Source organism: Theobroma cacao, chromosome 1, assembly GCF_053813885.1.
Source record: "Theobroma cacao isolate CCN51 chromosome 1, ASM5381388v1, whole genome shotgun sequence".
In the NCBI taxonomy this organism is placed as follows: Eukaryota; Viridiplantae; Streptophyta; class Magnoliopsida; order Malvales; family Malvaceae; genus Theobroma; species Theobroma cacao.
The window spans coordinates 5,975,673-6,098,521 of NC_142639.1; the positions used below are offsets into that span (position 1 = coordinate 5,975,673).

Consider the following 122,849-nt stretch of genomic DNA (forward strand, 5'->3'; position numbering starts at 1 on the left):
ATAATTTTAAAATTTTTACACTACCCTCCGCCCCTGCATACAGCTTAGGCTTTTACCACATTATTAAGAGAAAAGCATTGTTAAACACAACGTTTTTAAATATTCAAAAAAAAAAAAGAGTATTATGCCAGCTAGATGTCATCTTATGTAGTCACGCCAACATGTAATCATTCCTAAAGTATTCAATTTGAAGTTTTTCTTGTAACTTAAACGTATACAGCTAGATATTGTATAGTTTTTATTTTATTTACTTTAAATAAGAGAGTAAAATATGTATTTAAATATGAAAAACTATCCAATACACCTTTGGAGGAATTGAAGCTAAGAGGGTTATCACGTACTCCGTAGGGATATATTTAAAAATAATAATAATAAAAAAAAAACACACGACAATATTCTACTAATCATTCTCATGAAGTTTAAAAAACTCCACCAAAAGCGTATAAAATAATATTCCTTTAAATATGTACAAGGGTAAAGAAGTATGTTTTAATAAGAATTAAAACTAATTTTTATAAACATAAAATGCGGTGACCTAACCTTTACACAAAACAATTGTATTGAATGTATGTCGCATTTTATATTTTAATCAAATATATTTATTAACATATATGATCATGTTTATAAAACAAATATAACGACTTTTTAAGAAAGTTGCGTACGTACTCATTGATGAGTCATAATAAAAGTGAAGGCAAGTGTCTCTTTAAACTTTCATTTAATTTTAATGGCATCAATGTAAAAAAAATAAAATTAATTTTTGTATACTTTTACTGCGTAAGTTTAAATGGTAGGGCTATCTAACTTAGTTCCAGTCCCAAGGGAACAGACGGATTATTTCCAGTGCAGTGTCACAGCTTGGCTCTACATCTCCACGGCAAGAGCTAGTTTCTTTTCGTTTTCTCAGCGATTATTTAACTAAATCTTCAAGCTTTGTTAGTTACTCTATAATTTAAGTTAAACTAAATCTTATCATCTCTTTCTCTTTTGACATAATGTTAAAGTGAGTAAACCCATTTTATCTTAACTAAGTGTGACCACACAACCAGCATCGAAGAGAGAGTAGAGTGTGAGTGCTTTCCAAAGGATTTTGATTTTCCTTGCCATTTACATCTCATATTTACAGAATAATTGCCCTCGACTCGGCCTACAAAATTACCCAGGATTTCTTTTCCCAATCCCTTTTTACCTTTTACCTTGCAAACGCTTATACACAACAAGATAAATCGCTATCTAAATAGCAACACATATAGTGAATACTAACGGTAAAAAAAAAAAAAAAAAAGATGCTGCTTTTCCCTTTCCTTGTCTTTCTTTCCGCGCATTTCTGGCCCTCAAGAGTAACATTCATTATTATCTTTCAACTGTCTTTTCTATGGTTCTGACGACTTCCAACACCGTAGCATTGCAAAAGAAACATCTTTTACAATTTAAAAGATGCCTAGTTATGCAACCAAAGCAAGACCTATGAGAACATGGTGCAAACTGTGCATCTGCTTCACAAGCATAACAGATACAGCACATACCGTCGTCTGCATCCGTTTCTCCACATTGCAGCCCCTCAATCTTCTGTGGCTCAGTATGGCTGATGAGGAGGCTCAAGAAATCCTCTAGCTGACAAAGTTTAGGAAGATATGCTTCTCCTCTAAAAGATGTAGCCTGCAATTTCAAGGTGAAACCAAATTCAAGATCGTAAAGGCAGTCAACTGAAGTCTTGAAATGAAATGAAAAAGTTTCCTCAGCTTGTTAACAACCGTGCAAATGCCATAAAGCACAAAGAAACATGATGAACTCTTGAAGAAATTAAAGGCTAAGAGTACTAACCCAATTATACTCTAACAGGTACTGGAAACCATAATGCATGGTTTCAGGGCAATCCATGCTTGCAAATACACTCACAACATCATTCTGTTCCTTCAATTCTGACTCTGCACTAGCATCCAACAAATTTACAATGATCCCTACTAGAGGGGCTAATATCATGCCTCTGTTTACTTTCTCTAAAGATTGACCATGCCGTCTAAGTAACCTGTTCATAAATGCAATAATATGAGAAAAAAGAATGTAAACAAGTATTTAATAGCACCATGTTGTTTGTATAACAACTAATGCAGCTATATATTAGTTCAACTGGCTTTTCAAAAAAATATATATATATATATTAGTTCAACTGATAACTAAAGCCAATTTGTAAGACCAGTCAGTTCAAATATCTTTAAAAAAAGGAGATAATTGGCTAGAACCAAGATATGTCCACTGAAATTTGAAATTTCAAGTCCGAAATGACAAAATGAGAAGCAGCGCCTAATATCTATATGCAACTATAATGTGGTACAAGATCCAAAATGTCCAAAATGTTATATCATCAAATATCTTGCATGCAGCTTCGTAATAGTCAATCAATTAACATATTGCCTCTCCTTCTGAACAATGGACTAGCATCAAATTGGACAGGAATAAAGATATTAGACATTATAATTTAAAAATAAAAAGACAGCCTTATAAGTTAACTCAACCAGAAGACAACTTACAAGTCAAAAAATTCAGAGTCTGCTGCTGTAGTTATATGGTTCAGAATAAAAACAATCAACTCGGTCAGCCTTCTAAGGTTTGTATCAGGGCCTGTGAGGAATGCTTGAGGGATCTCATAGGTACAGAATTCCAACACCCTTGCAAGATTACATGAGAGATCAAATATGACACAGCATTTTCTCGGCTGAAACTCCAATACCTGCAAAGCATGTCTATAACATCAAATCATAGATTCAAAGGAAGATGGGCTCATATGGAAAGAAAAGGAGGGCTAGCCTCACATATGGTATAAATGACAAAAATCAAACCAGCATACTGATAAACAGTTCCAGCCATATGTCCAAATGTGATAACGTAAAGATTCATTTTGTAACCGTAAAAATATCAGCCCACAAGATAAAACCACTTTAATTTTATTCTACCCAAACAAAAAAAGGAATTGCTACTTCACTTGACCGATTTTTTTTTTTTTTTTGCAAACAGGCAAAGACAATTCCAATTCATATTCAATCTTTCAGGAGACTAAAAGCCCAAACTAAGTCAATGGCAGTGCTAGGGGATATGTATTGCAGACTTAGCATTGGTTTTCCCAACTCACAAATTTGCAATTAGTCAGTATTCTTGCTCCCAATGTCTGTTTCAGCAACAAGCCCAAGTATGAAACCAAAGACTAATGAGAATCACACGTACCAGTTTCACATACAATGTTAACTGTTCCTGTGATGCAGGCAGTATAACTTTTATTCTACAACAAAAATGATGCAAGTCATTTACAATCCCACAGATGCTGGGTAGCAAATGTAGGGGTCATGTTTGAATTAAAAGATTAAAAACAGTAAGATAAATTTTAGCAAGTCATAATGTTAAACTGCTGAAAATATTGGAAATCACCATACATGATTTTCTTTTTAACCCCTGACATTATTGGGCCATCTTTGAACCTACCAGAGTTCATAGTACCAATGCACATAATGCCATGCTTCATTCTTTCCCCTTCTTTTTTTTTTTCAAATGAGCTTAAAAAGGCATTCCTTATGATTCATCTAACATAAAATTCCTTGCATACCCCAGTCATTTTTCTCTCACACCTTACACATACCAAATGCTCCTCACAAAATCATCATAAATCCTCTCCGCATTCAGCTATAACAAACGCACACTGCATGCCATCCATGAACACAAAGATAATATTCCATCTTATCCATGTTTTAAAGTAGGACTAAACCAGCACCAAACATGCAATGTTAGATTGCTTCCAAAAATTAGAGGAAAAATAAGTATACATATAAATTCAAAATTTTGTCAAAAAAAGTACTTGGATTTCAGAGACCATTAGCATAATAGTCATATAGCAAGGAAAATGATGACAAGAAATACAATCTTTGGATTCCATACATTTTACCTTTTGACCCTTTCCCTATCCCAAAAGGTAGTAGTATTTATAAGGACATTTCAGTACTGTCATGTTTTGAAACTAGGGAGTATCCGCCTTTTTCAGAAACATGTGTTATGACATTGTTTTTTTCATTTTTTCAGTTTTATCCTAGTTTTCTATTTCTTTTTTTTTTTTTTTCAGTTTTATACTAGGTGGCTACTTTCTGAATGTAATAGAAAAGAAGTAGATAATGTGCATATAAGTCTGAAGAGATGCAAGGTCACTAAGTTAAGAAGAAAAAGGGTGAGAAAAAAATAGGTATAGATAATGAAAAGCACAAATACACAACCACCATAAAGGTTATTTAAAGTAACAAAGCAGGAGATAGTTGTCTGAGCGTGAATGTAATTATACCTGGTATTTTTCTTGCATTTCTCGAATGGAAACAGAGAATTCAGTCATTGACCAGCTGAGAGTGTTGAACAGACGATTGAGAAAAGCTGAGAACAACTCTTCATCATTGATGCAAGCTTCACGCAGAAGTCTCTTTAAAAATAAAGAGACCCACATAGGGCAAAAGTTAGAAACAGAAGTGATTTTGGGGAGAGAAAGATGAACGACAAGCAATAGTGATGGTTTCACTATTCACCTGGAAAATAACTGAGGATGATGAAGATTCTCCATGCTTAGAAGAACCAAATCCAGAACCCTTGCATAGCCGCAGAAGAATATTAGTAACTGGTACCCAAGATCGGTTATCAAATGCTGATAGTAATGCCTTTGGCATAGTCTGTTTGGCTGCTTCATTGTTCTCAAAAGCTGCCAAATACTCCCTGTACTGCACCAGGACTGATATTGACTGGAGAAGAAGATCCCTTAAGTCTGCACTTGATATTCTTGGATCATTGAAGTGGGTAACTACAAATGTCACCTGATGAACAACCCACAAAACTCAGACCAAAACTCATACTAGAATGAACAAAGAACAATCCAAAAGTTACTTCACTGAGCTAATACTACATCAGGTTAAAAATATGTTAAGTTTCAGAGATAACACGGTAATGTGATTTTCGGAATTCTGAAATTAGGAGCTAGGAACATGTCAATTCCCTAACCACCACAAGCAACAAACAGAATAGAAACTGATTATTAAAGTTTTAAACGTGTATTAAACAGAATCTTCTGAATGTTTAATCAACAATGTTCATACAGTGAGAAACAGAGTTGATAAGCAACATCCAAAAATTTATCCAATTAATATAACTTTATATAGTCATATATGAGAAACAAGGTACATTTTTACTCAAGTGAACATCCAAATTGGGAGTATAAAATCTAGAAAGAGAGAAAATAACCAAAAAAAAAAAAAGAGAGAGGTTTCCATGTCCATGTTATAAGACTAATGTCAAACCATAATGAAAAAACAAAAATTAGCAGAAAGCAAATTGTTAATGGGCTTAAGAGCTTGTGCACAATCATTGTTCTCTTGCCAGGGAATATTGTAAGAATCTTAAGAACATCAAAACAGTTAATGACTGCAGAACATATATGTTACACTTTACAGAGAGCTGTTTCATTGTGCAGCACATCATTCCATGAAATAAGATTAACAGTGGAATATTCAAAAGATCACACCTGTCCTTTGAGATGTTTATGGCATTTTCATTTACATATACAACCATTTTTGCTTTATAAAATGCAATGCTGAGAGTGTAAGAAATGAGGCAACTTGTAACAAAACAGTAAAATCCATCACAAGACTGTTCAAAACAAGCTCTGACGAGTAAACTGTAGATAACTATAACAAAATACAAAACTCAAGGCAAATCATAAAATCAGATCAATAGACAGAACATACAAATGAAGTAAGTCCTTGCTTGATAAATATTGCAGGCGGGACAAATGGAGGATCACTCTTACGCAAGACATGAAAGCAGTCAACCTGAAACCATAACAGGGGAAATTACTACTAATTGAGAAGAAAAAAGGAAAATAGACATGAAGTGGAAGCGCATTAAGTAAGAATTTAGAAAGGCCCATATGCCAATTCAAGCATAGCAAACGTCGTCTATAAGCAGATTTTAAAACATAAATGCACTATCAAATATACAGAAAACTGATTTGAAAAAACGCAAATCCTTCTTCAATATCTTGCCGGGAATCTTTTATTTACTAGGTAATATATCCTACCAGGATATATGTTGATAGCATTCACTGGCATTGAATTCTCAAAAACCAAAACAACAAAACTGTTGGGTTGAAGTTCCATTTAGTAGCTTAATCAAGTAGCTCTCCAATTACAAATGAATTCAATGTTTAAAGGTTTCTTGTTCAATTCACTTATAAACTGCAATTACTTAATATATGTTTTAGAAGGAATGTAAACATTGTGTGTGTGTAAACTCAAATGAAAGAACATTTTTCCATACAATATGCAACACACACAATTGATCTTATATAGTCTTATCTTGATTCAAATTGGAAAAACAAAGCATAATATAGTTGAAGGAAGACTTATATTACCAGAGCTTCAAGGTAAAACTCAGGGATGTAGATAAACACTGAATCCAATTTGCTAAGAACCAGTAGCAATTGCACAATCCACATGCATGTGGCATACATTCCTCTCTGCTTCCATTGGGAAAATAGAGAGACACGATACCTGTTAATCAAGACAAAAGAACCAACTATGAGCATATAAATGACTCAACCAAACTAATTTCACCTGTTAGAATATGAATTTTTCACCCGAACAAATACAAGAAAAAGGAACCATATCTTCCAGTTCTAATTTCTTAAAACAGTGAGCCTTGCTCCAGATAATAGGTATACTGAGAAACATCAATTCAATAAGCAAGTGCACACTCACACAAGCATGCATACATGTAGCATAAACTGTGACTTCCAATTCCAATTTCACAAATGAAGAGCAAATAAAGGCAATCACTGCTCAGACAGTTGACATGGATACAACATTAAATTGCCTTATATCATATGTAAATCTCCTTTGTAGACGTTAGATTGACAGTCAGATACCATAAGAATCCTTACAAAGAGTACAAACTTAATGAGTGAAAAACAAAAAAAAAAAAAAAGGTTACTGAGTCCAGTAGATGTTTACTCAGGCTAAAACTTACAAAGAGAAATTGAATACATCCATTTGTGTAATGTACCTTAACCGGCCATAACTGAATTTGACAGACAATTGTATAAAACAGATCTTTAACTAAGAACACAAACAAATCTCCATATGTCCACATAACAACTTTGGTTCAAACATTAATGAAAACTTTATTTCCTTGTCACTACTTTGGTGGGGAAACCAGATTAGTATGCAAAAAGTTTATTAAGAAAAAAATGAACTCAAAGTCCAAAGAATGACTCAGGTTTGGCAAAGATAAAAATACAAGTCTCGCAAGCAATCAAACCTAAATAAGTCCACAAGAACATAGCTTTTGAAGTGTCCACCTTGATGTTTGAAATAATAAAATGAATCAAGAATTATAATCATACCACATAATTATAATCATTATCGCTGTAAATTTAATAACTAAAGCTAGATAAGTCTCCTCAGATCTAAGATTTCAAAACTGCATATCATAACATAAATACTTTGTTAACATCATAAATGAAATACAATGTATCACTTGAACACCAAGGGATAAACCAAAACAAGAAAAGAGCACAAGCAAATTAAACGACTGAAAAAAATGGGACCTAGAAAATAGAAAGGAACCATGGAATAAAAAACTAATCTTAGTTATCTTACCATGTGCAATGTCTGACACAATCAATAACTTCTTCACGATTTTTATTACGAGTCTCCTTCAAACGCTTTAATTGCTCACTGCAAGCTTGTTCCCGTATTTGTTTATCCGCTTCTTCCAGGAGGGATATCGACTGTGACTGTTGAGACATGTGATATGACGCCTATAAAAGGAATATTTTCTCTCAGTTTTTTTCATCATTAAAGACGAGAAGAATGGGAAAAGCAATTACTACTCAAGGGAGATGCAAATATTCAATTCCTCATGGTAAAGATCATAAAAATCAATTAAAAAAAAGAACAAGAATATTGTAGAGAAAAACGCTTCAGAGCAAAAACAAAAACAGAAGTATCCTTGTCAACACTTCAACATGTTAAGATCAATAAAGCATTTTGCGTCATTCAGGTGGACCTTGAATTTGAAAACATGAAATAAAAATATTAATAATAAGTTAAACACACTCAAAATTCAATACTACAAGACACACAAAGTATAGATTTTTATCATGGTTAAAATTGACAACTTAGTCACACTTCCTCAGCAGGTTGCAAACTATTACTATGCAAAACAGTATCCTGACATAACTATCAGGTCTCAGGCACACAAAGACATATAATTAAGCACCGAACACCAAAGTTACATAACATAGCCTGACAACCACTAGACCTATAAAAGAATATGGAGTGGCATGAATATGTGAGAAAGATACCAATCATCCTCAAACTACAAAGTCAAACAGTTGAAACCCCCAAGTGATTTTCTTCTCCTAGTATAGCAATCATAAAAACCATCCTCTAACAAATATGCCATCAACTCTAACATTCAGCTAAACATGTCAAAGCAGATTGTACAACAAAAAAAGTTCCCCATTACTTTGCAATACATAGAGTTCAACCACTGTCTCAAGAGATAATGAGAAGCATCTCTCCTTTCTTCTTTTCCTTTCATTCTTAAAAATGGAAAAATAAAATATAGTCATTCACGAAATGGTGTTCTACATACATGGAATATCCGCACAGAAAACATAAAATACAGCTGGAGTTCAAAATTATTGATAAACAAAAGAACAAAGCAGTAATTAAATATTTATTTGAATCAGTAAGGCCAGCTTCCATCCCTTCACAATCACTTGTGTATGTTAGTTTTGTTGATTTCACTTTAAGTTACACCTCAAATATTTTATAAATAGCATTAACAAAATAAGCAAATTTTAAAATCAAACCAACTTTACTATATCTAGCACCACAAGAAAAATAGACCATTGCTTGTAGAAACAATGAAAACTACCACACTCAGCATTTTGTGTATGCAGATAAAGTGGTGAAGCACCCTAAGCTCTGATGTTTTCACATCTATGGCATGCATAGAAACTTATTTTTCTTAAATTAACTTTTTTAAGGTAACATTTTCATCAAACTTTTCTTGCTTGGCTTATCTCTTATCTAAAGGAACTTCAACCAAACTTTTAAATAAATAAAACTAAATGTAAACTCCAGTTCTTTAACTCCTTTCGCAGATTACCGTTTCTGGAATTTTAGGAAAAACCTATCTAACCTTAGTTCAGTTTAACTCACACTCAAGTACCTCAAATATTTTATGAAAAGCAAAGGAAAAGTATATGCAAATGTAAAAACTAAAAAGCTTGATCATTTAGAATGAAATAAAAACAATTTAGATACACTTTCTTTTCTGGTGAACCAATAACCGCTGCTACACCACAAAAGATAGCCTTCTCGAATCCCACTTTCCCAACATCAGGTTTCTTTTTTGAACCCATGGCTTATTTCCCAACCATTTCTTATATTCCTTCACAAGAAGAGAGCTGTTAGTAGGCCACAAGGCCTCTGACAAAAGTTGTACATGCAATAAGTTTAGGTTAGTTTGCAAAGATTGTGTTGAAGTGTATAATAACAAATTACAATCGTGGAGATATGACTAAGACAATTTCATGTTTCAGCCAAATCCCAGAGGTATTAAATGAAAAGTTTTTGTTGCATAATCTCCAACACTTGGCCATTTTAAGATTAATGAAACTTCATAGGCTCAGAACATCACTATATAAAAGTCAACAAACATCATTTCAACTTCTTGCTAAAGATCATATATAACGTTTAAGACAAAAAGTTCACACAATAAAATTCGGGCATTTATAGGGACTTGATTGGACTTACAAGCCTCCATTTTTCAGTTTACAGGGACTTGGTTGGACTTACAAGCCTCCATTTTTCAGTTTACAGGGACTTGGTTGGACTTACAAGCCTCCATTTTCAGTTTACCAGCTTACATCCAAAAAAGAAGGGTGTAATCTTTTATAATTTTGTCAAAAGATAATCCCACTTTTTTATCTGTCAACAATGTCCACGTTTTAACAATTTTCCACCATTACAAAGTGCGTAAGCAAACAAAGCTGACACAGCATCATTTTAATATTGTTGCAGAAGCTAATGCATCTCCAATGAAATCAAACCATAGTCCCAACCATTGCTAACAGATGCTAAATCATGTGAAACTGAAATAGTAATAAACTATAAAAAGAACAAACTTTATGCACTATTTTGAGAAACTTCCATCAAATGAACTCTCACCTGCTTAAAGTTTGGTGCAAGACCGATGTGATACAATAATAGCAAAGCATCCAGAAGTTCTTCCTCTCTTAGAGTGGTTGAAGACACATCACTGTCCCTAGTTACAGTCCTCATATGCTGGACTGGATGATAACCAAACTCTGATTCTGACTGATCACTGGAACTAGGTTTATCTGCTATCTCATCATTCAAACTTCCTGTGCTACATTCTGCAGCAACCTGAGCAGATCTTTCTGGAATAGAGCTGCAATGGTGACGGGAACTTTTAGTTGCAGTTCTGACAGGATATTTAGAGCACTTTGTAAACTCCACATCATAGCATGAGCAACAACATGGTTTCTGTTTGGTTAAATGAGTTACTCTTGTTTCTTCATCATCCATACAGCCTTCCTCCCACCGAATAACTTCTGCTTCCTGATCATGCAGGGGATGAGATTTTGATAGGTGACCGAATGATCCTCCAAGCCTAGAAATGTCAGCTCTATGTGAATCATTCTTGAGAAACAAACCTATGGGGAAACTTTGGTGGCCACCTCTATGAAGAAAACCAATATCATGACCATGGGAATCACAGCTCTTCAACCACCCACAAATATTCCCTATTCCAAAGCCTTCTGATAGAAAATGGAGAATAACAGTGTACAAAGAAACAAGAACAGAATTGCTTGAAATCCCAGGAGGCGGCACATTTCGATCAGCTCCTCGATTCTTCAATAAAAGGTTCTGTACAAATGTCCTGAATACAGAACCAGGAAATTGGGGAGGTGATATAGGAGGCATGAACTGTATGACTAAGAGACACAGGTCCCTATGCTTTTCCTCAATCTGGAAAGGGAGAAAGAAAAGATAATTATAGATTAAAATAACACAAAGATTTATGGATTTATTAATGTTGGTTCAATAGGATAACACACTCTAAGCCATTTGCCCCAGCAGAGCCCTGGTGCATTATCCTTATAGGGGCAATTCAACTCTAATATAAAGTTTCTACACACACAGATATGCATTTTCAATTTTGGATGCAAGAAGAGCCAATGCATTTTCCTCTGGTAGATGCCCCTAATCATGTGGATATTTTCATGACCACCAAATGAGTGATAACTTACATATTGTGTTCATTAACTAGGTGACATTGTAAACATAACTTTACATTAAACTCCATATATTTTTCAGCACGAAAGTCATCTTGATCTGTAAGAATAAAGAGAATAACCAAGGATATGTTACGGAATCCCACATCGGATAAGTAAGGGAAGGGTCATGGGCTTATAAGCGTGGGTGGTGCACGTTCCAATAGATTAGCCTTTTCAAGAAAGGGTAATGGCCCCGTGACAAAGTGGTATTCAAAGCCAACCTAGACTCAACTCCGATGTCATGCCAAGCACTCCAATGGGTGGAGTTGGCAGGGTGATCCAACCCGCAACAAAGGCATGTGGATTCGGGTGGGAGAGAATGTTACAGAGTTCAGATAGGTAAGGGAGGGGGCCTGGGCTTATAAGCATGAGCGCTGCACATCCCAATAAGTTAGCCTTTTGGCAAGAGGGCAATGGCCCAATGACAAATACGCATTCCTTAGGATGAATATTGCACAAATGATAAAACCAAGGTTAATAAACACCTTAAAAGTTAAAACTATCAGGGAAGAACAATTCTGATCTCACATCTTAACATCATTTGGTCCCCAAAAAAAGTCTCAGATTAAATTACCAAGAAAAAAGGGAAGGGAAAAAAATTGACACCATATATATCCACAAAATGTTTCTAGAACTTAAAGCTATGCTGAAAAAATATTTGGAAGAAAAAATTATATTTTTTAGCTAACTACTGTAGTGAGGAAAGTTACTAAACCTCAAAGTCATGCATGTATTTTACCTTGTGAATTATGATTCATACTGAACCTATTATTTTACACTATCGATACCTCACTAGACAATAATTCTATAGTATTGATACTACTACAAGATTCTTCATCTTTCCTTCACAACCTAGGTCAAAGCAGCATGGCAACCCAAAAACAAAAAAAAAAAAAAAAGGCTGGGGAAAAAGAGGCAATATTCAACAACATTCAGTTCTAAGCGATGGACAAACCTTACTAACTGCATCAGATAAAGCTGTAGTTGTCAACAACATGCTACTTTCAGACGACACATCCTCACAAGAACCAGGCCACCAAACAGAAGGAATCATGCACTGAAGGTCCTGCTTGTTTGGACTCTTCCGCGATAGAAAACCTTCAAATAAGAAATCAAAATCTGATGACTTCCACCACAACACCATTAATTCTTCACGTCTTACTAAATGGCACGCCAACGCAAGATAAGAATATGATCCTGAATAGGGGCATTCTGTCAAAACCAATGATGCTGTCTTGCAACCACATGAAAGAGCATTTATGATGTGCTCAAACATAACATGTGATCCTTGGAATTCTAGAAAGACATCAAGTACTCTATCCAAACTCAACAGATCATGCGGTGCCTGTACTCCAAATATCCCCATCAAGAACAACAGAAGAGGACCCCACCCAATATATTCAGCACTTTTACAATCTGCTTCAACAACAGAGAAGAACTCCTCGCATATCCCATGAGATACAGGATGAAATATTTCTTCAAGTGAAACAAACCTCTTCAGTCTCCTCAATTTTTCAACTGAAGTCCGCTCAGCTCGCTCCACAGATTGCATATCCAACAGCCTTGATAAGCAATCCAGCAACTGCTTTGCAAAAGAACTAAAAGCAGGAGGTGCTTGAAGGGGAAGGTAGCCATCAATTGGGTATTTAAAGGGGCGAGCACCAAAATTCAATTCACACCGTTCACCCTGAGAAAGAGAAACTGCAGGATAATATCCAAATCCAGGCCCCATTTTCCGAATGCCAGAAAATGCCAGTCCAAGAGAAACACCATTCCTATAGAATGAAATCTCATCATGATCCAAGTCTATACAGCATCCAATTACATCACCTGCCACCCATGACTGACCATACGGCTCAGGTTTCTTGTTCCATTTGCTAACTCTTCTGCCATCAAAAGCATATGAATCATCAGCATCACCTACACCCTTATGGTCAGTGAATGGACAGGAAATAGTAGCCCATCCAAGCTGTTGTATACCAGAAGTCTCCAAAATTACTTCATACATCCATTTCCCTTTCCAAACACAGGCGTTAGCTCTGGCGCTACTGAACACTGCTAAGCTCTCTAAAAGCAAAGGCGGCTTAATGATTCTAATTTCACCACAAATACTGAATTCTTCAAGACCAACGACATCGGGTCCCGTGCCATTGTTAACAATACCAACCCCATCCCTGTTACTAACCAAAGCCTCTGAATTTAAACACAAGTGATTTTTTATAATAGAACGAATTAGATTGCTGTCAATGGGACCACTCAACGGACCAAGTGATTTATTGGGAAGTCCAAAGACATATTCAAGAGCTCTCTCCACGGATTGATGACCAAAATCATCACAATATGATATGAGACGGGCTTTCGACAAATTTTCCTTCTCATCCTCACTATTTAATATCACAGCCAAACCAGAAGAAAGCCCGCCAATCCGGAGGCTATCTTCTGCCATTCCCAATAACAATAACCACTATATACCAAACTTAACTCAAAATCCAAATCGTTGTCCAGTCTAAATTCAATTTTATTCTTTTAACACATACAAATTTTTCTTAACCCTAGTAAAGATATCCCATCCTCTTCACCCTGAAACTGCAAAATATGCAATTCAATTTCAAAACCAATCCACATAGAACCAAAAAAAAGGAAATCAAAGAATCACATATTCCATAAACACAAATCACGAGAAAAAAAATAAATGATATCGAAACTAAATTAACCACACACAATCATTAAACATTATGCCTAATTCCAGAAATTCTCATTTCCCTTGTGTGGTTTCCCTCGAAAATTAATAAAGTAACAACTAGAAATTTAAATTTGAAGAATTGAAAAATAGAGGAACTTACATGCGCGCGTTTTACGTTGCTGTAACTCGAAATTGCAAAGGCGGCGGTCTCAAGCTAGGGCTTTCATGTCATTTAGAGAAAAATAAAATTACAACTCTAATTTAATTGAGAGAAAGAGAGAATAAAAATCTAACAGTATTAGTACTAGTAGTAGCAGTATTTTTCTTCTTTTCCTGTTTCCAATGATAGAAAAAGGAAGAAATGGAGTGTTTGGACTCCCAAGCCGTGAGAAGTTTCCTAACAATCAGAAATTTTTGCCCCAGAGCTTGGAAAAAGTGAAACGATGCGAACCAGGGGCTGCGCCCCGCGGCCCAACGCTGAATCGAGCAAGCCCAGGGTTCGCGTGACCAACACGTGTATTGGTCTTCGCCGTTGATGACGTGGCTGCTGATGCTAATTTGCGCCTCCTCTTGATTTGCACATTTTTATGCTCGTTCCTGTAACTCGATCAATTGATTGGAGCAAAACTTGCTTATGATTGCTCATACGAAAAGGGCGTAAAGACCTTTTTTTTCTTTATCGACGTGAATCCAATCCAAAAAAATCTTAACCTTCATCGACGATAGTACTTATTTTCACTTCAATGATAAATTATTATAATATATTTCTTATCCCTATTAATTATAAATTTAACTAATTTTATAATTTATTATAAAAAGTTAATCAAATAACAGAAAATGAATTAAATTCAAATTTACCTACTTTCTTGAGTACACAAATTAACAATGATAACTACCCAATTTGTTAAAAATGTGATTCCTGTATGTTAATATGACAAATTTTTAATAATGTACCTAATAACTTTGATGAAGGCAGGCCATGTTCTCTACTAATGTAAAGAGAAAACAATGAAAGCATAGAAAGCATGCAACTAGTCAAAAACACATGAGCCCTAAAAGTGTGTTTCAATTTTACTAAAAAAAATTGAATACTTATAGAGCAAGCTACAAAGCTACAATCCAAATGGCAGTCCTTATCTATCATTTTATATGGTATCCTACAATTAGCTCCAAGAGTTGGCAAAATTCGATTTGAACACCAAGTTAAATAGAATTTTAAAATTGTCGGTGCATAAAAATAAGAAAAATCAGTTTCATATCTTAACTAAATTCTTATCATTTTTTTAAGTAAAGGATAAGCACAGATATCAATATAATTGTTAATGTTATAAAGGTCTAAAAAAAATACTTTTCACATTTTTGAAGATATATAATTTGAATTAAATCAACAAGATAATAACAGATTTATGATTTTATACAAGAAGTGATTAAAGAATAATTATACAAAATCATAAATCATATTAATAATTTAATTTTAAAAAAAATTAAAAAAACAATTACTATTTTCGATTTGCTCCTATGACAAGACATAATCCTTATATTAGAAGTTGGTTGTTTGGTAACAATCAAGTGCCTAAAAAACAATTTTTGATTGACTTGTGCATGATAAAATTTACCAAATTTGCTTACCCATTATAAAGATAATGTATTGCTCAATATATGATTAAAGCAACCGAACAAAGTTATGTGTTTAAAGTTCTGAAAACTCGCCGACACTTGCATTGGATTTTATTGTCCATATGTTGCTGACATTATTCGTTACTAAGTTAGGGGAGATTGACAAGTGTAGATAGGAATGAATCTATAGAAATATAGATGGCTTTGCGACATTGGTGAATGGTGCTGTTATTATCAAGCATGTCTGCTGGGGGAAAAACGCAACAGTTGATTAGTGATCCTAGGAAGGATGCCCACTCAATGACCTCTCTCAAAAGCCTATATTCGATGCCACCCAAAGTGGCGAACTCTGCACCATGGCTGAACTAAAATGCTCTACCGTCAGTGCCCAACTTGTAGCAATCGAGAGTTAAAGTTGAAATATGAACTCGCTTTTTCAACAAAAAAACAAATGAAGCAGCAGATCACCTGATTCTCACGAGTTTCCCGATTAAAGGTTCACACCGGGTACACGTGCAAGTTATGGAAGTGTGGTGCTGATGATGAATACAGGTGGCATCCCAACAAGACAATAGATAATTAAATAATTATAAAAACAATAGTAGACTATTCCTAACCTGTTTATGGATCAAAGTTACATGTGTTCGTTCTAAAAAAAAAAAGAAAGAGAAGGGAATACTATTTATAGTTATGGACTTAAGTTCATAGTGACTCGAGCTCGGGTCCATAACCTAAAACGGACAAAGCATAGACCCACTAGAAAGCCGAACCTGTTTCCACTATTGCCCTACTGGATTGGGTACTTGGGTTTCCAGGGAAGCATCAATGTGGGTTTTTTTTTTTTTTTTCTTTCCGTTAATTGAAAATTGAGGGAAATAAAAAGTATGGAAGAATTGTAATGTGGTCCTTCCTTTTTTAACGATTAATTTAATTAGAGTGAAAGGATTATTTAGTGATTTCTTATTTTTCTTTCTTTGAGACAAATATTTTATTTTTTCAATATATAAATATTAAAATATGACACTTTATTAGAATTTCATATTTCAATTTGAAGATTTTAATTTTGAATCTTGAAAAAATATAAGAGAAAATTTATGAGATGAACGACTACCTCTCATTTGTGTAATTCAACATCACATATATAAAAAAAAATGATTGTTTTATGTTTTAGAATAATGAGAAATAGTAACTATTATTAATCTGTTGTATTTAAAAGTTATATATCATTGAAAGGAGACTTTTTTAATTAGATTTATAAAAAAAATGTAAAGACCCTTTTAATTGCTTTATTGTTTTTTTTTATTATTTTTGGTTTCATAGTAGACAATAAAAAAATTTCTTATATTTTTATTCATTTTATCTTCTCTCAAAACATTTATATTTACTTTAAAAAACATTTAGATTTACTTAATTTTAACGAAACTAGAGACTACGATATAATTATTGTGATATCTCCACCAGTGTATCTAAAGTCAAGTTTGGCCAGTCATTGCAATCTGTGTCGATCCACACCCTAAATCATTTGGCATATTGGCTTGTTTCGTTCCATATTTAATTGGATACATCATATTCACCCTTTTGTTTCCCTCTTGAGAATTTCATACACTATATCTCTTTTTATAATTTGTTTTATTTATCCTCGACATTACTCATTTGTTATTGGCTTCTCACCTGTATATAGTCTTAGACAAAATTTACTACTCAATTAGGGTTACATTCCCAAACAACTTGACTCATCGACGTGCCTCGTGGTGCGATAGGGGTCCAGGCACAACAATGCTCTCACCTTCTCCAATGATCTAAATTTGATTATTTTAATATAAAAGTACATTTTACTATTTTAAGTCACATATTGATGTGTTATTTATTTAAAATTTAATATGAATTATTTAAAATTATATTTTATTTCATGACATTTCTATTAATTTTTTCTGATTTTTAAGGAAAACGGTATTTGTTTGGTTTTTGTTTCGCATGAAAATGATTTTATGCAAATTTAGCCAACAACTACATGTATCCAATCCAAAATGTTAATCATTTATAAAATTAGAGATTACAATGTTGGTTTTCTATACAAGTATGGACATACATAGCAAAAATAATTGTAAATTGAATATTAGCAGATTACATTCTTACAATTTGTTTTTATTTTTAATTGAAGATAGGGATTTGAATCATACTTTTTAAGTAGAGAGATCATACATCAATTAATAGTAAAATATTTGAGTGTATTCTTACAATTTGGGTTAATTATATATTTGATACCTAAACTATATTAAAATAGTAAACTTGAGACTTAAAGAAAAAAAAATTCACAATTAGATACTCTCATCTGTTGCTCCATCAAGGAAATTGTACACTTCACTTACTTCATTAATTAAATGAGCAATATATCCATAAACATCCAATCAAATGTGCCATATGTCTAAAAATATCATGTTATTCTTTTTTTTTTAATTTTTTCAAAATTTTTAAATTGAAATAATTCCATAAAATTTCAAAAAATTAAGAAAGAAAGAGGAGGAATAAAGGAAGGGAAAACAAGAGAGAAAGGACGAGGCTAAGGGAAATGGGTCCATCAATGTCGATCTGGTCAACTCAAGATAGTTAGCTGCCGATCTACCTCAAGCCAAGTAAATTGGCATTGATCTGGCTCGAGAAAAACCTAATCAACTCTATCTACCAGACTCGAGGCAAATTGATGTCAATCTACCTTGAGCCGACCAAATAGACATCGATACGCGTCCTTCACCGCGCCCCCGGCGCCCCCCCCCGGCCCCCGCTCCCGCCCCGCAATTTATGTGACAAAATGAAAGTTGAAGTATTTAATTATGATTTTTAAGAGTAAATAATAATAATAATAAATAAATAAATACAAAAAACTGCATACACAATTTGTATTTTTTAAAATAAAATTGTAATACACCATAAATTAAAAGTGAAGGGGACAAAAGATAAGGTTAATAATGTCAATGTAAATTGTGATGTTTGTAATAAATCACGAAAATAGAGTAAAGAATAAAATCATGTATAAAAGGTTAATACTAAAAAGTAGAATTATAATTAATTAAAACTAAATAATAACTAAAATATTATGTCATGAATTTTAAATCTGTAGGAAAATATAGGGTGAATCTTGCAAATATAAACATAAATTTTTTATTGCATATCAAATATGTCTTTTGGATTGAGAATATAAAAATGTGATTTATAAATTTATTTAAATTTTATTTTTCAAAGTTTAACCCCGCATGTTGAATGTGAATTCCACTTTGCAACATTTGATATTAGAATAGACTCAGATCTTCACTAATGTGGAATCTCATGAAATATATAAGGGTCAAGATAAATTTGAACTAATATAAGAGCTTTTCTCTTCTACAAGTAAAGAGTCAGTGCAACAAAGGTATTCTACGATTGAGTAAAGTAAAATGTCATGGATTAAGAATAGGGTGGGACTTGAGAATATAAATATAAACCTTTCACTATCTATTAAACATGTTTTTTGGATTGAAAACTTGAGCTTATGATTTATAGATTTATTTGAGCTTTATTTTCAAACTTTAAAAATGCACCAGATTAGATTTAAATTTTGATTAGTGACAACTACACCAACCTTATTATAAGTATTTTATGTAAAAATAATATTATTCATTTTATTTTAAAAGATAATTTTCTTACTTTTTATATTTAAACGCATTTTTTTTCAAAATTTATACATGAAAATTAGTATGCGACGACTGGCGTCCACCGTGATTCGAACCTAGGATACGCTCAATGACATTAGCTAAATCTATCCCTCAGTAAAACCCTGGTTCGGCCGTCGCCCTCGCGATCCGTTCTTGTCACAGCCAAAACCCTAATCTCGGACCCAACAACTGAAAGAAGAAAGTAACGCAAAAGAAGAAGAAGAAGATGAGACATCCATGGCGATTTCTTCTCTTCCGAAGATATCCACGGTCTTCTCTCCTAGTTCCCACCATGTACCAGGTATTCCCTCCTTCCATTCCTCATCCTCCTCGTACTCGCTCATTCCACAACATTTCTTCACACTCTCATTTCACAAACCCCTTCAACATGAAGAAAGAACTATCCATGATAAATTGCAAAAGCAGTACCATCAATCATTGTAGTTTCTCATCCGAGGCAGCCGTCGAAGAAAAAGAACCAGATCATGTTTTGGTAACTGTGACTGGTATTTTCACTAGACTTAATGATAGGAATGATATAAAGAGGGAATTGGAGTTAAATGATGTTGTTTTTAGCCATGATATGATTTTGAAGGTTTTGAGGAATGTTGAGTCTAGTCCTGATGTTGCAAGGAGATTTTTTCATTGTATTTTGGAGAGCAATTTGGAGAAATTGAGCTCAAAATCGTATAACCTGATGCTAGGTATTTTGGGTGTCAATGGGTTGGTTGAGGAATTTTGGAGTTTGGTTGATGTCATGAAGCAGAAAGGATATGGTATCTCTGGTGGTGTCCGCGACAGAGTTGCAGCGAAGTTTGAGAAGGACGTGTTGGAGAGCGATTTGGAGAGATTGAAAGGGGTTTTTGGCTCGGGATCAGTGGATAGTTCAATGGAAAAGTTTTGTTCTAGGGTGTGTAAGATTGTTAGGAGCAATGTGTGGGGGGATGATGTTGAGGAGAGGTTGCGTGATCTGAATGTTGCATTTTCAAGTGATTTGGTGAAAATGGTTTTGGAAAATCTTGGCACAGAACCAACAAAAGCATTTATACTTTTCAGGTGGGCTGAGGAGTGTGGTTTGTTGAAGCATGATGAGCAGAGTTATAATGCTATAGCGAGGGTTTTGGGGAGGGAAGATTGCATTGATAGGTTTTGGAAGGTTGTTGATGAAATGAAAAGTATCGGGTATGAAATGGAAATGGAGACTTATGTTAAGGTTTTAGGGCGCTTTTGTAAGAGGAAGATGATTAAGGAAGCTGTAGACTTGTATGAGTTTAAAATGGCTGGTTGCAATAAGCCTTCTGTGAGTTGTTGTACCTTTCTGCTGAGGAAAATAGTGGTGAGTAAACAATTGGACATGGATTTGTTTTCCAGAGTTGTGAGGGTTTTTAAGGAGAGTGGGAATGTCTTGACAGATTCTATGGTTGATGCAGTTCTCAGATCTTTGACAAGTGTTGGTAGACTTGGAGAATGCAACAAGGTTCTAAAAGTAATGGAGGAAGGTGGGTTTGTAGCTGGCGGTAATTTGCAGAGTAAAATTGCTTTTAGACTTGCTAGTGCTGGTAAAAAAGATGAAACTGCTGAGTTTATGGATCATGTTGCAGCATCAAATACTAATTTAGATCACAAGGCATGGGGATCTTTAATTGAAGGGTGTTGTGCTGCTGGGGATCTTGAGACAGCATCAGCTTATTTCCAAAATATGGTTGAAAAAGAAGGGGTCTCTCATGCTGGTTATGCCTTTGAATGGTTGGTAAATTCTTATTGCAGCAGGAAAAGAGCGATGGATGCATGCAAGCTTCTGCACAAGTACGTTAGTGAGAATCAGTTAAGGCCATGGCATACTACGTACAAGGAATTGATAAGGAAGTTACTGGCTCAGGGTGGATTTAGAGATGGTTTAAGTCTCTTGGGCTTGATGAAAGATCACGGTTTCCCACCCTTTGTGGATCCATTCATTGATTATGTATCAAAGTCTGGAAGTAGCGAAGATGCTATTGCTTTTCTCAAGTCTATGACATCAAAAAGGTTTCCATCTCTGTCAGTGGTTCTCCGTGTTTTTGAAGCCTTTTTTAAAGCTGCAAGGCAAAATGAAGCACAAGATTTATTGTCAAAATGCCCAGGTTACGTTCGTAACCATGCAGATGTTTTGAATCTCTTTTGTTCCAAGAAATCAGGTCAAGCTGTTGCTGCACCTCCTGTGATTGCTTAGGCTTCAGTGGCTGTGTTTCAGATTGTACTTTAATTGATTAGGATGGCATTTGTTCTAAAAGTTTGCCATGAGATTTTCAACATCAATCATTAAAATGTGTTGTCCTCTGGCTTCAACTTGCCTGGCTGGCAAATAAAAACCAAAAGAATTTAGGATTTTCACGATTTTTCCCTGTTAGTGCTTTTCAATTGCATATGGAGTCAATTTTAGGAGGATGCCTCCACTGTGGGTATTATCAAATGAAACAATGCCTCGCATAAGTCTATTGAGGGTTTCCTCAAAGTTTTGGTTGAGTCCAACTAACTCTGAGCATGTGAACTTGGGCATAAGTTTTACTGTCTCCCTCATATGATGCTGTTTTGATGAAACGACTTGGATCATTATCTGGACGTTATTTAAACTAGTTTTTGGATTTGCTACCTGATTGATTACCATATACTGTAAATATGCTATAGGTTCAGGTGTCATTTTTTGTTTATTAACTGGTTATGGTAATGAGCCTCCGTACAATATGCTTGTAGTTATAGTGAAAGTGATTCCTTGGCAGGTAATGAATTTTGAGACCAATCAAAGATGCTTATTTAACAACTACGCCAGATGGATATGTCATGTCCATGAAACAGCAAATTAAAATTCTTTTACTTTAAGGTGGGTTTTGGTATTTTACAATGCAATGTGATTATAGGTAATGTGATTGCAAGTAATGTGACTGTAAGTAATGTAATTGTAGGAAAAATAACATTACACTGCTCGGTATGTAAGCAAAATAATGATTAAAATGTAAAAAATATAACATTACAGCGTTTGGTTTACCAATATTTTACTGTGAATATAATGTTAATTTTTAAAATTATCTTTATTTATTAAAATATAATTTTAATATATTTATATTTTTTATTGTTAATTTTTATATAATATCATCTCTTAAATATATTTTTAATGTCATATTTTATTTTTATTTTTTATTATAATCTTATATATTTTATATTCACTTTTTTAATATAATTTTTATTTTATATATTTTATTTTAATTTTTTATCTATATTATATAAATTTTAATTTCTTATATTTTATTTTATTTTAATTTTTATATAATATATTTTATTTTTAATATTTTTATTTTAATTATAACGTTGTAAAATATTTTTAACAAAACAATAAAGTTAAAGGGTAAAAGTATCTTTAAAAATATTGCAGAGTGCAATGTAAAGTGGTTGTATTAGTTTTGGATTGTAATTACATTACATCGCTTAGCTGTAATGTGATTGTATTATAATTTTACATTGCAGTGATCTGTTACAAAATAAACACTGTAATGTAATTTAATTGGATATATTATAGAGAATGTGCTCTTACTTATCTCATACCAAATGCTACCTAAGAGTGATTTCTTTTAGGATATTTGTATACCAAGTTCTAAATTATACCTACTATAGTTGTGTGTTACGTGTACCCGAGTATTTGGTTTAATGATACATGTATGTAACTTTTGCTCAAAAAGCTAAGTTTGAAGCCTCTCTTTCATCAAATTAACAAAAAAAATAAAAAAAATAATAAAAAAAGGGACTGCATGTAATAACATTCTGCAGACTTGTTTATTGAGAAACGTGAAGTTCTTGGTGCTGCAGGACCATGGTTAGCGTAAATTAGGTATCTTGACATTAAGCTTTTATGCAGAATAAGGAGTTTTAAGCTTAACGAATGCTATTCAATGCTACTGTGCAATTATCTCAACACCTGACCCCGTATCAAGGCTTCTGCTACTTCTTGTTTTGGCATGGGCTTCGACAGCTGGACCTTTATTTATTTTATGAGAAGCACTCTGGTTATGACGAAGATATATGGAACAGATACGATACAAATAACACAGGCAAGGGCACTGATGTAATTGTCTGTTAATATGCTAGTACTGTTTGATAAAAATTTACAATTTTCCTTTTCTTTTTGTTGGATGGAAACAATTTTCTGTTTTGGTAGGAAAAAGCCAAATTATTCAAATTTGGATTTTATACTTACTTTTAAAGAGAAAATTATGAGGAATAATTTTTCTTAGTAAGGACATTTTGAAAATAAGTATCAAAATAAATTTAACTATTTTTAATCATATTTAACCATGATTTGATAAAAATACTCTTAAAACTATTTTAAATAAATTAAATCATTCATCACAAGTTTTATTCATTTGAACTTCTGATTTCTCTCTCACCATCTCACTTTTTCAAATTTTATCGATTTCTCTCTTCGACATTCGTCTACTATGCTTTCGATTTCTCTCTCTTACATTTTTAGATTTTTCTTTCTTATGTTTTGAAGACACCAAGCAATTGTTTTAATGTGTTTAGGTGAGTGACTATTTTGAGAATTTGATTTTTAGGTATTTTAGATAAAACTAAAATGGTAAAAATGATTTTAGATGTTTGAAATAGCTCTTAATTGAATCAATTCGGGATATCGACACCAATAAACTCATAAATTTGAAATTTATAACTTAGGTTTTCAAAGAAATTTTTTTTTATTTTTAGTTGAAATAGGTGTTTTAGATAAAAAAATTTATATTTTAATTTATGAAAACATGTTATAAACACTTTAATCGGTGTCAAATTGTCAACGAAAAAAAACAATGAATATAGTTTAGAAGATTTGAAGTTTTGGTTTGTAAGTAATAACAACATTTTAGGCATTAAAGTGTAATAAATTAGTTTTGAATGCGTGTAACAATAAGATATTTTTTTCAATATGGCTTGTAACAACTTTTTTAACCATGATGTGTAACATGTTTTTGTATATAACGTGTAACAACAATACTTTTTTTCAATATGGCGTGTAACAACATCATTTTTTTAATCAATTGAATTAATGGAATCAACATGTTTTTGTAACAACAACATGTCTAGGTCCCGAATTAATTGAATCAATTTAGGACCTAGATACCAATAAACTAAAAATTTTGAAATTTATAAACTTAGGTTTTTAAAGAATTTTTTTTTATTTTTAGTTGAAATAGGTGTTTTAGATAATAAAATTTATGTTTTGATTTATGAAAATATGTTAGAAACACTTCAATCGGTACCAAATTGTCAAAAAAAACAAAAACAATGAAGAGAGTTTAGAGGATTTGAAATTTTAGTTTGTAAGTAACAATAACATTTTAGGTATTAAAGTGTAACAAATTGTTTTTGAATGCGTGTAACAATAATATTTTTTTTTAACATGGCTTGTAACAACTTTTTTTAACCATGATGATCTTTGCGTTTGGAGCAATGACGCAGCTAGTGAGGTTCTAACCGAGGAGCGTCTATTGCTGGTTGAAAACTATTTCCAAACGCCCTCTTAGGCCTGGGTTCGACCCTGGCCTTAGAGAATTTATGGAAAGGCTCCCTACAAGCTAAAGTCCTATAAACAATAAACATTTTTTAACCATGACGTGTAACATGTTTTTGTTTATGATATGTAACAACAATATTTTTTTTCAACATGACGTGTAACAACCTAACTATAATATGTCATATATTTTTATATATTGCATGTAACAACCTAATCATTGCGTATAACATGTTTTTGTACATGACGTGTAACAATAATATTTTTTTTCAACATGACATGTCACATATTTTTATACATGAAATCTAACAACTTAACCATGATCCGTCATATGTTTTTGTACATGACATGTAACATTATAGCGTGTAATTTCGTTAAAAGTAATTTTATCTAACTTAATTAAAAATAATTAAAATTATAAAAAAAACTATTTTTAAAAGTATCTTATCTTTTTAAAAATGCTTTTAACTTTAAATTTGATTTTGTACCCAAACCAAATGGGTAGTAAAAATCCCAAGCAATCAAAATCCAGATATCATTACCAAACACATATTTTAATTTTATATACTATTCCCCCACAGAATCATCGTCTCCATTGTCCGTACCCAAGAATTTGTATTCTTTCAATTTCCCCCCTTTCTTAAAACTTTTGAAAACATTTCAATCAGCCCCTAATATTTTAATACCCCCGCGCCTCCCTTGAAGGAAAAAACAAAAGTTATATAAAACCCTCAAAATTTAGCAGACCACCGCGTTGGATTGACGCTCAAAAAAAACCACTTGCGCCATCCACTTATATAAGTACGCCTTTTTCTAGTTTTCCTGTCTCCTTTATCTCTCTATAGATTTTGAATCCGGATCCACCGCCATCACCCATAATAACATACTCCTCTCTCTCTCTCCATCTCTCTCGAACCTGCTTTGCCGTTGCCTTTGTTTTTCGTTTTTTCAATAATAATTATAAAAAACAATGAGGAAGGGAGCTAAGAGAAAAGTCGCCTCTCAGAAACAAGCGGAGAAGGAAGCGAAAGCTTCGTCTTCTTCGCAAGAAAATCAGAAGGAAAACCATAAACCTGCTCCCAAAGCTAAGCGTGTTAAGACCTCCAAGCCTGAGCCTGAGCCTGAGTACTTCGAAGACAAGCGAAACTTGGTATCCTCGTTTAAATTTCCCCGCATTGTCTTATCTGATGCTTTTTTTTCCCTCGAGTCGAAGTTTCAATGTTTTTGTTTATGATTGAAATTTTTTAATACGATAGCTTTAGGTTTTTTTTGTAAGCTTATTATTTTGATTTGTTGAATATATCTGAATGAATATGAGGTTAAAAGATTTAGGTTAAGGGTAAATTTCTTAATGCTTTTGACTTTTTCAATTTACATTGAGCTGTTAATTTTGGATAACGGAGGTTAAATTTTATTATGAGCTTTCGCGCTAAGATTAAAGCTTACCGTTCATAATGGATACAACATTTGGAGCCTAAATATTATTTTTTGGGATAATTAAATGGGGCAAAGTCTTGCGTTGTTGTTGCTTTTTAAGTTATTTTTTATGAAAGTTGTCATTTTGCGTTGTGCAGGAAGATTTGTGGAAAGCTGCATTTCCTGTTGGAACAGAGGTTGGAGTTTTGAGTTTCCCATGTTGGATTTTTGGTTCTGTCTTCTTCGAGAATTTAAGTCTGTTGCTTACATTCCGTTTTTTTTCTCCTTTTGTGGCAGTGGGATCAATTGGACAGTGTTTACCAAGTCAGCTGGAACTTTTCGAATCTTGAAGTGAGTCACCGGAGTCTTTTTGCTTTTGCTTGTTCAGTTTCAATTTCTAGTTTGCTGCTGTTTTTTTCCCCAAGTATCATACGGATTTGGTTTAGAGATACCTGGACTTATTTCTGTTCTTTTTCTGGTCAGGATGCATTTGAAGAGGGAGGAAAGCTATATGGAAAGAAAGTTTATCTCTTTGGTTGTACTGAGCGTAAGTAGTTCACAGACTTGGTCCTGGTATTTTGCACCTTTATACAGACAATTTGCCATATCTTGAGTGGAGAAAATGTTTTTTTATGCCATTGGCTGCATTATCTCTTCTATCGTTATTTTACTCTGCAAAAAAGAAAGGAAGAGAGTATGTCTTATGTTTTAGATTTGAGCTAAGTTCCCATAGGTTTCTTTCTTGATCATGCAGTTTTTGTTTCTTCTGTCCTGTCCTTTTTGTTCATCTGTTACACTTTATTGATTTTAGTTATTTTCTATTTGTGCAGCTCAACTGGTCCCTTACAAAGGAGAAAACAAAGTCATTTGTATACCTGTGGTTGTGGCTGTAAGTTGTCTAGGATGGTTGTGAAGTTATTTTAATGCTTGTCATGCTAAATCACTTAAAAGGGATGTTTCTTTTTTCTTCATCTTGTGATGAGTGGGCAGAGTGATAGAGCAGCTAAAGGCAAATTCAATAGTATATCTCTATGTGGCTTTGAAGTTAGATATTCCCTTGCTGATCTCATTTTAACATTTTCCTTTGATGCTTTAGTATGGCTGTTCCTTTGAGGTGCAGTTGTCAAGCTTAGAATCTCAGAACTTGGGGCTTTGGCCTCTTGGATAAATAGTCTCTTCACTTCACCTCTATAGGTGTAGACATGATTTTGTCAGACAAAGACTTTTGGTGACCATCTCACAATACATTTTATTGACCATTTTCCATATGTTTTATCCAGTGAAAAAGCCATCTTAATCTATCATATTTTTCTTTTGATGGAAAGAGTTACTATATTGTTGCTTATTTAATTTGGACCAAATTAGCAACATTGCAGAATGTTGAGAGTTAAAAAATCTTCCTAACTTAACTTTATTTTTCTTTTATAATTAATAAGTGTGTATCTTTGTTGTTTTCACAGTGGTTTATTATTTTCAATGACTGCAGTCACATAATTATTAATTGTTTATGAGATTGATTCATTGAAAATAGTCGTTTCGACCATGATGTATGGTTGTATTTTCTTGCTGATTAACTTCTGGTGCTTCTTCTTTTCAGGTTGTGTCTCCTTTCCCACCTTCAGATAAGATAGGTATTAACTCAGTGCAGAGAGAAGCTGAAGAGATTGTTCCCATGAAACAAATGAAAATGGACTGGGTTCCGTATATTCCACTTGAGAATAGGTACGCAGTTTTGATCTTTTCTTATTTTGATCAGATTTAAAGTTAATTTTTAAGGGGATTATTTAATTTAATTCATCTATATAGTTGGCCAAGATGATTAAATGAACTGTTATCTATTTTATGTTTTTATTACTATTGAGTTTGAATGGATTTAAAAGGTGATTGTACATTTTGATTCCTCTACAGAGACAGCCAAGTCGATAGACTGAAATCTCAAATATTCATCTTAGGCTGCACTCAAAGAAGGTACAGAAGTGCACACTATCCCTTACAATCCTATTAAAGTTTTTTCTTTTGCATGAGATTGTCAACTAGTGTTCATCACTGTGTCCTTATTACAAAACTGCTTTTGTCTGGGACTGTTATCTTGGGTCACATATGGTTCTTTGGTTCTCTCTAAATAATATGGCTTTAAATAGGTAGACCTGTATATTGTATGTATGCTGTGGTTGGGGGGTTATAACTGTTGGTTGATTGGTTTGCTTTTTCTGGGAATTGTCAATACATTCTGATCAGCTTGTTGTTGTCTCAATACTTATGCCAAATGAAATGCTGAGACTTCAGTCTTGGTTGTTGAAAATAACAATATAATGGATACTTGTGGTCATCCTCAGCGGCTTGGGCTTATCAATGTGCATTTCTTATTTTTTGGCCCTACAAGATATAAAGTTGGCTTGGTTTTGTACTTTCCTGTTGAAACTTCTGTGTCTGGAGAACACTATTTATTATGTCCCTGTGTATGAGCTAAGTGAACCATTTGATACATAGTCTAAACAATTTGTAAAGGTCTGTCTTGTATAGCTTCTAAGTTTATTTTAGGGCAAGCTTCTCTTGTTTACAAATGGACTTCAAAATTTTCTCTCTCTAGTTTATTCTCTTTCTCTGAATGTGGGTGTTTATGTGTGTTTTGAGTGCATGCATGTATTTTTATTAATTTTTTCTATTTGCAATTCCTTCTGCAGGGCTGCTTTGAAACAAATGAAAATAGATCGTCTCAAGAAATACGAGTATTGTCTGCCTTGTGAGTTCTCTAGATATCTCTGGATGTTAAATTGCTGGATTATGCATGTCTGCTGCTTATTCTGATGACTTGTCAAAGAGGAAAATATGAAAAAAAAAAAGAGGAGGAAATTTATTTATTTCTTTCTATGTTGTTTGGCATGCCTTTATTGACAGATTTCTATCAGCCTTTGAAGGAAGACGAGCTTGAACAAAGCACTGAGGTTCAAATAATTTTTCCAGCAGAACCAAAGCCGGTAATGTTTTCTTATATTTTTGAGAAAATTGATGATCACTGACACTGGACTTTCTGGATATTATTTGGTGGGTGAAGTTGATTTTATAGGTTGAGGTTATGGTTGCTTGGATATGAACTGTTGCTAACAGTTTAGTTGGAGGCACAAGGATCCTTGCATCTTTTAAGGCTCTAGGCAAAACAGGTGCTTGCTTGAGTGAAGCAAAGAGCCAGTTGCCAATAAGATTAACACACACTCATACCCATGTACACATGTATGTATCTATGATACTCCTATGGTTAAAACTTGGAGGTTTGAATTTCAAACCTCAGGGAGGGTGGGGTTAAGCTTAGTTGTCAGCAAATTTCCACATGTACCATTGCATCTCTTTTACTTGTAAACTTGAAGTATATATACAATTTGGCAAATGTTGAGAAGTTGACTCTACTCCTGTGCCTAATATTTTACAAAGATCAAGCATGACTAAGAGTCATTACCCTAGCTCTAAGTTTCCTTCACTTATGGACATAATCCATTTCCTATTTTTAAAGATACATGTGCTGTCCATCAAATGAAAATATACTCATTAAAAGCAAAGAACTGAAAACAAAGGGTAAACTTATTGGAGGTGTGCCATGTGCCATAATAAAGGCACCTTGATTACAGGGGTCTGATGTGCTTTTGCTATATTGTGATAGTGCCTATTGCCTAGGGCTTCTGGACTACACTCTTTGTAATGATTTTTATTGGAATAACTGTGCAAAATATTATGTAAATTGATACGTCCTTTCTGGTCTTTCAGGTTTTCTGTGAATTTGATTGGGAGTTGGATGAACTTGATGTAAGACTCGCCTCTTTTGTTCTTATGTTATAGACTAATTAGCATGTTTTTTTTTTGTGATGTTTGAATTATGTGAAATGGTAGCTTGGAATTGTTCCTTTTTCAGTTATTTATGCATTAGCCTTTCTTTTTGGAAAAGAGTTTATGCATTTATGCATTAGCCTTTTGTCCATCATTTGGCTGTTTTTGCTCACATCATAAGAATTTGATACTTAACTCTATCTACCAATTTGCAGGAGTTTACTGATAAACTGATCGAGGCTGATGAATTAGATAAAGATCAAAAGGATGCCTTTAAGGTTAAGTTCATTTGAAGATCCTCCAATAAATTGCAGATTTTGTTGATTTGTAGTTACTAATTGAATCTGAAATGCTTTTGGTTTTGTAGGAGTTTGTCAAGGAGAAAGTTCGAGAAGCAAAGAAAGCTAATCGGCAGGTATATTGTGGGCAACATTGCTTCTTGAGTTGTTAATATAGTTGGTTAGGGAGCATGAATTTGGTTAGGCTGATTAATGTGGCCAATTCCATTGTTGTAGGCAAGAGAAGCTCGCAAGAAAGCCCTGGAAGAAATGAGTGAGGAAACTAAAGCAGCATTTGAGAACATAAGATTTTACAAGTTCTACCCTGTTCAAACTCCGGATACTCCTGATGTATCAAATGTTAAGGTAAGATTTATGAATTACTGCCTTAGATACCTTTCTTTTTTTTCCTAAGAAAGGTATTATTTTTTGGTAATTATTTAATTTGTTAAGTGAAGCCTTTTAGCAATTTTTAACATCTTGGTTTTCTGAGTACTAATTTTTTCTCATACAAAAAGTTATTTGCATTACTTATTGGCACATTTTTCTTTGTAGGTAGTCATGATGTTCTTATCAGAGCTTGTTATATAATAATTAAGGCTTTTGATTTTTTTGAACATACTATCGATGATAAGTAGTGATCACATGGTCTGTTTTAGGTTTCTGAATGGTTATATTTGCTGTTTTTTTTTTTGTTTTAATTGGGGGAAGGGAATTTGAACTCTGCTCTCTAGGCAGGGGGATAATGCACCAATTAATGAGCCAAATGCTCGGGTGCTGAATGGTTTTATTAGCTTGAATGTGTTTACCTGGTAAAGTTGGATGAGTTCATTTCTGATCGAATGGGTGGAATGGTTTGTCAACTATGCTGTAGCACTTATGCTTTTTGATGGATTACTTTCTTTTTTTCTCTCCAGTCTTTTGGATCTTGCACTAGGAAATCAATTGAATTACATACCCCCTCCATTCCTTACACTATGTTTGGTAGGAAGGAAGGAAAAAAAGTGAGTAAAGGAAAAAAGAAGAGAAAGGAAAGTTGTTTTTCCTTTTCCTTGTATTTGGTATGAAAGATGAAAAATAGAGGGAAAGAAAGAGAGTTAGATCCTAACAAGTCAATCTCCTTTTAACGAGATATGGCATAACAACTGGAACTTCATGTAGATTCATATGGTGGTTATAACTCCTTCAAATAGTTCCTAAAAATGGACAATATCTGAATGAGTCTAAGCTTGAATACTTTCCTGAGCTCATTAACTTTCCTATAACCAAATTCATAGACATTTTCCTCCAAGGGTTGAGACTTTACTAAAATTCTGTAGTACTTGAATGATAGGTCTAATAATGCTGCCCAATAATACAGGAGTGGCAGCATTAATTTAAACAATGCTTAGTAAAATTCACAATAGTGTTTACATCACTTGTTGAAGAATTCAAATCATAAAATATTTGTACATCTCATGATGTGAAGTTTATCGATAAAATATTTCATCTTTACAATGCTAGGAGTCATCTCAGTCATTTGTTACTAACATGATGCTTGAGGAATGTTTTCTCTAGTAATCCAGATGTCACATTTATATTTTTAGCTGCAGAATTATAATACAATCCTTTGCTTATTTTACGTAAAATAAGAGTATGATGGGCTAATGTTTGAATAATTCCTTTTGTTGTTTGATGGTTGTGCCTTGCAGGCTCCATTCATAAACAGGTACTACGGGAAGGCCCACGAGGTTCTCTAATTGAGCTTTCGAGCTTTCATTCCGGAAGTAGCATAGTTGAGAGATGCTCTAAAAGCGTGCTTTGGCTCCCAAGAGTGTCATATCAAGCATTGGTTACTACATCTCCAGGAAGCTTTGGGAGCATGCCTCTGGTGCCCCCCATCACGGCCAGGTGTGTTTTAGGAGATAGATTTAAATTAGAGCTCCATAACTCTTTAGATAAACAAAGCAGGTGCTCTTGTTACAAATAGGTGGAACTTGTAGTATACTTTATTGAGGCATTTCAAAATTTTTCAAGGAAACTTTAATCTTGAGGTGCTAAAAATCCCTATGCAGTTGCAGCCTGAGTATGTCTTGATTTTACTCTTTATCCCCCCTTTTCCTATCTTTGATTCCGACTGATTGTAATAGTAGAATAAATTAATATACAACAATTCAATTCTGAGAAATATTAATGGAAAAGACTAGCCAAATCAGTTTCCTAGATTAAATCTCGGTGAATCAACTGGGAATCCCATGGTTTTTGATTGTTGTATATGCTTACAAGGTAACTGGACCGAGAAATGTTTAGAAAAGGAACATAGCTGTATTCTTGTACAGAATCTGTAAGCAGCTTAACAATTGCAAAATTCTGACAGCAATTGTTACTTTTAAAATTCTCCCTGGTTGGGCACCAGTAACCTTCAGCAAACTCTTCCTTGCTGCCTTGCATGATTCCGTGCAGGAAATTCACAGAGAAGCAGGTATGAAAACCCTGGTGAGATTATTTTATTGAGTCTTACAACTTGAAGGAAAAAAAAAAAAATAATAATAATAAAGAGTGAATATCAGCTCAGCATCCATTCCTTTAATAGGGTGAACATTATTTGATTAAAATTGAATTAATCGGTTAAAATGATTCAGTTTGTCTGATTATTCAGTTAATTTCTGTAGTGCTCCATTTACTAGATTTAATCGGTCAGTTTTGATTTCGATTCTAAGATTAAAAATTCAATGAATTGAATTAATCAAACTAACAAGATAAAATTTACAGCTCATTAACCGTGAAGCTCAACAAATACACAAATAATTTGATAAAATATTTTAATGTTTCTAAACATATATTATCGGGATTTCACAATCTAAATTTATTTATTTTGTACTGAAAATTGGACTCAATCTCGTTATTTTAATTGTTTCAATAATCGACTGAATTAATTAATTAATCTAATTCAATTACTGGTTAATCCATTATAACATATTATTCCGTTGATTGGATTAACGAAAAATCAAAATTCGGTTAATTTGTTTTTAAAGATTTTGTGATGGATTAATAGAGATAGGGCAAATCCAAGGGCAGTGAACAATGAGGAAGGGAACGGGCTGGGGCACATGTTTTTGCTTCCCGGATAATTCACCACTCGGTTCGATCATAAGGTAAAAGTAAATCTTCAATATAAAGAAAAAGCATATATCGCGCAGAAGGCTGCAACTATTTTTCATAACTTACATAATTTTATTAATAATGTTAAAAAGTAGAATAATTGGACAACAAAATACACTTCACTGATGCCTCTTGAACCTCCACTTTTTTGTCGGTAGGAAAACACCTGCTGGAAAATCAACTGAAGAAACACAGCCTACAATAACACTGATAAATTACCCCAACCAATCCCACAACATTATTTGCCTGACAACAAATTGGCACTTTGACATATACTAGTCCCCAGTGGACCAAGGATAACCTCACAAGCAGCCACCTCAGCTCACCAAACTCTAGCTTCCACCATCAGCATCTAAAACCAGCACCATGAAATGATCTTTCCACTCGCTCAGGCTTGCGAAAGGCATAAGACCACACAACAATGGCAGAATCAAAAGTATAATAGAATAGAATAGTGATCTTCGGATCCAGTAAGGAAGCAGTGGCCTCTGTCTCATCGCTTGAGATACATTAAAAGGTCCATGAAGAATGATGAACAGCACCGATGTAAAGACATTTGAGAGGAAATGCAACAAGCATAGAATCTCCCAGTAGACGAGCCAATAATAGCCATTTCCTCCCAACATATCTACACAGAACTTCCCAGCCAAACCACAGGCAATTCCTAGCAGCAACATTATGAAAGTGACTGGCATTGTCTGTTTTGAAATTGCTGAACGCTGTACAATCAAATAAGCTACTGCAAGAATCATCAAGAAGGCAAACATCATTTGACTCATAACTTGAACCTGGCACTTAAGAGTGTGGAGCCCCGAATTGAAAGATGCCATTGGCTTTGGGATCCACCAAGACTTGGATTCCTGGAAAAAATCAAAGCTTTATTTAATATTATTGAGACATATAAAGTAATCTTAGAGTGGAAGCATAGCAAAGAAAAGATGATTTATCATGAATGGTGTGATAATGCCGGGCACTAAATGTCAAGAGGTATATATTGGAACAGATATTTATCTAAAACAGGACAATGGTAACAGATAAATATTGGATGATGTAAACAGTTAAACAGTGCACTGAGTTTAAGACAGATTGTTGTCGTCAAAATTTCAAAAGACAAACACCATAAAAGACAAGTTGGCAGTCTCCTATAGAAAAGTTTTTCCTACATTAAATTCTGTTGCCATAGTGCAACTGAACATCAACCTTAGTTCCGGAGCCATTCACAATTTATTTGCCCCATAATCCATAGATTCAATGCCTACAGGTCTAAAGGCTACATTAATTTTCCACATATAGTTGCAGAGTAAGCAACAATGGTCATTCACTCAAAAAGCAACAATTAGAAGACAAGCTTTCATGTAGTGTTGTTGGGGAATTACTTTCATGGGCTTGGGAACATAGTTAAGGCGAAAATTACCAAACACATGATTTGACATTAAGTGTTACCTAATATAATGGTCAAAACAAATCAAAAGATATTAAAACTAACTTCTAATGGTCGAGCAAACCTTGGGAGGCATTTAATCAACCAAAGCCAGGAAAAGGAAGTTGCCCTTACCTCAAGTGAAGGATTACAAGATGATGTAGCATCAGTAATCCTTTTGTAAGAATAAATATAAGCACCATATATAAGGAAGAATGTCATGATGAACAAGCCAGCAACAAGACAATCTATGCACTTTTTAAGCAATTCGGCATGTCTTGTGTCTTCCAGTTGGTTCTTGAACTTTTCAGCTTTAAAGGATGCCTTTGATATACCCATTGCTAATTTTGATCTCTCCAGATGGTTTGAGTCAATGTTTAGAGCTAGCTGTCTCTCTTTCAATTTCAACTTTTTCATTGTAAGACCAAGCTCTAATGTCTTGAGGTTGTTAGAACGAACTTGCTCTATAACAGATTTCTCAATCGTGCCGAGGACTGACTGGTTTAGGACAGAACTTGGAGTGACACAAGCCAGTTGGTTTACTTGTCCAGGAATGGCAAGCTCCTGATTCATGGAATCAGTTTGGATATTCTCCTGTACCTCTTCATAAATATTCCATTGATTCTGAGTTGCAATGCAAGGCAGGTCAACTTCTGAGTTTGAATCCTTTATATCAAAAGAGCTTATATAACATCCACTTCTGCTTGAAGTTTCATCTGAAGTAGAACTTTCCACGTTATTGGAGTCAAGTAGATTTTTTTCCTTGTGCTTGGATGACTCATTAATCAATCTAAGAGTCCTCAAGGTGCTTCCAAATGATTTCTCAAAGTTCCTCACGAAACAATCAAACTTGTCTCCAAAAACCTGTCACCAAGTGAACCATAAAAGCAAAAGGCATATACTCAATAAGCATCATTGATGGTGTGATGCACATAAAAAGGCATGAGGAAACTTAACTTGTAAAATCAGAGTCAGTCTATGAGTCAGAAATTTAAAGTCTGGCTTACATTGGCTAAAGATTCTCTGACAGCTGAAGTGCAAATCTGCAAGCATAAAGAGTAACTAACTTCGTTAACAAGCAAGACGCTTTTCACTTCAGTAAAACAAACCAGCTATTATGAGCATCTTGTTACCACTGAGAAATAATCAGGAGACAGACTTTCGTTTGTGACATCTTTCCTTTCCAGAACCTAGAATTACAAAAAACCAGGTTACCATAATCAACCCAGAATTACTTGATGTGATCTTTAAAAAATGAAAAAAAAAGTATAAAAATTGCCTTTCACAATATGCAGCTTATCTTTTTAAACTTTTCGTCACAATCGAAGAAGGCCAAGAGGTAGAGGAGACTCAAACTATCTTGACCTCCACTGCATGATAACAACCAACTAGGCAAAGTTTGGATTATTTAAAGAATATAGTCAACATAAAAACAGATTAAATTGGGAGTCGCATGCAGACAGATAGGGAATCATTTTGGAAACTGTGTAACCTAAAACAGGGAACTTTGTTGTAAGGCAAGACTTTTAGAACAGCAGCCTTGGCCTTTGCTATAGCCCAATAGCTCTACATTGCAACTCAAGCTTCCAATGTGCCAGGCAAAAATGAGATACATCCCTCAAGACCAAGCACTCCCTTTGCTTGAGGCAATTGCAAACATTATTGATGCACTACATCAGCCATCTAAAGAGGCAATGCCATACGATATCCTCATTTAACCAAAAGAAAGCAAGACATTAAATTGATAAAATCTAACAGAAATCAAAACAATATGAATTCACTAAGAAACTTGAATTCTAGGCAGCAAAAATTATATTCCATTTTTTTTCAAATTGTCACAAAAAAAGTAAAATTTAACTTCAAAATTCCCAACTTAAAAAAAAAAACACCTTTCCACTCAAAAGCCCCCTCAAAAAGTTAAAAAATTCAACTGAAAAGTCAGCTTTTATAGCATGGCTCCATAAATAATAAAAAATTCACAATTTTCCATCTATATAATGGTTAGAAAAAGGTAAAAAAAAAAAAAAAGGTTGAAACTTGATCGAACCTTAGCAACAACAGCCGCGAAGGACATTCCTAGAGGAAGCGCAATGGACTCAACGACACCAACCTCAGATCGCCGAACCGGACCGAACCGAACCCTAGTAATCCGGCGTTTGAATGGCACGCGCGTTCCTCTCTGAATAGAAGATGAACAGGAAGCAGAGCAAGGAGAAGACGATGGTGCGTCTTTATCAATTGTTTTCTTCTTCTTTCTGTTGATGAGGGGTCTTGGAGATGGAGAATGATTTTCGACCGTTGGATCTGAGTCATCGTTGGGTGGTAGTGCGGTACTGCAAGCAGGGGATTCGTAGGGTTGCAGAGAAGGGGGAGAAGAGGAAAAAAGGACGTCCATCCGAAAAAGAAAAAAAATGAAAAAAATAAAAAGGTTGGTAAAGCATAAAATTTGAAAATCTCCTTATTACAAAGACGGTGAGAAGTGGCGTTAGAGTAACGCCGTTAGAACATTTGAATTTCGTCCCAACGTGGAAACGTTGGTTTTTTAACATAAAGGAAGGGCGCGTTTTCTTACCCCCCAAGAAAACGCAGCGTTTATTGTTGTGTTTTTATATGAAAAAAGGAAAAAATTATGCTGAAAATAAAAGTGAAAACCTAAAAATAGGGTTTACCTTTTTAGAATATAGTAATTAATAAAAAATAAAATAATTATAAAGTTCTAACTTAAATAAAAAAAAACCCTTCAAACAAATAACATCTCTAAAAGATAATGAGCTAAAAGATGGATCCAACTCCTTTCGAAACACAGGATTATGTTTGGAAGTTTTTGAACTTTTAAAATTGAAATAAAAACCTAAATATAAGTAATTAAATAGGGTTTTTTATTAAAATATTTAGTTCCATAATAGTTACATGTATATTTTACTTTAAAAAGTAAGTTCGAATTTTCCCTTTTTACAAAAATATATATTTTTTATACATGATTAAATTTCTTTTTTTTAAAAAAAATATTAATTGGATATTTAAATGATTAACTTTCTAATTAAATCATAGCTCTCATAAATTTAAACATGAATAAATAAATGGTCTAGATTCAGCCACCCGCTTGACTGATCTTGGGATTTTGCAAGCGGTGCTGTCTCATGGTCGAAAAATGTTTTGGACCGATGTTGCTAAGATGGTCCAAGTCCTCACATTATGGCCCACATGTCATAGTAATAAAGTAGATCGATGCATGCACCGATTATTTTTTTATTTTATTTTTGCAATTGTGTTAATTTGATATACATTTAGTATAATATTTAAATAAATTTTTAAAATTATTTAAAAAATTAAAATGAATTTTTATATTTTTATTATGTTTAATTAAATCTTTATATTTTTATTTTGTATCAAATAAATTTTTATATTTTTATTTTGAATTAATAAATTCTTATGAGTAATGATTGACTTAATTAAAATACTATTTCTTATTTTATGTCACGTGATATTGACGTGATATATTAATTTAATATTATAATATGTAACATTTTTAACCTTTCACATCAACACCATGTCAATGTACGTAGATGTAAAATGACAAAAATTATTTTGATTAATGATAATTAATTAATTAATTATTAATTATATAAATTTATTTAACTTGAAATAAAAATATAAGAGTTTAATTGAACGAAATAAAAAAATAAGGGTATGTTTCAATTTTTTTGAATAGTTTAAAAGCTTATTTGAATATTATGGCTATATATTTTTATAACCACAACTAGTCTAAATAATCAAAATATATATTTGTTTCAATAATTAGACCCGTAAATACCAAAAGCTATTTTCTAGTATATATTATAGGTTTTTTTTTATCTAATTTTCTCTATTCTAACAAATTGTTAATTTGTTTTTTTATTTGTGGGTCAATGAAAAAGTGTGTACATAATTTCTTTATAATTTAACTTAAATTATTAAACCATCTTATAATCATATCAAACTATGAAAAAAATTAAGAATCGTAGTTGGATTAGAATCGTCCTTGTCTAGCAGCTCTCCACATGTTTTACTTCCCCAACTTCCAGACAGTTCGAACGGTTAAAACATGTTTGCTTCGTATGATTTTATCTATTTAATATGTTTATTCTTGCTAATTATATTTTAGAAATTTGAAGATGGGTTTGTAGAAAAACATTGTTAAGACTTATATCATGTAATATACATGCATCAGCATTACCCAACTTGCTGCAAGCTTTCTGTATTTTATTTAATAGAATATTCTTTGTTTCAAGGCATTGACTGTCATTGGTAGTAGAAATTCTGAATGAAAAGTGATTATCTCCAGAAAAATAAAAAGGGTAGTAATTTCTCAAACTGCCTTCCTAAGTCAATCCATTTGCTGGCCTCAAAAAATATCTTTGCTAGATATATTTGCTGGGCCAATATTCTACTGTCAGAAATTCTACGAGTCAGATATAAGCTGGGATTTTTCACAAGTGTAAGAAACCCCCTGCTTAAATTGGAAGTGGCAAAGAGAAATGTATCTAAGTAATGTCCTGCATAAAGCAAGTGTCAAAAGTATTTTAGAAGGTTTATACATATATATATATATATATATATATGAGGAAACTTCTTACTGCTTTGGTTAGTCAAGACAAGAATCTGCAGAATAGATGATTGAAACATTGACCTGGGACATGTTGTGGTTACAATAGTTATGATAATAATTGATTAGATAAAGTAACATATAACTGAAATTCTCTAAAACTAAGGTTTCCTGCTCTTTGATTGTACTTTAGTACGAGAATCTCTGATAAAGTTTTATATATAGTCATTAGATAGTTAATCAAATTGAAGAAACAAAAACAAACTTTAAACATATATATATTTAATGGGGAAAAAAACTAGTAATTTGATTTGCAACTGCTACCAGTCAACCCTGTGAAGATGAGCTGCCATGGTTCTATTACCATTTCCATCTCCATTTTCTCGAATCCTGCTTGCGTTGAAAGCACCAGCTGTCATCAAACTCTCTCCATAGCCGATCCCTCTTCCACCATCGTCATAGTTGTGTGGATGAGTACCTTGAGCTCCAAGCGAAAAGAAGCCATTGCCATAACCCTGGAAATGATCTGTACCCCTAGCTGGCATAGCTGCATTGACTTTGTTGAATTCAATAGTACCACCATGGTTGATTGCAGGATTAGTAGCAAGGCACTGATCTTCTTGCCTAGCCATGGAATTCTTCTCTCCTTCAGTTTCCCTGTACCTGTTGAGATAAACCTTGAGAGGTCCAACATAATTCTCAAATCCCAGCGTTGTCATAGCCCACAAAAGATCATCCCCGTTTATAGTTTTCCTCTTTTCCCTCTGACACTTATCCGAAGCCTCACCCGTGATGAAGCTGATGAACTCGGATACACATTCTTGGACAGTTTCTTTGGCTTCTTTGGATATTTTTGCATTTGCTGGGAGGGATTTTTTCATGATTCGACTTACATTAGCTATGGGAAGGAAACGGTCTTGTTCTTTGGAAGAACTATCCGAGATGTTCCCCGAAGATGGGCTGCCGATGGGGCTGCTGGTTTGGTTTCTTTTTCCAGTCATGGGAGAAGAGGAGAAGAAGGCTGGCTATAGCTAGCAGTGAAAGAAAATAAAAATGGAAGTGTTTAAGGTAAATTTGGGGGAGATATGTATTCTCTCTGAACCACTTTGTTGTGGAATCTGAAGAGAGGGAGTTTGGCCTTATAAGCTAACACAAAAGGGAGAGAAAGGAGGCCAAAACATAAAAAAGTGGGAAGGCGGTTTGATGTAGACAGGAAAGGAAAGAAACAAGCACTTGGAGGATCAGAACCCTGGCAAAGAAGGCTTAAGAAGGTTTGGAATCTTGAGGGGAAAGAGTGAAAATTCTTAAATGGGGTGTTGAGGAAAAAAGAAACAATAAATTATCTTGTCCATAGAATTTCATCTGACAACCGCAAAGGCCACAATCTACCTATCAGTTTGCTCCACTCTTTTATCATCTTACACCCAGTCTTCCCCTGAAATTTCAGTCAAAAAACTTAAGACCCACTCCTAGGAAAATGGAAAACAATCCATGACAACCAGCCAAAAAGCATAAATATTTTTCCAATATGCAAAAGCTTCTTCTTTTGCTGGAGTGAATTCCCTTACTGAATGCTGCCTCTGGAATCTAATCTACTAAATTTGCATGCTTGATATGACATTGGGTCTTGACTGAATCAGTTTACAGCATGTTTCCCACTGATTATTGCTTGACACAATATTCAGATAACAATTAACATGCATTCAAAATTCATTCATACTATAGTCTTCCAATTTGGGAGAGAGAGAGAGAGATATGTCCTCACTGTTTTGTTCTTCACCTTGGCAAGACTGCTCCTAGGTGTTCCGAAGAGCCATATGAAGAATGCTTTTGAGTTGTGACAGCCAAAGTAGTTGTTTTATTCTTCATACTGGGATGGAAATAATGGTTTCTTTCTTCAGGAAATTATAATCACAATAATCAACAAACAAACTAACAAAAAATCAATATAAAGTTAAATTAATTGAACTAAGGGTTTCACAATCTACTTCTTATACCATTAACATGAGATCTTATTGATAGAGAATGTTCTTTAATATACAGGACAGTGTGTTACCATCATATTGTCAAAATGCATAGATTGGATCCTAAAGAATATATGTGTGTTATAATTTAAAGGCTTTTTCCTTTCACTTTTTTCTTATCTGTTTTGAATTTGTTTTTGGTAAAAGTAAAATATTTTGCTAACCATGACAAATATTAGTAGTATTTTTGGCCCTAGCCTGCCTTCGTATAGCATAGGGTTCCATATATACCTACCAAATAATAGAGGAATAAAATCCTGAATTTGTACAGATTGGACATTCATGGAAGCTAGCGGGAGCTTCTGATCCTGTTGTCTTCATGCAGATATTTGCAAGGTTAATATGAAAATTTAAATTTTTCTTGATTTCAAATTAGGGTTATTAATCAATATTAGGCTTGAATTGATATATATCAAGAAATGGGCATGGTATCTTTGTACGACTTGGGCAAAAAGCATGCAAAAGGGGAGTGCTGGATAGACTTTGCACATATGCTTCACTTTGCTCTCTCTCTCTCTCTTGCTTTGGCTTTTTGTTTCCTTGTGAGATTCTCCCACCTATCACATCCCTTGATTGAGTGCTACAGGGTAGCAATTCACTTCTCCCTAGCTAGGCAAACCAATTGCGAAAGCTGATTAATTAAGTTTATATTAATCAATAGTATTGGCCTGCTAGCTAGGCTCCGCTGCTGTGATAGACGGTATAACAAAAGAGCATCAAGATACAAATATCTGAACATGTACGCAGCATAACTATAAAAGTTAGTACATAGTTAGATTATTAAACTCCTTTTATCCTTTTAATTTACAATAACACAACGAGCTCAACGGCTAGTATGAGTATTTAAACAAATGGGGACTATGTTTTCACCTTTGGAAGTAGGTCTTAGCGGATATGATTTAAGTTCTAATTAGATAGTGTTTAACATGAAGTTATCAAGTTAACATTTATCTATCTAAAGAATCGTTATTTTGTTAAATTTTATATGGATATATATATATATATATATATATATTCAACTTAAAAATAATTAATACTAGGTGAAAAGAGCTTTATTATATTTATATGTCTAAAATACGTTCAACTTAATTAATGTGAGGTTTTTTTTTTCTCTATTTCGATAATCCCCCTCATGTGTAAAGACAACAAATCTATCACATGACATGAAGACAATGAACCTATCACGGTGGAAACAACAATAAGGTTACAATGTTAAATTTTAGAATGAGTAATCAACTTAAAATCAATCAATGAGAAGTGAGGTAATGCTATATTATATTTATGTATTCAGAATACTCTAAATTTAATTAATGTGATACCTCACATGTAGAGACAACAGACTTATCATGTGCAAGAATTTCACATATAAAGATAATAAGCTTGGAGATAACAATAGGAAGAACTATCCACTTTGATATCATGTTAAATTTTATATTAGATGCCAACTTAAATTTTTTTTTTTTTTTGAAAATTAAGATTGTTTCGTTAACTGGGCAAGAATAACCCTTTACAAGCAGGCAGAGTATCCAATCAAAGCCAATCTTGGTACTCTGCTCAAATCAGGCTTACAAAAATGCCAATAGATAATCCTATCATCTATACGAAAAACCCATCCCGAAGTCAATCATTCAAGCAATGCCCTCAGAACCACCCCACTATACAAGAACAAGGGCAGAACAAGTAAGAAAAGGAAACAAGACCCTTAAGCATGTTCCCACTTCTTTCAAATCCTTGCACACTTTCGAAGAGGCACCATCCATTATCACTCCATCAAAACCGCAAGCAAAGCATCCCAGGTGAAAACACATTCCTAAAGTGAAAAAAGAGGAATATCACGATGTCAAATTATGATATCAGAATAAGTGTTGCCCTTATTCATTAGTCCTATTATGATAAGCTTGTTTATGCTTAGGACGTGATGTTCAAATCACGCGATAGACTCATAATCTTTTACGCATGAAATTTTTATTTTCTCTGTGTATGAAGAGAGTATTAAGGCGATAAAGTGACGTTTAGTACTTTACAATGCAATGTGATTACAGGTATGTGATTGCAGGGAAAATAATATTACAGTGTTTGGTATGCAAGCAAAATAATGATTAAAATACAGGGAAGATAACATTGCAGTATTTGGTTTGCAAGTACTTTGTTGGGAATGAAATGTTAATTTTTAAAATTACCCTTATTTATTAAAATACAAGTTTAATATACTTGTATTTTTTATTGTTAATTTTTATATAATATCATCTCTTAAATATATTTTTAATGTCATATATTTTATTTTTATTTTTTACTATAATCTTATATATTTTATTTTTATTTTTTTAATATAATTTTTTATATTATATATTTTATTTTAATTTCTTTTACCTATATTATATAAATTTTAATTTCTTATATTTTATTTTATTTTAATTTTTGATTTTTATATTATATATTTTATTTTAATTATAATGCAACAAAATGTTTTTAATAAGGTAATAAAATTGAAGGGTAAAAATGTCTTTAAAAATATTACAGAGTGCAATATAATGTGATTGCATCGCAATCTTACATTACAGTGGTCTGTTACAAAACAAGCACTGTAATGTAATTTAATTGGGCACATTGCAAGGAATGTGCTTCCACTTCCTCATACCAAACGCTACCAAACTTCTAATTATCTTCTCGTTTAATTTAGAACCTAGCATTAACAATTTACAAATATAAAAACAGGATCAAAACTTTTATTGAGGCAAGTGCTACTGCACAAGCAAATAAAGCCATCTAAATTCATCACCTGAAACCACTCAACAAGAAGAGTTTGAAATGAGCTGGCATATTGACTTGAGCTTGGCTATATTAGGCTGGCAATCATATGATTTTGGCACCTTGTGATCTTGGTTATTCGACCTTGGTTTTGAGCTAGTGTTTTTTCAACCATGGAATATTTATATATCCCATTCATCAATTATTTGTTGCTTCAAAATTATTATAACACTTTTGAGCCAACATTTTCTTCAAGTATAATGAAAATATAGGCAGTTCTATATACTACCTTGTTTACATTTTCTTATGCATTAATTTACTAGTTTATTTGGTCTTTTTTTGGGTCAAATCTTCAAAACCTAAATAAAATATGAAAACCCTAAGGAAACCCTTCTAGCAGAAATGTGACAAATGGCTTCTTGTGCAACTAACTTTACCTATTCCACCATTTGCACGATTAAAAATAATTGGGGGACTGTCTCAAACTTGCTGTCTCCTCAATAAATTAAAATGCAAAAGTCTCAATCTTTGATTTATAAATGGTTAATTGTCTATGGGGATTTTTTTTTTCTCTCTACAAATTCAGTCAACTATATTGTTAGAATTCAATATATGATAAAGTTTAGGGTTTGACATGGGTGGAGGCTTCTAGGTCAAATGTTAAAGTTGGATTAATAATTTCATTTTATGTAATCTTTGCTTGTAGAGGATGAACAAATTAAACGATATAAAAACTATGCAATTCAAACAGATAAAACTGTCTGAATATAGGTGAACAAAAGCATCCAAACACAACATTTCGTTCACCCAAGACAACCTTAGATTCTTACTAAGGTTAGGCTTTAACTGTTTCTATTATGTTTTAATTCCACTAATCAATTTGTTTCAAAACAAAAATTCCACTAAACAATTACACGGTGGGTATTATTCTTGTGATTAATTTACTTAATTATAAAAAGGAGTAATGTTATTTTATTTTGTTTAATTATCATTTGTCGGATTACTCATAAGTGGTATGGATGTAACAAATGACAAGTTCATTACCCGTAAGTAATTAGACAATACAATTATCAAACACTTTATTGTACTATCCTAATTATGAACGTTGTGAACACTTAAACGTAATTAATATTCGAAGTTTTGATTAAATTAAAAATCTCTAATACTTTGATTTTCGAAGGAAATAATCGATATTCAACAAAACAAATACAAACCATATCAATTAAATTATAGCTTACTCAATGCTGTCAACACATTTTATTTATTAGATATGATGTTTGCTTGCACTAGTCACCATTAGCCGGTTGAGAGACTTTAGCTATTAGGTTAATTATATTATAATAGATTATATCTCGCAATCTTGCTTATGTCGTGTTAACACAGAAACTAACGAGATTTGGTCAAGATATTAAGTAAACCATTAGACCTTATGCTCTCTAACATCACGTTTTGAAACTACAAACTCTAGAGAAGTGTTGGTTTGTTTCGATCCTCTTTGCGGCTTGGTTCACGATATATGCTTAATGTCACGTGTCGAACTTTAGTTGAAGCTTGTGCAGTACTTTGTCCGGTAACTTCGACAGCCTCCGAAATTAATTCGATACCTCATATGACTTGAATCCACTTACTGTGACACTTATCGCGGAGCTGTTTATTCTTTTTGGTATCTATGAAAACTTATTTGGCTTGAAAGGAATGGAAGTGGATTGGCAGCCAGGTCATTATTGCCATTTGATCTTGCAGTCCGACCCATTATTAGTGGTAAAGGAGCAGAACTTTTTAGGGGTGGTGGTCCTAATAGCCATATTATTCACCGGTGTCAGAGATTTCTTGAAATGAAACTGGCGGCGCTTTGTTAAGCAAGTAAGCCTCGAAGCAAATTACTAGTACTTGTTATGCAGAAGGGGCCAGCCTCACATAACCTTTTTGTTTGAGCTTCACCTTCAGAATCTCAGATATAATGCCCTCATTACAGGAGAACATCTTTTCTGGCATTACTAAGCTTATGGCTTACCGTTTCTGGGCGAGATTTGGCAACATATTTAGGCCCGTAAAGCAAAGACCAGGGTTAAAATTTCAAGCCTACTTTGCAATCAGGTTGAATTTTGTATAGAATGGGGTAAAAAATTGAAATCAATATGAATTCATGGCCATATAACCATAAATTTGAGCATAAACAAGTTAATAGAAGTTTATGTTGAAGATAGCAAACTGGAAACTGCCTAATATCAAGTCTCAGATAGGTAACTACCTACCTCAAGATGAGTCTTTCTTTATAAGAAAGAGACTAAGACAGATAAAGAAACAAGCAATTATAAAGTATAAACTACCTGTTGTTGAGTTAAAATACAAGGGAATGAACTAGGCTAACCATAAGCAGCATAGAGGTATGAGTAAATGGACAAGAAGAACAAATCAAACACAGCATTCGAGCAGTGAAATCATTGTTTAGTGGGGCTGTGTAGATGTAGAAGTGTAGTGATTTGTTCCCTTTTCACTTTGTTATGGAGTATTTGTTTTCTACTGGCAATTTAGCATGTCTCTCTTATCCACATTCAGTATGGAGCCCCCACTAGACCAATTGAAATATCTCTATGTTCAATCAAAAACTACAAGTTTCCTTGTTAGCCTCTGAATAATTCAAGAGTGAGTTAACTAAAATTAACATCAGAAAAGTAATATTAGTGCGCAAAACTACTAACAAACCCAGCAGCATAACACAAATACCTTTGCATGCTCAGATGGTAGAAACAAGAAGGGAAGAAATGGGAGGTGGAAGCCAAAGATCTCAAGCTGAACTTGTCATTTGATTGACAAGAGGATAGCACGTCGACTGGCCAAAACAAAAATTTTCTCATGATGTATGTATTTCAGCAAAGGAATGATGCTTTGACTGCAATCAACTGAAACAGAAAGCAAAGAACCCAAACTCGATCCACTCCCTAAATTAACACAGCAAAACACAAAAACAAGATGACAATATTCAGACACAACACATGTACAGAAGACAGATCCAATCTTGCTCACCACAGAGCTTGACTCCATGGCTCTACCGCTTACGTCGGCTGGCAAAATAGTTTATAGCCATCCTAGAAAATTGGGTAAGAGTGAAAAATATTTTCAATATGGCACGACCCTTTACAATTCCCTGCCTCATGCTTCTTGCAGTTCGAGCTATCACTGGCCCTGATACCTCAGTTTTCTGATTGGCTACCACCTGCACCGAGGCTAATCAAGTAAAAATAGAGTAAAATTCATGGTATCCATATGAGAACTCATAGCAAATACCCAAAAAGGCAATAAATTTGAAGATAACCTGATGGAGAAATGTTTGTTAACCAACGCAATCTCTCCTCAGCTAAGCGAACAGCGCTAGTTGAGCTTCTAACACCTCGAGTAATCTCTTGCCTGTAAAACAAAAGAAACAATTACTTCAAGATAGAATTGTGTATTATTAGTCAAAAAGGGGGAAAATATATTTGAATATAAGGGGGAAAGGGAAGAGAGACGAGATATTAGTGACTTTAATCAAACAAGTAAAATACTAACCCCAAATCACTAAGCTCCATTGTTAAGTCACTAATCTCCATGCCTGACAACCGAACAGCAGCCATTGTATCAGGAAGCTCTTCCCTGGTGACATCCATTAGCTTCTCTAGTGACTCTGCTGCTCTCTTGAAAGCCTTTTAGAAAAATAAATACAAAATGGACAAGTATATAACGTATCCTTCAGAACTTCTAACATCAATCTTTGAAATGATAGTATCTCTGAACTTGAGGTTGTTTTAAGAGTTACCGACCAAAAGAGTGGGGATTGCAGAGAAAAAAAGCCAAGTTGCCGAAACTGCCACCTACAAAAGATTTGTGGATATGTCAGAATCATAACATAATGTTACCTCAAAACAGAATGTGTTGATTGTTTGAGTGTGCGCGAGCACTCTGCAAAAACCATTTCAACTAAAAGATTTTCAGAACCAGAAGTCAACTGAAACCTAATTCCCTTGCCGCAGAAAGTATATTACTTTCATGGATTATAGAATCAAGTCATAGAAGGGAAATTTATTTCAAATCCCAACAGGCAAGATGCCCCATTGGGACCTGACTTTTGCTGTGAGTCAACATTACTAATAATGCTACAAGGATGTCGGCAGAGGATTTCAATGTGAAAGCTTATATGCAAAACCATGTCTTCCAAACCAAGAAATTTTCAAACAGGTTTGGAAGGATGAAAGACTTCTCAGTTGTTCATAAACTTTATTGGTCTATTTTTGGAGGTACAACAAAGAACTCAAGGAGCTTCAGCTAAGTACTAGAAAGACCTCTCGCTAATATTTTGGGACAATCCAAATACGAATTTCTCTGTCTAGCGTTCTTCAAGTTGAATTCATTATAAGGAGTTAAAGCCTTTTATCATGAGTTTAAAGGGCATAAACTAGATAGACTTATAGTCACATTGATATCTCTTCGACAGCTATTTTACACATATTATGAAACTAAGTATTCATTTTTTGATTTGGGAAGGGGATTCGAACTCAATTCTTCCAGTCTATAAGCCAAATGCTCACATGCAAAATTCATTTGTTCTTTACTAGAAAAATTCATGAAATTTTTTTCTCTGTAAAAGAATGATAGCGTAAAAATGCTGATTCAAATTTGGATTAACTATTTTCTTTTGTTCACGATTACAAGTACATTTCAATTTCATTACAAAATCAGAGCGAAATTTCCAATAATGAGCAACAAAAATTAAGGTAATAAAATAAAAGTAATTAAGGAGAACTGACAGCGCAAGCGATGACGTTGAGCACGCGGATGTGGCGGTTGGTGAGGGTCCATTGAGAGAGCTGGAGACAGGAGGACCCCACGGAGGAGACATAGTGAGTAGAAACCGGCGGCTCCGATGAGAACGATGACGATGATGATGGTGAAGCTGAACCGTACTCTGATCGAACGGAGAGAGAAGCGAAGGGGAGAAGCGGCAGGCGGGGATCACTGAAGCGACGGAGTGGGCGGATGTTCTTGTTAGTAGGGTACGCGAGATCGATGGAGGTGAGGCTGAGGTCAGCTACCTGTAATTTTAGTCTACACAACATTGATTCTGATTAATGCCTGCAATTTCTTTCGTCTGGTCTTAAAACCTTCTTAGCTCATCGCACTGCAATCTCCGGAAATTTCAAGTTTGAATATCAGTTTAGTTTTTTTTTTTTTTCAAGGGCTTAAAAGGAATTGTCTTTTACTGCTGTTTCTTTGTTCTACGTTTGGACAGAGCTAAATAGCGATGAGCGGTGAAAAGGAGAAGTTAAGCTTGATTTTGAGCTTTGAGTTTTACAAGTTAGTCCAACTTTGAGCTTTTCATTGACTCATTTCAAGTTCAATTTTTAATATCAAGTCACTCTATATATCATGATTTACTATAAGTTGATAATTACAGAGGCCATTAGAACTTCATAAGAAATCTTACAGATTTTTATATTAACATTTTGGGCTAGATTTATGTTACAAAAATAATAATAATACAATATAATATATATAATTAATTAATTTTATACATAATTTAAGTCTAATTATTACCGTATAATTCTGATTAAATATTGTAAATTTAATTAACTAACAATATTGCATTATAACTCTAACCAGATAATTAATTCAATTATCTTAACAAAATTAGTTAAGCTTAAGCTTAAATGATTTTTTAAAAAAAATCATTTATTCATTTTCAAATATTTAAATTTAAAGGTTTCGATTAAATACTCTTTTCAAATAAATACTTCATATCTTAACAATACCATTATCGGACCCCAACCCCATCCCGAATTGCTGCTGCCTTTTGGCAGAAGCAAAATTACGGCATAGCTTAGCTTGCTACTGGGAATAACTAGCACTGAGAATCGGAAGAGGAATCATTTTTTAATCTTTTCTCTTTGCAATTTGCATCTGGGGTTTTCTCTCTGGGGCCAATCTCAGCTATTGGTGTTGATTGATTGAACATCAAATTTGGAAAATTCCCTGTACAGCAATTCTATACCGAAGCTGAATGAAAGAATTTGATAAGACATGTTAACACAATTAAGCACTATCTTTCGTTTCTTTGTTCATTAGTTAAACTACTCTCAGACGAGGAATCCAGACCCAAGCACTTAAGAAATGCTAGCTTAGCAAGCCTGAGATAGTGACAAGGGTGATAACAATTTTGATTTGCTTCTTTTGATGAAGGGCCTTCCTTTTCTACAGTGTCTTCTCCTCTCCCTATCCTTCTGCTTGTTCCTGTGGCTATCTCACCCTTCATACTATGGATTTCTCCAACCTGCCAATACCCAATATCCAATATATTAATCATTATTCCTTCCTCAAACACTATCCACATTCATATATGCCTTTAAACAAGAAATCTAACTATTATTATTGTTGAAACCCACACTTGATTTGGCTTCCAATTTATAGTTAAGATAGGGATGGAGATTCAATCTATAAAAGTTCTAATTTAATAAGGTATTTGATATCAAATACACTATGCCTCAACCAAAATTGTTATTATGATCATTAACCAATGATCGTTGTCCAATATAATGATTAAACATTGGGATTGTTTACATAAGAGAAACAGGATTAAAAGAAAAAAAAAAAAGAAGAGACCTTTACTCTAAATCACTTCTTTCCCCTCATTCTCTTCCAATTTTTTCCTATTAATCCAAATACACAGTACCTAGGAATAATCAGAACATCAACAACATATATCTCAGCATTTTTAATCGTTTCTCCATCCAAGTTACGACAATTTTCCATTCTGTGGAGTGGATTGGCAAATAAACAGAAACACTGAAAACAAATTAAGTACAGCCAACATGTTGAAATTGCAAACTAAGTTTCAAACAAGTTAAACCAAAAGCATTGACAATTTTGACACCAACCATGCAACTTGAACAAATAAAAATGAGCTCAAATTAAAAGAGAGAGATAGACAGAGGAAGACATCAAAACTTCCAACTGAACCTAGAGCTAGAGTCAAAGAAACAGTCAAAAACCAACTATCCTCAGCACTCCTCCTTTCTTCCCCCATGAAAAGGGATTAAAAATGTGCCTCCCAATATTGGTACTTATGAAAAAGACAAATTTAAGAAGGTGTGAGTGAATTATTAGCATAATTTAATAATAACATCATCATGATATTTGGTGCAACTTTGTTTATTTATTGTATTAAAGAAAGTAGCTTTCACTCCAAGCAGACAAGAAAATGAACACTCAATTAAATAAAGAATTGCAGCCTTACATAGGCAGGCAATTAGACAAAAAAATACAGGTGTCCGTCTTATTTCTTTATAGGAGATAATATTATCATACATATATAAATATTAATGGAGTGGTAAAAACTAATAATTAATTTAGAAATTTGACTGATCAACCTGAAATACCAACTAATAAAAAAACTAAAATAGAAAAGCAAGAAAAGAGGACACAAGAATTTGGGAAATTCCATGGGCAACGCAAAAAAAAAAAAAATTACTATCAACGAGTAGACATTACAATGGTCAAGTTCATCCTAATACCTCACTACAATAATTATACGTCTAAGATTTCCAAGTGTTTCCTGTTATCTTGATGGTAAGTACACAATCAAACCTGTTACTCAAGAAAAAGAGCATACAAAACTAAAGCAAACTTCTCTTCTCTCTCTTTCCTTGCTCTCTACTCGAGGCACAACCCAAGGCTCTCTTTTACATTTGCAACCGTTTCTTCTAACCTTTAGTCACCATCCTCCAACTTCTAATTTCCAATACAAACAAATGTGGGGTAATGGATTTTGAATTTACAAGTCACAACCCAACAAACCCTTTCCCTGCTTATGGAATCAAAAAAATCTACTCACCATCATGACTCTCCTACTTGAAAGTCATCAACCTCTTTTAAGTTTACAAAGTTTCTTTCCAATGTCAACCTCCAACCACCAACTTCATTCAACAAGTTAAGTCCAAATTTATTGATTTTAGGCTGAAGGTTCCAACCATCACAGAGTTCATTTAACACGGTGAGGGCCGTTGATTTAACATGAAAACGATGGAATTTTTCAGCCAAACTCAACAAATCTCCACCTTGATTTGAAAAATTCCTCCAAACTGACAATTTTAGCAAACTTCCTTAAACATTTCAATGTTTATTTGCTATATGAATGATCTTTCATATTTCATAGGAGGTCCTAGTCCTCGCCTCCTCTGTGAAAAAGGTGTAGGTTGCAACAGTGCTTCGAAGTAAAAAAACTGTGTGTTCTGTCTCTTAGTGGTAAAGGCATGAGGACTTACTTTGTCGATGTGGTGCTTAAACCAGTTGCCTATAAGAGGCAAAGTGAGAATGAGACCAGATGTCGCTATGGTTTGGGCTTAGGCTCAAGCTTCTTTAGTTTCTCATAAAACTTAATGGCCTCACTGAAACTAGCATTGAAGAAATTCTTTTTCGAAAAAGTCAAGTCAGTGAAATTTTACGTAAAAAATTGAGTTGTGATTTGCAAATTCAAAACCAACCACATCAGTTTTGTCTGTGATAACCAAAACATGGTAATTGAAAGTTAGGGGAAAAAAAAGGTTGCAAATAAAAAAAGAAGCCTTGAGTTGTATCTTGAATAGAAAGTGCAGAAGAAAGCAAAAAGGTGAAAGAAAACTTTGCTTTAGTTTGTAAGCTCCTTCTCTTAGGTGATATTCACTATCAAAATAATCATAAACACATGAAAATCTTAGATGGGTAATTATTCTAGCAAGGTACTGAGGTGAGTTTGACCATTGTAATCTCCCTAGAATTTCTTCTTTACAATCCTCATAATTTCTCATGATCTATATTGATTACTTTATTTTCCCACAGCAACTAAGTAGTAAATTAAGATCTAAGCACAACAATTCCTTTAGGAGCTTCATTATCTTGCCTGTATCCCCACAGGCTTGTACCCGGGTCCTATCAGACCGAAAATGGAACAAATTTAATTAGGCAGCTAATCTGTGAAAATACTTAATGGAACAAATTTAATTAGGCAGCTAATCTTGCACTGCATAAACGTTCAGCGGGCCCAAAGACGGATTGGGTAGTAAAGAAGAAAATGGTTCCATTTCAAAAAGTTCTTCGCAGAAATTAGAAATTATTGTTCGTTATATTTGCTTTAAAAAATTTTTAAAAAGGATCCTCATACCAGGGAAGAAAAGAAATACCATGCTTCCAAGTTTCAAAAAGCATAAAGTCAAGAAAACCTTCTTTTGTTTTCAGTGGGGAAGATTGGATTTTTGGCAGAACTTCCTTATTTTGTGTTAAAGTCAAGTGGGAACTAATGGAAAACGTTTAAAGGTTGCATTCGGGATGCCAACTCCTACTAAGAAAAGGCATTGCTTCTCAGGAATGGTTTACTACTATTTCACTGTTTTACTAACAAAAAAGACATGATTTTGCCAAATTCCACTGTATATACCATAACATAAAAAAAAAAGTGGATCCAAAATTATTGAAGAAATTAGCAAGAAATTTTAGTTTCTGTACCATTTGTAGCCTCTAAGTCGCTAAATGCTAGCCAACTTTAATAAATAGATAAATAAATAATAGTCTCCAACGCTTCTTTGGACTTGGTCTTCTTGGCGAAGAAAATATTAACCCAAAACAAGCCAACGGTCAGAACCAATTGAATAGCAAAAAAAGAAAAAGAAAAATTTTATATGGAGAAGGTTTGGGGGGGGCGGAAGATAAATAGATTAAGAGACAAGAAAACGGCAGAAGACAGAGAGAAAGTGGATACCTGGGAAGCCTGGAAGCAAGTGGACACAAGTCTTGTATTTTGCTTGAAAACAGGTTTTTTGTCCAGCTGGGATTCGGGGCAAAGGGATGCGGAAGCTGAGGAAGTCCTGTCGGGGAGATCCAGAGCGGAGAGGCTGAAGCAAAAGAGAAGAACCACGAGAAGGAGCATGACAAGTATTTGGATCCATACTAGCCATGGAATTCTGTAGCTTTCAATTGTTAGTTCGTCCCCAAAATCAAACATATTTGTCTTTTCTCTGGCCCAAATATATGTAAAAGTTGTCAACAAAATTTAGAGGGAAAAAAATTGAAGCGAAGAATGGTAGGTGAGGGAGAGAGAGAGAGACCTGAGAGGGATGGGCAAAGGGCTGAAGAAACAAGGGGGTGGGTTAAAAAGGAAAAGGTGAGGAATCCGTAGGATTTATGTGGTTGATTGATTGTATTTCTTTTATTTTCCATGTGAGCTGAAGCTGACGAAACAAGTAATATTGAAAGCGAAATAATTATAGTGCAAAGGACCACGCGCACATTAGTAAGCGTGGTGAATCGGGGCAGTGTTTAACGAAAGGTGTATAGCGAACTTGCGGCATTGTTTTTCTAAGCTAGATTCTCAGGTTCAGAAGAAAAGAAAATCAAAGGAAGCTTGATCGAATGTAATTGTTCACAAGTACATTAACTGCCCTCTCTTTCTCGACACCCAAACAAGAAATTTCATGAATTTTCTCTCACTTTTGCACTGAAAACAATTAACTTAACCTTCTTTAAACAGGAAATTTTCACTTGCATTAAATTGAGTTCTCTGGGTCTGGTCAATTTCACAGGATACGAGAGTCCTAGAGTCAAGCGTGTGCACATCACGATCCTCTGAGAAGCGTGGAACTGTAGCTTGGAGGAGTTCCATGTCCAAGTAAATAACACCGTCCAGGGTCGAGGCAATGGCGTAGGCTTACCCCGTCTGGACAGCCAATAGCCCCTTACCGTGTCTTTGCATATGCTTCTATTTAATTTTCTAATATCTATGTTCCCGGCAATAATATTTTTTTCATAGAAATCATTGCATTAAATTATTAACAAAAAAATAAAGTAATTAATATACTTTCATATTGTTACTAATAATTAGAATTTTTTTTTGTATATCCTACATGTTAGTTTCCATAATAATATATAAAACATCTCACTTATAAGTATTTTGTTGCAATTATACAATTATCCAATCATAACAAAAATTTATGTAGAGACCGTTTATAAGTATAGATTATATATAACATTTTAGTGAAACTTACACAATTATGAAGTATAATAAATTAATTATAGTACAATCATTGTTAGTGATATGTTCTTATTAATATATAATTATTAATATTTTTTTGGTACATATAATTATTAATATTTTAAATAAACTAAAAGTGTCTAATACAAACTTTTGATATACCAAATTTAATATAATTTTTAAAAATTTATAAAATAAAATAACAATTCTGATAATAATGATTTTTAACTTTTTAAATTCGACAAAAATATTCACATTTAATTAATTAAAAATCTCAAAATATATACATATGAGTATAAAAAAATAAACAAGAGTATAGGCGTAAAGAACGGATGCGGCAACCATATATCATGATTACCCTGTCTCGCCTATCAAACAAAAAAAGAACATCCCGTTCAAGGCGATTTCCATTTTGCCATCCTGCCGCCGAGGAGGAAAAGCGTAAAAGAAAAAGGAAGAAGGCAACAGTAAAATGGCACCTCGTCACCGCCACGAGCCAGCCACGCAAGAGAGTGCGCTGACGTGGGTGCTCAAGTAGTTGACACGTTTCGAATTTCGTTTAATCCAGCAATCATATCGTTGATCATCATTAAATCATTGGTAAATTAAATACATTCGGAGTAAACAGTAGTAAAATTTTGTGGGGAATGGGCAAGTGGGTTGTCGACTCACGTGGAAAGAACGTGACTTTTTGGCAATGGTAATAATAATAAAAAAAGGTAGCCAGTCAGCCAGCCATCGGTTCAATCTGGGGCGGTTCATTCGGGTCCCCCACCCCAGGGGGCGGCAACAAAGGTGACTATGGATGGGGACCACCGGGCAGGTTCATTTGTCAATACGCTTCGTGTCAGGAGATTAAGTTGGTGCTTTTCCCATTGTTTTTGCAGCAATGGTATTATTGATGTGATTAATTATTTCTAAATTTGGTTCAAGCGCTCATCATTATGCTCACGTTATTTCCATTGGGTCATAAATTAAAAGTTAGGTTCAGAGGAAAAGTAAATCTTAACCGATGGGATGACCAACCGTCGGGCCATTGCATTTATAATCACAAGTTCAAAGGGTTAAAAGAAAAAAAAGCTGGACACAATAAACACAAATACGAGATCTAAAATCCAAGGGCAAATTGCAAGGTTTTGCCTCCACGGAGGGTAGCATTCCTTAAGATGGAGGAAATTTTTAGTGAGATTTTAGGGTGGTCCTAAAAATGTTGTTGATAAGGGCACATCAAAGCTTAAGCTAGGGAGCAGGGCCTTTGTGTCAGGGCAAAAACCTTGTGGAAACATAGGACCAAACTCTTCAAATCAAGCCATCTTCAACTTTACTTTTTTTTAAGAAAATCAAGCGACCTCGATTTTGTCATATTTATTAGACTTTTGCCTAATAATGCTAAATCTCAATCATAATAAATTGGTCATTTTATGTGCTAAAGAATTAGAATAAGCTACATTCATGATCTATAAAATTTGAATTGTATGTTGATTTGATCCCTATAATTTAGAAAGTCATTGGATGCATACATTTAATGAAAATATTATTAATGGAGTGACCATTTTGTCATAACATTAAACTTATAAGAATCAACAAAGTTACTTTCCAAATTGTAACATCCGCATAGGATGTACCACAAATTTTGAGCATTAGGAATGTAATTTACTCAAAGAATTATAATAGTAGTTTTTGAAAAGGTATAATAGTTTGCTTTTTTTAAAAAAAGAAAAGATATAATGTTTAAAATTTTTTTGAATTATTTAAAAAAAAATTAATTTTTTTTTATTTTTATATTATATTCAATCAAATCTTATATTGTTATTTTGAATCAAATAAACTCTTATTATTAATATTTGACTAATTATTATTAGTTAAAATATTACTTGTCATTAATTAAAATGTTACTTATCATTTTATATTTACTTGATACTGACATGAAAGGTGAAAAATATTATGATAATGATATCAAGTCACATCAGCATATTATGTCATTATCTATTATAACATATCAATATGTCATATCAATATCACGTTATAGGATAATAAGGGACATTTTGAGCAAATCAATTACTAGTTATAAGGGTTTATTTAACTTAAAATAAAATATAAAAATTTGTTTCACTCAAAATAAAAATATAAAAATTTAATTATACGAAATAAAAAAATAAAAATTTATTTAAATTTTTAAAAATAGTTTAAGAGCATTTTTTAGGATCATGCTTTTTGAAACTAATCATTGAAAGAACCACAAACATGTGGACCAACCTTCCCAAGCTAAACAAAATCTTAGCCCTTTGGGCTTTTGAGTTATGAATGGGCCTGATTCCTGTGGCCTGAGAAAGACCAGCTAGAGTGACTTCACTGGTAAAAAACTCATATTTGACATTTAGTAGTAACAAAATCCACCATACAGAATAAAAACCTTTCAATTCAGTTAAAGCTGTCACCATTATATTTCTTAATTATCTTGTTAATTTCTGTTTTGTAATTATTAATAAAACTCTTCTACTAGTATTATCTAATCCTGGTGGTGGGTTTCGCTGCAAATGATTCCCATCGATCTAGACCACAAATTTGTACGTAAATTAATTTTATGCATAAAACAAAACAAGGCCAATTTATTTTATTCCCTTGGTTTCATACGCTACCTTGTCCATTTGCATGTCCCCTAATTGTCCCAAGCACTTCCAAACTAAATTCGCTCCTATCTATTCAATGAGCATGCAGCGCATTATAAATGGAGTAACTAAGTTTACATCCATGCCTATTATAGCAGTAGCATGGTTTGATTTTCAAAACCTAATAAAGAGGCAAAGCCTTAGGAGATATTGACCATATTTGTAGGGTCCCAAATCTATCCAATGCCTCAAGCCAGTACCTAACCTGACAACCATCTCTCTCCTTCTCTTCCTCTCGCATGGCCCCCTCCCATTCTGGTTTATCAACGTCCATTGATGGGAGAGTCCAGACCTCGAACCAGCGCCGCTACCTCCAACGATATCGAACCTCCGACACCAACAACCCCTAAAACGCCAAGGGCTCCTTCAACACCACGCCAACCGGTCTCCCTTGTCCAGCCATCCCAGAAGCACAAGAAGCATAAGCCGAGAGTCCTTCGTGTCTTTCGATCCGTTTTTCGTTCATTCCCTATCATTACCCCAGCATGCAAGTTCCCAAGCCTCCCTGGTGGGATACCCGACCCTCATAAAAGCATTACATCAGGGACCCGAGTAACGGGAACTTTATTCGGGTATCGTAAAGGTAGGGTAAGTCTTTCCGTGCAAGAGACCCCTAGGTGCCTCCCTTCTTTAGTTGTTGAGTTGGCAATGCAAACAAACGTGCTACAAAAGGAATTGGGTGCAGGGATGGTAAGGATTGCCCTGGAATGTGAAAAGAGAGCTGAAAAAGACAGGATAAAGCTATTCGAAGAGCCTTTGTGGACAATGTATTGTAATGGAAAAAAAACAGGGTACGGGGTTAAGCGGGATGCGACTGAGGAGGATTTGAACGTGATGGAACTCCTCAAGGCGGTGTCAATGGGGGCTGGGGTGTTGCCAGGGAATTCTGAGACCGAGGGCCTAGATGGAGAGTTGGCTTACATGAGGGCCTATTTCGAGCGAGTCGTTGGCTCCAAGGATTCCGAGACTTTGTACATGATAAGCCCAGATGGGAATAATGGGCCTGAGCTCAGTGTATTTCTTGTCAGGATCTGATTCTGATCCAGCTAGTGCACATATAAAACGTGGAGTTGATCAAGAGGTTAACGAGGCTGCCACGGAGGACTAGGCATACATCATGGGGTCCACCTGATTAACGTTGATGATGTTGATCGATGAATATATATCCTCCCTGGTAAGTGAAAGATTGATAAGATCTTAGATGCAAGTTGGGTAGAGAGTCAAATTATTAACTGGATTGTTTAGGACACCCCCATAATTAAGGTGTTGTTCTAGGAGGCCACCAAGGCACTGTTGTATACCTTTTCTTTTTTTTCTAACGAGGGATTTTCTTTTTCATTTTCATTTTTTTATCAATGTACTGTACACAATTGTAGCTTCTTGTTAACAGAAGGATCAAATCAATGAAATTAAAAGGACTGTTAACCATGATCGGAAATAATTACATGAAGCAAAACGAAACACGAATATTGAATCATTAAAAGGAATGCTCATCATGAATTCCATATGCCCGCCAACAATTTTCCTCATAATTATGAGTAACAATTCAGTACTCATCATCCTCTGCCATTTATTTGAAATTGCTTCAGATACAATAAAATAATATTTATTTTCTTGTGCAAGTGCAATATGTTGCGCTAAGCACATGCCGCTGGTGTGTTTGATGCAAAGGCCTTTTTCAGTGTCAATAGCTAGGCTTTGCAGGTGTCCATTTTCAGTTTTAGAAAAAGGTTATTCCAGGCTCTGCCAGCTATAGCCATAAACTTCTGCAATATGGGGAAGCTTGCTCAAGTTCTAAAGAAGAGATTTTGCCACATGGTTGAAGCCTTCATATCTTGCAAAAATGATAAAGGTAAAACATTATTTCCCCAGCCAAGAAAAAGAAACTGAGAGTATATCAGTTTATGAACCATTAATTTCTTTATCTTGTTCTTTTTTTAGGAAATGAAAGTGGGGAAGAACCCAAGATTCGATCTTCGGAGGTAAATTTTGTTTCTTGGTTTTTTTTTTTTTTTCATTTTTTTTCATTCCTTTGATCCATGAGAAGAATGTTACCTACATAATGTTGATTTGTTTGCTGTCAACTGTATTATGCCAAGAGCTATTAGATAATTATCCATAGATCTGTTTGCCGTTGTTTTACAGACGGTAAGCATAGAAGAGACAGCCATCCGGATCAAAGCTCCAAGGGGTCCAACGCGCCCGAGCGTGCCCAAAGGTCCCCCTGCTCAAACCAGCTGAAAATCATCAATCCTTTCAGAGTTCTGCAAGTTTGGCATCCCCTAGTGCTAAATGTAATAGAAAATAATTGTTCTTGACATTTTATCTCTATAATGTCTTGTAATAAATACAACCATAACATCCTTGTAAGTTAATTTTGTTGTAAGCTACTCAGTATCAGTCCATGTTACAAGAGTTGGCTTTTCTTTTCCTTGGATCTCTATCAACTTCTTCACATAAAAATTAAGAAAGCAAATGATCTCGTGATGGCAGAGTTAGAATGCTAGATTCATTTGGGGATTAGGTTCATAAAAGAAGCTGCTCAATATCCCACGATTTCAATATTCAAAGATAATTTTGTTTCATTAAGGTATATTTATATATAGGCAAAGTCTAATCACTTTCTAAACCACATGTTGGGTTTATATTAGGGATATAGATGAATTAAGCTACTAGCTAGTCTGCAAATTAATCGGGTTCAACTCAGACACGTGTTCCAATTTGATTTGCGCATATAATAGTATACATATAAATAAGGTATAATATAGTATTTTTTGCATTCATATTTGTATATGTAATTCTAATCTTGAGCTTCAGCTTGAATTCCAGTAGAAATGAAGTTTCAACCTTTTAATTTGAGTTGATGATGATTGAACTGAATCTAGTTAAGTTCAAATGGCTCTTTTTTTAGAAATTATTATAACTAATCAAAATGTATACTATATATTAGTTATACAAATGGCAGTAAAGTAAATGTGGATCTTAGTTTTATAAATAAAATCTTCCTCTATTTAATATGTACATCTTTTGAGTAAAAAACGTGTACTCGTGATCAGTGTAACAAGTTGAAAATGTGATTCGTAACATAATGCACATTCCTTTAATGTCGTATAATTCTAAATATGTTTGACTAAGTTGAAAAATTACCTTTTCATCGCTTTTAATGTACAAAAACAAACTAACAACATGGAATATTGTCTTCTTTCCCTCCAATAATTAAAAAAATAAATCTTTAACATAAGCTCTTGACGTGTGAGTTGTAATTTTAACGATAAAAGAAAAGTATATTCAAATTTAGAATTACTTGGGTAGCGTTTAGCACGAAAAAAATGAGAATATATTCTTTATAATGTATCCGATTAAACTATATTATAGTGTTTGTTTTGCAATAAACTATTGCAATGTAAAATTGTATTGGCTGTAATGTAATTACAGTCCAAAATCAATACAATCAAATTGTATTGCATTTTGTAATATTTTAAAGATATTTTATTTTTTAATTTTTTATTTTGTTAAAAATATTTTGTAATGTTATAATTTATATTTTTTTATAGATTTAGAAGAATGTTTCTTTATTGCTCTCAATAGTAATTCTTTGTTGGATGATGGATTAGGACTTTGAATAAAATTTATATTGTCTTTTAAAGGAAAAAAATTAAAAAAAATATATGTAATATAGAAAATTATCTTAAAAAATAAAAATAAAATATATGATATTAAAAATATATTTAAGAGATGATATGATATAAAACTTAATAATAAAAAATATAAATATATTAAACTTATATTTTAATAAATAAAAATAATTTTAAAAATTGATATTACATTTTTAACAAAACATTTATAAATTAAACACTGTAATATTTTTTTTATATTTTAATTATTATTTTATTTATATATCAAATATTATAATATTATCTTTTTTAGAGTTATATTCCATCGAGTATATTTCCTACTCCTATCAGTGACATGACGACCACGGCCTACCATCTGTACCAGACCAAACTTTAACCATTGCAGCCCAAAAATCATGACAAACGGCCCAAGTAACCAAGCCATCATCTCACGGGAGCCAAAAAAAAAAAAAGTAAAAGAGAAAGAGAAAGAAAAAGATTACTTTTATGATAAAGCGACAGGACGTTGAACGCAGAACCTACAAAGTTATTCCATCTTTCTGAAAGCCACATTACCGAACCAAAATCCTTTCCCTAACGTAACCCACAAGCCCGCACCACCCCAATAAAGGAACAAAGAAAAGCCCCCAACGTGGATTCCTTAATCACCACGAAGGTTCCAGAATCACATCCTCAGAACACCCCAAGATTCTAGAAATCACCAAAACCTACCCTCAACAGCAGCCAGCGCATCCTCTTCTTCTTCTTTTACTATTTTAATGGCCACGGTGGCGCGTGCAATCCACTGTGAGCTACTGTCCAGTAAACCTGGGGCTACTCCTAGGAGAGAATTGGGTGGTCAGGTTTCCGTTCCGGTTCAGAGAGTGAAAGTGGGTGAAGCTGAGAATGGAAAGATAGTGTTGCAGCCGAGGTTGTGTACGTTGAGATCTTATGGCTCGAATCGAGGTGCCGTGATGAAGACGAGAAGGGAAGAGGGTGATGAAGTGTCCCCTTTTTTCGAGACGTTGTCGGAGTATATTGAGAGTTCCAAGAAGAGCCAAGACTTCGAGATCATCTCTGGTCGACTAGCCATGGTGAGTAGTCTTATGCTTTTATGCCTGGTACAAGAGTTTCGGTGGTTCAACTCATGACGTGTGATCCGACTTTGAACAAGACCTGCTTGTATTTCCATGTAATTTGTTGCCTATGATGTCTCAACCAGTTGGAACTAAAAGATTTTGAGTATAGTAACAGAAAGTTTGAGCTTTGAATTAACTGGCAAACAACCAATTTTTTGCTGAGTTTTATTTGTTTGGTTCAAATTAATATGCCTTGTGTTATAGGTTTGGACAAGGGGATTGTAGCTTGGAGCCTTCATTTGAAGAGAGATGTGGGTGTAAATTAAGTTTTACTTATATCTTTGTCCTCATTTTGTTGTTGTTGTTGCTGCCGTCCCTTCCCTTCTCAATTGCGGGTTATGTCCCATGTAGCATGAATCTTGCTTTGATTTATCGTGATCCAATTTCTTCCAATGGACCTATATAATAATTAAAATTTATTGGTCTATTGGATCAGCTATTTTTCCAGGCGGTTTTCAATTCTTTATAGAATTAAACCTGCTGCTGTATTACACAAACAATATGGTACATACATGTTTTCAACTTATAGCAGTGGAAAAAATATACCATCCATTAAGATTCATTATGCTATCTTCTCAATTCTGAAGCGTTGTCTAACGAGTAAACAATCTAATAAGGTTCACTTGTTGCAGATTGTGTTTGCAGCAACAATAACAACAGAGTTTGTGACCGGAAACTCCCTATTCAGGAAGATGGACTTCCAAGGGATTGCTGAAGCTGTTGGTGTGTGCCTAGGTGCTATGGCTTGTGCCGCAGCCTTTGCTTGGTTATCTAGTGCTCGGAACAAAGTAGGTCGAATCTTCACTGTGAGTTGTAACTCATTTATTGATTCAGTGATCGACCAAATCGTGGATGGATTGTTCTATGAAACTGATTTCAGTGACTGGTCCGATGATAATTGAAACCAGGAATTATACTTCTATATATATAGTTATAAAGGAAAGGAGGTTCTCCCGTTCAGAGAAATTATATGTGGAGATCCTGGAAACCAGAGATGTAATTACGTTTTTCTTAGCATAAATGTTATACAAATAGAAGGCATGTAAATGAGGGAAATGGGATTCGTTGCTAGTTTCTGGTGTTTGCCTATCTTATGTGAGATCAATTAATTTGTATAAAACATGTATGAATTATAGTAATCAACTATAGATTTATGCTTAAATTGGGAGTCGAGATTTCTTGCTGTGTCTTTTTGTTTTCTTTTGCTGGAGAATGCACGTTGCACACTTGTATAAATGGGGAGGCATAACAAGGGTGATTGGTTCCTTATGTTGAGGTCTGGTTACTTGTGTCTTTTTACCTCCCTCTCTCCTGCAAAGACGAGTACTTAAAATTTGACTCTTTAAATAAATATAATACATATAATTAGTATTCAATGAATGTCCAATAAAATGCTAGTTTAGTAGCCTTTGATTCTGAATTTACAAGTCAATTCCAATTTTTTTCACTCCCCCAAGACTCCTTGGGATCGGGATGAATTAGCAAATTAGAAATCAATATGGCAAATGTTGAGGCAGATTTTCCCAAGAAAGATTTGGCAATTTGACTTTGAATATAAAAGCCTTGGATCTTGATTTGTGGACCTGGTCACACAATTCCACTGCCTTAACTACACTTATCTCAATCAACTTAAATCTTTTTGTCATTTAATACCTTGAGCTTAAATGCAATTAACCAATTTAGTATCTCATTAACCTTTGTATTACTTTCTTAATTCAATTAATTACCAACAGTTAATGACGCTCTTTTGGACCAAAATTTGAGGGCCAACGACAAGCTCTTACAAAACTTGTGAAAAAGCGGCCCATCAAATTCACGTGCATATCCCATGCTTTAAGGCTGCTTAAAATTGCTAAAAACAGCTTATTTCCTCTTTTTAACTCGACCGTCCACGTGCCAAGCTGCTTAGTTCCAACAACATTGCTTACATCGCATCATTATTATAAAATTTTAATAATGTAAAAAATAATAAATTACATCATTCTAAATCATGAAATTCTTAAATTGTTTATTAAAAGATAATTCAAAATTCTTATTAGTGGAGATTCAATAAAACTTAACTTTATAAAGAAATTTTTATAATAAATAGTCACTCAATGGACGCACCGAATACAAGTGAAAAATAATTAACTCTTTAATGTTTTGTAATAATCGATCTTCCACAAAGCTAATAAAATATCCAATTCAACTTGTCCTAACAAAAGGATTAACCCTTGGTAAATATCTTATAACTCAGTAGTTATGAAAATTAAATATAGGAGATTTGTAAAATTTTCATTTCACATCTATGTATTTATAGTATAAAAGTTAATCGATAAGATAAGATAAGATAATTATCAAAATTTTGTTTAAAGAAAACATATTTCATCTTTAGATATAAATATGTCATCATTAATATTTATCTCCGCCATTGTTTATATTTATCTTTTATTCTTATATTAAGCTTTATTTGTATGTTGATTAAGATTTATATGCACCTTGTTATGTCATCTTTGTGCTTATCTTCACATGTTGTGTTAAGTGTTGCCATTTGTAACTCCAATTCATTATACATTGATTGATTTAAATTATTGATTGATTTCTCTCTCGTTTCTTCACATCCCCTATTCACAAATGCTTGCCAATTTTCATGGCTATTCTCAGCGCCCGCTCTCTTCTCTCCTCCTCTCCTTTCTCTCCTAAATCCCATCACTCTTCATCTCCACTCTCTCCCTTAACTTACACTCTCTTCTTCAAACCTAAAACTGTAAGGCCACAATCCCTCAATCATAGCTTTCGTAACGACGCCGTTTCCTCCTCTTTCACTGGTATCGAAGTCGGTGAGGACTTACCGCTTGATTACGGTGATTGGCTTCCCAAGCCCGATCCAAACCAGCGGAGAAGAGCCGGCATTTTGCTCCACCCGACGTCGTTTCGTGGACCCTATGGCATTGGCGACCTTGGCGAAGAAGCTTTTCGCTTCATTGACTGGCTACGTTTAGCTGGTTGCTCCGTTTGGCAGGTAATCTCCCCCTCTTAAACGCTCCGTTCCGTGTCCCTGCTGAGTCAGAAAATCTGGGGAAAATGAACTTGAAAAAGGTTCAGGCCAATGGATTACCCTTTTAACGTGGCTTCATTTCATTGGTCTGTTTTAAAGTTAAGTTTATGTAGTTGAATTATTTCCCGGATTAAGGCTGTCCTAACTTATGCTGACATGGTAATTTTTAATGACACCTAGCCTCCTAATTTGCTGGGCTGCAATGGAAAGAAGGTTATTTTATAATTTCTCATATTAATGAACTTCAATTATTGTTAATTCAGGTGCTTCCCCTTGTTCCTCCTGATGAAGGAGGATCACCATATGCAGGCCAGGTGCTGCTTTCTCTAATCTCTTCTTAGTTAGTATTTTCTTTTTCCCGTTTCAATAAGCAATGGATTCTGCCATTTTAGTGAACTTAAAATGCTTAAGAAAAGAAGAACCCTGAAATTCTGGTCAATTAGTTGTGTGCGCGCGCGTATATTCTCTTAGGTGCTATATGGCATTGCGTAATTTTCCTTGATGATTATTTCTTCAGGATGCAAATTGCGGTAACACGCTCTTGATTTCGCTTGAAGAGCTTGTTAAAGATGGCTTGCTAACAAAGGAAGAGCTTCCTCAACCAATGTGAGTAGTTTTTTTTTTTATATATATTTATATTTGAGTTAACGGTTATGTTTGAGATAAATTGTATGACCTTTTATTCACACCTATGTTTTATATTCCTACTATATCGTTTGTGCAGTGATTCTGACCGTGTGAACTATCCTATCATTGCTAACTTGAAGAACTCTCTGATAAGTAAGGTAAACAGTCAAAAATCAGAAGAGTCTCTATTGCTTTTATTTTTTTAACAAAAAAAGAAAACAGTTCCTCTTGCTATGTTAGACCCTTGAATGTTCCAAGAGATCTACTAGGATTAACACATAGGTTTAGACTCAGCAGCAGCTGAAATTTTTGTTTGCTGACAGGATCTCTATGACTACACTATAAATCTACATCTGCCTGTAATTGAAGTTTTTAAAAGATTACGGAATTCATGGAAGGTCAACTATAAAATGAGAGCTAGGCGATTCTTAACAAATTTAAATGTGTTTCATCTACAAGGTCACTCAGAGTTCCGTATATGATGATTTTCCCCTTTACTTGGGTTGCAATTACAATTCTGTGCAACTTTGTTTAAAAAAAAAAATTACTTTTTTATATATTTTTTTTAAGTGAGATATATGTCTAAGACTAAAGCATAAAAGGAAAAAGTCACTAAGGAAAGAAGGTTCACAAGGTTTCATGGATCACATATTACCAATCAGTGTTGTAAATACTAGTTAGCTGAATCTCACTTCTCTATTGGTTAAATGTGCCAAATCCAACTCACATTATCATTTCTTAGGCTGCAGAAAGGCTCCTCTTAAGTGATGGAGAAATTAAAACTCAGCTTGAGGCTTTTCGTAGAGATCCTATCATATCAAGTGAGATATTTATATTCCATATAATTGCATACTATCATATTCCTGTGTACTTATAATAGTTGTTTCCATATTCACTGAGCTTCAATCTGCATTTGACTGTTTAAATTGCTATATGAATATGTGGAGTTTGTGAGTGGAAGGTTTTTGGTGAAAAGAAGATTGGTTTTTTTGGGATTGAAAGGGGAGTATTTGCAAGACTCGGTTTTAAAGATCATTGAGGGTTGACAAAATTTCTTCACAGTATCTTTTTCTCTTTTACGTATATGCTTGAACAAAATTTTGGAAAAATACATTGTGCTTAGAACAAATTTACTTTCTCATTCTTAAATACGTTGTTAGTCATGTGATCATTTAAGTTCGTTTTTTATTTTTAATTTTGTAGGCTGGCTTGAAGATTCAGCATACTTTGCTGCCATTGATGACAGTTTAAAAGCCTTCAGTTGGTATGACTGGCCTGAACCTCTGAAAAATCGCCATCTTTCAGCCTTAGAAGACATATACCAGGAGAAAAAGGATTTTGTATGATCTGGATCTCTTTTAATAAAAATATTGGCTCAATAGTAGCCTATATTATCTACCTACTTTAGACACTAATATCATTACCTGCTCTTGCTTTCACTTGGCAGATAGATCTGTTTGTTGCGAAACAATTCCTATTCCAAAGGCAGTGGCAAAAAGTTCGCAACTATGCACAGATGAAGGGTATCAACATAATGGGAGACATGCCCATTTATGTAGGTTATCACAGTGCTGATGTATGGGCAAATAAGAAACATTTTTTTCTGGTGAGGAGTTTATTTATGCGTAAGGAAGTGGTAATAATTTAACCATGCTCCAAAGCATTCAATTTTTGCTGCTGGCTACAAATTTCTATATTCTCTTTGACAGAACAGGCATGGTTTTCCTAGGCTAGTCAGCGGTGTTCCTCCTGATGCCTTCAGTGATACGGGTCAGCTATGGGGGAGGTTTGTACTACCCTGAAACAAGCATACATGTCTCATGTTTAAATAATTATTTTTCATAAATATTATTACCTTTGCTTGTAAAAATGAGGTATTGTTTCATTGTCCATTCATTCTGAAGACATATTAGAAATCCAATTATATGCACGTCACAATTGCTTTATATCTTTTCTTCTCTACTTTTTCTCCCATGTATTGATGTTAATGCTATGCATGTCTATTGTTGATTTTCTAACAAGGTTAGGGTCTTGAATACAATATTTTTTGACAGTTGGTTAAACTCTCCAATGATTTTAGTCATAGTATGTAAACATGAATCAGATACTTTGCTTATCATGATATTCTGCTCTTATTTTCACTTGTTTCACTTCTGCAATTTTTACTTCTATACTAGCTTCTTTCTACATCATTCATTTTTAATTAAGGTCATACTTCAATTCAGCCCTCTATATGATTGGAAAGCCATGGAGAAAGATGGATTTTCATGGTGGATACGTCGCATTAGACGTGCACAAAATCTATATGATGAATTCAGAATAGACCACTTTAGGGGATTTGCTGGCTTTTGGGCTGTCCCTTCTGGTGAGATGTTGTAAAATATACTGAGCATGGTGTTTTCTAGAAATGTATGTTATACTGAACTTACATTACTAACACAATTAATCTATACAGAAGCAAAAGTTGCAATGGTTGGACGATGGAAGGTCAGATTTCTGTAATTCTGACCACTTTAAAATTTTCTTTAATTGTGCCAGTATCCACTACTGATATTATTTCCATGATAGTAGGTTGGCCCTCAAAAATCCTTATTTGATGCTATCTCCAGAACAGTTGGAAAGATTGATATCATAGCAGAAGATCTGGTATGTTCTACCAGATAGAATATGAAGAGTTTATTTTTATCCTTCTTTTTCTGTTTTGTTGTACTTTTAACTTTTTACATATTTTTGTACCTCTTCTGCAACGAAAGTGATCTAAATACTTGATTCTTAAATAATTCTTGGCCTGCCTGTGATAAAAGTTTTCTTTCCTGGGGGTATTTCAGCAACGTTATATATATTGAGTAAAATTTAGCTTGTCTTTGGGAGGGTTTTTATATTGATACTTGATTCTAGGGTTTTATTCACATGGCAGGGAGTTATAACTGAGGATGTAACTGAGCTTAGGAAATCTATCGGAGCACCTGGAATGGCTGTTCTCCAGTTTGGTAATGTGTTATTACTGATGAACTGTAATAAAATATTTTTAATATTTTTGACTGCCTTTCAAATTTGCATTCTGTGATGTTGTAGTTTTCTCCCATTTTCTCTTGGTTTAGGTTTTGGCAGTGACTCTAGAAACCCTCATTTGCCTCACAATCACGAGCACAATCAAGTTATTTACACTGGAACTCATGATAATGACACGGTAAAGCTCGTTCCAGCGATGGTTCTTCGCTGATGTCTTAACTGTATTTTTGGTTTCTTGGTGGGTTGAAAGTTGAAATGATACATGCTATGAATGATCTGAAGAAATTAATCTATTTATCAAATATAATTTGAAATAAAACAAGCAAAATATTCTTGATTTGGAATGATGGAATCAACATAACTTTTAAGACAAAATCTATCAAAGGCAAAAACTCAAAAAAGATGTGCAAGTTCTTCTTACTTCAATTTTCAGCAAAAATAATCAAATAACAACCAAATATACAACAATGCCTTTAAGGAATTGCCCATGTCTAGAATCATTACATGGATTTAAAATAAGAACTATGAATTTGATTGCCACAAAAAGAATGTCTGGAACAAACATCCAAATTTAGGAAAATGTCTCAATTTTAGAATATATTATATGGAGAAGGAAGACTAGGGAGATTGGATGAGAGAGAAAGATGAGTGAGAAATTTGAAATTTGATACTTCACTTTACTCATAAATTTTGGCTAAAATCATATAGTTGTTTGTTTTGACAAAAAATATTTTATCAAATTTTTAGATATTGCATGCTAATAGTTCATTCGATTGTCTTGTAGATCCAAGGTTGGTGGAACAATATAATGGAAGAAGAGAAATCCAATGTGAGTTTTCTCTGCTATGCTAAAGCTTCTGATCAGGTTTATCACTTTGTCTTTGTCTTACATCAGAAATTTTGTCTCAGGTATTGAAGTATCTTCATATCACTGAAGAAGATGAGATCTCATGGGCACTGATCCAAGCTGCACTTTCTTCAGTAGCTCAAACTGCAGTCATAACCATGCAGGATGTTCTTGGGCTAGGGAGTTCTGCCAGGATGAACATTCCTGCAACAGAGGTAAAGATAATGTCCTTAAACATGTGCTTTGAAACGTACAATGGACTTGTGGTGCCATCTAGAACATTGTTAATTAAGAAATAGAGCAGTAATGGTGATTTAAATTTTCAAGGCCCTATAGAAGATTAGAGCGAAAATGTGCAAAACCTTGCCCCACATTGTTGGATAATTTGAATTCTGGTGCCCAATCTCAGAATTTCGTTGCCAATTTTAACTTAGATCACCAAAGTTTATTGTTCTTCCTTTGTCAAGCACATAGTGTTGTCTGTGCATGCGATTTGCCCATGTCTTGTCTCATAGTGTGCGTTGACTCTGACAAAAACCATGATGACTGTTAGAGCTGCAAGCTCTTTTTAGGTTCTTGTCCATTTCTTTTTTGAAGCACTTAATGTTATCATAAAGAGAAATGGGCCAAAAGGAAAAAGAAAGTAATTTATGCATTTTAAGTGTCACATATTAAAACAAAGAAGAATTTTAAACAATCTCATTGTGACTTTTTCTTTGATGCATTTTGTGCAGATTGGAAACTGGAGTTGGAGGATACCTAATTCCATGAGTTTTGATTCCTTGCAGACAGAAGCACTGAAATTAAGAGATATGCTTTCCATGTACGGGCGAATGTAGTTCTGTAATCCTCATTGTGTACACACGCTTGTAGGTTTGCCACTGTACCATGAGTCTAAAAATAATCTATTTAGTTTTGAATAAGTTTGTCTTTGTATAATTGAGGTTTTAGAGTTAAATTAATAAAAAGGTTCATACCTTCCTTTTATGTCTGGTCAGTAATTTCTTGTTTTCTAATATGCTTTTGAAATTGATTGCTGCTCAAAGTAGAGAAGGCAGTCACTAGCTTCATGGAGGAGGCCTGCAACTGACTCTCTGCCTCCAAACCCTTTGCTTCCAGCTTAAACTCATGACGTATTGCTGGACGTTATGAGTATGAATCTTCCTGTGATTGTTTAAGCTTTTGAATTATGGAAATCAATTTTACTTGTGGAAGTTTTCAGGACCTACTGCTAGTAAGTCGTTAGTAGCATTCTTGGTCATAAGAATGCAATTATGCAAAGTGTTACAAATGTGCCTCTGCATCAGCATGTTGAGAACTCTACTTAATTTGCACTGTGAATGAAATTTGATTGTGTAATTGTCAATCTTTTAACTACAGAAGGTGAAAAAAAAATGACAAGTGATCATAAATCGATTTGTAGACTGCATAGAAAGCAGATTTTGTACTTGGTATCAGTTGTTTTCGTTTTAAAATTGTTTGCACACACCATTTTGGCTATTTTTAATTATAAAGATTCTAGGTGGTAATGTGGAATTCAAGCACAGTGCAATCTTCCCAATTGGGTACTTGAAAAACAATATGGAAGTGATAGGTAAAGCTATGCAGCTTTCTCAATTGCTTCGATGCATTCCAACACAGTCGACTTCTTTGACATGGCAGACATCAAGGCTTCATAAATGACCTTGTTGTTTTTCAAGAGGGATCCAGCAAACAGGACCTGTATTCATTTTACCAAACATTAGCTTTCAATTGTTAAAAATTACATAAAAATGTCAGCATAAGCTTCAAATGAGATTTAAGAAAGTTCAAGCAAATATTCGAAGCAGTGGGGAAATTGTCATGGTAGCATTTTGTATCAAAACTAGTCATGCGTGCCAATTCTGAATTTCAGTAACTTACTGCCCATCTAGTTAGATTTTGCTGCTGATCATTGCTGAGTTTTGGGTTGCTTCTGTTTATGAATCTCTGCAGAGAATGCAGACCAGAGTTTGTTGAATAAAAGGTAAGCCAATAATACAAATCAGTTCAAACTTTGGCAAAGGTTTGTTTCCAAAACCTGAAGCGTGAAAAGATCAGCAGATTGACCAATCACTTTGTCATATTTCAGACCCTCTGCAGCAAGTCCAGCCATAGAGACAGCGGCCAACCTGAGACACACATACAGATTTAAGATTAGTTTATTATATTTTTAACATTACGAAAAGAAATACTTGTATGATTGACTAAGGCTTTCCGTGGAAAAGAAAATTGCAATGCTTCAATTGTGAGGTCATTTTCAGGCCGGACAGGCCGATGATTTAAACTAGAATCACCAGGTCCTGGCTACAATATATAATTAATAACATGGAATGGCAGCTAAATTCTTGAGGCTTCATGCAGTATAATATCAGATTATTATAGGAGCAGAAGAACTCCAGAAGTCAAGCAGCAATTTAGCTTAGAACGGGTTATAATTCTCATCACAGCATAGTTCTATGCAGGCGAAGACAAACAGAAGATTGATCTGAGTATATATAGCTTTCAAATGAGTACCTGTCAAGCAATTCAGCATCAAGCTGTCCACTGTATATAAGCTTTTCCAGCTTTTCATCAATGAGGTTGACATGTTCCTTACCAATATCCAATGAATATCCCAGGATAGGAAGGCCCAACAAATAGGCAACTAAGTTCAAAGAGAAATTTTCTCATTAGAAAAGCAGTTGAATCGGACATGTCAACGCATACATGAGCGTATGTCATATATTCTGTGATGAGAGAATACTTAAAAAATGAGCCGCTTCATGTCTAGCTATCCTTTCCTGGTAGTCAGGGAAGAATGATGAAAACCCACCAATAGCAGCTTGAAGAAGTCTATAGGAGAAAATTAAAATGACTGTCAGTTTAGGAAGCAAAATCTTGACAGACCATGTGAATTGTGAATCTCTGCAGCATTATGACTTACCCTGGTGAAATGCTCCCCACAGCCAAAACTATTAAAGAAATGCTCCCAATCAAATATGGTACAAAGAAGCCCCAATCCTGTAGCAACAGTATGAACCAAGCACCACTTAAAGCCAGAACTTCTCTACTCGTACATATTACCTTTCTGGAGTCACACAGCTCCAACAAAGAAAATAATGATAGTACAATAACAATGCCATGCAGGGACAAATAATTTTTCTTTAATTATGATAGCAATACAGCAGATAAAGAAAGATATTGCACTTAAATGAATCAGTTGCATTCAACAAGTGTTTGGTAACTTGATACCTAATGCACTTAGTGCAGCTAAAGTTAGAAACGGGAATCCCAATCCAAAGATGCGCAAAGAAATGGGATCCGCAACTTTGTTGATCTTTAGCCTGACCCTGATGCACACTTAAATTAAGTAGTTTTAGGCATCTTTGTAATTAGGGAAGTAGCCAGACCTGAATTAACCAGGACAGAGTGCAAAAGCAACTTGTCTGTGCAGAAACTGTCAGCAGTACTAATAATACGCAGAAACTCATTGTAGTTTAAATGACAAGAACAACGGGAAGGATTCTCTTTATAACTCGTGGATGATGCTGGTAAGGCAAACAGTGGACAAGCAGTACATTCCCTTCCCTTTAACATCAATAGAAACAAAAGCTTCACTTAATTGTCCAACAAAATGAAATATGGTGAAGTCATCCTATCTTTGTGCTCCTGATTGTACGACACGTGCCAAAGAAAAAGAAATGAAAAACAAAGAGATATGACAATATAGCTAAAATTACCCCAGGAAGCTGGCCAGCAAGAAGTCCCAAGAACCCTGTTGTCCCGACCACTGTAAAAAGAAATGCTGCCTGTACAACTGAAAGATATCAAATACAGGAACAATAATTTGAAATTAATATTTTAACCATTCAAAAAGTGGGATTCACATTGAAATTCGAATGCAAATTTTGTCATCAAAATTGCTATCAGCTTATAAGATCAGAAGTATAATAAAGAACTGTCTAATTCAGATATAGACATCTAACTTATATTAGTATAACTTATCAAGTTGAGTTTCTGGTTAGGACTTTAAATGTCAAATTTTGGTAAAGTGCACTGTGAGAGCTTCTCAGCCTATTGACAGTTCAATATCAGAAGTGACACTGGTACAAGTTGAACGCCTGAAAATTTTTGGGCAACTGTCCAATACCATCAGGTACTCAGAACTGGAAGGTGAATGTGGTGATACTTACATCATTTCTGACACTTGGAATTGCAAGAGTTTCCGCATTTTTAATTCCAAGGGAGGTCAGCTCCCGAAGAGATGTCTGATGCAAAGAAAGTAAAGCCTTTCATCTTCCGACCAAGTAAACATGTAACCAAATATTCACAGCATTGAACAGATCTATGATATACATGTACATGTATGCATGCGTTTGCAGGCTAAATTTTTGAGTGGCACTTTCCCACAACTTCAGACTTGATATGGAGACTGACCGTACGGCGTGAGACATACGGCTGAGAACACCATTTCTTTGCCCATCCAACTTCGCTCAGCTGATCAAGTGCCTCTTTAACGGCATCGCTGTCTTTCTGTAGCAAATATATAGCTGTCAATAGCCTAATTACTTGTCAACAACAAAAGGACTTGCAATTCAAACAAACATATGACTTCATCATGTTAATGGTGACATATCTATTCAAAGAAACGATTTCATACATGATTCGTTTTCATTTAGATCACAGAACAAAACATGAAAAGGCAAGGACCATTCCAAAATTTGCTTAACATCGAGGGGTTGGCTTCTTGTTTATATTACTAAAAAGAAATGATTTTTAATAAGTAGCAAAGAAAAGACCCACAACACAAACTTTCTGCAAATGCATGAAAGATTCCATATTGTCACAGTTTTAACTGCAACACTTCAGGGCCCATTGAATGAAGCAAGATAAAATTTTCCTTTCCTGCTTCAAATGGCTCCATTCGACATTGTTACAGTAGTTCATTCAGCAATCATCATTCATTTTTGAACAATAAATTTCAGAGGCTACATGCAAATGACATGTAAGTAATTAAAAAACTTAAAACAAGAAATCAAACAGTCAGTTGGCTTCAAGCAAAGGGAAAGGCAGAGAAGAACCTCGGAAATGGCGGATTCAAGGGTCTTGAGATCAACATCAGGAGCAGCAGAAGAAGAAGATGCTCTTACTTGCAGGTCTCTCCTGGGACTTTGCTTGAAACACTTTCCGGACTGCTTAAAATAAAAATGATATTGAAATGAAAGCTTCGAGTTTGACAGAGATGCCATCGTATTCATACTCAATAATAATAATAATATAGTCTTTGTTGTTGTCTTTTCTTTCTTCCTTGTTTGTGGTTTTCACTTTGAGAGCTGAGAAATGAAGGAAATTTGCTGCAATGGACTTCCAAGAGTGGATAAGGGTCGCGGGAGTTTGGCGCCATGAGCCGTTTCTTTTGCACCACGTTGGCTTCATAACAAAATTTTAAAATAAAAATAATAAAAAAATAACAATCAATTAATAATTTAGTTTACAGCCCTTGGGTTGGTTTAGGTTAGGTCCATCAGAGCTGAATCTCTATGGGTCTTCGACCGCTCTTGGCCCAGTTTCAGCTATGGTTTAAGTCTAACCCAAAATTTAAACTTTTGGGCCCTGCGTTTAGGCCCAAAATTCCTTATAATGCGTGAGTTTTATACTTTTATTAATATTTTATTTAAATTAGTATATGAAGAAAAATTATGCCAAAATTTCATCTTCAACTAATATCACTTAATGTTCTGTACAGATAATATTTTTTTATTAATTATTTACGTATTATTGATTTGAGCTATAGCAATATATCGATTTTTATTTTTATTTCGTACTACTTTTTAACAAGCAATAATTATTCATGAACTTTTCTTAAACAACGATGCCAGATCTTTCTAATTAAACAAAAGGGAAGTAGTCAGTGTTTTTAATTTTGAAGGGAGAGAACCCCGTGGTTTTTTAATCATAGATGGCATTTTTTGGAGGATTAATTTGGTGAATTTAATTGTAAATTAAAATGTGATTTTCAAAATTTATACAAAAAATATATATTTTTTATTTACAATTAAAATCAGTAGGACATATATAATTATTTAGAGGACGACCAAAATAGCTAAACCTAATTAACAAGGGCAAAGCATTCCCTCTCTATACATATATAATACGTTTCAAACGAAAATTTATGAAACAAAACTCCAGTTATGAACAAGATAGGAATTGGGGCTGGTCATAAAAGGCATCCCCTCAAGCCATGATATATATATATGAGAAAGAGAGAGGGATACAAGAAGGGAGCAAAAATTAGAATCTTAAATCTCAATCCTCATAAAAAAGATTAGAATCGTTAGGCAGGCTACATTCAAGAGAAGAGCATTTCTATAGTTTAGTGATATATTTTTGAATCAGAAAGACCACACATATGCTTGAAACCATTGGCCATAGATCTGCTCGGATGTTTTAAGTTTATTTAATGTGAAAGAGATCATTGGGTAAACAAGATGAGAAAGAATTAGGATATTTCATTTTATAAGAAGAAGCTGAACCTACCTTTTTAGAGTTGCCTCTCTGCTCTAGAAAGCAGAAGTTATATATGTGTCAAATAGGATGTTAAAAAGTAGTTTTTAGCTTCTATAAAAATGGAAAATCAGTTTCTATGTGCTAAAAGCTGAATCTCCAAATTGGAGTTTAAAACTGTCTAAACGTAAATATGTCAGTTTTTTTGTTGCTTGGAATTTCGATTTTCACTGGTAATAGTAAAATTGAGGTTTGGAAGATGGGCTTTTTTTCTTATTATTTGGTCTATATGGTTGTTTGATAACGATGTGATTTTTAATGGGAAGGTTTGGTATTTAGTGTAGGCTTTTGAGCTTGTTAAAGTTAAAGTTGCATGGTGTTGCATGGTGGGCTAGCAGCCTAGCACTAGCTTGGATATTGATAGTGCCTCTTTTGATGATATTTTCAGATGTCCACAACTTGTGAATTCTATTAATAATAGAACTAAGAACCCTAGGAAGATGGTTGAGTGGAACAAACTTAAGTCTGGTCAATTGAATTTAATCTGAATGGGGCTGCGATAGATAATCTGAGGGAGTTTGGTATTGGAAGAATTCTTAAGGATGATCAGGGTAGAATCTTGGTCACTTTTTCTAAGCATGTTGGTGTGGGGGATGCAAATCAAGCGGAGTTATTTGCCATTAAAGAAGCTTTATTGATTTTTGTAGCTTCTAGGTGGGTGAGTTCTTATGCTTTGATCATTGAAAGCGACTCAGTAACAACAGTTAAATGGTCCAATTGTCCACCTGGAGAATGAGGAAACAAGTTCTCCATATTATACATTTGAAGAAAGCTTTAAAAGATTTGAAAATACGTCACATTTTAAGATTAACAAATGATATTGCGGACAATCTTGCCAAAGCTGGTGTATGCCAAGAGGGTGATTTGTTGATATTCATACTGTATGAATATGATTTGTTAGTTGTTTTTTGATGATACAGTGATTATGTCTTCTTGAAAGACTGGATGACTCATAGGTACTGCTGACTATTGCTGACTTCTTTAAGTTATTTAGCAGCATGAATTTTTTACAGGGATTGTTTTAAGAGTTTGGCTGATTTTGTATCCATATGCTTTCACTTAGTTTGGCTATATGTTTTTATTTTCTGGTTTGATAATCATCAGGGAGTTTGTAAAGGTTTTTTCCTGTATTGTCTTTGGGTCCATGTGGATGATGTCATTTTGGTTTGGTGAGATATACACGGACATTTGTGGGTATATTGTCTAGTTTCTTGTGTTTTTCCATCGATTTGATGGTAGAATTTTCTTTCAGCTTAATAAAAGCATACTATCATTTTTCAAAAAAAATAAATAAATAAAGTCCGTTCCATGGTGCAATGTACTTGTTGACAGTATTTATATATATACCAATATTTTAGAACAAAAGTTGAAGAAAGGCAAGCACACATCTCAATACATACAACGTTCGTCTGCACAAGCTTTTAGTGTGAATGCATTGCATATTCTACAAGAAAATGGATGAACCTAGGTCTATATATCTGTTTGTCCACGGAAGCCGCCTTACATTGAACCTACAACACAAGCTTCGTTTCTTCTTTTAGGAATAAAGAGCATCTTTCGTGAATCTATGTATCCCAAGAACACGCAATCATATATAAATTACAAAAAAGGGTAATAAAAAAATTGGGTAACGAATAGGACGGAGATAGAGTGGGTCGTCAAATCAAATAGAGCCAAAATGCATGCATGCATAACTCTACTTCTGTCGTGTTCACCGACGTTTTTGCCAAGAGGAAACATTGCGATGGCTTTAGACTTTTTCAGGATGTCAAGCCTTGAAACAAACGTGGGGCGCATTGGATAGGATTTCTGCATAAAATTAAGAAATAGAAACAAACACCAGCAGTCTAAAATTGTTGTTCCATACGTATCAACATCAATTATTCCATTACTATACAAGAGAGAACCTATGGGTGAGGCCATAGAAAACAAGTTCAAAACTTCAAACTGGGGTCTCTATTTTCTTAAGGGGCCTTGAAAACGGTGGACTCTATATTTAATATTTCTATATATTTTCCACGATGGTGTAATTTTTTAAGTGAGGTCGACCATCTTGTCGGGGCAGTGAGGACAAGAAAAAGAAATCCTGGGTTCTTGAAAGTAATGTCCATTGGATGATTCTTGGAAGGTTGCTTAGAACTGTACAGAATTAAGGATTGAAAATATTAAGAATGGGGAAAACCAGGGTATGCCTTTGTTTGCTTCCTTGTGGCGGACAAATGTTCTTTGTTTGCAATTAATTTGACTTAATTTATAATCTCCTTCTGACTTGCTTTTATCCCTTGGAGGATTTTTAAATTCCTTTCATTGGATTTGATTAGCTAATTATTATGTCAAGATTACAAAAAGGTTAAACCCTAAGGGAGAGAGAGAGGTATACATATATATTAAGGACATTCACATCGACATAGCACGTGATAAAAGTGAGAGAGAAGAAAACAACTCTGCCTGTCCAACACATGTGGGCTGTAAATCTATAGTTCATGAAAAACCAACGACTCCTGATTTGGGGAACCAGAACAAAGATTGACCATTTGGCTAGTAGCAAGTGCTTGACCAAATTGCCTTCAAATCTTGCAATTAATAATGGTGGGATTGCACGATTGAGATCTCATAGCGTCCAATATCATTGAACTTTACTCAATTAAACAATCAATGATAAGAGAAATCAATCGAATTTAATACAATCATTTGATCATGACATTGTAAGAAATAATTAAATGTTTTACTATTACTTTACAACCATGAGTTTAGTTGAAACTACTCTCTTTTAGTATAATCCATATTTTCCATTTTCTTTCTTTGGATGTTGTGATTACTTTCTTAACATTGAAGTTAAGAAACTTTAATATATTTCTCATTTGTAATATTTATATTTGTATATATAAATTAAAACATTGCATTTATTTATTTCATCACGTTAACGTCATCGGAATATTTTAGTCCCTACCGACTCTGTTGGGTTTGGACACTTGCCTCAAACACGATTTGAAGTATAACAGAACATGTCTCTTCTCTTCTGTTTAACGTGGAACACGCCGATATACCATCAAATCAATGCGTACTGGCTAAATAGTAACACTATCAATTTGGTACGGGTGTTGGTCGTCTGGCATGGATTCCATTTTGACAGCGTCATAAAGAAGGAGTCATTAATTTAATTACCGACCAATGATTACCTTAAACTTTCATCATTAGCTTCAAATTAATCACCTATTTTTTTTCTCTCTTGTAACTCGAATGGTTTACTTCTCATACTTGCATACATGTTGAAGTTTGAACTCATTTACATGACTCCAATTGTCATAAGGTAAAGATTTGGATAAAAATTTAAATGATTAAAGAAATAATTGTCGTCCAAAATCTTTCCTAGTTTGAACAGTTTTAAATAGAAAAACATGTCAATGAAGGATTGGTCGGTGAAGCGTGCATGCTGGCTCTTGGAGGCCTCCCAAGGGCTGGTTTAGGTTTAGTTGGCCAACCAAACAATAGAGAAAGAAATTGTTACTAGTATTAGGTTTTAAAAAAGAAAAAGAAATGGCACGCACTTCATCTCTGCAGCAATTGGTGGTGACTACTCAGAGCTCTCTCAATTTTAGTCTGTAAACATCTGCGAAGCTATTTGAGCAGAGCATGCAGAAGATTATTGGATAGCTGACATAGGTAGAGGTATCTCCCTCTAATTTGAAAAATCCATCCGCTTTCCAATGAGTTGGCGCAACTCCTGCAAAAAGCAACGCCCCGCAATGACATTTCACACTTTGCACATACGTAGCTGCTGCTGCCTGCTGTGCTGCTCCTATCTCACGAGCTTACAAAAGAGGGACGTAACTCATGCCAGTAAATAATTGCCATTTTCACGTGCTTTTGTTTGCCTTTCCATCCTCAATTCAACACAACAGTCAAATATTAAATGTACTACTGGGGAGGAGGGTTTTGGCCGCTTATTATTATTATTAGTACAGTTACAGTTTACGAGCCAAAAAACAAAAAAAAAAAAGGGAAAATATCTAGGTTGTGAACCTACGAAACGCTGGGTGGTAGAAACAGCTTGTATCCATCCATTGACGGTAGCATGTATTGAAATGAAAAAACCACACATCTCTCTCCTAATTTGAGAATTAGTTTAACCCTTTTTTAAAAAAAAGAAAAGAAAAGAAGGCAGAAGGAGGACCAAGAGGACATAGGCGTGATATTAAGGTGTACTATGTGCTACTGCCAAGAATCAAGCGTGATGTTATGCTGTACTGTGTGCCACTGCCAAGAATCAAGATCAAATCGTACGGTCATCGTTGACGAATCTTTGGATGTGAATTGTGAATCCACCCGGTTTTACTTATTTCTTGCAGCTGTTGCGTTTACTGAGACTGACAATTTCTGTTTCCGTGTGGTGTCGAGAGAGAAAGCGAGAAATCAGGTCTTGGTATTTACTTGGAGAGCGAGCCCAAACTGGCACGCTGCTACTTGGCGTTTGGTTGGTTCAAACCTGATAAACTTTCCCATGTAAAGAAAAAATCTTACTCTAGTTGAGTTCATATGTCCTTCCAAGTCAAATGACCATTTACAGTAAAGATTTTCTCCATTGGGACAGCTCACCCTACTGTAATGTCACCCATGGTCATAAATAAATGTCGCAATACCTTAATTTCCATTAAGTTGAAGGAATTTAATGTCTGTTTCTATATTTCATTCTAGACTGTATTAGAGATGCGAACAACAAAGAGATTGCTTAAATAAGTATTATATTTAGTTAATTTTAGCATTCAAGCTTAGAAAAAAAAAAAGCGGTAAATTCCAACAATCATAGAGAACTTATATATGACAAGTTTTATGCTTGTATAGCGTTACAAGTTTCATGCTCTAGCTTGCAGTCATTACCTTCGCCGTCGGTGGATGATAGCATTTTTTTTCTTATAGGAGGATAATATCTTTAATCGGTTGAATCTAGTCAAATAATTAACTTACAAATATGTAATATCTCAACATACTTATTATATCTCTATAATGAATAGAGGTGTTTAAAAATTGGATTATTAGTCTACATCGTCAAGTTCAATCTATTTAAATCAAATTTGGATATATATTTTCAAGTTTAAGCAAGACTCTGTGATACACAACATCTCATATCTGATGTGAACGTGAGTGTTAAAATCTATATAACAATCCATACCAAGCACTACTAACAACTTGAGTTTAAGTTTTTTAGGGTCACGTGGTTTAGGCTCAAAAAGCTATTGAGCCAGTGGTTGGATTTGGGTCGTTACAAATGGTATCAAAACTTGCACCAATCCGATGTGGGCTTTCACATTACTCTAGTGAGATCTTGATCCTATGGATGTGATACTCAACATCCTACATTTGATGTGAATGCCACGTGATTTAGGTCCAAAAAATTGCTGGACTAGTGAGCCACGTAGTTTAGGCCCAAAAAGCTGTTGGGTCAGTGGTTGGACTTGGGTCATTATAAATGGTATCAAAGCCTGCACCAGTCCGATGTAGGCTTTCACATTACTCTAGTGAGATCTTATCCTATGAATGTGAAAAAGCTGTTAGGTCAGTGGTTGGACTTTGATCGTTACAAATGGTATCAGAGCTTGCACTAGTCCGATGTGGGCTTTTACATTGCTCTAGTGAGATCTTATCCTGTGGATATGATGTGTGGCCTTGATGAGGACATTAAGGATTTGAGTGGGTGAGATTGTAGATCCAAAAAGCTAGTGGGCAAGTGGTTGAACTTGGGTCGTTACAAGCTCAATTAAGCTCGATTACACTATTTTATTATTAAATAATAAATTTTAATTTAAAAATATTGATATAATATAATAAAATAATAATTAAACGAATTAAACATAATAAATGCAAAATAGACTTTAAAATAAGAGATCCAATGAATCGACTTGATTCGATCCATACAGACCACTAATCATGATTAGTGATTGCAAAGTAGTTAAATATCCTGCTCTTTACATAGATCCAAGATTCACTTTAGAAATAGAAGATTCAATAAAGTCGATTCAGCTCAACCCCATAAGCACTTATAATCAAAGGCAGAGAAAGCGGGGTCAGTAGATCCTGTCATTTCAAAAATTTTATAAATTTTTTATTTTTTAAAAATTTTATAATTGTATGTCATAAACATTGAATTTCTATTATAATTATTTTATAAATATTATTTTTATCCTCAAACAAGAAAAATCGTACCTCCACCACTACTTCTAGTAGTCATGACTAGCGATGGTGCATTATTTAAATAACCTTCTCTTTAGGTGTATTCTATGCTTATACGCCCCATGCTATAGATGGTTTTAGTTTTGGCCTTCTTTTTTAAGTTTCAGTAATCAAAGAGAAATATGTATCTATACTTTATGGAGATAAATGAGAAATGTAGCAGTTCAAGATAATACGACCACGCATTCCTCGCTGTGGATTCATCAAAATCTTATGACAACCGTCAACAGTAAATTATAATAAACAAATGCAAATTTAAAACGGAAATGAAAGAAACAACTGCATTTCATTTTATATTTTATGAGTGAAAATTGAAAAAGACAAACATAAGAACTGATTAATTTATTCTAAGCAGTGCACGAAAAGAGCATGACGTTCTAAGTCGGTAAGATATTAAGTTGATTAATTTCTGCGGATTAATTAGGGGAGAGGGAGAAGAACCGTTCAAGAGAGTGCTTCATTAGTACTTAATTTAGAAGCCAGAATATATACTTCTAACATATAATTCTAACAGATAAATCATGGAAACTTATCTTACTTATGTGATTAAGATTTATAAGTTTTCCACCCATCTATTTCGTTCAATTATGACTAAGAAAATCGCCGAATTAAAATTTATCATGTGCAGTATTTAGACATATAACTAAAAAATATACCAATGAATTAGCATGTTTATCTATCAATTCCTTAAATTTGCTTTGTGAAGTTAATTAAAAACTTAACTTATCATCCATCAAGAATATCATAAAACTTTGAAAATTCTATTCTAATTAAATTCCAAGTTGGATTAGTTATCTTTGAGTTCAATTCTTGCCAATTACTCCATTTCCACAGGCAAAGAACAATTGAAATAATAACCCAGTACAATTAGAAAAGAAGGGAAAACAAGAGAGAGCTGCAAGCAACGACAGAATATAAATTGATCAAGTTCTAAATAAATACAGGAGCCCTCAAAAGCCCTCCCAAAACTGGAGCCCCCTACATGTCACTACCCTTAAAACATTTAAAAACGAAAATTAACACTATACTGAATATACAGTTTCCACATAAATCCAACCTTGGGATAACTTAAGAAAGCCACACCATATATTATATATTAGTCATAATTAAACCCTAAAAAAAAGGGGGAAAACTAAAACCCTAACTAGATTTTTAGCAGCTAATGCAAACAGTACCATCTCTTTCCACAGCAAGAGCATGCAAAGGAAACTTCATCTCACATGACAACTTCAAAACCTCGCTCAAATCAACTGGGTGACGAGCCGAATCCTCGACCCAGTTGAAATGATGCACCAACTTGGCCACCCAAAGGTTGACCGTGACGAGCCCAAGGTTCTTCCCAGGGCAAACCCTTCGCCCAGCTCCGAAGGGTGCGAGCCTCAAGTCACTGCCTCTAACGTCCACGTCAGCTTCCAAGAACCTCTCCGGCTTGAACTCGAGTGGCTCTTCCCATACGTGCGGGTCATGTGTTATGGCCCACATGTTCACCATGGCGGTTGTGTTGGCGGGAACCACCATCCCGTTGCTGAGCTGGACGTCCGACGTGGATAGCCTGGCCCACGAAAGGAGTGGCCCTGGGGGGTGGATCCGTAGGGTTTCTTTGACCACCGCCTGAAGGTAGGGTAATTTTGCCACGTCAGCGTCGGTGAGAGTCTTGTTTGTCACGCCACTGTCAATCTCAAGTTGTAGCTTGGCTTGTACTTCCGGGTGCAACACCAACTCAGCCATGACCCACTCGGTTAACAAAGCAGTCGTATCAGTCCCTCTAAAAATCATTTCCTGCAAAACATAACCCCCAAGAACACAAACTCAGTGAGTAAACACGGTCTTAAACATGCAAATAGATTAGGAAAAAAATACTATACATACTAACCCATAAAACAGCAATCATGTCATCTTCTTGGAGTTTCTCTTCACCATCGAGAGAAAGTAAAACATCTACAAAGTCAGCATTATCAGACAGTTTTTTGGACTCACTGAGTTGTTGGTGTTGTTGGATGATGCCTTTGACGAGTTTCCTAACTCGGGGAACGAGTTTCAAGCAACGTTGATTGATGCGAAACGGGTCGTAAAAATAACTTAGCCATGGCAAATAATCGGACCAGTTAAAAGCTCCCAAGAGTTCAAACCCTTCCTTCACCATATCCCTAAGCTCGTCCAGTTCTTTATTATCTTTTTTATGGTCATATCTTTTGCCAAAAACACTTCCCATAATATTGCTCAAAGCAGCTAACTGAAGGTGTTTTCTTAAGGAAACAAAGCCTTGGAGATTTTGTTCATTTGCTATGTTGCGCAGCATGATTGTACAGTCTAGTTGGCGACCGGCTTCGTGTGCTATTATGCGCGTTGGTGCAAAGAGATGGGACGAAGCTATTCTTCTCAAAAGCCGCCAATAGGCTCCACTGGGAGCGAACCCTATAGCTCGGCTGAACATAAGGCTCTTAGCAGACTGCTTGACGGGTCGGTCAGCGAAGTGAGGAGAGGTCAAGATTTCTCGAGCAGTGTGGGGATCAGAAGCTACAACAACAGGGGCGGAACCGAGGCTAAAAGCCATGAGCTGAGTGTTGGTTCGGTTCCAAGCCATGGCGGCAAGAGAACGGTGAGCCAAGCCGCGACTCAAAGTAAAGAGGCTACCAAATACAGGGAGACCCTTAGGACCAGGAATAGGAAGTCTGCCTTTTTGGTTCCTTCCATTCTTCCATGCAATTCCACCAACAGTAAAAGCCCATGTAAGAAGAGCAAGAGACAGAAAAGCCATAAAGACGGAAAACAAAATATACACATCGAGCAGGCTTTTGGATCCAAAGAAAGCTGGAAGAGTAAAAACCCACCAGGTTGTATCTTTTGAAACCAAACCCAACTCCATCTTCAAGGTCAAGGGGGGGAAGAGAATGAAAGCAGTAGAGTTACTAGCACTAAAGTCTAGAAGAGAAGGTTTTGTGAAGGATAGACACAGAAAGTTGCAGTAGATAGTATATAAGAAGAAGTTGGGTGATTATTATTGTTGTTGATGTGACAGAACTTATAAAAGGGAAAATGAAACGTGAGGAGGGGGAGAGTTTCACTCGAATAGAGGAATCGATGGGAGGGAGGGGTTGTGGGTTTGCATGAGAGAGAGAAAGTAGCGTGAATATGTGGTGGGGGTTAGGAGAAATGCTATGGCCTTATATAATGCATGATTACGGGGTGGGAGGTGGGTTCCGGAGGACTGCAGCCTGCAGGAGAGCAGGGAGGGGCATTAAATGGGACCCCTGGATTTCGACGGTGAAAACGGAAAGAAAGACAGAGAGAAATACGGATTGAAAGTGGAATATGATGTGCGGAAATGCTAGGAGGGGGTACTAACGCTTAGGGTTCAAGTAACGCATTGAGAGCTGCGACGGTTTCATTATAAATTTAATCGCAGCTAGCATCCGATGGATCCACGATCGCCCGCTCCCCATTCTTTTACTAGATGTACTCATAAGTTAATTGTAACTGTAATGGTGGGAGTAGTAGTTTCACACTTTTTCTGTGAAACGTTGTGGCATGCTATCTCTATGCATAACTTCAAAAGAATGGAAGAGACAATTAATTTGGCCATTGAGCCATCCATAGTATGTACATGCGTTCGAGCACTCACAAGGTACAAGTTATAATTAATAATAAACTTATAAATTTTTATTTCTATTAATAGTCCAACAGTCAAACATTTTAACATATTATCCTGCATTAACATAATTGTAATGAATTTTCTATTAAAAAATAATACCAATTTTTTTTGAAAGGTAAAAAATAATATCCGTATGTTTGGCTCGTAGAATAGATATGAATATAATAGAATAGTTATTTTGTGATAATAAAATAAAATAGTCATTATTTAATTTAGTATGATGAATGGAATAGAGTAAAAATAGTTATTATGATTTATTATAGTATTTAATTGGTAAAAATAACTTTGTAATAATAAAAGAATAGAAGATAAAAATACTCTTTTATTATTTATATTATTATTTATTTATTTATATTTTATTTTTTAATATTAATATTTTATTTATAATTTAAATGTTATTATAATTATTTATTTTATTTTATTTTATTTTAAATATTAATATTTTATAATTTATTTAAAATATTATTAATTTGATAATTTAAAAATTAATATTTGATTTATAATTTAATAATTGAAATTTTAAAATATTACTATTTTATTTATAAATGAACTATAATTATGATTAAAATACTAATACTTTTAATTAATTTTTAAACTCAAAATATTTTTTACTATATAATTGAAAACTTAAACTCTTTATTATAATAAGATTTGTTTTCATAAAAAACAAAAATACTCTTTATATAATTTAGTAAAATTTATACCAAAAGATAAAATTAAGTAAATTTTTTCTTTTTTAATCATTAAATTTTTATTTTCATTAAAATTTTTATTTTAATAATTTAATAATTTATTATTGAGTATTAGTATAAATTTTTATTTTTTAATTTATATTATCACTTAAAATTTTAAAATTAATATATTTTAAAATATTAATATTTTTTAATTTTTAATATAAAATAATAATTTTATAAGTTTAGGTTTATAATTTTCCAAGAAAGTAAGGACATTTTAATTTAAAATATTTTGAATTCTATTCTCATGGGCATGGAATAACTAATACCACGAAATAGCTAATATCGTTAGGAGAGGTGGTACTAGCTATTCCAAAGTTTTGGTAGATTTTGAGGAATAGCAATTTCTTTTTCATAAACATACCAAACATGGGGGGAAAGATTTTGAGGGAATAGAGGGGGAATGGCAACCAAATATGCTATACTAGTTTTAACTTATACTATTTAGTAATTACCACTATCTCACTATGAATTTTGTCATATGATGTCTCCACATAGTACCAAATAAATTCAAGTTTTTTAAAATTTTGAATTATATTAAATTTATTAATATTCTTCTGTCTAATTATCATGTTACACAAACAAAGAGACAATAACAATTTTTTTAGATAAGTTATAAATTTATCACTTTACCTAAAGTAATGTATTAAATTTATTAATCCATCTTTGAATAGGAGTAATATTATCATTAAATTTTTTAATTTAGTTCAAAAATTTTGTAAAATCTTCTTCCAGAATGTTCTTTTATCATAGTTTTTTTTTTTTATCAATTTTGAATCAAATTAAAAATAATTACAATGAAAAAATTACATTTATTCAAAGATGAATAATAGTTTTATTGCAGTTTCAATTCTTTGATACATACAACTATCCAAGGATTTAACTCAGTTTTCTTTTTCTTAATGATTTGTATTAAAGTAAAAACAAAGTTATAAAAACTATATTATAATTGGAACAATTGATTACATGGTAATTGATTAACGGAATACACCTTTGAAGAGTCTATCTTCTTATAATTTGTTGCATTATCCATTTCTTTTCTTAGCAAATGAAGGATAAATAATCTCTAAGAACACATGAACATTCGAATCCTATCTCGACTATATAAGAACTAATTTCCCCTTGGACCGGCCCTTTGTTCATTTTCTATTGCATCTCAAGCTTGACCTTTCAACTGAACTTCGTAAAAGAAAAAACTCAACCCTCGACTTATTCTGATGTTTTTATTTTTTTAAAAAAAGTTGTAATTAATGTATATTAAAAGAAAAAAATTAGTTTAAGTAACTTTAACAATGTCTATAATATATAAAATTTATTAACTCAAGTCATTTACTTGCATGGGGCAGTAGTGAAAGTTTCTACAATTTTACTAGTCTTAAATTAAATTGACTTAAGGTCAATACCTGTCTTTTAAAGTAATTCTCAACGGTTTAGTATGCATAAAATCTATTTGTGAGTTGCCACGTGCCTACCATGGCCTGACACATGGCATCATTTATAATTTTCTAACGTAATATCTAAAAACTTTTTAAATCATTTAAAAAAATTTAAATGAATCATTAGCTTTTATTACGTTTAATTTTTATATTTTATTTTAAATTAAATTATTTTATAAATAATAATTAATTTAATTAAAAATATTATTTATTATTTTATAATGCATAATATTAATATAATATATTTATGTTATATTGATATATTATAATTAATAATAAAGTAATATATTAATTTAAAAATTATAATATAATTACGTTATATTTTTTATTTATTAAATTAATATCATATTATTAACATAAAAATCATATATAATATTTTAATTATTGATAATTCATTTATTTAATTTAAAATAAAAACATAGGAAATTAATAAAAACACTAAAAGAAAGCTTTTAACGGTGATTACGAGAGAGCGCGGCAGAGAAAACAAAGTAACGAAGAGAGAGAGATTCGGGAGAGCAAGGGTTGTGCGAGACGAAGGGATTAGAAAGAGAGAGAGAGAAAGTTGGGAAGGAGCAGGTGATTAGATCAGAGATCAATGGAGAGGGTAGCAAGGAAGGAGGGAAAAGCAGAATATTTTTAAGAAAACAGAACAAAAATCAATGATTCCATCCCTGGCCCTTTCACCATAAAATTTTAAACCAAAACTATAAAACAAACTGACTACTAAAAAACCATATTTAACTAAACCTTTCATCCAACAAATCACAAAAGAAAAACCGCAGTTGCATCCCAAAAATCAACCATTAGCCAGCCAAGGAAGAAATCCTTGGGTAGGAGGAGGAAAGGAATAAGGAAGGGAAATAGAAGAAAAAAGAGACAGAAAACAAATCAGAGAAATCAAAGTAAAAAAGGGCTCAGTGCTCAGAGAGAAAGAAAGAGCAGAGGAGTTTTTTTCCTCAAAGATTTTCCAAAAATACTTCAAAACCCCAAGAAAAAAATTTGAGAAAATGGCTGATAGACTGTTCGGGCTGACCCGTTGATGGTTTGTGCAGTAATTGGCGGCGACGATGATGGTGGAGAGTGAGAAGGGTGATGGAACAGCGTCTTCTGAACGAGAAATGCAAAAGAGCAAATTAATGATTAAATAATATATTTAAAATATCTAATTATCATAAATGATAAAATCATATATGATTTTTTGAATAAAAAGCATACCAATCAGTTATTAATTTCATGATAATAAATAAAACATTATATAATTATTCTTAATATAAATGTGGAAATTGATTTTTATATGGTAAATAAAGTATGCTTCTACAAATAAACACTTAACTAAATAAAATATCAAAATTATTAATTATATATTGTATAATTGATGAAATCATATATTGGTTTTACATAAAAAACTTATCAAACAACTACTAATTTCATGATAATAAATTAATTATAATACAAATGTTAAATTTGATTTTTAATATTCTTTATATATTTTCTTCTAACGAAAGTTAAAAAAAGTATAACATAAAAAAAATATACTTAAATGAAAATAATATAAATAAGTTATGACATAATATATATATATATACTTATTTTATAAGAAGTGATAATTTTTTAAAATGTAATTTTGTGAGGAGCAAGTGGGTGTTAATAGACGTAGAAACAGCTGGCTTGCAGAAGCAGGAGAAGAAAGAGGGGGGTGCGGGTGCTCGCATCTCGAGGCGGGGATGGTGATCGGAGAGAGGTAGACCCGTGAGATGTCTCCCGCACAGTGATGGATCTGAGGGCGCACGCAAAGACATTAAATTCCAAAGTACGAAAGTACAACCTACCTATGCTTGGAAAGTTCTATATAGCTGTCAAAGACGTTTCATGAATGAATTAATGACTGATTGTCAGAGTCAACTACACTACACAACACCACATCCTACTTTTTCTTTGTTGGGGAAAAAACAGTAACATGCAATTGTTTCACAAATATCTACCAATCATGTCCCAAAAAGACAAATTTTAGCTAGTACAATTTCAGTTATGGGGGAGGATTGGTAATGTCACTTGATATAAAGACCCAACAAATTGCAGAAATTTGAAGTTTGTTTAGCTAGAATGGATGCCTAATAAGACTTGCTAGCCATAATAAAGACCCAACAGATAGCAGAAACATTAATTTATTACAGAGAATTTTGCCATAAATATGAAGACCAGTTTCCTTTGATAATGTTGGGGAAATCAAACAAAGTAATGAAAAGTTTGAGAAAGACAAAGAATAAGTTGCTGCGGGTAAATTTATTGCTTGGCTACTTGGTAGAGTTCTTGGCTCCATCTTTGATGGTTGTTGATTGCTCTTGTCTTTAATTTTGCAAGGGCTTATTTATGGGCAGAATTGGGCTTCAAACTTATTTTTCCTGCAATAAAACAATGATATTACAGGCAAAACAAGTGTACAATGGAGGTGAAAACGCTGATGAGAGATTGTACGGATGATAATGGCCGTAAGTTTGCCTTTTCCATGAGATGTATCTGCATAAATTCTGCTTCTTATGACTTTAGTCGTACGGTGGAGATTATGTATGCCTAATTGAAGCCAATGAATGTGCATTTGGAGGGCTAAGTGTAAAACAATTTCCCTCCATCACACCTATGTAGTGCATGCAGTAACATTAGAGGAATGAGGGAGCGAAATGATTGATTCCTAGCCGTCGGCATGCGGTATTGTGAGCGAAAAAGAGCTTCCGGTCCATACAACTTGTACCCAACCAGGGGCGGAGCGTCCCTTTGTAACGGGCATGGCTTTCCAAATTTTTAAAATTTTTTTTATATATTATATATATTTTTAATAATTTTTTAAATTAATTTTTATTAAATAATTAATATAATTAAAAAATAAAATAACCTTATAAGTTCATTCAATTTTATTCATTTTTTTATTTTTTAAGTTTTTTAAGTTTCTCCACCCATCTTTTCATTTTTTCTTTTTTGTCATTGTATTGTAAAATTATAAAAAGGTAAAATTTTTATTTATTTATTTTATTTATATTATCATTATTATTTTATATTTATTTATTTATTTAATTATATTCTATTTGTTCATATATTTTAAATTTTTATAAATTTTTTTAAAAATTTCTACGAATCATCAACCACATTCTATTTGCTCAATCATGATTTTTTTCTATTATGTGAATTTTATTTTTAATGATTTTAATTTTTAAAAATTAAAAAATTATTGTATATGTAATTCTCAAACATAAGTTCTAGTGTTGCATTATTGGTTGCTGTTTAAAATTTTACTAATATGTTATTTTTTTATTAATCCTAATTATATAAGAAAAAAATTATCTTGAGTATATGATTTTAATATACTTTACATTTTATATTTAGTTGAAAGGAAATTATCTTGAGTATAAGAAGAAATTATTAATTATGTATATCATATTTAACTATTTATATTTTACGCATTATAGTTTAATATTTAGTATTACAAACATAAATATAATAAAATAAGTAAATTAGATGTTGACTACATTAATTGTTTAGTCGTTTATATTTTTTAATAAATTTAAAAAATATTATATATTATATAATATTTTAAAAATTTTAAATTTTTTTATATTATATATTATATTTTTTATATTATATAATATTTTCAAAATTTTTAAAATTTTTATATATTTTATATTTTTAATAAATTTTTAAATTAATTTTTGAAAAAAACAAAACTTCAAAACAAAATGAATGATAAGTTTCTTATAAATAACTTAGTTATTTATATTAAAAAAGATATTACCATCATCAAACAAAATTTTTTTAAAATACTATTATAATTTTTTTTCTTTTATTTTTTTTATTTACATGTTATATAAAATTATTAGTTATTATAAAATTTTTAATTATCAATAGTTAAGTTTAATATATTAATTTTAAAATTTTTTAATTTTTATGTTTCTTAATCTTTGATGCCCTAATAAAAATTAGCTAATGTCGCCCTTGTATCCAACGTTTCTCTCAGCTAGCTATGGGGAATTATGGCTGGATGGATCGTCTCGTGTGCCTGGCGTCTGACCTTAATTAGCTGCATGTATACCATCCAACGTACCTCGATTAAACTACAGTCTCTGCAAAGAGAATATTTGACGGAAAAGAGCTGCCATAATGGAGGTTGTTTCAATGGCTACCTACGCCATCAGGTTTCAAGCTAGTTGTGAGTGCATGAGAATTGAGTTTGTATTTGTTATTTAGTTATTATACATGAATATGTAGAATGGGCTTCGTCTACATCTTGTAGAACTGGATCGATTGGTCCCGATCTTTGTGAGCTTGCTCGGAGGCTTTAAGGACCTTTGAAAATTTGACTTTAGGCTTTTGGGAAGTTGACCCGATGTTGTTGCTAAGATGGTCTGGCATAGCTTTCAGCTTCAGTTGATGTTGGCCCAAGCATTGCTAAGGTAGGTCCTTAAGTCTTCGGCCTCTCTTGATTTGGGCTTTGTTGTCGTAATGGTCCCTATGTCCCTAACAAGTAATCAATGGGAATTTTGTTGTTGCTTAATGAAAAAATCAAAATAAAAAAGTTAGACGAAAATCACACTTGACAAAAACATGAACTTGAAGATCCCAAAATGTCAGAACCTCTTCTTATCAACTATAATTATTGAGTACTATAATTATTAACAGTCTCTTTTCAGTTCAACAATGGCTTCCTGAGTACTATAATTATTGGGCCAAAAGCCAGGACACCAACTGACAGTTAAAAGTTTAACACTCTCCCAAACTATACTAATCTCTACCTATCAAAATTCCCAACTACCCATCCATCACCCATGTCCACCAGCACCATCGTGGAGCCAACGCCGCCACCTCCGCTTATCCCATCCCTGCCAGACGACGTGGCTTTGAACATCATAGCTCGAGTCCCAAGATGCTACCACCCAATTCTTTCATTAGTCTCAAAATCAATGAGATCCCTCATTTCTTCCCCTCTCCTTTACACCACTCGTACCCTCCTCAAATCTTCCCAACACTTCCTTTACATCTCTCTCCGCCTCCCCACCAGCCCAGTCCTACGCTTCTACACTCTCTACCAAAATCCCACCAAACCAGAAAGTCCCAGAAATATCCTCGTCCCTCTCCCTCTTATCCCTTCCACCTCCCTTGTCGGCTCCGCGTTTGCCGCCCTCGGCCACAAAATCTACGTCCTCGGAGGCTCCATGGCGGACATCCCTTCTTCACACGTGTGGTCCCTTGACTGCAGGACCCACACTTGGGAACCAGCTCCAAACATGCATGTTTCCCGCGAGTTTGCCGCCACCGGAGTCGTCGACGGTAAAATTTATGTCATCGGCGGCTGCGTTGTTGATAATTGGGCTCGGTCGAAGAACTGGGCTGAAGTTTACGATCCCGAAACGGGGAAATGGAATGCGGTTCCGAGTCCCGTTGAAATCCGGTATAAGTGGATGCATGCAAGCGCGGTTATTGATGGGAAAGTTTATGCAATGGCCGATAGACATGGACTTTGCTATGAAGTCAAAAGTGGGAGTTGGGGAACGGTGGACACTGATTTGGATAATGGGTGGAGGGGAAGAGCGTGTGTGATTGATGGGGTTTTGTTTTGTTACGATTATTTGGGGAAAATAAGAGGGTATGATGTGAAGGAAGGGACTTGGAAGGAGTTGAAAGGGTTGGAGGAAGAATTGCCGAGGTTTTTATGCGGTGCTACGATGGCGAATTTGGGAGGGAAGTTGATAGTGGTTTGGGAATCAAAAAATGAAGGTAGCAAGGAAATGGAGATTTGGTGCGCGGAGATTGAGGTGAAGAAGGATGAAGGAGGGGAGTTGTGGGGCAGAACTGAGTGGTCTGATGTTGTTCTTACAGTTCCTACAAGATCTTCCATTGTGCATTGTTTGGCGGTTACATTGTGAGATTGGATGGAGGATTGTCTGGTAAAGTTTATGGTTTGAATTCTTTGATTTTTGCATTGTTGTAGTAGTAGATGTTTTTTTTCCATAAACCTAATTTTGAGCCCTGGTTATGCAGATTACACATATGTACTATTCTCTGTTGTTAACAGTCATCATGCATTATGAAATTTCATCTAATATTTTAACCTTGTATAACTAATTTCCGGTTATACTCTGCATACTCAGTATGACCAATTCTTTTGTTTCCTGAAAAATGGTATATTCAATGTGTGGCAACCTTAAAGCTTCAGGACTTAGGATTGTGCTACATGGCTGCAGCTCATGAGTCATGTGTACCCCCCTTCCTCCAATTTCTCTATCAAGACAAAATCCACTCCTTTCTCTTTAGCATGTAGATCAAATATGGTAATAGCTACCCTCTGTGGTTAACATACGGCTTGTTCTTTTTGTACCTGGACTTGCCACATCTTGAATTTTTACCACTAATATCTACTTTCTGTGAAAAATTAAAGATACCTGGTCAAGACACAAAATGGGATATCAAGAACATTGTTCTGGAATTGTTGATGGTTATGCTGTTATATCTTTGTGCTATGTTGATATTTGAAACGTGCATAGTTTATACTTTTTCTGATATTAAGATGAAATTGAATTCACAAATTATTGGACCTGGACTAAGAAGGCAGTAAATTTTTCTCTTGCAGTAGTCATTTTTGTCTGATTCTACATGATATCCTGTTGGCAAGGGTTAAGGCTATCTTACTGTTGCAGGCATAACTAGATTAGAAAGAAGATTCGAGGCCTTTCAGTTGATATTTACATCCCTTTTGCCATATCTCTTCTAATTTTAGGGAGAAATTGGTGAAGCAACATGGAGTAGTATATTGTTTTACCACCTCTTATTCATGCTACTTCTTGGCAGTTCTATTTCTTAACCTCCTTGCTTGCTCTTACTGATTCAAGGTCTGATAAATCAGGAAAAAACCTGTCCTTTACAACCATCAAAGAATGAAACTCTTGAAGTGGGACCTATTAATACTATCTTTATTTCTATTTTTGTCAAAATTTTGCTTGTATTATCTTGGTTATCTTCTAGACTATGGCGATCAACTTTTCAAAATTTTAAAGCTATTTACTTATTACCTTGTTGATAGTTTGCTGGTTGCAATTTTCTTAGTTACCTTTTTGATGCTGTTCATTGATGTAACACTGATGTTGTTCTCTTGACCAGGAGGAATATGTGGAGCCAGAGGGAGCAAGCTTCAGATTGAGCCCCATGAATGTGAATGTTATCTCCTTGGAATGTCATCGCAACGACCTGCGAAATTGTTTCTCCTTTGGCTCAGGTTACTTCTCTCAAAGCAATTTACAATTGGAAATAACAGATATTGCCCCGTCTGAGCCATTCAAAATAAAGGGAGTTAACTACTCCTTGTGTGTCTGTTGTACAATGTGACTAGTGATTCCTTGTCGATATTGGTCCTTGCCAACTTATGCTTTGCATATGTTAAAATCTAGATGTTTGTCTGTAATGAATTGATGGAAGTTGGAACTTATGGTAAGTTGTAACATGTTTATGTGCTGATAATTATCAGTTTTTAATTTCTGTTAGGTCTTTGGTGCTTCATTGTAATTGAATGAACATATGGTATGATGCTAACGGAAAAGCTTGGGCCCGTAATTGCCTCAGATCAATCTCTTCTGTTCGGCTCCATCTCTTATTTAATTGGAGCAATGAATGAAATCTGTAACTTTGCTGCCTAAGTTCTGATACACGAGTTAATGGTTCATTTAAAGTAGCTTTTAGGCAGCCATGTCGGTAGACAACTCTCACAGATACACTATTTTCATTTCCCAAACTGTAGCCTTCAAGTCTTTTTACTTTAATTATATGGGTGGAAAGTAGTTAGAACCTATAAACATCTCCACTCAATGATTGCATTAAATTGATGAAGAATTGCAATAACTATGATAATCATAAGGGAATTACTTACAAAACCTTTTCCTATTTGTACAGCGTAAATGCTGAACAGTTCCAATCATAGAAGTTTAAGTTAATATTATTACTTTTCATGTCAGTTTCTCAGAATGCCCCTAAATAGAAACTAGTTCCCTTTCTCTACTGACGGGACAAAAGGATGGAAAGAAAACTATTTTCCTTCCTTTTTACTCTTCCCAAACACACCGTTAAGGTCCTGGGGGCCATATGCACGGACTGTCCATGAAGATAATTTACATTATGACATTTGGTAAATGAAACAATTACAAGAAGAAAAAAAAAAGAATTTCCAGTTCGTCGATTAGCCACAATTCATGCAACATTTCACAGAGCCCATTTTCACTTGGTTCAAGTTCAGCACAAAAATGCTGAAGAATGCCTTTGTCTCAATGAAACAATTAAGGTTTCGTGGACCGGGCAAACATATACAACTGCATCATCATTAGCGCAATACATGTGGAATTTCACGACTTAGTTGTGTAAGCAAATGCACTGCATGGTGGCAGTGCTGCCCTAGAAAAACTAGACACATTTGACATGCTATGTATATGCTACAACTAAGATGAAATTCAAGCACCATATTTAGAGCTTTGTCCAAACTATAATCCTGCAATGGCCATGCCACCTTCTTTCTTTAGGTACCCTTCAATTTGTTCCAATGCCTAACAAGATTGTAAAACCATTTAGCCAACATCTTAATTGAATAACAGGAGAAAGACAGAGAAAGAGAGAGAGGGGGGGGGGAGGGAGACCTCAATTGCAATCTCTGTTGGAGTAAGATCTGATACATCTGTATAACCTAGTTTGCCTGCAATTTCTGAAAAAAATTCGAAAAAAGTTGGGTTATTAAAGGCAAAATCATAGGCAGGAAAAAAACATAAACACTAGAGCAACACGAGCATGAACATGCCATGTCCAATGAAGATACAAGGGGAATAGGATGGAAAGAAACAAGTAAAGAAAGAAAGCCCATGACATCACACAGTATGTTGCATCTTCAGAAAATGTAAACAAGTTGGAAGAAATGAGCACCAATGCACTCAGTTTCAGAAGATCTTGTCCAAACGTACATGACAATAAAAAAATAAACCATATAAGTGTAAGACAGGTTCAAGCATACAACCTTCCAAGGAAACCCTTGCATTTGCTTTAGCATAATTTTTACCCCTCTGCTCCAAAAGATAAGACAGACGCTTCAAAGCCTGTAAAAGGGTCAGAATGTCAAAAACTCAAATGCACTAGAAGATATGATACCAAGACTAAGCAAGGAGTGTAAATAAAGTCAGCTATGGACTACCTTTGTATATGGATCACCAGGTTCATGATGCAAAAGTGGGCGAGAATGGGTACCTACTGCAGCAATTCTCTGTGCCAAGGCTTCCAAAGGTACATCTAACCAGACACTAATCCCCTTCTTCTGCATATAGTTCCTGACAACCCAAATAGAAGAGTTTCAGACTTTTATAGCTGACACAACAGAAAACCAAACCCATAGAAAGTAGAACCTAAATCAATTAAATTCCCCTGTACCAGTTCTGATCCCATACAACTGCACCTCCACCAGTAGACACAACAAGTTTTTTCTTTGAAGAGAGCCCCTGCAATACCTCAGACTGGAAGACAGGAAGAAGAATATAAAAGCTTTTATTCAATTGGAAATGTGCACATGTATTAGAATGTACACAGAGATTAATTCTACTATCTCGTGACAAACAGACATAAGGTACAATTGGTACTGTTTCCTCAAAGTAATTAGAAGCAATGGTTTAGAATAAGTGACACTGGAGACTGAAATCAGTGGTTCAAGTCAGTGAAATTTGCCATCTGGCTTACCATGGCTCCCCTTTAGATTAGTGAAACTCACATGGTCATGTTAGCCAGAACCAACTCCAAATGTTGGTCTAATTTCCATGTCTGCAATAATTTTCTGTAACTAATGGCTGAATAGGAAGCTTCCTATTGACATGATATGTTAATTTTCATACTTTTGACATGTCAAGAAAAATTTTAATTCGGTCTTCTTTACAATGGAAACTCATATCATCCACTCCTGCATGAGACAGCAGCAGACATCATGCTTTAGTGACACCAATACTAGTTTACAATCTTCAATGATAGAACATATATGCAGGCATCATTGTTGTGATAATTGCACCCTTTTAACTATCAACCTTGTCATGTCCATTAAGTTTTAGAAAAAGAAGATAAATTAAATTAAATTTAAAATAGAAAATAAACTCAAATCAAACCAATCCAATTAAATTTCAAATAAAAAGCATTATGCCCCAAAATCAAATTTCAAATAAAAATGAAACTCAAACCAACTTGATCCAAAAAAAATTGCCACGGAAATATTGACAGTCAATCCCACCCATTGTTACAATGGCTTACTTTTTCTACATGAATTATCAACATAACTAATAATTCAAATAAAATACATTGAAGACATGCAAGCATAATTGCATAAGGAGTGGGAGTTATCTGACTAACCTCCTTCTTTCTGAAGAAATTCTCCCCATGAAGCTTAAATATTTCAGCTACAGACATTCCATTTACCTCCTGCTCTATTAATGTGTCACTGAAAATTATAGCATAAAGACATTCTTGAGATAGATATTAGAAAACCTGTTAAGCAGTCCATTAAATTGGAAATTGGTAGACATCCAGGAAAGAATTCTGCTTCTGCAATATTTAACCTAGACAATTATGTATCTAGAGTAGATCAAATCCCCTTCGGAAAGTGTAGTCTATTGTGAACATACCAATGTCTGAATTATTCAAATGATGCATAGTCCAAGACCCCTCCTTGGGACCAAAGAATTAATTCCATACTAAAAACTACAAAAGACCACTTGCAACACTGAGAAGAACTAGGAAATTAAAGAGAGGTGTTTGCCATAGCTTGAGCATATTATTTTTCTTCTTTCCAGTATCTAATTGGAGAATGAACATTTCAATCAGAGGACTCACAAACCTGTCAATGAATGAATAACTGAGTACATGAGATAGAATCTTTCCCACTGTCGTTTTTCCAGAGCCCATCAATCCTGCATATTCACATTCATAAAGTTTAGCTACCAGAGAAAGTAAGTCAGTGACTACATAAAATTAAAGGACTTGGACAAAAGAAAAACTGACCAACAAGATATACACTGTGCCCATTTAAATATGGCTCAATCTCTTGTGACTTATTCTGCAAATTTTATTCACATGAAGTAAGATACACTGGCAGAACAATTTCAGATGCACAACAAGAGAGCTTCCATTCTTAGTGTTTTAGACCTTAACTAAAAAAAAATATTTAACAGATATAGATTCCAAAACACTAAATGGAAGACATAAAGATAAAATGAAAAAAAAAAAAGTATCTAAGCACCTTAACATACTTTATGAGCCAAAAAACTAAAGATATAACAGGGAATTATTTCTTACCTTTAACGTTAAAGTTTCATCATACGGTGCATGAAAGCTTCCACTTTCCAATGTTGAAGCTACAAAATAATATTTTGAAATAAAAAATTGTTGTTTTCAGTCATTTGTATAATAAAATTTTCATAATCTCAATGTCGATTTAGCCACCTGGGCTCAATTCAAGTATGTGTATTTGGAAGGGATGGGGGGGAATAGGGATCCTAGGTTTTGAGTTGTAATGCTCTCCTTTTGGCTCAAAGTCTCAACATCAACATACTAATGGCAGTTTCATCCAAAATCTCTTATACTTAGCAGGAAAGTGAGAAAATGAAGAAGATTGGCAGAATAACAGAAACAAAAAGCATTCTGCTCGTACTTCAGAGTAGATGAAAGTGAAAGAAAAGATAATAGGTGAAAAGAACTATTTCTATCTAGGCTCACAAAAACCAATATCACCAAATCAGGTGGATTATGAGAGAGCAAATGAAAAGAAATGAGCAAGTTGTAAATTTACAGTGTCATTCCATCAGATATTCAAATTTTCTTTCCTCTAATTTCTCTACCTGAACAGAAAAGGGCATTAAAATTTCTTTCCTCTCTGTTTTCGTTTCTTGTTTTGACCAAGGACGGTAGCAAAAGAAATAAAAAAACAAACTTTTTCTTTTCTTTCCTTTCACTTTTCTATCATTCTTTCTATCAATCCATCTTTCTCTTCTCCCTTGTCAAGCAAGACCTAACAGTTGGACTAAAAAATGACTATTATTTGATGAAACATTTCAAAGACACAGAAATGATGATTGTCTTGTTTGAAGCTTTCTGATTAAAAATTGGATTTGAATTCAAAGCATCTGCATCTCCAAACAAGGAAAACAAAATCCTACTCATAAAATTCTCTTTCTTCCTTTTTTATTTCCCAATTTGATACCATATATTTTGATCATTTTAAGAAATTCCAGCATATCATAGAACAAAATTAGTAAAAAAAAATCTTAATAACTTAACAAGCATTATAAATATGATAAATGAACTTATGACATGATGAAAAACAGTAGTAATTTATTTTAATTTTTCCATTTAAGTACCTGAAAAGTTCTTGTAAGAAGAGCAGGAAACCTCGAAAGAGACTGATCTATTCCGATTAGAAGATGCCTGAACCGGAAAGTGAGCCGAAACAACCACCCGTACCTTCTGGTCTTCCCATAGTCTCCGACCGAACCGCAAAGAACCGGTCGGTTTTCTCCCAAAACTTTCCGACTCAATCCATGTCGGATACTGCAAGTTGCGTGCAACTCCTGCCTCCATTATCAACCTCCAACCGCCCTCGATTCAATCAATTTCAATAAATTGTTCGACAAATTCTTAGTTCCTTTTTTCTTGTTAAAAAAAGAAACAAAATCCAGAAAAGCTCGGATTTAATTCAAGAGAAAACTCACGCACTGCAGGAAATAATCATATATATTAAATAACAATTAATAATTAATCTAACAAGATTAAGAAATTGAATTTCAATGGGAACTCACGTACCTCAAAAAATTAATAGAGAAAATGAATTGTGAAGAGCGTTGCCCTCTGACTCTCTGGTGAGCGGTGAGCGGTAAGCGCTGTTTTTTAACTAAAATTATTTTTATATAATTTCTTCAATATGCAATTTGTTTTTGGCATTGAGCGTTGGCGCATTTTAAAGTGGGGGGTTTGGACTTGGAAACAGTATAAAGAATTTTTTTACAATTTAGATGTAATAAATTTTTAGATATAATAATTATTACGTAAATCTTTTGGAAAATTATGGTTTGAAGATAATGTGGCGATGATGACGTGGAGGCTGGCCACTCCCACCAACCTCCGTGACGGGGGTTGGTGGCAACTACTAAACTAGCAAAAGAAACGAGTGGAGGAAGTGAGAGAAGGAAGGTAAGGGGTGACATTCACGTGCAAATTATTCAGGGGTAGTTGTTACGGATTCTCGTTCTGCCACGTGTCTAAATTTGGGATACTATTATTTTGACCGGATATTCCAACATTTTAACTGGGATCAAGTCATGGTCTTGTCCATGGCCATGCGGTGGCCGTCAATTTTGTTTTTCTGATATTGGAATTAAGTTACTATAATCGGATCACTTAGGTAAATGTATTATTGAAGTATATGCTCAGATGTGATAAACAATAATTAATTAAAGGGTTGAAAGTTATGGGCTATTATCTGTTGGACATTTTTAACTATAAGAATGACAGAAAGAAAGTTTTTTAAATAATTATAATTATTCAGAATTTATTTAAAGAAATAATTATATTTATTGAAAAATAGATAATCGTGTTCCTTGAAAATAGATAGTTGTGTTTGTTTGGCAAAGTCATCTTTGTATATAAATAGAATTATCTAATTTTATGAAAAAATGAAAAAGATAAACAATTTACAATCATTCTCTCCAAATTCTTCTTAAATTATTTAGTAATATTTTGTTGTAAAAATATTTATAAAAGTTTGATAATATTGTCATATTTTAATAAGTGTTCATTTTATTAATGTAAAATGCAGTCAATTACTGAATTTTATTATATTTTTTATATTTATATGTTGTTAACTCCTTTGCACATTATAACTGGGTGAATAAAAATTTAATGACATGACATTAAGACACAACTTAAAGCCATTTCCCTAATATCTTCAATTTTCCAATCATGTGTTCTAACCATATTTATCATATTGAGCTGGTTAATGATTAAATATTACACTTAATTGTGTAAAATTATAATTAAAAAATAATGATAATATATTTTAATTATACATTTTTAAGAATAAAAATTGGCATAATAGAAACTCTTGAATATTAAAAAAATTTAAATAATTTTTTTTCTCTCTCGTCTAATTAAATTCGTATAATTTAATTTTAGACTAAATATGTCCTTATAACAAATTAACTGTTTATTAATTATCGTTAATCAAAATAACATTATCATTTTTAACATAATATAGAGTGAAATTGCACATAACAACATCATTATCATATATTATAATATGTCACGTCAGTGTTATGTGACGTAAATTAACAAATCATATTAGTGTTATGTAATATTTTGATTAACGATAATTAATAATAAATATTTATTTTATTTTAAATAAAAATATAAAATATTGATTAATGTAATAAAAATAAAATAATTTTTTAAAACAACTAAAAGATTTTTCAAATATTATACCTTAAAAATTAAAAATGTTTTGTTCGGACAAGTCAAATTAATATATTTTCAAACTTTTTATCATTTTTCTCATGATAAATAGGATTTTTTTTTATTTTCAAAAATAGTTTGAAGTGGTCCTTAATCTAGAACGTCTATATTCTATAGAGTTGCACATTGTTTCAATCCGAATTGTTTTGGCGATTAAATTTTGTGAAGTGCCCTCAAATTTTGCGCAACACATATGGTAATGATACGAATTTTATATTATTTTACTTACAATTATTCAATATTTGTCTTATGTAACAAATTTGGATTGTTTTAGCTATTCTATGATCGGGGGCTGGGCCAACAACCTCCCTTCCCCTTGACCATGATAGTTAGGAAATATTTATTCGAGTGATTAAAGAGAGCATATTGAACACACGTTAAGAAATAAAAAATAAAAAAAAAACAATCAGAGATCTAGTTTGGTCATTTACATCACGGATCTACTTGCAGAGATTTGGTAGGAGGGCTGGTTTTTAAAACTTTGTGCAGTGGGGCATAAAAACAATTATGTAAAATCTTACAAAATATAAAAACAATTAAAATAATTTTTTTATACGTATAATCACGTGATTCTAAATCATATAATGACTTTATAAATCTCATTTTGTCTATCTTAAAATTTGAAACTGAAACTTTCAAAATGAAAACTTAAACTCTAATAATCCAAATGTCCTCTTGGATCACAATTTAAAAAAAAAAAATTTCAAACAATAAAATCCAAAAAGCAAGTGCCAATTTATGTCTTGGATGATATACAAAATGCCTACAAATTAAGCATAAATTCAAGTAGTATGAACTTTACATAGTTGTTAATATTTCCTCTCAATATCAAAAAGCAAAAGAAGAGAGGAAAAGAAAAAAGAAACGGTTATATATAAATAATTTTGAGTCTTGAGTTTTTTTTCAAGGGTCAAATCTAAATCATAATTAATTTTATATGAATAAATACATTACATGAACGTCGAGTGGAGGCCACATTCCCAATATTTTAATAACTGGACATCACATTACCGTATATGGTAAGAAGCATATCCTTCTGGCACCACGTGGTCCTGTTGCCTATTTAATTTCTTGTCTGGTTACGACCTTTCAATTTTACTGCGAAATGGTAGGTGTTCCATCTTTTTCCTGTTTTGCCTTTTTTCTTGTCAAATTTGAGTCCTGAATATCGTTTATGTTGTTACAACTTGAATGCCCACACTTTGTTTAAACACTTTTTAGATACTTTTCTTTTAAAAAAATTTATAATTTAAGAATATGAAATATAAAAAATTTAATCAATTAATTTGTATTTTTAAGGGATTTTAATCTTTTATGATAAAAGAAGTTTTAGATTTTTTTTCTTTATATTGACTAAATTTTTAATTAAAAAATTACTATAATTTAAAGTATATTGATTTTAACATACAAGGTATTAAAGTCATTTCATATATTCTAACATGGGTTTTAAAATAAAATTTTAATTTTTTTTCTTTTAGTTTGTGTTTTTAATTCTTTTTCGTCTTCTTTTTTATACTTCGTTTATGTCAATAAATTGTTGGTATTTTCAAGTTTTCGGTGTCATTCGTTATTTCAGATCTCCTTTTCTCTTTTTTTTTTTTTTAAAAAAATTCTCTCACAGTTTCGATTGTTGTCGTTTTTTATTTTTTTCATATCTTTGTATTTCTTTTAGTTATTTCAAAAAAATTTAATTAGAATTTCAAGATTTCAATTTTTTGTTAGCGTTTCATTTCATTAGATGTTTTGCTCTTAATTTTATATATATTTTGGTTTACAGTTTCAAGATGCCAGAATCAATCGCTAAACCCGTCTTTATATACAACTAAAACATGATATTAATGATCCACTTGGTACAAAACTTAAATTGATTCCATGAATAAATCAAGAATACTTACCGGTTCTGTAAACTCTAAAATTAGATTCAACAAATCCTAAAACCAATTCAATAAACCCTTAAACTGAATCAATAAATCTAAACAGATTCAATAAACTTTTAACTTGATTAAAAAATCCTTTAAATTCGTTTGGTTCGATTCGATTCAAGAAACGTTAAACTCAATTTAGAAAACCTTTAATTGAGTTGGTCTAATCCAACAAACCCTGAAACCAATTTGATAAACTATATAGACTTAGTTTAAAAAACCCTTAAATTGATTCACTCTAATCCAACAAATCTTGAAATCAATTTAACAAGCCCCAAACCTAATTGGTCTTACTCAACAAACCTTAAAATTGATTTAACAAACCCTAAAATCGATTTAACAAATCCTAACTCAATTCAAAAAACCCTTAAATTGATTCAATTGGATTTGATGAAACCCTTAAACCAATTTAATCTAATTCAATGAACTATAAAACTAGTTCAACAAACTTTAAACTCAATTCAAAAAACCCTTAATTCTGTTCATAAAATTTTACAATCAATTTAAAAAGCTTTTTCTCAATTCAAAAAACTTTAAAATCAATTCAATTTTTCCTAAAACCCTAATTATAATACTCAATAGTATTTTTTCAAAAAATTGATTTTAATTTTTTTTTAAGAAATAGAGAAAGACTTTAATTTGGCATAAAATTTAATACAATGAAATTGAAAGGACAATAGAGATAGTGTTCTTGGCATTGAGACCTCTCTTCTCAACACCACCTCCGTTCCTGATACCGGTACTCCCCTTTGACTGGATGACCAATGCCTCTCCCTTAGCCTTCGTAGCTGAGTACGAATTATGCTGAAAACTGAATCGTTGCCAATGAAGATTCCGTGAACCCTATAAAAAACGACAGTGGGAGAGGTCGTATAAATAAGCCTCAATAACAGTTTTAGCCACTGTAAATTGCAGTCAAAATATAAGGATAATTAAACAAAAGTTCAAATAGATTCCGAAACTCTGAAAGTATAGTTTTCCTCGAACATTAACCCAATGATGAAGCTGGTAGTTATTAATCCACGGATTAGGAGCCGCCTTGTGGAAAACTACCTCGACTCCTTCAAAGCTACAACAAAAATTAAAAACAATTTAAGAACTAGAGTGGAAATAAATGCGAGTTTTGAAACTTTTCGTACTTGAGCTTTGTGGCCAAGATAAGTGGACAGGCAACAGGCAACGATCACGACCCTAACGTAAAGCTTCATCGAGGAGTCCGTTTTAGGAATGTCAACGGGTAAGTTACTTATTAATTTTAAAATATCTCGAACTCTAATTTTATAAAAAATTAATTATTTAAATAATTTTAAAAATTATTATCTTAACTTTAACCCTATTATATTTTTTTTACCTATAATTACTCTAACCTGTTTAGATTAAAAAAACTATTAAAATCTTCTTCATAGGTAACCAATTACCTAAATTCGTGTACATATATAATAATATTTCTTTACGTATTTCATAAAATTAACTACTACTTAAATTAATAAAAACAAAAATAATAAAATTTAAATTTAAATAATTAAAAACAAATATCTTAAAAATAAACTTAAATAACTAAAAATAAATATCCATACAACGATATAAATTTAAATAATTATACATAAATATCCAAATAACAACATAAACTTAAATAACTATACACAAAGATCCAACCAAATAACACAAACTTAAATAACCAAAATTATAATTTTTATAATGTTAACACAAAATAAAAAATAAATATATTTATATTTAAAGTATATATACTAAAAGTAATATAGTGTATATAAAAAATAGTAATTATATTTTTTATAAATAAACCCAATGTATATAAAGTATAGATATTAGAAGACATTACAATTTAATTAATAATTATAATTTCATTAATTAATTTAATTAATTATATAAATTTGTTCTTAATTGTATGAAATTTACAAAAAATAGCTAAATTTCAAAACTATTCTAACCTCACAACTTCTTTTTAGATTATTAAGTTTATATATTATAAATTTATATAAACAAAAGTATATATATTATTTAGTAATTAATTTATATAATAGTAATTATATTCTTTATAAATGAACATAATATATAATATAAAGTGTATCTGTTAAAAGGCATTACAAGTTTTATATTATAAAGTGTATATATATATATATATATATTAAAATTAATAATTTTATAAGTTATAATTTGTATAATGTTAACATAAAATAAAAAATAAATATATTATATTTAAAATATATATATACTAAAAGTATTAGTATATATATAATATAGGAATTATATTTCTTATAAATGAACTCAAAATATATAATGTATATATATTTAAAAACATTCCAAGTTAATTAATAATCATAGTTTAATGAATTAATTTAATTAACTATATGAGTTTGTCTTTAATTATATAAAATTAAAAAAATAGTTAGATTCCAAAACTATTCTAAACTCAAAGACTCTCTTTAAGTATATATATTATAAGTTATAATTTTTTTAATCTTAACACAAAATAAAAAATATATATATTTATATTAAAAATGTATATAATAGTAATTATATTCCTTTATAATATGATATGATATTCATATTATTTAACAATAATTAATAATCTAATAATTTTTTTATTTATATATATTAATGTCATCACATTAATAATTTGGCTAATTATATTTTTAATATATTTGTCAACATTTAACAAAAGAAATTATTTGTCAAGATGATATAGGCTTTGGATACTTTACTTCTTTACTTAGGTTCAAATCACATCGGTATCCAAAGAGTGATACCCGAACTTGTTTATTGAGTACTATAATTCAGTATAATCGGATCGGATATCCGCGGGTATCTTATAATAGGATACCCGTTGACATCCGTAGTCTGTTTTCCTCGTACGTTTCGAGGTCATTGCTAATAGGCAAATTGATGATTGAACAATGAACATCTTGTATTTGATTAGCATTTCAACCAAATGACAGACGGCGAAACCTCTGTCGCCAGTTACCACGCACCATCTCTCCTCTCCCAACATTTTTCCATGCCCCATCTCCTTTTTGTACTTTTTTAGAAAAAATTTATAATTTAAAATATGAAATATAAAGTTTTAATAAGTTAATTTGTATTTTTTTAAAAAAAAAATTACAATTCCAACAATCAAGCATAAGAAAAAAAATGCTCGAAGTAATTATGGAAATTACTTATCTTCAATATTCTTTATTTAAATATAAAACACTTATTTTTCCTACGACAAAACTTTAATTGAAAAAAGCATAAAATTTAAAAAGTTTTTAAATAATTTTTTGTTTTTTATTATGTTTAATTAAATTTTTATAGTTTCTTTTTGAGTCAAATTGATTTTTATAGTTAATGATATTTAAATAAAATATAATTTATCATTTTATATCATAAATTGTTAAGGTAAAATGTTAATTTATATTGATATGATATGATGAAATGATCACATGATATTTTTTATTTTTCGCATCAATGTAACGTGCAAATGAAATGATATATTGATGTGAAAATAAAATAATATGTAATATTTTAATTAATAACAGTTAATCAATTATTAATTACAAATACTTATTTTAAAATAAAAATACAAGAATTTAATTAGATAAAATAAAATTAAAATTTTATTTAAAAAATTCAAAACTTGGATGCGTAGGCCACGTGTTTGGCACGAGGTTAAATTCCACTGGACCGTTAAGACTTGAAATTGAGAAGGAAGTTTCTATTCTCCCTCCAAGAAAAATGAGAAACCATTACCTGTTAAAACTACATTTGCAACACATTCAAAAATCAACAAATAAACAAGCCTTTAATTTCTCGACATTAGTCTCAGCTCTTCTTCCACCAAAAGACCTATGTTTTTCCCCTATTAAACCCCGACTCAAAAGGCGCCAATTGGCCAACCTCCTCCAAAAACTACCTTCCCAAGACAATCCTATTTTACACTACAAAAGAATCCATGCCCAAATTATTGTTTCTGGGTTGGAATCCGACTCCTTTCTTACAAACATTCTCTTGAATCTTTACTCAAAATGTAATAATTTACGCCACCCGAGTAAACTGTTTGATAGAATGCCTGAAAAGAACTTGGTTTCTTGGTCTTCGATGGTTTCTATGTATACCCAACATGGGTATGATGAAAAGGCGCTGATTTTGTTTTTGGGCTTCCGAAGAAGTTGCGAAGAGAGTCCAAATGAGTATATTTTGGCTAGTGTCATTCGAGCTTGTATACAGTTGCGGGATGGAGGTGAAATGGGAGTTCAGATTCATGGTTTTGTATTTAAGAGTGGTTTTGATCAAGATGTTTATGTGGGGACTTCGTTGGTTGATTTTTACACGAAAAGTGGGTTTATATATGAAGCGAGATTGGTTTTTGATGGTTTAAATGGGAAGAATGCGGTGACTTGGACGACAATGATAACAGGGTATGTTAAGAGTGGGAAGGGTGATGTGGCATTGCAATTGTTTAACCAAATAAGAGAAACTGATGTTTTGGCAGATAGATATGTGCTGTCTAGTGTTTTGAGTGCATGTTCAGTGCTTGACTTTGTTGAAGGAGGAAAGCAGGTTCATTGCCATGTTTTGAGGAGGGGAGCAGAAATGGATATTTCTGTCATTAATGTGCTTATAGATTTTTATTCTAAGTGCGGTAAGGTAAAAGCTGCACGCAGGCTTTTTGATGAGATGGTGGTTAGAAATGTTATTTCTTGGACTACAATGATTGCTGGCTACATGCAAAATTCATTTGACAGGGAAGCTATGAAGCTGTTTTCTGAGATGACCAGATTGGGTTGGAAGCCAGATGGCTTTGCTTGCACTAGTGTTCTCACATCATGTGGTTCACTCGAGGCTCTTGATCAGGGGAGACAAGTGCATGCTTACACTATCAAGGCCAATCTTGAGTCTGATGATTTTGTAACAAATGGTTTGATAGATATGTATGCAAAATGCTATTCACTGAATGATGCAAGAAGAGCGCTTGACATTATGGGTGATCAGAACGTGGTCTCATATAATGCGATGATTGAAGGATACTCAAGTCAGGAGAAGCTATCTGAAGCATTGGACTTGTTCCACAACATGAGACTCAGGTCATTCTCACCAAGCCTTTTAACTTTTGTTAGCCTTCTTGGTGCATCAGCTGCATTATGTACCACAGAACTGAGTAGGCAGATTCATACCCTTATCATCAAATTTGGGGTATCTTTGGACATATTTGTTGGAAGTTCTCTAATAGATGTTTATTCAAAGTGTTCATATGTTAGAGATGCAAGATATATATTTGAGGAGATGAACGAGAAAGATATTGTTGTTTGGAATGCATTGTTTTTTGGCTATACGCAACAGTTGGAAAACGAAGAGGCTCTCAAACTCTTCTGCAAATTACAACTATCAAGACAAAAACCTAATGAATTCACTTTTGCTGCCTTAATGACAGCTTCAAGTAACCTAGCAAGTCTCCAAAATGGTCAACAGTTTCACACTCAGCTGATAAAACATGCGATGGACTCTGATCCCTTTGTCACAAATGCCATTATTGACATGTATGCTAAATGTGGAAGCTTTGAAGATGCTTGTAAAACATTTAATTCTGCCATTTGGAGGGATGTTGTATGTTGGAATTCCATGATCTCAACATATGCTCATCATGGTGAAGCTGAAGGCGCTCTTGAGACATTTGAAAGAATGCTTAAAGAAGGAATCAAACCCAATTATGTAACATTTGTTGGTCTACTCTCAGCATGTGTGCATGCAGGGTTTGTAGAGCTTGGACTCCATCACTTTGAGTCAATGTCTACATTTGGAGTTGAAGCGGGGATTGAACATTATGCTTGTGTGGTATCTCTGTTGGGCCATGCTGGTAAATTATATGAAGCAAAGGCCTTAATTGAGACAATGCCAATAAAAACTGCAGCAGTGTTATGGAGATCCTTACTTAGTGCATGTAGGATTGCTGGTAATGTTGAATTGGGAAAATATGCAGCAGAAAGGGCAATTTCAATTGATCCAATGGATAGTGGTTCATATACTTTACTTTCAAATATTTTTGCATCTAAAGGTATGTGGGCAGATGTTAAGAGGGTGAGGGCTAGAATGGACTTAGAAGGTGTACTTAAAGAACCTGGGTGTAGTTGGATTGAAGTTAATAATGAGACTAATGTGTTTATTGCAAGGGATAGAACTCATCATGAGGCCAATTTAATATACTTAGTTTTGGACAATTTAATTATGCATATCAAGGGTGCTGGATATGTGCCTGATATTGCCAACACTCCTGATAAATGATTGAAATGAGATCTGGTGGGAATAGCATAACTGACAAATGGATTCTTTGAAGTTCTTTGTTATGCAGCTCATCCTATATATCGAGCTTGAAGTGACATATTATGCATAATAAGGGGCTTGATATGTGCCTTTTATTGCCAAACTCTCGATACAGAGTTGGGATGACCTTGTGCCAACAGTGTAGCAGACAAATAAGTTTGAAGTTCTTTGTTATGCTGCTCATTCTAAATACTGAGCTCAAAGGGACATCTAGCAGACTACCAGACTTTAGCATCTTTTGGCAATTCAAAGTAGTTGCTTTGAGGTATAAGCTGGTGCAATTTCTCAATCTTTTAGGGTGTGCTATCAAGGCTGTTTTACTTTCCTTGCTTGGCAGCCATGACCATCTGGATGCAGCTAGAGTAGTTTAAATGCAGAGATGCTGCAATTACCTACTGATGGAATTAGTATTTCAGAGAGGATTTGAGGAATTAATAATAGGTAAGTTGGATGAACTTGCTAAAAGGATCTTTAGTATAAACTTTCATTTTTGTATATATTCTCTGAGTTGCTAGTAGCTGATGAGGGCTGGATTGCTAAGCTCAGGTATGCATTAAAGAATTCCATTTTGGTCATTTTTAAGTCTACTTGAATGTCATGGCCTTAATAAAGAGGTAAAATTGCCCCTTTTTCTAGCTACTTTATTTGGTGTGGGAAAAACACAAAGATAAGGAATCTGAATTTGGATTTGTTTAATTTGATTTTCATAATGGGCTAAGGATTGGAGAAGAGAGGGGCTCTAGAAAGAAAGGTTTGTTCTTCACTGATGAGCAAAAAGGAGGTACACATAACACGTTGGTCCTCACTGCCCTTGCTTAACTTAATTATGTCCACATTGTTATATGTATTTGATCATTACTTTCCACTAGTTTGTGAGTTTAAGGTTAAAATAGCAAAAGAGGAAGAAAATTCTGAGTTTGTTGGATGTATATATGATGGCACTATAAGGATAAGACTTGCTGAACTTAGACTTTGAAAGTCAAGGTATCAGAATGAGTGCAAAATTAGTGCTTCCAAGGCAGTTCAGGTGACCTTTTATTACTGTTATTTTTTGAGTATTGATCGAGAAAATAAAGATGGATATTGATTATTCTTTTTCTGTTTAAACAAAACAGAATATTAATATAGCCTCTTTGGTATACAATGAAAACAGTTGTCATATATTCGTTACTTTATGTCCTTATCTATTTGACTTCTTGATGTCCCTCAACCCTATGTTTTAGCAGTAGCGTCTTCTTTCCCTTCAGTTAGATCTATGAGTAACAATAGTCATTGGAGATAGAGTTAGAATTACAAGATGAAGTAATGATATTGTAGGTTCAACTTTGAGGTAAGTTTGTTCTTTGATTGGTTTTCTAAGTATCAATCACATTGTTTTGGTTAATTTGTCTATTTTATTTCACAGTTGTGGCTTTCTGTCCATAATGATGTATTAGAAAAAAAAAAAAAACTTAAAGTATCTTCGCAACTTTGTAAAAATGTCAGCTGAAGTGATGATGGTTAATGTGCATGTTGTCCTAGGAAGAAATTTTGGGCTTGAGCGGTGATAATTCTTGCTGTTTGGAAAGGGGTCTTGAGGCATTCTTGTTAAAACACAAACTCAGTGGGCAATATCAAAATACAAGATGGTTGACTTTGTATAGGGTTGAAGTAGTAATAAAAGTGAATCTAGTTTTCTCCTTACTTCTGGGACCTTTTTAACCTGAGCCTTGCTTATTTAAAGGATTGATTCTACCAAGTGAATTAAACTAGACTTTTAGACAAGATCAACGGTTCCTTACTTCCTTTAGTAACTCAAACCCGAAATCATTTTTTTTTTTAAATTAGTAATAATAAAAGACTATTCCTTCAGACAAAGCACAAAACAGAGTCTGAATAGAGATATGGCTGTTGAGAAAACTTAGGATTCGTAGCTTTCCACTAATAACCAGAGATGACAAAAAGAAGCCAAAGATGAAGTCAATTTGCCAGCATATTTTTAGTTTGAATAATATCAGAGCTGATCATCTTTCTCCTGGAATTTTCAAGTTGGAATATTTCAGGACACCATCTTGGAGAATGGACTATATATAACGAATTGAAGACCTGTAATCCAGCTGCTTACTAAACAAGTAGTTGAAACTCTGGATTTACACTTTTGATTTGAATGATCCAATTGGTGCCAATATTACTTGGTCTTAGGATGGATGGCAGCTTGAGTAGAAACTATAAGATTAAGCTACATTACTCAGATTTTGTACCAATAAGGAAGAAAATATAATTCTACAGTAATATAGGAGTAATTTCCTCTTCAATCTGTCTTTCAATTGCTCAGTACTTTCGGTACATATTTATTTGTTTGCTCTGAGTTACATATATGAGATAAAAACTCAGCATAGTTTTGCATCAATGCTCATTTATAGTCTCTGAGCATGTGTAGCAGTTTCTGAATAATCAAATCAATGCTTCACATTTATAAAATGTGGCCAACAGGATTGGGCAGCAGAAAGCAGGCACTTTCCATATGACCATTTTGTCTGACCTTCACTTCTATATTACACATTTGCAACACTGTACACCAGTTTCACTGGGGATGGCTTGGACTTTTTGTTGCACTTACATCCTTAGACAGGCATGTGGTAACTGCTTTAGTGTTTCTTTTTTCCCTTTGTCTATTGCTTTGTGTGTTGTATCTCTGGTTGGCAGGAGGTCTGGGGTGGGGGTTTGGTTACAGTTAAAGGGTAAAACAGAGAGGGAACCGAGAGCATGGAGAGAGAAAAATAAAGAGAAAAGAAAAGAAAAGAAAGGGCAGGGGAAAGAACGGTGGAAGCAGCAGGACAAGAAGATATGTATCTAATAACCCATTTGGTCAATTGATTTGACTCAATTCTAACACTCAAGCAAGAATCTATTACGTACTAAAAAAGGAAGCTCCTTTGGGGCTTCCTTATTTTACCACGTCTCGACTTAGCAAGTGGCCAAGTTTCAAGTTGATGTCTGCGTGTTTTGTTTCTTCATGTTTTGATAGGTGGAGTATTGAGGAAAGAGTTGGTAGATCTGGTAATTTTGAATATGATATATTAACACGGTATGAAAAAATACGGGTTAAATAAATTTTAAATTTAATTTTAACGTGTTTTGTGTCTAATTGTGTTTGACACGTTAAGATCTGAAAATTTTCGTATCTTAACGTGTCAAACACGACAAATACATTTAAATATGTTTATTTAATTGTGTTATCGTGTTAAAACGTGTATACGTGACATATTTATTAACCTATTAAAAATTAAAAATTATTTTAAATTTATATAAATAATTTTAAATAATTATTTTAATAAGTTTTTTAATTTTATAAAGGTAATAATGTAATTATTTCAATTGAAAATTATAAATGATTTTTGATATTATTAGTATCTGAAGGTTAGATGCTAATGATATATTTTATCACATTTTATGATAATGAATTTTATATATGTTATTTATATTAAATTTTATTATATTTGAAGTTATTATTATTTTTGTTTTGTTATAATTATAGATTTTAAATTTAAATAATAAAATTATATTTAATTATAAATATTTTTATTTAATTGTGTTAAATGTGTTAATCGTGTTATTAATTGTGTCGTATATTAACACGTTTAATAAACGTGTTAATTGTGTCATGTTGTGTTACACGTTTATTGAACGTATACGTATATGTATTTTAAATTTAATATACGAATATTAAACATGTCGTATTCGTGTTTAGCTTTAACGTGTTTCATGTCTAATCATATCTGACACGTTTACAACACGAAAACACGAATTGCTAGGTCTAGGAGTTGGGGATTAGGTTGGAGGCGGACATGTGATGGGTTTGGGTCAGAGGGGTTTTATAGTTGAGGTGTAGAGACTAGAAAAGAGTAGGGATAAAGTGGAAAGAAAAAGAAGAATAAGAAAAAAAAATTTGAAATAAAAATTGGGTGAAAAAATTAGATTTGATAAAAAGGGAATGGGTAAAAGAAAGGGATGGAGATTCGTACCTATATAAGAAAAAGGTAAGTTTGGGTTGAGAGGAAGATGTAGGAGGAAAAAAAATAAAAGGAAAAATTGATAAAAAAGAATGGACTGTTATGAAATAAATCTTAAAAAAACAAATAAAGATAATTTGAAAGAATAATTAAGGAGAAGAAAGAAAATATTTAGAGGGAGAAAAGAGAAATGTAATAATGAAGTGTGTATTTACAAATGAATCGAAGGGATCTATTTATAGGCTAACAACTCCTTAAATCATAGTCCTAATCTAATTCTATCTAAGTATCAAATCATATTACATTTCTTGTATCTTGCCTTTTAGGCTGTTTGACTTGGTCTGTACTTATTGGGTCATAATATAATAGACATTTACATATTTATTCATAACACTTCCCCTTGAATGCCCATTGTATTAAGAAAATGCCTCGTTAAAACCTTACTAGGAAAAAAACCTCATGAGAAAAAAATCCGAGTGAAAGAAAAAGAATGCATAATTTTTTTCAAGAATACGCTTTTGAAAAACTGCCTCATTAAAAACCTTATAAAAAAAAACTCAATGAGAAAAACTTTGATGAAGGAAAAGAGTACAGTGCGTATTTTAGTCCCCTTGATGACTACATTATAAAGATCTTTAAAATATTGCAATAAGAAGAGCTTTGGTGAACAAATCTGTTAGATTGTCACTTGACTGAATTTGTTGAATACTAATGTTACCCTTTTCTTGGAAATCATAAGTGAAGAAGAATTTTGACGAACTGTGTGTTTTGTTCGATCGCCTTTAATATACATTTCCTTTCACTTTGCTATACAAGTAGTATTATCCTCATATAACGTTGTTGGAATTTTCTTCTTGGTTGACAAACCACACATTTCTTGAATATCTTGAGTTACAGATTTTAACCAGACATATTCACGACTTGCTCATGAATTGCTAAAATTTCTGCATAGTTAGAAACAATAGCAACTATAGTTTGCTTTATAGAACGCCATGAAATAGCCGTAACTCTATATGTGAATAAGTAAATTGTCTAGAATCAAGTTTTATGTGGATCTGATAAATATCTTGCATCTGCATAACTAATTAAATTTTATTTTTATGCATTTGAATAATATAAGCCCATATCCATTGTTCTTCGGAGATATTGAAGTATACGTTTAATTCAATTCAAATATCTTCGAGTTAAAGAATAACTATATCTTACTAATAAATTCATAGCAATTGATATATTAAGTCATGTATTGCTAGCAAGATACATTAGTGCTCCAATTGCACTAAAATGTGATAAAGGACTAAGAAGTTCTTCATTATCCTCACGAGGTCGGAAAGGGTTCTTTTTTCACATTTAGTGACCTTACAACCATTGGTAAACTCAATGGATATGTTTTCTTCATATAAAATCGTTTTAGCACTTTTGCTATATAAGTAGATTGATGAACAAAAACTCCATTTGCCAAGTATTCAATCTAAAGATCCAAACAAAACTTTATTTTTTCAAGGTCTATCATCTCAAATTCTCTCTTTAAGTAATCCACGGCTTTTGATAACTCTTCAAGAGTTTCAATAATATTCAAGTCATCAACATAAATAGCAGTTATAATAAATCCATATCTAAACCCTTTTATAAAATACATGGGCATATATGATTATTTCTATAACCTTTTCTAAACAAATATGCACTAAGGCGATTATATCACGTGTCTAGATTACTTTAATCCATATAAAAATTTATTTAATTTAATCGAGTAAATTTCTTGAGAATTCAAATTTTGTGCTTCAGGCAACTTAAATCCTTCAGGGTTTTTATATAGATATCGATATTAAATGAGCCATAGAAACAGGCTATAACTACATTCATTAGATACATTTTAATTTTCTCATATATTGCCAGATTAGTTAATATAAAATTGTAATTGTATCTACTACAGAGAATATATCTCTTCATATTCAATATTAGATCTTTAGAGAAAACCTTGTGCTACAAGCTGTGCTTTATATCTCATAATCTCATTTTTCTCATTTCATATTCGCACAAATACCCATTTATATTTCATTGGTTTAACACTATTTAGTGTATGGATTACAGGTCCAAAAACTTCATGTTTTGCAATTGAATTCAATTCCACTTTGATTGTGTCTTTCCACATTGACCAATCATTTATATGTCTACATTCTTCAATAAATATAAGTTTAAGATCCTCGTTTTTCTTTCATAATATTGAGCTCTATATTATATATAAAATATCGTCGACATTTATTTATTGGTTCCATCTTTTTCCATCATGACATAATTTATTAAAATCTCTTTATTTTCACTGATTTCAGTTATCTGAATTTCTTCTAAAATGTTTATCCGTTATGTCAGGGATCTCTTCTAGAGTTTCTATTTTCTCTTTCTAACTATCTTAAATATTTGCTTCTTTTTTTTTTTGAAAATTTTATCTTTGGAATCGATTAGTCTCAACGCTTCTGGCGTGCCTTGTCCTACAAGGATATTACTATTAATAGGAGCATTTGCAGCTGGTATATAAGATTTAGTTATTCTTTTAGGTCAATAAATACATTTGGTAATTGATTAACCATATTTTGTAAAAAAATTATCTTTTGAACTTCAAGTTCATATTAATTTGTGTAAGGATCAAAACTAGATAATGATAATTCATTATAAGAAATTTTTTTTTGCAGCTGCTTATTATTCTCCCCTTAATGTTGAAAAAATTGTTTCATCAATATGACAATTAACAAACTTTGTCATGAATAAATCTCTTATTAATAATTCTAAATATTTAATTACAAATGGAGATTTGTATCCAACATATATTCATAACCTTCTTTAAGGACCCATCTTTGTGCGTTGTGGTGGAACAATTGAAATATATACCGTACATCTAAAAATTCTTATATGGAAAATATTTGGTTCCTAACCATAAACCAATTTTATAGGGAGAATTTATAGTAACTCGTTTAGCCTAATGCATACATATGCTGCTACATCCAAAATGACATGCCCCCAAGTGGACATTGGGAGTTTGAATTTCATAAGTAATGGTTTTGCAATCAATTGAAAATGTTTAATAAATAATTCTACTAGACCATTTTGTGTATAAGCATAAGTAATAGGCTGTTCAATAATTATTCCAAGTAATATGCAATATTAAAGACTTGAGATGTAAATCCATCAGCATTGTCAAGACAAATAATCTTGATTATATAACTAGGAAAATGTGCTTGCAAACGAATGATTGCAAATGTCAAATTGCAAGCTGATAATAAGTACACACGTAACCATCTACTCGATGCATCGATTAAAACCGTAAAATATTTAAATGGTTCACATGATGGATATATGAATCCACATATAACCTTGAATATTATTAAAAAATGTAAGAAATTTAGTCTCAACGTTAACTAGTGATAGCTTTATAATTTATTTGCCTTCAAAGCAAGCAGCATATAAAATTCATTAGATTGAAAAATCTTTTGATTTTTCAATGAATGATCATATAAATTTTTAATCATTTTTTGCATCATTATTGATCGGAGATGATCTAATCGGTCATACCAAATATTAAAATCATTAGAAAACTTCTGGTTTACTATGAGTTTCAATTATTCTAATATTTGTATAGTTTAATTCTGAGAACAGAGCGAGTAAATTTTTTTTTTCAACACATTTTTTTTACATGAGATAATAGATGTAATATAGAGGTATTAAGTGTCTCTTTCATTCGTTGTCTCAATATAATGTCTATTTAGATGAATATCTTTAAAACTTAATAAACATATTTGAGACTTAATATAAAATAATACATCCTTAAGGAAGTAAAATATTAGCTTTTCTCGAGCCTTCAATTGATCTTGTACTACCAGATGTTGAATTGACATTGTTTTTTTTTTGTTTTCAAGTAGAAAAAAAATTGATTGCCTTTAAATGTAATGTGTGTTGTAGCAATGTCTGCTAGACATATATTTACATTATTGATTTTAAATTCAACAAGATGAATATCTATATTTTATTCAATAAAATAAAATATATACAATAAAAAAATTTACAAATTAACATGAAATAACATTAAATATATAATTAAAACACATAATAAGAACATATCATTTAAATATAATAAGAACATATCAAAACATCATCATAATATAATTATACTAAAATATACCAATTACTATTAAGTTCACTCTCAGATATTCCCATTATCAATTAAATGATTAATTCCTCTTTTAGGACAATATGTTTTCTATATTCCTTTTATTCTTTTCATTATTTATCTACTTTTGGTGAGTTATCCACTTCTGGTGGGTTAGTGGGTTAAGGTATCCATCTACTTTTAGTATGTTAAAAGTATTCATCTACTTGTGGTAGGTTACAAGTATACATCCATTTTTGGTAAGTGATCCACATATGTTGGGTTATCCACTTCTTGTGGATTATCCATTTTTTTGTAGGTTACGGTATTCATCTACTTTTGATGGTAAATTATCCATCCACTTTTGGTGCCAAAATTATTCTTAGATTCTGTTGGTAAAATTATTATCCACTTTTGGTGATAAAATTATAATTAGAATTAAAATAGTGATAGTGTAAATTATTATAACGACTTCTTTCGTATCTATGATTATAATTATTAAATGATGTCACATTCACTTTAGGGAATGAACAAATTTATAATTTTTTTTATTAGTAGCTCGTTTGTCACATTCACTTCAAAGAATGAATATTATAATTTTTCATTAATAGTTATATAATAGCAAATTCACTTTCCAATCAAGAGACAGAATATTCATATTAAGGTTGATTTTAAGAGAATATAAATACTAAAGAGATATCAAGTCACTTACCTGATTTTCTAAAGTCAGAAATCAAAACTCAATTATTGAAATCCTTTTGAAGCTTGAAGATAATGAAAGCATAATAATTTTAAAATTTAAGAGATCAGAGAATCGTGCTGATAACGTGTTATGAAATAAATATTAAAAAAATAAATCAAGATAACTTGAAAGAATAATTAAGGAGAAGAAAGAAAGAATTTATGAGGAAAAAAGAGATCTTATTGAAGTGAAGATGTCTATTTATAGGCTAATAACCCTTGAATCAAAGTCCTAATTTAATTCTATCTAAGAGTTCAAATTATATTACATTTTTTGTATTTTGCCTTTTAGGCTGTTTGACTTGTTCTGCACTTCTTGGGTCATAATATAATGGATATTCACATATTTATTCATAACATGGACGTCTTTTTTAATTTAATTTTTAATTGAGAAAAAATTAAAATTTAAGTTTTGTAGTTTTTCTCTTTTTTTGTTATTATTTTCTTAATATTAATTTTTTTACTAATTATATTTATAATTTTATATTTTTTTAACTTTTTTTATTACAATACAAAAAATAACAAAAAAATCCTAATAATGCATTATATAGACCTGTTAGTAATAGTATTACCTAAACATGATAGTACTGCGAAAGTTCAAATAAGTTCAAGTTTGATAAACAAGTTCATTTTGAATTAATTTAATACGTCATCACAATATCTATTGACTTTTAAAAATTTATCTTTACACATTATAATGTCATTTGTAAATAATATTTTAATTATTTTTTTAGTTTTAATAATTATTTTTATTAATATAAATTAATTTCATATCTTATTTATATATAAAAAAATTATGCCCAACGTGTAGCATGGGTTACACTCTAGTACAAGTAAAGGTAACGATAACATCTTTACTAGCTATTTGTCCTTTTACAAAACATTAGCAATGCAAAGTCTCATTTGTATTTAAAATTTTAAAGAAAATTAAACATAAAGGCTCAAGTCTTGGCATAATTTCATGTCAGGTCATCTGTATCTTCATATGGAATAATGGGTTTCCGATCAGGTTGTTTTGGGTTTCCATCCTTTCAGTTTATGATGAAATTAGGTTTACATTGTCTGTAGTTTAGATCATTTCGTATTTAAAATTGTTGGTCGTGTTAGTTACTTTGGCTTTTGTCAAGTCAGATTTCAGACATATCAAATTGGGTATTTCGAGTTTGCTTTGGATTCAGTCCGGTCAGATTTCAGACAGATCATTCCAGGTTTTTCTCCCTCTTGGCCTCCATATCTACAATGAAAGCTCCTGTTGGTTTTCACAGTCTCCTCCGGAGGGATAACATTACAATGGTCTGACCATGCCTATCTTCGATGCTCAAACTCCACTTGAACCCCAAATACATATCTGCCTTGCTAATTTATGACTTTATCTCAATGTTGGTTTGTCACCTATCCAATGGTGATATTACAGTCAATGGATACTCAAGGAACTAATCATTCCTTTGTCTTGAGTGATCAACTTTGCTCTTTCCATTACCAGATGGCTACCACCAAGCCGATTCAATCTTGGCTCACAACTTGCACATTCTCCATGCAAAAGAAAGAGCCATTAGAAATCTTCCCCTTGTCATATGCTGTTTCAAGTGGCAAGATTTGCTGTTAGCACTGTTCCCTGGTGGCTCCAAATCTATTCATTTGTCATTTTTCATCTGGATCTTCCAATCATGACTAACTTTATACTCATCTTTTAAAGGAAAATGAAAATTTGTTACACCAAATTAATGAAATTGATGTCTTAATGCTCAAAAATGGAGACTTGAAAATTGAAGTTGCTAATTGATCCCAGGCCCCACACAAAAAAAATCCAAGGTATCAATACTAGTTTGAAAGAATTTTAGATAGTGGCTCTCATATCTCCTTTTAAGATGATTAGACCTGGAAGTCTTGAAGTTGCAGCCTAGCTGGCTGCAATATATTGGTCTAGAGAGCTTTATCTTGAGTGACAGTTCAAATGCTGCATCATTTTCGACTATTTTCCAACTGAGCTGGTCTGCATGTGCCCTTTGGTCTTTTCATTTGAAGCGAGGCTCTTATGCCAATTGGGTGTTCAGATATGGTGAACTAGTGTGTGGGGACCCACACAATAAGATCCATTGTTTTCTTTCAATAATTCATATAGAATGTTCAGGGGGGGGGGGGGGGGGGGGGGGGGTGTCTGTGGATCTATGCAAGTTGTCAAAGGGGGTACTAGATTTTCAAAACATAAAAAACCGATGCCCTCCCTTTCATGTAAAGAAAATCAAAAGCATATA

General features: G+C 33.2%; 14 protein-coding genes, 1 long non-coding RNA gene, 1 other non-coding gene and 1 pseudogene across 21 annotated transcripts; 9 read left to right on the top strand and 8 right to left on the bottom strand.

Annotated features, from left to right (window-relative positions):
- Positions 1–1,074: 1,074 nt before the first annotated feature.
- Positions 1,075–14,470, bottom strand: LOC18611662 (E3 ubiquitin-protein ligase RKP). Its single transcript, XM_007048035.3, has 11 exons — positions 14,236–14,470; positions 12,348–13,978; positions 10,260–11,084; positions 7,677–7,837; positions 6,431–6,569; positions 5,766–5,849; positions 4,557–4,838; positions 4,322–4,453; positions 2,532–2,731; positions 1,825–2,029; positions 1,075–1,659 (listed from the first exon to the last, which is right to left on the bottom strand). Exons 2-11 carry the CDS (start codon positions 13,836–13,838, stop codon positions 1,354–1,356), a joined length of 3,825 nt encoding a protein of 1,274 aa, XP_007048097.3. The 5' UTR covers positions 13,839–13,978; positions 14,236–14,470; the 3' UTR covers positions 1,075–1,353.
- Positions 14,471–19,417: 4,947 nt separating this feature from the next.
- Positions 19,418–21,754, top strand: LOC18611663 (pentatricopeptide repeat-containing protein At3g02490, mitochondrial-like). Its single transcript, XM_018114439.2, has one exon. The coding sequence runs from the start codon at positions 19,608–19,610 to the stop codon at positions 21,588–21,590; it is 1,983 nt and encodes a 660-aa protein (XP_017969928.2). The 5' UTR covers positions 19,418–19,607; the 3' UTR covers positions 21,591–21,754.
- A 3,078-nt stretch (positions 21,755–24,832) lies between these two features.
- On the top strand, positions 24,833–24,977 carry LOC148764470 (U4 spliceosomal RNA). The gene has a single exon (XR_016024381.1). It is a non-coding gene; the product is annotated as a U4 spliceosomal RNA (small nuclear RNA).
- Positions 24,978–25,663: 686 nt separating this feature from the next.
- LOC18611664 (protein HEAT INTOLERANT 4-like) lies at positions 25,664–32,633 on the top strand. Its single transcript, XM_007048037.3, has 14 exons — positions 25,664–26,061; positions 26,486–26,524; positions 26,625–26,678; positions 26,811–26,874; positions 27,158–27,216; positions 27,925–28,049; positions 28,236–28,295; positions 29,012–29,070; positions 29,226–29,305; positions 30,087–30,125; positions 30,362–30,424; positions 30,514–30,561; positions 30,662–30,790; positions 32,116–32,633. Exons 1-14 carry the CDS (start codon positions 25,882–25,884, stop codon positions 32,161–32,163), a joined length of 1,047 nt encoding a protein of 348 aa, XP_007048099.3. The 5' UTR covers positions 25,664–25,881; the 3' UTR covers positions 32,164–32,633.
- Positions 32,634–33,593: 960 nt separating this feature from the next.
- CPR5 (protein) lies at positions 33,594–37,419 on the bottom strand. The gene is made up of 5 exons (XM_007048039.3): positions 37,033–37,419; positions 36,119–36,175; positions 35,993–36,028; positions 35,121–35,849; positions 33,594–34,425 (listed from the first exon to the last, which is right to left on the bottom strand). The coding sequence occupies exons 1-5, from the start codon at positions 37,378–37,380 to the stop codon at positions 33,898–33,900; spliced, it is 1,698 nt and encodes a 565-aa protein (XP_007048101.3). The 5' UTR covers positions 37,381–37,419; the 3' UTR covers positions 33,594–33,897.
- Positions 37,420–39,773: 2,354 nt separating this feature from the next.
- Positions 39,774–40,680, bottom strand: LOC108660480 (nuclear transcription factor Y subunit B-1 pseudogene; annotated as a pseudogene).
- A 6,435-nt stretch (positions 40,681–47,115) lies between these two features.
- Positions 47,116–49,435, bottom strand: LOC18611668 (uncharacterized). Its single transcript, XM_018114422.2, has 5 exons — positions 49,127–49,435; positions 48,143–48,193; positions 47,892–48,025; positions 47,659–47,750; positions 47,116–47,570 (listed from the first exon to the last, which is right to left on the bottom strand). Exons 1-5 carry the CDS (start codon positions 49,433–49,435, stop codon positions 47,392–47,394), a joined length of 765 nt encoding a protein of 254 aa, XP_017969911.2. The 3' UTR covers positions 47,116–47,391.
- LOC18611676 (shikimate kinase 1, chloroplastic-like) lies at positions 49,420–101,978 on the bottom strand. Of its 4 annotated transcripts, none has more exons than XM_007048057.3 (11): positions 101,783–101,970; positions 101,341–101,631; positions 100,280–100,338; positions 99,986–100,040; positions 99,822–99,894; positions 99,338–99,425; positions 98,378–98,460; positions 98,145–98,277; positions 97,971–98,049; positions 97,600–97,664; positions 97,122–97,509 (listed from the first exon to the last, which is right to left on the bottom strand). In XM_007048057.3, the coding sequence occupies exons 2-11, from the start codon at positions 101,558–101,560 to the stop codon at positions 97,447–97,449; spliced, it is 918 nt and encodes a 305-aa protein (XP_007048119.3). In that variant the 5' UTR covers positions 101,561–101,631; positions 101,783–101,970; the 3' UTR covers positions 97,122–97,446. The 4 variants fall into 4 exon arrangements, with proteins under 4 accessions (XP_088659067.1, XP_007048119.3, XP_007048120.3 ...); XM_007048058.3 differs by having other exon boundaries at positions 101,341–101,694; XM_088802941.1 differs by lacking the exons at positions 97,122–97,509; positions 97,600–97,664 and adding an exon at positions 49,420–49,460 and having other exon boundaries at positions 101,341–101,694; positions 101,783–101,978.
- Positions 50,336–54,498, bottom strand: LOC18611669 (uncharacterized). The gene is made up of 2 exons (XM_018113862.2): positions 54,106–54,498; positions 50,336–50,646 (listed from the first exon to the last, which is right to left on the bottom strand). The coding sequence occupies exons 1-2, from the start codon at positions 54,346–54,348 to the stop codon at positions 50,416–50,418; spliced, it is 474 nt and encodes a 157-aa protein (XP_017969351.2). The 5' UTR covers positions 54,349–54,498; the 3' UTR covers positions 50,336–50,415.
- Positions 58,151–59,471, top strand: LOC108660451 (MIZU-KUSSEI-like protein (Protein of unknown function, DUF617)). Its single transcript, XM_018115364.2, has one exon. It carries the CDS (start codon positions 58,320–58,322, stop codon positions 59,076–59,078), a length of 759 nt encoding a protein of 252 aa, XP_017970853.2. The 5' UTR covers positions 58,151–58,319; the 3' UTR covers positions 59,079–59,471.
- LOC18611670 (uncharacterized) lies at positions 59,672–60,474 on the top strand. The gene is made up of 3 exons (XR_001926650.2): positions 59,672–59,895; positions 59,985–60,025; positions 60,189–60,474. It is a non-coding gene; the product is annotated as an uncharacterized LOC18611670 (long non-coding RNA).
- Positions 62,306–63,958, top strand: SEP2 (stress enhanced protein 2). Its single transcript, XM_007048047.3, has 2 exons — positions 62,306–62,751; positions 63,429–63,958. Exons 1-2 carry the CDS (start codon positions 62,437–62,439, stop codon positions 63,696–63,698), a joined length of 585 nt encoding a protein of 194 aa, XP_007048109.3. The 5' UTR covers positions 62,306–62,436; the 3' UTR covers positions 63,699–63,958.
- Positions 65,322–71,306, top strand: DPE1 (disproportionating enzyme). 2 transcript variants are annotated; one of them, XM_018113827.2, is made up of 16 exons: positions 65,327–65,797; positions 66,097–66,147; positions 66,351–66,439; positions 66,558–66,618; positions 67,203–67,281; positions 67,664–67,800; positions 67,908–68,066; positions 68,170–68,246; positions 68,686–68,825; positions 68,916–68,947; positions 69,032–69,106; positions 69,378–69,450; positions 69,562–69,650; positions 70,257–70,301; positions 70,382–70,534; positions 71,054–71,306. In XM_018113827.2, the coding sequence occupies exons 1-16, from the start codon at positions 65,426–65,428 to the stop codon at positions 71,156–71,158; spliced, it is 1,737 nt and encodes a 578-aa protein (XP_017969316.2). In that variant the 5' UTR covers positions 65,327–65,425; the 3' UTR covers positions 71,159–71,306. The 2 variants fall into 2 exon arrangements, 1 of the variants encoding a protein (XP_017969316.2); XR_001926187.2 differs by lacking the exon at positions 69,562–69,650 and having other exon boundaries at positions 65,322–65,797.
- On the bottom strand, positions 71,704–75,733 carry LOC18611673 (uncharacterized). 2 transcript variants are annotated; one of them, XM_007048052.3, is made up of 10 exons: positions 75,401–75,732; positions 74,757–74,852; positions 74,513–74,587; positions 74,060–74,128; positions 73,264–73,340; positions 73,084–73,172; positions 72,855–72,984; positions 72,379–72,469; positions 72,222–72,287; positions 71,704–72,039 (listed from the first exon to the last, which is right to left on the bottom strand). In XM_007048052.3, the coding sequence occupies exons 1-10, from the start codon at positions 75,575–75,577 to the stop codon at positions 71,920–71,922; spliced, it is 990 nt and encodes a 329-aa protein (XP_007048114.3). In that variant the 5' UTR covers positions 75,578–75,732; the 3' UTR covers positions 71,704–71,919. The 2 variants fall into 2 exon arrangements, with proteins under 2 accessions (XP_007048114.3, XP_088665293.1); XM_088809167.1 differs by lacking the exon at positions 74,513–74,587 and having other exon boundaries at positions 75,401–75,733.
- CYP78A7 (cytochrome P450, family 78, subfamily A, polypeptide 7) lies at positions 84,008–85,982 on the bottom strand. The gene is made up of 2 exons (XM_007048054.3): positions 84,985–85,982; positions 84,008–84,890 (listed from the first exon to the last, which is right to left on the bottom strand). Exons 1-2 carry the CDS (start codon positions 85,975–85,977, stop codon positions 84,264–84,266), a joined length of 1,620 nt encoding a protein of 539 aa, XP_007048116.3. The 5' UTR covers positions 85,978–85,982; the 3' UTR covers positions 84,008–84,263.
- On the top strand, positions 93,551–96,544 carry SKIP6 (SKP1 interacting partner 6). Its single transcript, XM_018126388.2, has 2 exons — positions 93,551–94,869; positions 96,080–96,544. The coding sequence occupies exon 1, from the start codon at positions 93,751–93,753 to the stop codon at positions 94,846–94,848; it is 1,098 nt and encodes a 365-aa protein (XP_017981877.1). The 5' UTR covers positions 93,551–93,750; the 3' UTR covers positions 94,849–94,869; positions 96,080–96,544.
- A 7,162-nt stretch (positions 101,979–109,140) lies between the features above and the next one.
- Positions 109,141–112,333, top strand: LOC18611677 (Tetratricopeptide repeat (TPR)-like superfamily protein). The gene has a single exon (XM_018116029.2). The coding sequence runs from the start codon at positions 109,141–109,143 to the stop codon at positions 111,682–111,684; it is 2,544 nt and encodes an 847-aa protein (XP_017971518.2). The 3' UTR covers positions 111,685–112,333.
- Positions 112,334–122,849: the final 10,516 nt, after the last annotated feature.

Bases quoted from the DNA above. Each gene is read 5' to 3' on its own strand.
- LOC18611662 (XM_007048035.3), bottom strand. From the start codon at position 13,838: ATGGCAGAAGATAGCCTCCGGATTGGCGGGCTTTCTTCTGGTTTGGCT. The intron at 11,085-12,347 runs GTTTGTCCATCG...CTCCCTTTCCAG, and splicing joins TATCTGATGCAGTTAGTAAG to ATTGAGGAAAAGCATAGGGA. The intron at 4,839-5,765 runs GTATGTTCTGTC...GTTGTTCATCAG, and splicing joins AGCAAGGACTTACTTCATTT to GTGACATTTGTAGTTACCCA.
- LOC18611663 (XM_018114439.2), top strand. From the start codon at position 19,608: ATGAGACATCCATGGCGATTTCTTCTCTTCCGAAGATATCCACGGTCT.
- LOC18611664 (XM_007048037.3), top strand. From the start codon at position 25,882: ATGAGGAAGGGAGCTAAGAGAAAAGTCGCCTCTCAGAAACAAGCGGAG. The intron at 26,525-26,624 runs GTTGGAGTTTTG...CTTTTGTGGCAG, and splicing joins CATTTCCTGTTGGAACAGAG to TGGGATCAATTGGACAGTGT. The intron at 30,791-32,115 runs GTAAGATTTATG...TGTGCCTTGCAG, and splicing joins CTGATGTATCAAATGTTAAG to GCTCCATTCATAAACAGGTA.
- CPR5 (XM_007048039.3), bottom strand. From the start codon at position 37,380: ATGGACGTCCTTTTTTCCTCTTCTCCCCCTTCTCTGCAACCCTACGAA. The intron at 36,029-36,118 runs GTAACAAGATGC...TTATGCTTGCAG, and splicing joins CTCCTGATTATTTCTCAGTG to ATTTGCACTTCAGCTGTCAG. The intron at 34,426-35,120 runs GTAAGGGCAACT...GATTTTTTCCAG, and splicing joins CTTGTAATCCTTCACTTGAG to GAATCCAAGTCTTGGTGGAT.
- LOC18611668 (XM_018114422.2), bottom strand. From the start codon at position 49,435: ATGTTGTGTAGACTAAAATTACAGGTAGCTGACCTCAGCCTCACCTCC. The intron at 48,194-49,126 runs GTCAGTTCTCCT...AATCTTTTGTAG, and splicing joins TCAACGTCATCGCTTGCGCT to GTGGCAGTTTCGGCAACTTG. The intron at 48,026-48,142 runs GTCGGTAACTCT...TTTTTCTAAAAG, and splicing joins CTGCAATCCCCACTCTTTTG to GCTTTCAAGAGAGCAGCAGA.
- LOC18611669 (XM_018113862.2), bottom strand. From the start codon at position 54,348: ATGTTTGATTTTGGGGACGAACTAACAATTGAAAGCTACAGAATTCCA. The intron at 50,647-54,105 runs GTATCCACTTTC...GGGTATTGGCAG, and splicing joins CTTGCTTCCAGGCTTCCCAG to GTTGGAGAAATCCATAGTAT.
- LOC108660451 (XM_018115364.2), top strand. From the start codon at position 58,320: ATGGGAGAGTCCAGACCTCGAACCAGCGCCGCTACCTCCAACGATATC.
- SEP2 (XM_007048047.3), top strand. From the start codon at position 62,437: ATGGCCACGGTGGCGCGTGCAATCCACTGTGAGCTACTGTCCAGTAAA. The intron at 62,752-63,428 runs GTGAGTAGTCTT...CACTTGTTGCAG, and splicing joins TCTCTGGTCGACTAGCCATG to ATTGTGTTTGCAGCAACAAT.
- DPE1 (XM_018113827.2), top strand. From the start codon at position 65,426: ATGGCTATTCTCAGCGCCCGCTCTCTTCTCTCCTCCTCTCCTTTCTCT. The intron at 65,798-66,096 runs GTAATCTCCCCC...TTGTTAATTCAG, and splicing joins CTGGTTGCTCCGTTTGGCAG to GTGCTTCCCCTTGTTCCTCC. The intron at 70,535-71,053 runs GTAAAGATAATG...CATTTTGTGCAG, and splicing joins TGAACATTCCTGCAACAGAG to ATTGGAAACTGGAGTTGGAG.
- LOC18611673 (XM_007048052.3), bottom strand. From the start codon at position 75,577: ATGAATACGATGGCATCTCTGTCAAACTCGAAGCTTTCATTTCAATAT. The intron at 74,129-74,512 runs GTAAGTATCACC...TCAGTTGTACAG, and splicing joins TTCCAAGTGTCAGAAATGAT to GCAGCATTTCTTTTTACAGT. The intron at 72,985-73,083 runs GTATTCTCTCAT...CTTTGAACTTAG, and splicing joins TGAAGCGGCTCATTTTTTAA to TTGCCTATTTGTTGGGCCTT.
- CYP78A7 (XM_007048054.3), bottom strand. From the start codon at position 85,977: ATGGAGTTGGGTTTGGTTTCAAAAGATACAACCTGGTGGGTTTTTACT. The intron at 84,891-84,984 runs GTTAGTATGTAT...TATGTTTTGCAG, and splicing joins ACATGATTGCTGTTTTATGG to GAAATGATTTTTAGAGGGAC.
- SKIP6 (XM_018126388.2), top strand. From the start codon at position 93,751: ATGTCCACCAGCACCATCGTGGAGCCAACGCCGCCACCTCCGCTTATC.
- LOC18611676 (XM_007048057.3), bottom strand. From the start codon at position 101,560: ATGGAGGCAGGAGTTGCACGCAACTTGCAGTATCCGACATGGATTGAG. The intron at 100,041-100,279 runs GTAAGAAATAAT...TAAAATTTGCAG, and splicing joins ATGAAACTTTAACGTTAAAG to AATAAGTCACAAGAGATTGA. The intron at 98,050-98,144 runs GTAGTCCATAGC...ACCCTTTTACAG, and splicing joins CTGGTGATCCATATACAAAG to GCTTTGAAGCGTCTGTCTTA.
- LOC18611677 (XM_018116029.2), top strand. From the start codon at position 109,141: ATGAGAAACCATTACCTGTTAAAACTACATTTGCAACACATTCAAAAA.